General features: G+C 39.6%; 1 protein-coding gene across 9 annotated transcripts; it reads right to left on the bottom strand.

The window, feature by feature from the left end:
* Positions 1–11,568: 11,568 nt before the first annotated feature.
* On the bottom strand, positions 11,569–112,341 carry atp2b2 (ATPase plasma membrane Ca2+ transporting 2). 9 transcript variants are annotated; one of them, XM_069535225.1, is made up of 25 exons: positions 90,159–90,409; positions 71,494–72,199; positions 50,704–50,904; positions 47,590–47,847; positions 46,962–47,087; positions 45,660–45,785; positions 45,273–45,305; positions 42,515–42,607; positions 40,147–40,188; positions 37,774–37,938; positions 36,349–36,563; positions 35,646–35,888; positions 27,226–27,467; positions 26,232–26,466; positions 22,306–22,485; positions 22,068–22,155; positions 21,778–21,884; positions 20,904–21,095; positions 20,391–20,604; positions 20,091–20,302; positions 19,883–19,990; positions 19,597–19,779; positions 18,334–18,426; positions 17,862–17,914; positions 15,264–15,403 (listed from the first exon to the last, which is right to left on the bottom strand). In XM_069535225.1, exons 2-24 carry the CDS (start codon positions 71,690–71,692, stop codon positions 17,873–17,875), a joined length of 3,597 nt encoding a protein of 1,198 aa, XP_069391326.1. In that variant the 5' UTR covers positions 71,693–72,199; positions 90,159–90,409; the 3' UTR covers positions 15,264–15,403; positions 17,862–17,872. The 9 variants fall into 9 exon arrangements, with proteins under 9 accessions (XP_069391331.1, XP_069391287.1, XP_069391268.1 ...); XM_069535221.1 differs by having other exon boundaries at positions 15,266–15,403; positions 17,865–17,914; XM_069535203.1 differs by having other exon boundaries at positions 15,305–15,403; positions 17,865–17,914; positions 18,237–18,426.
* Positions 112,342–121,433: the final 9,092 nt, after the last annotated feature.

The following is a 121,433-nucleotide window of genomic DNA, read 5'->3' as shown; positions in this document are numbered from 1 at the left end:
GCTGACTGAATTGAAGAAGTTAGTACCTGTCTGGATGCATTTTAAACCGTATCTCAACAGGTTTTAGTCTTTTTTCTCAGTCTGCATATACATAATAACTCCGTCAATGTAAAGTCATAGCATGCATTCAGCATGCAACCAGTCTGACTAAAAAACAATGTAAACATGTTGTAGGTGTCAAAGCTAACCATTAGCCTATAACTTTAAATGAATAGGTAAATGTATGAATTCATTTACATTTGATTTTACTTTTAAAGCCTGGTTCATAGTTCTGTCACCGGTCAACTTACACTCAATGCTGTGTGCCTGTGTCACTCTGCAATCACACAGCCAAACACTAGTTGGCGGTGGAGTTTCTGTGCCAACGGGTATGCACTTCAAATGTTGAGTGTTGATGATTGAGCTAATAAATGACTGTAATGCAGAGAAAGATGTTTGAGATGATGTGTACGATCATTGAAGTGATTCAGGCTGGAGGAGGATGAGTTCTGTGTTCTTGTCCATTCACTGAGAGACATGGACACGAGATGCAACCATGTGGGTCAGTCAAAGTTACCAACCTGTAGTTACATTTCTAGGAAGTGCACATCAGGCTACATTGCAGGCCACACCTATGCTGTTTATTCAATGTAAGAGTTGACACTGAGGATTTACCTTGATAATGATGATGTTGATGTAAACCTGATGATAATATGAAATTATAAAACCAATATCAAGCCAAACTAATCGATAAACATGGTTGGCATATTACTCTATATTATCTTATCACAGATTATATTTGTGTCTGTATACTTGTGAGAAAATGCAGTAGAATAATTATAACATTGTTTGTCCACCAGTGGGCACTGACAAGATTATAACTGTAAATGTCTCAATTACAAAATATCTAAACCAAATTATAATCCAACATCCAATCCTTAAAATACTTATTATTGTGATTTGGTGCGCAACAAGTTACATCAAAAAAGATATTGAATATATAGATCAGATAACATCAACATGTCTGAGAGATTTTGTGAAATATACTCAACTATATACTCAAACTTTCACTTAGTCATCACCATCAAAAACGTGTTGTACATTACATTCAGGTAATGTGTGTATACAACAGCAGGCTAAACTCTTTCTTTCACCTCAGGTGTTTGTTGGTTCAAGACTTGTGGGAAGTCAAGTCCTGATCCCCAGAGTGGGAGTGACCCTGTCTGATGCATCAATTGATGTCAACAGTTCCCCCAGTAGCTCCTGAGCTTTGCTCCCAGCATAACAACTCCCAGCTCTTTGTCCCGTCCAGAAGTCACTCTGCACCTGAGCATTCGATATCAATGGATTTCCTCATTTATAATCACTGGATTGTTGTCGTCAGCACCTAATGATGAATGATCTACCGTCATAAAGTCTCAATAACACATGCTGTTTTAAAAACAACTGTTTCCTTATGGGCTTCAAACAGGGGAGTTTGTAGGATTTGTAAGGTTTTTTCATACACTGGTTGATTGCTGGTCTCCAGGCGTGATAGTGTTGGTGCACTAGGAACTCCCCTGACTCTAAAAGCCTGACCTAGTCTCTAAACATCCCTTCACGCTAGGGTCACCCGTCATTAGAAGCTTAAAGGAAGTGCCCTGCATAAAAACTATGGCCACCCAAAGCGGCTGGCAAACACTCCCTGAGCTTTTCAGGCAAAGTCAAGTCCTTTATTTATGTCGTCCTGTACAACATCATAAGAGCAGAAACGCTTGATGAGAATTAAACTCTGATCATCTCATCTGGCTCAGTTAGGAGCTCCAGAGGATCAGGTTCCTCATGTCACTTTGGATACTTGATGGTTGAGGTTTCTATTCCTGCTGAATATGTTGCTTGCAGCTGCAGTGAGTGTGAGTCAAGCAACACAAAAAATTAACTTCTGACTTTTTCTCGTGTAGTTTGAGCACCTTTGTGTCAATGCACATGTTAGAAACCCTTTCACTGCAGCACTGGATGGTGTGTTGACAAAATGGCAACAGGTCATTCTCCTCAACCATTGTCCCTCCGTCCTACTGACTCCAGAACAAGCAAGATGCTTCATAGTGATTGGCCACCTCCTTCTTACGGGAACACAAAGTCGTTGTGTCATTGGTGGTTGGAAGTCAGGAGGGACAAAGTCACTTTGCCGTCCAGTTAGGACACTGGAAAAAAACTGTTGCTAAGAAACCTGTCGTAAGTTTTTCTTACAGGACGCTGTGAGTGTGAGAGAGAGAGAGAGAGAGAGAGAGCGAGAGAGAGAGAAGGGGCAAAGAGATTGGAAAGGTTGAATGAAGGAACTATAGTACGTTAGAGGCAGAGCTGGAGGGAATGCAGTAAATAAGAGAAGGAAGATGGAGAGAGAGGAGACTACCAGAATAAAAAATGAAGGACAGTGAGAGGACCAGAGTGGATGAATCTGTCCATCTGCTTCTCGCTCGCCCTCTTCACACATGATGTTATGTAACTGTGTTTTTTATCATAGTTTAGTGAACACTGCTCAATTTGTCTCAGAATATCACTGCAGCAAATATCTTTTCACTCTGGACTGAAAAGTGATCAGTTCAAGCATTTGTTCTTTTCACAGAAACATTCTGCTCGTCACTGATTTCACTGCAAAGAGAAACAGCAACATTTACTGTTCCTGATAATCTGAGCAGAGTTTCAGAGCCCATCAACACCTCTTCTTCTAACATTAGACAAATCTGACTGTTCATTCCATTTGTTGCAAAGTTCTTTAGTTTATTAAGATGTTCCAATGTCAGCTCAACATATAATGAGATATCATCAGCATTCAATGTTAGTCTGTTGTTGTTATTAAATGTAACATGTATGTGATGCTGATGTCCTAAGTAATATTAAATTAGCATTTACATGCTAGATTTTGCCTTAGACCCCCCAAAACATATCTTAACTTTTCTAAGACCTAATAAAATTACACCAAATTGCTTGAACATTGAAGAATGTGAAAGACGTGGTGTTGACCCACGGGTTGGTCGTCCATCTCTGTCACGCTAACAGCTGCTCTGCTTTTTGGTAGAAAGGAGTCCCTTGTTTCGGCTTCTCGTCCCACATTATAATTTAATGGTGAGAATGCAGGAGGAGAGGGAGCTTCTCTGCGTGTCCTTAATCTGAACTCTTTAAAAGCTTTTGACTGATGTCAGGCGCAGAACATCGGCTGTAAAAAACAGATTTAATCTTTATACTTGTTAGGATTTCTGGTTGGAGAAATGTTTGTTCTGTGTATTTGGGATGATGAAATGGATCATTAATTGGTGCTTGTTGAAATACTTGGAAATACTTAGGGTTTGAACAACTTACAAGAAAACAATAAACTGTTCTTAGGAGTTGTGTTTTATCAGTAAATGTTGTGTAGTAAAACGAAGCCGTTAGTAGAAAAACAGGAGTTCAACTACAAATACTGCAAAACTGCAAAGAAAAGGCGATAAGCTGGTAGTGCATGTTTTTATGCACTGTCGTTAGAACTGGATATTATGGTTCGTGGTGGTTTTAGAGAGGCTCCGCTGGGCAAACAATATACGATCCTAATCAAGGATTTTGCTAGATGACTGATTCGAATTCAAAGTTGGCAGAGACACAGTGGATTGACAGGAGCTTGACGTGTTGAGGTGTTCTGATACAATCTGTGCTGAAACTAGATTTTATCATTTCAGCTATTAAAATATCACAGACCACCAAGGATTGCACTCACAGATTACAGATCGGGGCTGTTGCACTCACTGGATAAACCCAGAGACAGTAAGTTATGTTGAAAACTAAAGATGGAGGTGAAGAACATAATTGGTCCCAGACATGGTTGACTTATGGATGTTATGAACTCTGATAGACTGGAAACTGATCAGGGAGGAGTCAGCTGAGTGAGATGGAACTGAGACAGGAACACTTTAAAGAAATAATAAAATCGTTTTCATGAAGGGTTGTTTCTTGACTGAACCTTCGCTCAGCTTCATCCTAAAGAGGAATTTGGAATGAAAGGTATCTCTTTGAAAATCAGATATGTTTAACATGTCTGGCACGAAGCCCACTCTAGACAAGAAGCCAAATTGACAGACAAAAGACTAAGTCATAACTTTAGCCACATCAACCGTTCAGTGCCCTGCAATAGTCATGCTTTGCCAAGTGTATAAACCCCCAGCTCAATAGAGACACCATCCCACATCTTCATATCAACAGCAATTTGTTTGAGCAATTCAACCAGACGCCCCTAGAACATTTCAACACGGGTCACTTCACTGAGAAAGCTTAAGACCGCATTGATGCACAATTTTCACCAACCACAAAAAGAAACTGCGAGGGAAAGTGAAGAGAAAGGAAGCCGGGGGAAATGAGAGACAAAGAGCTGAGCGCAACAGATCCCAAACTCAGGTTCAACAAACTGGCTGCGGCCAATCGGCTTCGTCTATTCACTGCACTTGAATGCAGGGTTTCTTTTATCCCTGTGCAACAATTAGTCTGGTGTCCGACAAAAGGTAATATTTACATTCACAACGGCACCACGACAGTATCTGATAACAGCATGACACAATCAGCGCGACAATTTAGCTGGAGTCACCCTCACAGACATGCATAGACACAGACATACCAGCACACACACACACATCTAACCCCACCTTCCTGCTCTCCCCAACCAGTCCAATAGAATTCTCTGCTTGGCAATGGACGAGCATTGAGTAGCTACAGACCAGGCCACCCAGTAGTGAGTGAGACCTGCCAACAGCCGACCAGCACACATGCCAACAGAGCTGAGAGGGTTGATATTGGTTTGCTGAATATTAATACTATAACAGACTAATGCTTGTGTAAGAGCACACACTGAAAAACACATGCAACATTAAAAACCATGATGTCACAGTCAACTTCACCAGTTTGTTCTGTTGATGAAATAGCATCTGACTCTAACGACTCAACAAGACCTTCCTTTTAGATGTGGCAGATGGTTTGAACAAGAAAAACAAAGGGCTGGTCCTGATATTGTATGTTACATAATGTTCATGTACTGTGTAGAAGCTGCACATTAACAGTTTGAATCCAGGTGTTGTCACATCTGGCTGTTAGCACATCTACTCAGGTTGAAGTTGGTGGAGCTATGATGAGAACTACGTGAGGTCACCCAAACGTAAGTAAGTAACGACATGATAGTTCCCTAATAAATGAAGCCAAACCATCTGGATTGTCCCCTGGTGTCTGGCTGCATTATCAGCCATGAACCTCTACCTCCTCCATGTCCATTAAAGTGCAGGACAAATCATTTTTTCTCCAAAGATGGTTTCTGGGGGTTCTGCATGTTTTCCCCCCGCTTCAGTCATTATGTTTTTAGTTTATGCTACAAAACCAGGGATAACGTGATGATTGACTCTATGGGTCAATGGGACCTCGATACCACGACTCTACTCCACCAACATTACTGCGCCAGGAGCCAGGCTCCAAGTGACATCACTAATGCAAGATGGTGCAAGTTGTACCGTTGGAAGAAGTGGAGACGTGTCATCAATCTTTATTGTCCTGGAATGTGCAGTAAAAGAGGTTAACAAGAGCGTGAGGAGAAAGAATTATCATCTGTACATTAACACGTGAGAAATGAATGAAGTACATATCACCTATGTGGGTGTGCAGGGCCTGAGGCAGATTCAAGGGTTGGGGTCATGTTTGGTCACGTTGGCTGGGCTATCTGATTTGCTATACTGCACAGGCCTGTAATCAGTGAAACACATCAGGTAACGAAAAGTTAATCATTCACTGCTTTTCTCAGAGGATTGTCTGAGTCCAGTTCTATCACAGAAATGCCAAATGTAGACTCAAGAGTCAGAATTGATAACTTTCTTCTTCACTCACACATTTGCTGACTTGATGGTAATTTTATTCAAGCCCTCCACCTCGCAGAGTCCTCTTGGGGGACAGATGATATTAGACCTGATATTAGTTATCATTTAGCCGTCCTCTGTCCCCACTAACCAGAAAACCTTTTGATGCATGAGCTCTTTCTACATCCTGGAGAGCAATGGACATTGAGTGACGAAGACAAACTGTACACGTCATACAAATAATGACTAATGGTCTCTCTCCCTTTCTCTCTTTTTTCCATCATCCATCCTCCTCCCCCTCTCCAGCTCATCCTTACCTCAAGATGAAATGTTGATTGCTCTGGGAAACATGACAACGCCACGTCTTCCTCAGAATTTGTCATTTCACTTATCGCCCGCTGACAACCCAGTATCGACACAATGAGCGGGGGAATGAGGCTATTATACCTGTGAGGTTTGGAGGTGGGACGGTAATCACAGACCTGTCCATCCGCTGTCAAAAGTGAATTCAGTGTGTGTGTGTGTGTGTGTGAGCCAGAAAGAGAGCAAGCGAGTGTGTGAGATGTTGTAGCCGATATACAGTATATCTTTGTGTATTATTCTTGTTTCACATATTCCAGGACAGACTAAACTCTTAGAGCTTTATCACCTAGAGTTTAGACTTCTGTTTAAATCACACCCCCCTTTAAGATTAGTCGTCACATAACGATAACCCCAACCCAACCTTAACCATAAACATAACACATAACACATAACCATAACCATAACCATAACCATAACCATAACCATAACCATAACCACAACCCAACCTTAAAAAATAACCATAATCCTAAACCCCTAACCCCTAACCCAAGACTAAACATAACCATAACCACAAACTCAATGTGTGCAAGTAGATATTTATTCGTTTTGAGGGTCACAAGCTAAAAAGGTTTGGAACAATTAAAATATAAGGTTTCTTAGCGTGAAGGTCACAGATGACCCCTACTGGTGAGAATTCTGCATTGCAACACAACCACCATCTTCCACTCTTTCACTGATCTATAGTGTCACTTCTTTCATTCTCCTCAAATGACCCTGACTTATACTCTTCAGCACTGAGTGAATGAGTCATGAGGACTTTTTTAATTGCTGTATTTTGTTTCTTAAAAAAAGGGTTAGGAAATCACTGCAGCCAGAACGTACATCAAATATATTTTAAGTCAAGTGTGTATTTATAACCATGAGATGCAGCTTTTGTAAACTACAGAAAAAAAGTACAGAGTGTAGAATTTAGAACCGGTGGAAACCGTCAGTTGTCATAAAAATTCAAAAGGTTTTAGTTTGTCCAGTTTGGGATACTGTAAAAAACATGGCGGCCTCCGTAGAGAGGGTCCCCTCGATGTAAATATAAAGTATTTCAATATAAAGGACTTTTTCTGAGATAAATAAAACTACAATTTGAACAATTTTCATTAAACGAACTAGTGGATTATTCTACATTAAATTTCGGCCAAAAAAATTCCTTTCACCTAAATCTTACACACTGGACCTTTAATTGAATTGATCTTACACTCTTGCACTTTTAAAATGTTTACAATTTAACATGCTTTTATTTTTATCAACATGTTTTCATTTATATCTTTATATTATTATTTTATTATTACTTTATATATTTATTTTATTTTGCATTTATATGAATACATGTGATTATTATTATGAATATTATTATTATTATTATTTGGGAAATAACAAGTAAACCACACATCACCTTTGCTTTGAATCAACTGACATGTGGCTGTTAGTGCCATGAAAGCGACGTGCGTGTGTTTTCCCATGTCATTCCCACAGTCCCATCCCCCCCCAACAGGAACCATAGTCTCCCCTTATCCCATTAAGACAATCGCAGAACCTGGCATTCAAACATGTGCATGTGTGTGTGTGTCTTTGGACGTGTGCGTATGTGCACACAAACACACACACCTTTTCGGACAAATGCACACAAATATACCAACCGATCTACACACTGGGCAGAGAAAGAGTAATTTCAAAATCAACCCTTTTAGAGAAAAAGAGGGGAAAAAAGAAGAGACCCCCGAAACCTCCACCAGTGTTGGCTGATTGTAAAGGACTGTCAGTTACTGCAGCCTTCTATTGGGCCAAAGGGAAGCAGCAGGATTCAACTTGGGGCCCAATAAAGGGCCATTCTTCCTGGAAATCGGCCCTCGCACATGGACTTGAATGCTCTCGGGTACTAATCTTCCGAGCTGTGGGAGCCCACTCTATATTCACAGGCTGTGTCGGCCCAGCAGGCACAGCCGCGCATGCTGATGCTATCACACTCACCGCTGAGGCCAGCACAGGGTTAATGCTAAAGAGGTGACATGTGTGATGGTGGGTTCCCTGTGTTCTGGTGATCACACTGGATGTTGGAGACAGTGTTCGTGGTCCATGTCCTCACCTGCAGCAGGCACATGGGAACTCATAATGATTTACACTGTAAGTAACTGTCCACACATCTTACATGTACACGAATACTTTCTAAGTTCAACTGTTGCCATAATGACAGTTATCTCATTCTAATCAAATGCAGCAATGTTTCTGTCTGTGTGATGATGATGATGATGATGATGATGATGATGAAGATGATGAGCCCATGAAATGTGAAATATTTTACCAACTTCATTAGTTTTTCTCAAACAAGGGAATTCTGGTTAGTTTCATGTTGTTCTCAAGTTACGATGGTCGCCAGACATTTTGGTTTGTTTTTTATAATTTGTCCATTTTCTATACTGCCTATCCTTCAAGGGTTGCAGGGAAGCTGGAGCCAATCCCTGCTGACGTTGGAGTCAATTCAAAGTCTTCAATTACCCACAAACCACCACAGACACAAGGAAAACGCAGAAACTGTGCTGATCACAATGTAACATTATACTATTTGTATACATATATATGTACATATACACACAGTATACACAGGTCCAGTTCATATATGGATGGTGAGGGTCCTCCCCTCTGTTAAGTGAGAGTCATGGTCCTTCATCGACCTGCAGACAAAGACAATTCATTATCACGACACCTTGTTGTTCTTGCCTCATTAACGTTGGTCTGAGCCAGAATCTGTTTCTGCTCAGTGTGCGTTTAACAGCATCTTACTTTATACTGACGACACTGCAGATGCACCTGTTTATCTATCACAGCTCCTTTTATTTGAAAACGAATGTTTCAGTGGAGTTTTTTATTTCATCTTTTCATTAATGTGTCTTTAATTCCTCAAAGATTCTTAATGCACAAAAAGTAAATACTTAACAAATATGATTCAACAAACCGACACACTTGAAAAAAATATTTATGCTCTTATCATGATATACCATTAACTGTAATGAAGATCCATGTCCACATTTAAAGGCTTTTCTTCTTCTAGCAATACTGTTATTATGTTTCATTCAGAGACATCAGGAACTGAATCTGAATTTCATGTGTAAACACAGAGACACCAGGAACTCTACATTTCCCATCGGCTGCATTGTAGCACCTTTCAGCTCCATGTTTTGATTTTCGTTATTCAGGCTGTAAAACTCCACTGTTCACAAAACACCCAGCATGTTAAACTCTGACAGAAAGCCAGTGACTGGCTGGTGAACATGTGCAGCTTTAAGCAGCTGTAGATCGAGATGTTCCTCAGGAGCTTCATTTATCAGGTGCACAAACAGCCTCCAGATAACTGCAGGTCTTATTCTGTGTGAATAAGTAAACGCTTGTTGGACAGAAAATGAATGATTTAGTTGTTTGAAATCATGTGTTACTAGTCAGATAAACATTGAGGTTTAATTTAAGACAGTTTTACCAGATTCATTTTAAACTGAATTATAACATTTCACGTGGAAACCTCTCGTCCTGACCATCGCTAATCAAGCTCTGGACTCTGAGACAATAAAACCTTAATAAAGAGAAATGAGATGATGGATTGTCTTATTCCAATGTCTCCTCTGTTCTTTTGCACCACTCATAAGAATCTTGAGGCGTCTGAGTGCCTGAAAATGACGAGAGAGAATCATAATGACCTTTGTCGTTTTCTAAAAAAGATCAGCGACGATGAGGAGACACTTTCCAGGGATCTGAACTCGGTCACAGTGGTGTTAGCTTTGTCTGGTGAAATACTGCCCTCCAGTGGACTCACACACTAAGATAAAACCTCTCCTATGACCTTTGTTATATAACCAGCTCAGTCATCACCCACAACATGCAGTAATTATGTCTGACTGATTAAACTAGTCACTGCTGCAGGAGGAGAGATCGATTAGCTACAAAACTAAAACACGCATTTATATTTTGCACCAGTTTTCATCCATCCACTCTGTGTTCGACAGGCTCTGCAGATTTGTGCTTCTCCTGTTAAACGTTGCTCTAAATCGTACCAGTGTCACACTCACCCTGACACGCACACTCACACTTTACATTAAATGAGGAAAGATTAAGCCGCAGCTACTCTGTGATGTTCTTCACACGCCATCCACCCCCCTTTCCCATCTTAACTGGGTGAGATCACTTCTGTACAAAGCTACTTTAGCGCGCTGCAGGCATCAAGTCAAGGAAATATATTTAGCACGTTGATGTGTTTTTACCAAACTACAGCTCATAAGAATCCTAAAGCAGCTTTTAGACGCAGTGTATGATAAATGTAGTGCTGCAGCACGGTGATGGTCTGTGGCCCTCAGTGTAATGTATGAGAGCACGATGATGGCAACATGAGAAAAAAACGGTCAAATTGGTTGGAGGAATGTTTGCCCGGCCCTCATTACCACTGCCGAGATGCCCTTGAGCAAAGGACTTAATCCTCTGCTGCTGCCCTGCGGCCACAGATCACACTGGTGTTGAACCAGACAGCTTCTCAGTGTGAGTTTGAGCAAACTGAGCAAATGTGAGGTTTCTCAAAACGAAGCGCTGCCACCAGAAAAAAAAGAAAGGAAGGATGAGTCGTTATTTTTTCTTTTCTTAAGCTGTGTGATTCCGCTGATGTTTCCCAATAACTACTTTTTTACAGACATAATTGCTCCCTTGAAGGTGAATCTGATGACTTTGTTGAACGTCTGATATTTTGTTGAGCACCGATTCGAGGTCCACATTTGGGTTACAGAACTAAAAGTGTCAGAAAATGTTTTTACGTCGCCCTCTAGAACAATTGTTGATCCCTTCCCTTTTTATCTGGTGCCATTATCGGCCCATGCAAAAATGATACTCCCATCAGCCAATTGCTGTACTTTACATTACATCGAACATGCCAGTTGTTACAGTCACACACAGTTGATCAGTGTTGGTCGGACACATGCAAAATATTAACACAATAATTCATTGCGTGTTGAACATGTTTCATTAGATAGTGTTCAACTTGTGCAGAATTATAATTCTGAGCTAAATGTTGATTCAGTTTATAGCAGATCTGTTTGGTTTCTAAGGTGGAAATGAACCTCGAACATGCAGTGGTCCTTATTCATTTCAAATTACTGCAGATTTGTCTTTGGTCGTTGTGTGTTTGTCCTGTCACAGGTTCAACTACAAGTATATCGGAGTAAATGTTACTGACCCTTGGGTTTCAGGTGTATTACATCAAGAGCTTCTTTGTCTAGTTAAAGTGAAACCTAAATTCATTAGCCTCAATCAGAACCCTTGAAAACAAGTGAGTGAAAGTGGAGGAAGAACCCGAGTCAGAGCGTCTGATGAAGAACAATGAATGAGAACAGGACATGTGACACGCGGCAGGGACACATCATACTGGGTCATGCTGCTCTGGGAGATTTATTAAGTGATTTTTCTTTTTTTTTGGTTTTTATTATGTTTTTCACTTGCGCTCCTGTCAGGAGTGGAGTAAATGGGACAGTCAAGCAGCAAGAGTCACAGTTCATCATGATCATCATCATCAGCATCATCACCGTCACCACCATTAAATATCATCATCATCATCATCATCATCCTCATGATACCATTATAATAATCATTGAATGTTTTTCCTCGAGCTAGAAAATAATTTACATCACATTGTTTTTACTGACTTTTGAGACCATAAACATTCCAGCAACACGCTCAGGGTTAAGGGTGGGTAACAATCAGAAAAGCATGACTTTTTGCATAGTATTAAATGAACAAAGACATTGAGTTCTTTATTTACAATTATTGTATAGATAAAAAAAATATCATAAAAACAAGATGAACACTTAAATCACTTACCCATAAATGGTATGCCAAAGTGTTATCTGTTGGCATTTCTCTTTTTCTTTGTTCCACAAACTGCATGCTGCTAAATACAGTACATCGAGGCAGGTGAGAGTATATTGCAAAAAGTATCATTGATATCATCATTATCATCATCAGCATCATCATGGTCATCATCATCATCATCATCATCAGCGACAGAGTCATCGTCAACATAATCACGGGTTGTTACAGATCGTGTTATCATTCGAACGTAATCACGAGCGCTTTGAAGTGTTTCTGACAGGAGCAGTGATTGATCGCACACAGCCAATCAGCTGCGTCGGCAGTAAGACTCATGATGGTGCATGATGGGAGACAGAGTCAGGAAGAGTTCCTGTTTTCACACCAGTCCGCATAGAGTTTGTCATTGCTGCATATTTACAAAGATTATTTTCAAACTCTGCGTCTCAGCATCCTCTTAAAGCTGAATGTCCTCTCAGATGTAAAAGTGGTTTTGAGAATGTTGGCTTCGGTCTCTCTTTTCTATTTAAATTGAAAATGCTGCTGTCGCACTTGTAATGTGTTTTTTTTGTTGTTTTGTTTATTGTTTTTCTTGTTTTTTACAGACAAATAAACAAATAAATTGTCAAGTTAAAACATTGGAAAAAGAACAGAAATAATCAGCTTCTAAGCAGAATATCAGAATCCAGACTGGTGTTTTTCCAACTTAAATAAGACAGAGTTTTATTCAAATGGTCCATGTCAAGGTTTTCAACACGCCTGAGCTGACTGGTAAAGCTTGTGCACCCTCTCCAGATGAACTGATCCAATGGGAAATGACAGAGGAGGAGGATATAAAAAAAAGAAAAAGAAAAGATAGATTTTCTCAGATAAATGATTGTACATACTGTAGTAGTATATAGGATTTTTTAAGTAGAAAAATTGTAATTTTTTTTCAAGTTGCATAATGAGCCTATCACGTCATGCTTGCCAATGACTTGGGTTAGTACTAGAAATAACAATAGTACAGACTAGTTAAGTGGCCTTTTCCTTCTGAGTGCAATAAGTCTGGGTAAATGTGCCCTCTGTAGGTAACCTCTCTCTGGTAATGTCTGATTGGTCAAAGCACGATAAATAGTTCACAACTACTGAGTACAGTCGAGATGCTAGAGTACTGTAATATTCTGTGACGGCAGGAAGACAAGCTTGGATAAAACACATAAAAGCACATCTAGAATTACACCACAGAAGTTTTCATTCATAACCAGATAGTGCAGAAAAGGAACGTCTTTTTTTATATATAGAAAAAAAGAGTCAAAGCAACATTCCATTTTTGTTGTAATTTTTTTTCAGTTTTTCCTTCTTTTTTTTTTTTGAGATGTTAAAAATGCCAAGAGCTGCACGTGTCCGTCTGCTAGAGGAAAACAATTTACGAATAAATCAAAATTAAATAAAAAGATAAGATAAACAGCACAATATTTTCAAATTTAAAAAACAAAAAAAATCTGATTTCCGTGCGATGCAGAGAATCCAAATGTAAATTTCTAATATGACTCAACTGCAGCCTTGTGATGATCACACAGAATTGTAAAACATCAAGTCCTTCAAACAAACAGAGACAGTTCACTGTAAGGGTCCTGATATCAGCTTTTGACTCGAGCCCTGAGCCAGGCCAGCGCTGAAGCACAGAAAAAAAACACAATTAAAAAAAAAAGTAGAAGTAGTGGAAAAAAAGAACGAAATATTTCCCCCTCTGTCACAAAAAGGAGGCCTCCGTTTAGAAAAACCAAAGGCAAGCCACTCCAACTTGATCTCAACAATCATATAGTTATACTAAGATTCCACATTTACTACGTATCCCATTATATTTTGGTTTCTTTTCGTTTGTTAATCCTCTAAAATATCTACATTATTGACAGGATAGCAGGCAAATTCCAGCACATGGTTTTTCAGTAATAACACACCAACACAGCTCTGGTCCTTCTGAGCGTCAACTTCGCCTCCCTCCGTCTAGAAACCAGGAAGTTTATCTCTACGAGGTTGTAAACAAATTACATTCTCTTTAAGACATAAATAAGTCAAAGTATTTCGAGCCATTGAAGCAGGAACAAGGCAACATGCCGACAAACAAAGATAAACTCTCTCTAAATATATTTATATGTATTTGTATTTATAGAATATATCCCATAAATGCTATCTTCATCATTATTTTGTGTTCCTCTTTTTCCGACAGGTGCAAAACTAAACTGTGCAAGTTGAGCCCTACCACCTCGTTACACATTTCCGTGTATGGATGAAAGAAATTTTTACAGGCGGGTACATGTTCATGCCACACAGACGAGAGAACTTCGCAGGCCGGGAGCTCAGAGAAGCCGTCTTTAAAGTAGTAGTTCGCTGCGAGGCCCGAAGCCCATCAGAACTAAAGAACCCCAATAAAATTAAAACCCCTTTTAAATAAAACTTGGGTAATGTACATTCATGCAGGAGCAACAATAATAATAACAATAATAATCAGAATCAGAATAATAACAATGCTCTTCAATTTAATTTAAACTATAATCAGTATTGACAATGTTAGTGTTGAAGAGAGGGAGTGTGAGCGGAGTTTTAAAGTCTGTCCTGTTTTGTGATTTTCACTCCTCAGCAGTGTGTCCCTCTGTATCGTCTCCTCCCGGTGCCACGAAGGACACAGTTCATACATATGTGCAGTCCGCGGCACGCTTATACAGTACATGCTAACACGCATATAGTCATACAAACCACAACTGCCGCCACTGTACACATACAACCATTAAAGCAGGATGGCTGTGTAGGTTTTGTGGCTTTACTGCGCTTTTTTGATTGTATGCTAGTTAGTTTTTTTTTCACCTTGCTGTATTACTTTAGATTTTCTCCATTTCGAGAGGAACAGAGAGCTTTAAGAGCTCAAGCTTAAGGGGTCTGAGGGGGCTGGAGGAGAACAATTCAGCCGGAACTGGGTGAAATTTGGGGGTTGACAAGGTGTGAGGTTGCATTAAAGGTCTGGAGGGAACTAGGAAGAAGCACACCCAGACTTCAAGGAGAGGCGATCGAGAGGTTAGAGCTGAGGTTTTGGATCAGGGTTAGAGGCTGGTCTCCAGGCTGTGCAGAGGGCTGGCGGGGCTGGAGGAAGCAGCCGATTTACTGGTGTCGATGGTGAGGTTGATGCCACTGTCGATGGCATTGTTATTCTTGTTGGGGGACGAGGGCTGGCTGGAGTACATCTTCCTCCTCCGAGCGGGGTCATCGTCCATGTCGTCGATGAGGGGAATGTTGGGCGTGGAGTCTTCTATCCTAAATTCGGGGTGTGTCATGAAGTTGTGGATGGATGTTCTGGAATCGGGTTTTTCCAGGCCTTCATAGAGGGAGCTACGGAATGCATTCACAACGCGGATCTATCGTAACAAAGGGAAGAAAGAGAAGGAAAAACGATGAGTGTTGCAGATGGAGATTAAATGGAAGGGTTGGAGGGACCCTCGGGATGAAAGAGAAGAGGGGGAATGGAAGAGAAAGGAGGGAAGGGGGGGCCCTCTTATTTGAGGTCAAAGAGGTGGAGAGGGAGGAGAAGGGGAAGGAACAGGAAGAGAGAAGGCAACTGCAGTCTGTGTTCAGCTTTCACAAGATTACTACAGTTCACAAGTCACTCAACTGTAGCGTGCACTAAGGTAAACCGCAAGGAAAACAATCATAAAAAACACGACAAAATCATACATTTCAAGGAAAAAACAAATTACGAAGCAACACAAACGCTCGTTGTAAGTATACGCTTTTGTCCAATGTGCTGTATACCTAGAAACAAGCCACGTTAATAAATGGAATGCTCACAGAAAAAATTAAAAGGAGAATATCACATGCAAGTTTGAAGAAATCTGGTGGACGAGGTAAGTAAGAAGGAAGGAGGTTAGATCTGAGCGATCCAATCGGGTGGTTTAAAAACCTCTGGAGGCACCAGAGCACCGTCTGGGACAATATCCACACAGACTCTGGATGAGACACACAAACACACACACACACACACAGCACAGGGTGGTTAAAGCATGGTTGCCACACAGGGCGATGGAGAGAGTCAAGTCTGCACCAGGAGGTTGGATCAACACAAGCAGTGTAACAACACATCCAAATAAAAACAGTGGCATTAAGACACAGGCGAATGCAGCAGGTTCATATTTCATGAACACAGGAGGTAAACACGAAACACAAGTAACATGCAACAAGACAACAGGATGGTGAGGAAGTGGACACCAGCACACAGACTGCTGACACAAAACACACAACAGTGAAATCTATGAATATAATAGATTTAGTATCAGTGGTCTGACGGTCAAAGCACGTTCTCAACTCCATGCACAAGTAAACAATCAAGTATAGGCCCCAAAAAACTAGAATAATTATTCAATAATTATTTATCAACATGTATCTGTTGGTTTCTTCAGGTAGGTGACTATGGGAGGGTTGTTTGTAATAAATCCTGACTGCCTGTGCCATATCGTCCATATGCTGAAGTTATATAGGAATCATTTGGTTGTTAATAATAAATATTTGATGTTATAACATTAAATTGAATCAATAGCACTCTGGGTTATATAGATAGGTTGATATTGTACTATTATTTCTGCAGGTAAAAAACTAACTGTAAAGGATTTTTGTGAACTGAATCTATACAAAAAATGATGGAACTTATTTTAGCAAAATTTTATTCCACTGAAATACCTGCTCTAACAAATACTGACATGCTCATTGTCAATGAAGCAATAGTAAAGTTATGAGAGACTACCAATGAAAATAGTGGCAACAATGACATATTTCCGGGATTGAAGCTAATGATTATTGTTTAATTATTTAAATTTTTGTAAAAATGTGCATTATAATTCTGAAGATGATGTTATTTTGCACAACCAAATTCAAAATCTCAAATCCCAAAATGAATCAATTTCTATTGACATGAACAGGGAAAATTTTATGCTTTTTGTTAATTGATCATCAAAGATATTTTCTCATCAATCAATCATTGTGCCACTGTATGCTGTGATGGTAAGTTCAACCCAAAACACTTTAAATTCTAAACTCCAGTTAACACTGTGTGAATTCATTATAGTTTTTCCCATTTTCATGGAAGGTTGTGATCGGTAAATAATATTACACTAACCACCGCAGTGTACTGTTACGATATAATATAACAGTACAGAAATGAAATAGAATTTTACAATGTCTGGGAATACTTTATATTTTCTATTAACTGCAGCACAGTAGGTTATATGGAGACAAAACAGAAGAAAATAATAAGAGGAGCCTGTCTGGATGAGTTCATGTGACAAGATGTCTGACAAGTAACACTGATGGGGTGTCAGAAAGGGGTGGGAGGGGGTGGAAAGTACACTGCTGCTGCTGTAAAGGATCTATGGCCGTAACTATGGCAACATGACAGTGAGCTACACTGACAGTATGAAGCGACGAGACAGGATGAATTATTGGTACAGTACAGAACTGCTTTACAGTGTTTCCCCTCCATTCCTGTTCAACACACCCTGAGCACAATAGTTGGGATCTTTATTTCTGTTCAAACAGACAGTTCCTCATCAAATACTGTAGCTTCTTTATGTTTTCTAGTCACTGCAGATCACGGCTGCAGGATACAGTAAATAAATTGAAGGTCAATCCAGTGTGATTTGCCTCATCAGTAGTGAACTCACACATGGAGTAAGACAACAGTGCAACTTATACTTGAATGTTTACCCACTCCCTTGGTGAGTTGATTGTCATTAGTTCACGTTAACGTCTGTCAAGACATATAAAATGGGAGGATTGGAGAATGGGATGATGGATGGAGGGATGAGCAGAGGGAGACAAACTCACAACCTGAAATGTCACGCCGTGGGTATCACCCTTAGTCCTGCGCTCCTAGCACTCTGGGGAAACAAACACACATCCACCAATGAGAGGACAGTACACCCAAGCATGGCAGGAGATATCAAGATGAATTTGAAATCCAGTATGAACAGCAAAAAGACAGAAGAAAGAGAGGAAATGAAAAAAGCAGATAGCAAGAAACAAAAAAACAGAAAGACGAATCTTCAGAGGTGCCAACCTCAAACAGAGACCATCACAGTCATTTGTTTGGAGAATAAAAAATCTGACAATGTTTAGAGATGAGTAACTTTGTGTTGAGAACAGGATGACACCTCTGAAGCAGAGAGAGCAGAGAAGCAGACTGACAGAGTTCGGACTCACGACCAGTAGTGGGAGGAGCAGTAGCAGCAGTAGTGCTTGTAGGAGAGGAAAGGGCATTGGACAAGGACACGTGACTAGGACTAGAAACATTGGTTACATCCTGGGTCTGGCTGGTGGTGGAGGATTGGCGTCTCAGAGCCCCCGCCCCCTGAAAGGAGGTGCCACTCTTGAAGGTGTTGACTACTTCAATCTGTGGGAGGAGACCAGGGACAGGAGAGGACAAATGGCTGCTCAGAGTGACACAGACCAAATGGTAACACAGGTCGACAGACTGGGTGATTCAGGTGGTTAAAGGGATTGTCTCAGTCATGACATGATGTATGTATCCCCTTAAAGAAATTGTTCAACTTAAATGGTCAATTCACTCACTTTACAAACAGCAATAAAAAGAAACATGTTCTCTATCATCTGTGGTGTCAAGTTTTGGATTTACTTGTCCAGTCCTTCAGATTTCTGCCTCAACCCTCATATGAATATAATGCATGAAAGTTAAAAGTTTTAAAACAGCAGAATTATCTCTTGAAACAGTGCCCCCCCCCCTTACTCTGCATAATCAAAGGACATAACTCATGGGAATTCTTTCAACAAAGGAAATAGTCCAGAAGAAAACAGAGAATTACAGTATCAGTGACACTGTTTGTAGAAAGAGGTGTTAACTTTGTCTGCTGAAGGAAAAAACTAAATTCCATTCACCTCAGTTAAATAAGTGACCTAGATTTTTAGAAATCCCAGACAGAAATACCTCAAAACTTAAACAGATAAAACCAAAACTATCAGAAACCACTCGAGGTGGGTAAGATTCTTTTTTTTGGCAATTGGGATGATTTGACTGATTCAAGGACAAGCTACTTGCAGTATGATTGGGTTAGCTTCATCCTGGACCGTCAGGAAATAATTTAACCAAAATCCAACACAGATTCAAACTGTCCTGAATATCACAGTGATGATGGTCTGCAGAGTTGATAACAGTGAGAACATATATGTATATTCATATTTCCAGTTGCCTTTCACCCAGAGGTTCAACCATCCATCTTCCACAGATCCGCGCTGACAGTCACATCAAGACAGAATGAGAGGACGCTGCATCTTCATGAACCTAGATAAGTCATCTTCAAATAAAATAACGTAACATAACATAGGACTTCTTCTTGGGGGTAAGGTTGCAAGGTATTGGCTAATGGAAACTGATTATAAGACAGTAAAACATATAGGCATGCCAATAAGACAACTACATTTGGTGTATATTGTACCTTTAAAGGATATACAAAATCATACATTTTACCAAACCAGCCAAATCTTTCTGGGGAGTGAAACAGCAACTTGTAACATAGGAAGTGAACGTATGCCCTTGTGTTCTCACCTGAGTCTGAATACGATTGAGTCCTCTGAACCAGAGTATCTGTCCCCTCCTCAGCTCCCTCTCTGCGTGGTCAATCTCCTCATTATCTTCATTTAAGTCCTCGTCTGGTAACTCATCTTTCTTGGTCAACTGGCCGGCCCTCCGCAGGAAACGCAACCTGTTATTGGGTATGGTGGATATGACCTAACCCAAAGAGAAGACAGGACATTGGGTGAATAAGGAAAGGCGACATGCTCACTGTAGAGATGCACAGAGAGAGAACAGATCAGCTGTATTTGCATGTTACCTGGCCCCAGAGAAGCTCTCCCAGTCCGAGGAAAACACACCACATCCACTTTTCCACGTTCAGAGGTTTACAGCTGAATGGCTTCCCCCCAAACTGCACAATTACAATCTGCACAATGCAAAGCACATGTCAGACTCCAAAAACATGAAAATAAAAAGTAGACTTTCAGTAGTTTCCATTTAAAATCAAATAATTTGCGTCAGCTAACCTGCACAGCGAAGGTGCCAAGAACAATCGTGCAGAAGATGGGGTTCTTGAAGATACCCTCAAACACGTTTCTCTCTCCATGGATTTTTCGAGCGTTTATCTCATTAAACAGTTGCATCATAACAAAGGCGTTGAAGATAATGGTGTAGTGTTCAGATGGAGGAGAGTGGAGAGGTGCGTTACGGCCGCTGTCGATGTCGAAGATTTTTTCGCCTGCAAGGACAATAAAAAAAGACAAGTAGTTGGTTGTCCTTAAACATAGACGAGGTGCAGAACTGCTGAGCAAAATTACATCGCGTACCAACAAAGAGAAGAGTGAAGATGATGATGAGCTGATAGACCGCGTGTCCTAGGATGTTCTTCGTCATGGTGCTGGAGATGAGGGGTTTGTTGCGACCGTATGGCTTCCTCTTCAGCAGAGACTCTGTGGGAGGCTCAGTTGCCAGAGCCAGGGATGCAAAAGTGTCCATGATCAGGTTCACCCACAACATCTGCACCGCCTTCAGAGGAGAGTCCTGCAGACATGTGAGGAAAATTGTAAAAAGTCTCAATAACTCTTAATTCTGAATCACAGACTAGGTTGCAAAAATGTTGATATAATCCAATCAGGCTGTTCCATTTTGATATTTTAGAGGCAAAGGGTTAATCATCTTCATTATTTGTTAAATATGATAGACGGAAAAGTATCTACTTATATTAAATGCAATGTTTGCTTTCTTGTGATGATATGTGTTTCCATGTAATGTTGCATATAACTTTGTATCTACTTATGTACATTAGATATAGTCACATGCCCACACACAAACAATCTGACCTGTGTGATGCAAGCGCCGGTGAAAGCGACTATGACGGCCACAACGTTGACAGTAAGCTGGAACTGAAGAAACTTGGAGATACTGTCGTAGACGTTTCGGCCCCACATCACCGCCTTGACGATGCTGCTGAAGTTGTCGTCGGTCAGGATGATATCTGACGCTTCCTTGGCCACATCTGTACCAGCAATACCCTGGAAAAGAGCAGAGACAGAGCAGTCAGAAATAAAAACAGGCTCCTATTACACTTTACAGTGGTTCATGCAGAATAATTACTGTGTGTGTTGGTGGTTTGATGATAGGACTCTCATATTGATGGGAGGAGCAGGACACACTTCCTGAGTGGGAATAACATCCAGTGTGAAATAATGTCATAATAGAGTAAATAGGAATTGATGGGTGGCGTTAATGAAAGGTTACTTTAGCTTAAAGAATTTGGAAACCACAGAGTTGTGCAATTGGCAGTGAGGAGGAAATAGTGTAGTGCATGATCTATAATAATTCATTGTTGAGGGGAGAAATCTACAGCCAAAGAACAAATACATATTAAATTGGGATTTGCAGAAAGAACAGAATCTGTATTTGGTTTATTTTTTATTTTCTAGCAATTGTCTGATAAATCTGAGTAATGCGCTGCAGGGAAACCCAGAGCCCAGAAATCCACTAGGGGGAGCTGGTAATCCACACAGCCTGAGGCATGAGTTCCTGAGAAGGAACCCCTAAATGCTGCAGAGGTGAGGAAGACGTCTGCGGGTGTTGACTGAGATCAGTCTCACAAGAAGGCAAACAAGAAAAGACACACGCACACACACACGCGCACACGCACACACACACACACACACACAGGAAAAAAAACTGAAAAGAGGGGCTGCTTACCATGGCGAAGCCAACGTCAGCTTTCTTTAGAGCAGGTCCGTCATTGGTCCCATCTCCTGTCACAGCCACCACCTGCCTCTGCACTGCCATCGTGCTGTCAATGATTCCTGTCAAACACACACACAGTGGTGCATAAACTTTGAATGCAGCATTTGGAAATGAGGAAAGGCAACACAGTTCAACGTGATCTTTGTTTGTATGTATGTACGACAGCACTGATCATATTGATATCACATATTTGCTGCTTTGGCAAAAGTTAATCAGAATATGAAACAGTGCAACCAGTTTACCTTTGACCAGTGTGTGTTTGTCGGTTGGGGAGGATCTGGCCAGAACTCGGAGTTTAGGCCAAACCTTGTCAATACGTTCCTGCTCCACCTGGACACACACACACACAAACACGTTCGTCCAAACACACACACACAAATGGAAATAGGACAAGTGATTGCAGTTTTTTTCTTTCTCTTATCAAGTCTCTCTTCTTCCGGCCTCTCTCGCTCTCTGGCTCACAGACAGAAATTACAATACCTCTCCTTTCTCGTTGCGGATCCTCCTGTTGAACTCTTTGCCGTCGATACAGAGGAAGTCTTCTCCTGGGTGAATGATGCCGCACTTGATAGCTATGGCCCTGGCTGTGTTAATGTTGTCTCCCGTCACCATGCGCACGGTGATGCCGGCACGCTGGCACTTCTGGATGGCATCAGGCACCTGAAGTGTGAAACAGGAACACATGTTGGGCAGTGGAAATAGGCTGTGAATTCAACATAGACATACTATCATGTTTTAAGTTAATATGACAAACTTGTTTTTAAAGAGTCGCACATTTACACACAAAGCAGATACAGAGGAGCATGGATGTAGACGTGGTTCAGTTCAGTCATGAATTCAGTAACTGTTGAGGTTCGTATCCACTTTGGTGGTGAGACTCAACCCCAAACAGGCCCAACACTGACCTGAACGAAATACATTGTAAATATGAAGGTATTTATTGTAGCCACCTTAAGATAATACCACTAGTATTAATACTGTAAACCATCTGGTGCACATGAAGAAAACTAACCTCTTACACTTTCTCCTATCAGAACCACATCCTCCTGTCTTTAACCCCTTTTTTACCAGTAGAATATATAATGGTATAATGGTATAGTGGTTCTTTGGCCGCCTCACATTCATGTAGTAAATTAACAGAGCGATATCACAGTATGGAGATTGATCTGAGGTAGAACAAGTGAGAAAAGGCATGGATTCAAAAACATGTCTTCTTTCCTGACACAGGTCAATGTGGGCGAGCACTGCTCTCCAAACCCACACATAAACAAATGTGTGCACATACAACAACGGCAGCTCACGTCCATTTGCAGATACTTACAAGTCTGCTCTCGCTCTCGCTCTGACACAAACACACACACATTCGAAGGCAGGAAAATGCATATTTTCCACTTCCTTTCACTGACGCTGGGGCATATTGCATATACACGCGGGAGCATGCGTGTACCCATAAACACACACAAACACGCAGTTTACATACAGTAGACTGAAAGGCTTGATGAATCCACCGACACAATGTGCACACATACTCAACTGTACATTAAAGTGCCAAATTAAGCTGCTAATGCATGTAAACATGGGGGGTTTGACTGTTAGTGGATTACGAAGTAAATCAACAAGATGCATGAGTGTGGTTTTCTAATGAGCTAGATGTTACAAAAACAAAACGTGATGTCATTCTACTTGATATTTTATATTATATTATTCTTTTGTATGATTAATCATCACGACTATTGACTTTTTAAACAGCAGACAAGGTAATTAAGTTCTTTCAGTAAATTTTATAGAAAGAGAAGAGTGTTATTACTTTCAGCTTTCACAGACATTTCTTTCTATCAAGATACCAGCTTCCTGTCTGCCTATCCATCATCCCTGCTTTCTGTTTGACTGCATTCTTCTTTTTGGATTATCAGTGCTTCAGGTGACTGATTATCCAAAAGAAGAAGATGAGGAGGAAAGAAAAGGGAAGAAAGAGAAGAGGCTCACTAAAAATATAATGTGGTCGGACAGAGGAAGAGGTTAAGAGGCTTGTAGGTGAGAGTGGAAAACAAGCCTCTCTAGCATGGATCTGGTTACACTCTCATTTTCCCCCTGTTTCTCTCCTTACCCCTCTCTCTGCGCTCTTGTCTTCCCTTTGACATGAACCTGATTTTAAATCTGTTTATCTTTCTCTGTATAGCTATCCCTTTTCCTTTTCCTGCTCTATCCTTACCACTTCTCTTCTCTCGTGTGTCTCTGGAGGCAGACGTACACAGCAGCCAGTTATTAAAAGAACATTGCATTCTGGAGGAAGAAATTAGAGACTAATAAACAAACCAAAAACACGTTTACCACTGTGCGTGACCTTTTTAGCAGAGGGAAGACTCATTGCATTTCCAGTATTAGCCTGGGTTGCAAAGAGGCTTGGAAAGATGTTTGGTGCTCTGCTTTTCTACATCGCTGACTGAAAATGTCAGATGTTAAATGACTCATTTGGTGGAAGAAATTCCGCAATGGGGAATAAGCAATAGTTCGCCTTTTTCCTGCATGCTTCTTGCCATTTGGAAGTTTGATTTTCATGATAACTGCAGAGTTGGCCTTAAATAACACAGTGATACTCTGTTTTACTCAGGTTGTTTATAAGATTGTTTGCTTTAAATTTTCGAGGACAATGGTTTCTGTGTTTTGCCTCTTCTCTCTGTATTCATTGTTTTTTTTTCTACCTCTGTTCAGATGCTTACATAACTCTCCTTCAGATGCAAAAAAAGAGAGAGCAATGCGCAGTGAGATGGTGCAGAGACAAGTCAAATGAAAAAGAGCAACCAGAAAAATGTGAAAGGTAAACCCTTCACGTCGGGGAGAGGTGGAACAGGGGGAAGATGATGTGGAGAGTTTGAATGAGGAGCCTTGTTAGAGAATGACGAGAGGGGGATGGAAAAAAAAAGATGAAAGGAGGAAGTTGAATAATGCAGGAGTCGGATTCCCTGTGGCAGCAACAGAGCTGTCAAGTGAGGTCCGATACTGTACGTAGACTCTTCTTTCAAACCACAAGTGTTTTCGCAATTACAGTCCACTCTTCTTTGAAGTGAAATTGATCCGAAAAAAAATTTGCAACTCTGAAAAAGAGCTGCTGATGGTAACTTATTCATTTGATTGTTTTTACCTTCAACTGGGTTAACGAATTACTTAAATTAAAGATAAGCAGTAAAAGAAAGGAAAATATGCAAATTAGCAGCTAATCTTGATTAAATAAAACTTAAATTCATAACAAATGTTGTTTTCCACCACCATGGACAGTCAGATTTCACTATTCAAAGCAAGCAAGTTAATCTCCACCACAGCATAAATACATTTAAAGGTTCGGTTAAAGCTGATTGGCCCAGTCTGAAGAATGTGTTGGATGGATCAATAATCATTTAGTGGGGCACTCATGAGTGAAGCCATTGATCATGCAAATACCAGAATGACACACAATCCCTTTCTGTCAGCTTATTGTTCTACAGACTGCTACAGTCGCCAGCTGCCTCGTTCACTCTCAGCCTCCACATTTTGATCTGATATCGTCACTGAAATTGTTTTTGTAAATACCCAACTGTAAATGGGTGAGCTTCCTTTACTGAAACTACATTCTGATGTAAATAATGGGGAGGGGTAATTAAAGAGTGTAATTAGTGCTAAGGAGCTGGTCTGCTGTTCCTAACATCCATGGGAATATTGATGTGTCTGAATCTGATTTCTGTCCACAGAAATTGATCAACTCAAGTTGATTAACTGAATAGAAGCTTTTTAACAATCTCAGCCTTTCAAATCCAAGAACATTCCAACAAAGCTACAGCAGAGCGGTAAACGAAGGTCGGTCCAGGTTAACATGTTTAAACTTTATCCAACAGTTTAGTGGCTTAATTGCAGAACGTATGAAATATTCAGTTCCTACTTTTAAACAAAAACACATTCCTCAAATGTGTATTTAATTCGCATCTTTTATGCAACTCACATGATCAGGGGTCTGTGTTGCTTTATTTGTTTAAATGTGTGTGTACTTACCTGCATAAACCTTTCACATAATCGTTTTAAGACTGTGCACATACACTCTCTCACATACTGCAGTGGCTTCCACCGTCATTTAATAACATCCCTGTCACTTTGATAAGGTATACACATACTGCAGACACTATATATGCACATGGTACAACCTCACTGTGTTTGAACCACTCCAGCACAGCACTGACATACCGGATTTAATTGACATTACTGTCTATCACTGTCTCCCGGTAAATGTTTTAAGAACTGTATGGACGGGCGAGCTCATAAATACCTTACATTTTTATGTTAAGTGACACCGATTCACAAGTTAGGAAAAAACACAAACTGCAGGACTTCAGCAGAACAACTACACTTCTCAGTGTTCCACCAAAATATGCTCCTACCTCTGGCCTGACGGGATCCTCTATCCCTACGACACAGATGGCTGTGAGGTCAGTTAGAATGTTGTTCTCATCCTCCCAGTTTGGCTCAGGATTGCAGGAGAAGTCGCGGTACCCCACACAGATGGTCCTCAGGCCCTCACACGCCATGGGCTCAATCACTTTCTTCACCATCTCGTCCTTGTCCCGAGGACGGAAAACCCTCGACTCCCCCACCTCGTTCAGAATATGGCTGCATCTGGAGTTCAGGATGAGTTGAAGGTTGGCGGGAAAGGAAGTATTTGAAATGATGCATTTGTACTGTTGATTACTGAGCTAATGCAATGTGAGTCAAACCTTCTTGCTTTGAGGTGCCACCCCATGATCAAACATGGACAATAATATGTAGGCGAGTGATATGAATCATCAATCACATAGAAGATACCACTCAATCTACAAATATGCATATTTCTGAAAGTAATCACTAGAATTTGAATTACAATATGAGAAAATGATGATCATTTTATATGATCAAAAGCTCCAGAACACTGACAAAATTGACCTTTTAGTATTGTCAGGTATTTGTGACAGATTTCCATCTGGATTTAATCCAGAGAGAAATATAGTGACAGTTAAACTGTGATTTTCCAGGTCGATGAATATGATTGAAAATAAATGAACTGATTACCTGTAAATTTAAGATAAATGTTGATTATAATGTTTTTTACTTCCTTCAGCGTGTGAAGCTTCATATCTGCCTCTCACATGTTTCTATGAGCTACTCATTTGTTACTGCAGAGTTGCTGTTATAAACTGTAAAATGTCCCAATTGTGTGACCTTCTAGTGGAAACTCAATCCACTCTCTCTGCCTGGAGAGAGTGCTCTCAAATACATTGAGCTCTTCAAAATGGATTTTCTATATGTGCCATAGAAAAAAACAGAGCGGTACTTTATACTAATACACATGCTGCTATTATCATCAGAATCCTCTCATAATAAATCAAGAAGCAGACTCACTTTTTGAGGACAATCTCAGAGGCTCCTTTGCTGTACATGCGGAAGCTCCCATCAGGCAGTTTGATGACGGTGCTCATGGACTTCCTGACAGAGTTGAAGGTGTAGACTTTGTAAAGCTTTTCCTCTGGCATCTGGTTTCTTACTGTCTGGTAATCCCGCTTCAGGCTCAGAACCAATCCCAGCAGGCTGCACTCTGTCTTGTTGCCCACCTGCTTCGGCAGTCCGCCTTCCTTATCTGGGGGCTGGACGGAGGCAGAGGAGGTTTTTAGTCCTATTTTCAGACAAATATTCTTGCAATACAGAATCATTTCTGCTTCTAATTGGTCTGTGGTTGTTTTTCACTCAAGTGTGTCTTTAAAATCTTTTTAACCTTCACCTACATTATTTCAACCTATGCCATCCCTTTCCTCTAAATCTTAAATTTTTTATTGCATCTACAGCTGCGTTTCATTTCTCTGTAGTTTAGTAAACTCTAGGTACAAACATCCCTGTTTGTTCTGTGATCGACTCTGTGCTGATATTCTTCTTTTCTTCAGTGCCGTGCCAGCAGTGTAATAGCTGCTAGTGATAATTAAGCAGCTAGCAGGTGAAGGGGTTGCTGTGTGTGGGAGGGTTTGGAGATGAGATGGATGGAATCACATTTGGATGTTCTTATTTCAGGCATGCAGCTCAACCCCCTTTGCAATCTGTAATTGTACATTTAGAACTATGTGTTTTTCCACGGTTCAGCTAACACCTCACTATCAACATGTCGACGAGGACGTGAATCGTGAGCATCAAACGCGATATGAGATGAGATATTTATGGAGACTTTCTGCCTTTATGGAGAGGACAGTCCACGCATTAAATGGTGACAGAGAGTGGGGGGAAGACAAAAAGCAGAGGGACGGGTTGGAATCGAACCTGCGACTGCTGCAGGAGGACTCAAGCCTCCTTATGTGGGGCCTCAGCTAGCTCACCTGTTCAGGTTATGTTGTTCTGAAATGATCATTAATAGTTTAGTTTTTGTTTTAGAACAGCAACTAATGCTATCAATTAATCAGCAGAATATAATCTCCATTGAGTGAATATTTATTATTATTTTGTCCTTAAATTAAAGCTTAGAGAAAACAAAGACTGGCAGCAAATATTTTCCTTTGAAAAGGAGAAACCACAGAATATTTGTCTTTTTTTTCTTGAAAAAAATATTAATTGAATATCAAATTCTGCTCATGAATGATTAATGTGTTTACCTCAGAGTAGCAATTAAGTATTTTACAGTGTCTGATGTCAGAGGAGCGTTTTCTCGGCCTCTTAGAGTTGGAATGTTTTTATTATCAGCCGACAGTACAGCCTTTTATGGTTAGTTGTGTGTGTGTGTGTGTGTTTGTTGAAATCTGAGCAGTGTGTTCAGGTGCACATTTACAGTATGTGCAAGTGTGTGAGTGTGCACATGTGGTCAGCCTGTGGAAGATTCAGTGTTGCCATCGTAACACTGGGTGAAGCACACTTGGAAGGAGATACTTGGAAGGAGATACTTGGGAAAGGAGAGGGTGCTCTCGCTCTCTCTCTCGCTCTCTCTCTCTCTCTCTCTCTCTCTGTGTCTCTCGGGGATTCTGAATCTCTGGCTCTGATTCTCTCACAGGATTCTCACTCATCTCACTCCACTCACACAAGTCCTTGAATTCTGTTTCTCATTTCATCTTGTCCAGTCCATATTTATTAATATTTTCCCCAAGCTGCTCTCCATTTACTCACTATTTCTTCCCCTGATATCACACAGAAATACAAGCAATACAGCTTTTTCTTCTTTGAAAACACACTGTTTTCTATTTCATCAGTGTGATGATACCCCCCCCACCACACACACACACTGAATGTAATACTTCTAACTTGCTACTAAACAGACGCCTTCAGTCTGTGCTATTTGCCTCCAAAATAGGTCGACTGCAGGCTTGTTCTTCTAAACAAACCTCCAACCAAGTTTAGATTTAAAACGACAGCTTGACATTTTGACATTTTGAATTTTACTTTTTGCCGTTGTTTTCCTCACTCTGCACTTGCCACAGTGTTTTGAGTAAGACTATATCTACAGAATAGTTAATCACATTAATGGCTTACAGGAATTGTCATGCTCACATTTTCCACCAAATGACTCTTCTCTTCCAACGGCTAACAAGGTTTTCATAGTGGGCACTAATGAACTGTGTTTATGTGTATTTTAAAGATACTGACAATGGCTAAGATGAATTTCCATGTGGTCAACATAGTGAAATTTTACTACATTTATTTTCCATTCTTCTCTGTGCAACTGACATTAAAGAGATCCTCCTCTGTTCCAGTCTATTTAAGTTTTTTAGAAGTGTATCAGAACCATAAACTGTTCATAAAGATGGACAAAGCTTCTCCACTTCCTTCAGATACTGAGAAATGATGCCAAAATATCCCAGATACAAATGCTGTCATCTTGCGCTTTTGAAGCCAGAGACTGTGCAGCAGTGATGCAGAGATGAAGCCATTGCATCAAGTCCTGCTGATACACGTGCTCCACCAATCACGAGTCAGTCTCAGCAGTCAATCATTTCACCCCATATTTATACCACAAATAACTTATTAAAACCAAAATGAACAAACATCAGTGTGATACAAACTAACTAAAATGACAAAAAAACACATTTGAGAAAAATCAATTTATTGCGTATTCTGACTTCTTACTTCGGTTGGGATTATGATCTGTAATGAAGCCAGGCACTGGGTGGTGAGCCAGGTGATCTGGCTTCATTTTCAGGGAGTCATGACCATTTTTATATACACTCTATGAGCCAATGGACGAAGGACTGAGGGTGTTACACTGTATATTGGCCTTTTGAGGGAATTTGGTGGAACATAACTTAAAATTGATAAAGTGGGTTGGTTGACCAATGGTGTCAAAGCTTGACTTTTCTGTTTGGTAGTTTTGGCTTCAATCCAACACCAAGTGAAGCACAATATCTTGGAAGGATTCTGAGTCATTTGAGAAAATTGTCTGGTGGGCGATACATTTGTCGCATGTCTGGTTTGTGCAGTTCAATATCTTGAAACCACATTTTGTAAAGAAACAATGAATATTGATTCCTTCAGGCGCAGACGTATTGTACATGTCCCTGTAATTGCAGCTGCTATGATCCAGGAGCTCAAGTCAAGAGGGTAAGAAAGAAAGTCATCTATAATCGCATTTAAAAAAAAACAATCAGAGCGCTTGCCCATGTTCACCTAGTAATTGGACATATCTGGTTAATGTTCAGCTGTGTCTCACAGACACAGAGAGGAGTATAAATACTTTATGGAGAGTTTGTGGTAAATAACAGAATTAATGCCTTTTCCTAATGACCAGTGATTACATCAGGAAGACACTGCCTGTCATTAGCTAATGAGGGGATGGAACAAATGACCTCATCTGTATTGTCTGCTAAGTGTTTGAGTGAATAGGCTCCTAGCAACAGAACAACAAGCTAAACCACTAAATGTAAATGACCACCTTAATCATTACAGCACCAGAATACTCATTTATATAAGAACCAACGCAGGTGTCATTTCCTGTCCAGTGCCCACACTGCAGCCATCTGAGCAGCATGTTTATTGAATGTTATGTTCGAAACACACCCATGATTACTTAAGAGACGACCCTTTTGAACCTTGTGCCTGTCGCGTTGCCGACAGCAGCACCACTGCCTTTTATTGTACGATATTCCGCAGAGGTTCTGCTTGACGTGGGTTTCTACTTACAAGGACAGTTGCTGGCATAAGATGTGCAGCGTTGGCATGACTCCCCACTGTTGGCGCGTCCTTGCCTGGACGTGGCGAAGGACCAGATGCCCTCTCACTGGTCCTTTGGTTCTCCCGCAGGCAAGGACATATGCCAGAGGGAGAGCTGGCAACTTTACTTCCTATTCTGCCCAGGGCTCTCCTTAATCCATCCCTCCTGTTCCTTCCCGTTCTCTTCTCCATCTTTCCATTTTCTTCCCGGTTCTATTCACACTCCATCATCATCTTTTCACTGCACTATTAACTGTCCCTCATTTTCCATTTTTTTCCATATTCCCTACTGTCTCTCTTTCCTATCTTTGCTTGCTTTGCGCCTATCCCACTCCAGATATCTCTCTTCTTCTTCCTCACTATCGGGTTCCCCAGTCTCTAACAAGTCACTTCACCCCCGCTGCCTTCGCCTTCCCTCCTGTTCCCTCTTTGCATGTAGGAGTGGATGGTATTCGAGCTCTCCACATGACTGTACCAGCCAACTGGGCTAAGAACTGGAGGCGTGCTGGAGGGCAGTAATACAGTCGTACAGTCCATGATGAAGACACTTGTCACGTGAGTGTGCTTTCTAGCTCCTCTTCTTGAATAATTTTCTTATCTTCCTTCATCCCTTTTTGCATTAATCCTCTCTTTGCTCCCTTTTCCATTTGCTTTCAGCTTTTAACTCTGACCGTTTATTTCCTTCAGACTCATTATGTCCTTATTTGCCTGACTGCTACAGATATTTGATTTCTAAAACAATAAGACATCACACAAAGTAATGTGACGTATCAAATCTTTGTGTGTGTGTGAAGGTTGTAAACGCAAAACTGGTAACACAAAAAGAATATATTGTGAAGCCTTGTTTTTCACATATATATTTCAACAAATACATTTCAGTTTTATTTTACAGTCTACACTTAGTTTCCTTTCAGTACAATGAAAATAAACTAACATTACCTGCCTCCCTGTTACTTCTTAATTCAGTTTAATTATCCTTATATCTTGCATTTGGTTAATTTTTGGCCACAAATGGGTAAAACTCTACATATAGAATATTACTTCACATTAGCTGATAAGCACTAAGAGAACAACTTTATTTGATGCTTGTGACTCGATCTCATATTATATATTTGACTAAGTGTAACTTATATGATAGCAAGTTGGTGCTGTGGAATTTTCATATACAACTAGTAGTATATAATATTAATACCTGACTTCTGGACCACCTTCAGTTTACATTTCATTTAGGTTTAATTCCTCCTCGGGAAAAACATGTCTCTTTTTTTTTCTTTTTAAGTCAAAACTTATTATGACATATGTCAAAATCAGGGCTGAAAAAAACCCATGGTGATCGCTAAACATTATAAAAAATTAGGATACAATCACTATAAAATGTCAGTCGCACATGAGTCACTGGCCTATTTGTTCACTGTATTGTTTGATAAAATAATCTTAAATCTGATCAGCAGCATTATCACTAACCTCACGCTCCATATAAATCTTTGATGTGCAACATAACAACAATGAAAGCATAAAATCTACCATGTCATGTGTGAGGGAAATGCAGGGAGCCCATTAAGCTTGGTGCCGTTTAAACATCAAAGCATTGTCATTCTGATGTGATGAGGAGAGGAGAGGAGAAGAGAAGAGAAGAGAAGAGAAGAGAAGAGAAGAGAAGAGAAGAGAAGAGAAGAGAGGAGAAGAGAAGAGAAGAGAAGAGAAGAGAAGAGAAGAGAAGAGAAGAGAAGAGAAGAGGACACATTTGGACATCAGTTTGTTGTGGACGTCAGTGTCCAAGAATTTTCCAAACATGGGGACACTCGGAGCATTGAGCTAAAGTCATCGAAGACACTCATCTCTCCTCCATGTGCAAACAAGTACACTATGTCCAGATGACAAAAACACTGAGCCAAAGCCAATTACACCACAAGCTCAGTGCACACTCATGAAGCCGTTTATTTTAATTAAAAACTACAAATGCTCATTGTAGATCAACACATGGGATTTTTCAGATTTAACAGATTTATGTTTTTCTATTATCTATATTTCAACATCTGAAACACCCTGTTGATACTTTTCATTTTTATTAAAATGGTCTACTCATTTCTCAAAAGCATGTACACTACACAACTGATGCCATCAATGTGTGTGTGTGTGTGTGTGCTTTTGTGTTTGTGCCTCTCTAACCGGAATAATGACCTGGGCAGGTGGTTGAAACAACACGAGACTGAGCTCTCAGGACACTCACACAGTCATGCTAAACACACACCACTGTGCTGTGAGAACATGCACCTGTGATCTGAAAACCTCCTACAGTGTCAGTATGCCAGATATGACAGATGTGTGTGCGCAATGGACATTTCTGTGAGGGGCATCTGCACTTTACACAGTGCGCACACACACACCGTTCTAATGGACAACGTCAACATGAAAATAACTAAGGATGTGAAGTGAAGGTTGAAAGAAAAAGAAAAGAATGAAAGCACAGCTGTATCATTTTCATACTATATATATGTTTACCAGTTCACAGCAATACAGTCAAAGAACATTTAAACCACCTGTTCCATTATAAATACTCGAACTTGAAAAAATATCTGAAGCCTGACTAAAGAATACTTGCATACACTCATGTTTCAAACAGTATTTGTGAATCAAGTATGTATGAGAATGTGCATGTTTATGATGTGCATGAGTGTGCACATACTGTATGTGTGCCGGGTTCAGTAAATGTGTGTATATGTGTGTGAATTCCTCCCTGGAGCAGGAGCTTTCTCCACTTTAGAGTCTGTATGTGCTGACAGAAGAGGCAGAGCTACACCCATGGCTGTATTATGAAGCCAGAGAGGCAGTGGGCGACTGATACAGGTATCAAAGCCTGCCTCTTTGCCTTTGTGCCTTTGTGTGGTGGCCATCAAAGAATCCCATAGCCATCCGGGCATCCCACAGGATTGGCCTCTTATATAAGAACACACCAGCCAGCATACTGCAGGAGTGGCGCTGAGGGAGTGGGGGTGGTCGGAGGAGGGAAGGAGGAAGAGATGCTCTGAATATTCTTCAGAATTTTCCCTTTTGCATCCTGCTTTGAGTTCATCTCATTCTCTAATTACTGTATATCTGCCCTTAATCATCTCGCTTTCACTGCAGCTTTTCTACATAAGAACTCTCAGTAAATAAACACATTCATGCCAACACTACTACGCACTATTTATGCACTAAATTTGATGTTTCATATTATATTTATGGAAGAAATCTCTGTGTATTTACAGTATATAACAGTGATGAAGTCAGGTAGTGAAGTGGTTAGCACAGTACTGTATGTAATATCATTTGAAGTTTGCCCTGAGTTTAACTTCCACCTTCGTGGAATGAGGTAACTTCTTTTATGAATGAAGAGATTAAAACAGACTAAAGGTGCTATTTAATCCACCAAGTCTAAGCTTCACTCTGCAGGTCCTTAATTCCGTTGAGCTCAGCAGCTACAGAGGTACAATAGTCTGATGTAATGCTGCGAAGCATTCCTCCAGGTTTCTCAAACGGGATAACATCTTGTTAATGTAGCACGCCTGGGTAGAGAAATACTCAAAGCAACTGCACTGCCTGAGTGTATCGACTGTATGTTCAAGTTAAAACTAGAATCTGTAGCCCACTCTGTCTTCACCAATACTCTAACACTGCGATTCTGCCTTGAGGGGTAGGAAGGGAAATCTGGGGGATCCTTCAAACGCAGATGTCCCACCTGCTCGGCTATATTATGCAAGTAAAGGCATTTGTCAGTTTGTCAGCCTTCAATGAACAGACACCAGAGGGGTTTCCAAGGGTACACACAGAAAAGTGTGTCTGTGTGCAGGTGAGTGCACATGGTCATGCCAGGAAAAGATTACTCAAGCATGTAGCTTCAACAGTTTGAAGACTTCTTTATCTTAGTGATCTTTGCTTTCCAGGATACGTTTGTAAAAACACTTGGTTATGATAATACTACTTTAGATCTGTAGCCTAAAGAGATATCCACGCAAACATATTTCAGATTCCCTGATAACAACAGTCTGTGTCCATCTGTCTGTCTACGTGCATAATATCTATCTATCGATCTATCTATCTATTTATCTATCCTTTACTAAATGCAGGTCTAATTGGCTCGGGGAAACTTATCTTTGATGAATTCACTGTAAACAAGAGACCATCTTAGACAGATTGGATTCAATTACAGTCGGCTACGCTCTGAATATGAGATAAGACAAAATTGCACAATCGTCCTCAAGGTGACAAGTTGAGTGAATGCTTAATGAATCTAAAGCAGCAGCCAAGGACACCGACTGCCTGCTCAGCCAAGAAGAAAGCACTGCTGCACTGTCTCACTGTATCTAGGCTGATCTCATCATATGGTGTCACCCACACACACACAGCTGAGATCTAAGTCTCGGCTATTAAAGATTTACTATAATGGAAAATCTAGAATATATAGACATGGCTTCATAGAAGGTGCCACATGTGATTTTAATAGAATGGTTTCCCTGTGGTGTTTTAACTTACATAAAAAAGACCCATTTGCATTTTGTTTGTGATAAATAAGTGAACATATTTCCTGCTATAATATTTTGTCAGTTTATTTGCAAAGCTTCAAATAGAGGCTTGTTCAAAAGTGGCTTCAATAACAGATGGCTTACCAGTATCTTGGTGGTATAGGCGCTGTTGATGGCGATGGAATTGACCATTAAGTCAAGTGTTTTGGGTGGCAGAACTCCAGGGTCTGGGATTAATTTGTAGTGCACATCTCCAACGTAACACTGCACGGCCGTCATGCGGTTGGTGGTCAGCGTGCCTGTCTTGTCAGAGCAGATGGCGGTGGCGTTGCCCATCGTTTCGCACGCATCCAGGTGACGCACCAAGTTGTTGTCTTTCATCATTTTCTGTTGGTAGGAAGCGACATGATGATTGTGACATATTTGCACTTATATGCATTTAAATATTTGAAATGGATGTGTTAAGAAGAGGGATGTTTGTGCTTATATAATATATAATATATAAGTCACAGCTTTTAGCATTCGGCCTTCAACAAAATTTTCTTTTTGTGTTTGTGAATCGAATGTGTTAACATAATGCAGGAATTAACAAAACTGAATCCTCATGTATTCAAGCAAATCAAAATTTTCATAAAAAAAGTTATAGCATTAAAAAAACACCATTAAATATATGGGATATACCCCCCCCCCCCCCTTTTTTTTAAAGAGCAGCTTTTTAGCAGCAGCTACTGCTAAAGTTTTGTTGAAAATATATTGAACTAAAGCCCAGAGAACTATTAAAAATTCACACATGCCCTTGCTGGGGTACAACGGCACCACAGTATAAGTAGTGTCTGACATTGCTCACCTTGACAGAATACGCTAGGGAAATGGTGACGGCCAGCGGCAGCCCCTCTGGCACAGCCACCACCAACACAGTGACACCGATGATGAAGAACTTGACAAAATACTGGATGTAAATGGGAGTGCACTCTGTCATCCACGGGAGCTTCTGCAATACAAAGTTGTCGATGGCAAAGTACAGGACCAGGATGATGACTGTGATGGCCGACATGAGCAAACCTGGGAAAGATACAACAGGTATCAGCCAAGGAAAATATATGACATAAGATGAAAGTGAAACATGCAAAAAACAATATGTTCTTATTGGAAACGGCCAATCGTTAACATAGAATTTATTACAGGGCTGTTCTATTAGACTGCATTAATCTTTAATAAGGTCAAACTTACAATCATCTTGGAGTGTGATTGCTTGTGGGTGACCATAACCACATATACACTTTCTATCCTTCTATTGTCAAAGGTCTAAAACGAATAGTTGTGGACTTGACTACATGCCAGTGTGTGTGAAAAATCATTATGTGCAAATGATAATTTTTTGCAGATAAAGATTTCCTATAGACGCTGCAGACAATTAGCTGCACCAGGTGTCGGGTAGATTCAGATCAGTAGAGCCACAGTAAAATATAGCAAATAAAACCTGACATATGTGCCAGAAGGTCAGGGCCCTGTAAGTGTATCAAGTCCAAATATTTTCTACCACTTGCACTGGAACAACATATGATCTTACAGTGCTGCTCGTATACTAATCCAGCCATGGTATATCATTGTTCTGACACCACGTCCTCATTCCGTCACTCAGACCAGCAGCCGGATATAACAGCTCACTGTTACAATGATGACTTCTTTAAGGAATTCAGTGAAAATGTTTGACAGAGTGAAAAAGAAAATAGCTGCTTTATTCCAGGTTCTTTTAACTCCCTTGACAGCTATCAAGTAAGATTTTAGAGATTCTACTTTAAAGAATGCTGAATTCTCCAGACTGGTCAGGAAACCTTTGCATTGCCGAGCTAACATTTGTTCAACAATAACGCCACTATGTTGCTGCTGGGAGGACACCCACAATGTGAGAACATTTGCATCTGTTACCTAAACTACTTACTGGTACAGATCTATCTCTAGTGCAAGTGTGTTAGAAACCCTCTTACCATGAATAACTTTAAATGAAATGAAAAGCAATTGATGGTAAAAAGTTATGATGACCGTTGAAAGCTGCAGTTGTTCCCATGACAATGATTCAGCAATTTCCTTGAAGGCGAGTCATTTAGAAAAATAAAGTGCACGGGTTCATTCTGGCACTTATTTCCTAACTGCTCTACCTGCCACAAGTGACCTCAGAAGGGAATCTTGCCTTTGTGCAATATCTTGCTGTGATGGACCTGATTTAAATGCCTGACTGAGTGATGGACTTGTCCAGAGGAATTTGTTGTACCTGCTTTGCCAATCTGGACGGCCAGTTTGGTCAACTTCCCCTGCAGCACAGATTTCTCCTTCTTTGAGACGGACACCTTCTTCTTCTCTTTTTCATCGGTCTCTCCGCCTTCAGCACTCTTAAGAGGCTGCATCTCCATGGCAGCTGCTCCATCCTGCTTCTTTACTGTAAACACCACAGAAATAATACAGAAAGCAGCGTTGTTAGAAATGAAGATTTAACTGAAGAGATGAGGGGGACAAGGGAGCCAGGCTGTTACACCAAGGTGATACAAATAAATCTTATGATTGCCTAATTGGTAAAATCCAATGAAAGTTTAGAACTGTAAAGAAAGTATAGTAATGTAGGTCTTATATGCTGTAGTAAAGTGAAGAACTATGATTCTTAACAGTGCTATCATATCATCACAAACACATATTTACAGTAAGTGATGAATAATTCAGTAGTCCTCCATCCGGAGGACATGCAATGTTCACAGATTGCATAAGTTTGTAAAAAGCCTGCTTTGTAGAAAGTAATAAAAACCTCCTTTGAAATCAAAATTATTTAAGTAAAAGTAAAAAAAGTAAAAATACACAATATATCAGTTTTTAGTATAAAAAACACAGAACCTAAGACTTATAGAGTTATGTTGTAATATGTACCAAAATATGTAAACCTCGATCTGTGTGCGTTTTCACTTTTTCCCAGATCAAAACGGCTCTTATAGATAATTTTCTAAAGCACGTGATTTATATTGTGTTTGCTTTATGCTGTAGAAACAACACACACACACACACACACACACACACACACACACACACACACACACACACACACACACACACACACACACACACACACACACACAGCCACAGCCAACACTGCGCAGTGCTTCTTTGTTAATGTAACCCATTACCAGGAATCATTCCAGGCCAGTTTCCCAATCACAATAATGCACGTGTTTGATGCTTGTGAAAAACCTTTAATGTAGAACATTTATCAAACTCTCTCTGGCTGTGCCTTTTGTTTTTCCTCCTCCGTAACACCAAACACACAGATCTCTCTCTGCATCCAGCTGTATGCAGCAGAAGAGCAAAACTGCTCCAAGTAAAAGACACTCAGGACAAAGGCTCATCTCCTGAAAGCTGCATTTTGTTCATTTACCCCATTCACTGCTTTGCTTTGGGGAAACCTTACATTTTTCATCTTGTGTCTTTTATTCCACCTCACTATGCTTTTGTTTTAACAGAGGAAAGATTCACCAATGAGCCAGAACATGACCAATCACATATCAACGTTTATTATCTTGTAATGGTGGCTGTGAGACTAGTATAATATATAAATCACAGGGCACATTCAGAGGTCGAGTCTGTGCCTTGGCAGGTTGTCACTGTTTTGAACCAACACCATATTAGCCAGGGGTGGTTGTAAAGTTTCAGCTCATCAGTGTATTTTGATATAACATGAATTCTTAGACTTAAATACACTTTCAGATACTCATACACCTGTTGCAGTAGTAAGAATGACAACGATACACAAATACAAATTTTCACATAAATAACTCTGATAGTAAAGAATATATTAATAATAATTTTAATTAAAAACACCTATAATAAAAAACTGTACCAAAACATTTCTGATAACATATTCTGAAAATCAAAAACATTGCTGTTTATAACATTGAAAATTTAATTGTCTTTGGGATTTGGGTTTGTTTGATGCCATATGATATTTTTAAGCATCACTTGGAAACCTCGAAAGAGCATTTTCCCTTTTTTTCTTTAACTTTAGATTGTTTAAACTTAAGTTACGCCCCTAAAGGACACCATCAGAAATGACACACCATCCATTTAATCCCAGTCCAATTATGTCATAAAGTTTCATGAACAGTGTACGGGGGAAACCAGGGAATGTGGTATATAACTATAGGGAGAGAACTAAAAGGACAGTAAAAAAAACAGTAAAAGTTACTTTGGTGGAAAATGGAAGTCTGAGTTGAAACACTAGTTGAGAACAAGTTGTAGTTCTCTTCTAAAGAACAAGACAAGTCAACAACACGACAAGAACAACAACAGAACAGACCAGGGACAACACATCGCTGACACACACAGTGAAGAGGAGGGAGTTTCTAACCTAATATGACTGCAAGTAAAACCTGGGTCAAATAAAAGGTCTAAGTCCTTCCAACACTAGAATTAGCACAACACATCCTTTGTTTAGAGCAATGTAGGCTGACATAAATAAAGTACCAGAGGATTTTCCACCTGCATTTGACCCAGAACTTACATCACATACCATAGAAGGGAAAAGATGAGAAGAAGAGGGAGGAAGAAGAGGAGGAGGAGGTGGAGGAGGCAGGAGAGGAGAGAGTGAACGATATGGTTTGATTACCTTTTATCTGGTTGCTCTCCATATTGCCATCTTGCATTTTACCTATGATGGAGACATACAAGACAGTAACGACAAAAATAACGGCAGACAAGTCAACAAATCATCAGCACAGAGACAACACAACAACAGACAGTGAGAGCCAAAAAATCACAGACAAGAGACAGGAGAATGACTTTTAATACAACGTCACCGCGACAGTCACATAGAAAGGCTCATGATATGTAAGTGATGTAATGTAACTAGCAGCTACACCTAGCGACAAGGGGTTCATAAAATAAACTGCAGTGTGCAAATTTAAATTAGGACTCAATGGATTTTATTTCATTGCATAATAATCAGTTAATCAAAATGTTTAATGGGTCTTTCTGAAATATAAATATTTTTAAATCAAATTATAGAGTGACATAAGAATACGCAGAAGACTAATAGAGAAAACTGCACACTTTCTGCTGATAATCTGTTTCAAAAGACGTACAGTACATTGTGAGCACAGGTAATTCCACACAAATCGTCAGGGTATAGAATGAAATTTCAAGATGCAGCATTTGCACAGAAAACTGACAGTGAGGGAGAGTAAACCACGAACCTACGCACACACACACACACACACACACACACACACACACACACACACACACACACACACACACACACACACACACACGGCATGCATTAGAGGAGAATTCAGACGGCACATGCAAGATCACACACTCAGAGAAAATCAGACTGGAGAGGTTAACGATATAGTGACCAATGAGAGAGAGAAAGACACAGAAAGAGAGAGAGAGAGAGAGAGACAGAGATGCCCACGTGGTGAAATTACATAAGAACAACTGGAGGAAAATCTAAATCTAACTTTGGGGACAGTATTTTTTGTTATGCTCCTGGATTCTGCTTATACAAGACGTAAACTTAAATCAAATTTGTATTTTCAATCAACAGTACTGTTCATCTTTTTTGTAGTCGAATACAGTAGTTTACAGTCTTCTTAGATGTTTGCGCTTTCAAAATGTACACACAGTGTTTACAAAATAAGACATTACAATTAATTGAGCATTTATTATACGCTGCAGTGCTGATCCCATTATCTTCCCAGGCTATAATTATTGAGATATGCACTTTTTGTCTCAGTGGTAAGCAGGCTATGAATTGCACAAATCCACATTTCAGTGCTTTATACTCAAAATGCCAAACGATAATTATTCAAGTGGAGCCAGAAGACCACAGAATCTCCTGCATGTATATTGTGGAGAACAGAAATGCCTTGTTTCACCTCCACATCCACATCAGCCAATTCCCCTGAGTCACAATAAAGCTGAAGATGACAAAATGTTCCATTCCAGCCCAGGACAGCACAAGGTCACCATTACAATGCAAAGCAGGCCCTTCCTGCCTTGAGTACAAACACTTTGGAGCTGCTCTCCAAGGAGACGAGGATAAGAGAGAGCCAAGGGCAACAATGACTGAAGTTAATCTTTTTGCATCCCGTCCAGCTATAACAGAAATGAAGGATTTGCACTTAGTGATCTCAGAGGACACCAAACTGAGGGAGATGGCCTTATAGTAGGATTTTACCACTATTCAAGTAGCAGCTTGTTTACGGTCAGAATTCTGAAACTACTTAACACTTATTTTGTTTTTACTTATCAAAGATCATTCTTTATTGTGTCGAAACTTTCTTTTCTAGACTTAGATAGGACGATTAGTACCATTCTCAGTATGAAGCTACGGCCAGCAGTCAGTTAGCTTAGCTTAGCAAAAAGCATGGAGACAGGGGAAAACAGCATACTGGATGAAATGATAACAACAGCTGCCTAACAGCACATCCAAAGCTCAGTAATTAACATGTTATATCTTGCTTGTTTCTCTAATCTGTGCATTATCCAAGTGTAAAACCGAGATGTGGAGGTTATGTGCTGGCCTTTTCCTTAGCCAGGAGACGGGGGATGATTGGTTAATCTAATGTATTGTCAAACAACTTCTTTAAAGACTCCAAATTCTTCACAAACTCTTTTTTTTCTTGGAATATATCAAGATTTATAAGGCTTCCACCACTTTTATTACTTTCACCTAATAAAAGGCTTTTATTTGGAGCAAAAGTCTAAGGCATTACAGATTTTTCCAACTTGACTGAAGGAATTAAAATATCAATGATAGCATAGAGAGAGGGAAAAAAACGAGGACTAATCTCTCCTAATAAAGAGTACGTGCATTGGCAGCATGGATAAAAAGGAGTCCAACACATGACAGAGAAGGTAGAGCAGAGGGTGAGCGACCATGGTAGGAGGCAGTGGGAGAAAGGTGAAGGTAGAAGGAGTCAGAGGTCACGACAGAGAGACATCAAAGATCAGATGGTTGGTCAACCTACCATTAATTAGGCTGGCACTGCCAGGGGCATTAATGCCTGCAGCCCCATCCGTGGCTATAGTTGCGATAGGGTGGATAGGGGGATGGGAGCAGTCTAGCCATGAGGGTCGAACATGAATGAACAAAACAAACACACACGCGCCCACACACACACACACGCACGCATATGCACACACAGGACAATGAACAGAAATAACATGGTTATAGCACATTTAATAGATTCAGCATGTGTAGACTGTGTGTGAAGGCTAAAATGTGTGCATCTATTTGTGTATGTAATTATTATTATATGTACCTAACTAACAAGCTTCAGGAAAATGTTAATAAACAAACACTGGACAAACATGAAACACGAAATCTGAACATAACATGGAAAACAATACAACAGAAGCCAGAGCTTCAAATAAAAAAAAAAAAAACTACTGTAAATTGGTTAAACAAGACACAAATCTGTTTAGATGTACTGTATAAAAGTCTGTATCAGTGGTGCTAATATTGTAGTTGACCTCTGTCATAATGTGCATTGATTTCATTTATTGTCATTTTTACCACTAATATTTTACAATGAGAAGTTAACTTCAACCATGTCATTTGTGTTGTAGCTTTTAGCATCACAAAATCATAAATTCAGCAAAAAATCTGAAACTAAGTAGCTAAAACAGTTGTTACATCACAATTTTTAAAATTAGTATCTAATGTAACAACAACAAATAATGTAAAAGAGCCCACAAGTAAGCTAGGGGTATGAGGATTCTCAGAAATCCAGGTCATGGCATTTTCAAGAGTGATACACAGGAAACTGGATGTGCTTGAGGTTCTTTAAGACATTTCAATCCTCATCTGAAAATATTCTAACTGGGGAGTCGCAGGTATTTCATTGTTTGGAAAGTTATTAACACCTAAGAACCTCAAGCAAGTACATTTACCTCCGTATCACACTTGGAAATTACTTCAAGAAATAGACATGTGCCGACCAGTGTATAACAAGTGTGGGCGTAATACATTTTTTTGAGAAGTTGTCCAAATATTTGTCAGTTTTGTCTCCGCCACTTTGTGGTTAAAATTCTTTATTTTTATTTTTCAAAACCTGTAATGGATCTTGATAGATTGTGTTTGTTCTTTTTAACTGTAATTAATAAAAAAAAAAATTCTGTTTTGTTTGGATTCTTCTTGGTCTCTTTGTTTTTTTTGGTTCATTGTTTCAGAGGTTTTATCACAATTCTATGATTCATTTATTTTCTCTAGCTATTGATTTCTTTGATAAAACGACCCAGCAGCAAGTTTTGTGCTATTTCTTATGTAAGCATTGTTGCATCAACAAATTTATCAGAATAATGCATTTATAAATAAGTTATATAATAAGAATAAATAGATTATATTGATATAGTCTGAATGTAAGTTTAAATCAGCTTTATGTAAAGTATTAAAGCAAATTTTATGGTACATTTTCTTGTTAGATATTACTGAAATGTGAAAATACATTGGTGAATGACATTTTAAGATACATTTATATAATGACAGTTTCCCTGGACCCAAGTTATGTATTACATCAATCTAATCAGACTGATTAAACCTGATACATTACCAACCTTACCACTGTGCTAGAGCCATAAATGTAATACCTGTGATTATGAAATCTTACAAAGTAACCATGAAATTCTTTTTATTTATTCTGATCCAGTATCAAATTAAAATGTTGCGTGAGGAAAATCGCTATTCAAAGCATCAAAACAAGCATGTAAACAGTCTGAGGGAGAGTAACAAGTTATGTTCGTTACTCCTGTGTCCCATATATGAAGTTTGAAAAATTGTCAAGCCGCATATTTTGCAAACTTCCCTGCTCATGTTATCACGTTTTCAGTGTGAGGCAGGAGTTTCTATGGACAGTACTAACGTTACATTATATCTCTGTAGACGTGCTGACTTAATGCGTATTGATCAATAGTTGTCCTGCAGTTGTCAGATGTGTCACTATTATAATGTTTGTCACTGTAATAATGTTGGTTGTCTGCTAATGACGAAGCGAGTGGTGTCCGAGCTCCTAGGGAAAGTGCTTCAATAAGGACAGGGCCTTATTGAAGCATTGCAATTACAGTAGAAATCATGACATGAGGAGACTCAGTGCAGTTTTTGTTTCTGTGAAGATTGGAGGAAGAAAGTTTTTTTCACATGTTTACTGTTACTTTGTGTAGTGACACAGTTCTGAAACACAACATACAGTATGATATCCATGCAAGCTATACAGCTGTCCAAAGAGGAACAGGTAACAGGGGCATCAAATCCCTACAGAAGTAAATGTACCTACTGTAAGATGCGTCTTAATGAAGCTTATACTTTCTACTTCACTCTGTACTGCTGGTACATGTGCTGTGCACCTGCAAGGCTGTCACTCTCATGTCGTTGTTCTGTTGTGCAGCAATAAAATGAGTCTGACAGCCTTTCTCTATTCATGGCATTCAACACGCCTATGAAACAGTTGAATGCTATACCTAGTTAGTTTGATGAAAGCAGAGCGTGTTGTAGCAGGAGAGGATTATGCATTGTGAAATGTGTCATCTGTCAGCACTTAAAAAGATGCAGTGTTGTGGTTATGATAAGGCTTCTCTTTTTAAGTGAGGAATTGAAAGTGAGGGAAAAGTTGCTTGGCTACAGGAACAGGAGTGAAGCCTCAAAGTGTTTTATTGGGGGGAAACAGCAGGGGGGTGAGATCTAAAGGATCAAGTATCTCTCACAGAGGTCAGAGCAAGGTGATACTCTACCTGTATTCCGGTGTCCGTCTTCCACTGCCCGATCTTCAAGGGGGAATTTGGAATGATAAAGAGAGGAAGGACAATGATGCACCTGATGCTGGACACTGTGGCTCACAACTTTACACTCATTTCATACAGTATTTACACATGCAGCAAAGACTAGTGTGCACAGAGGCTCGTTATCAAGTACTGTACAATAAACTTCATAGAGTTGAAATGTGAGTTTAAGCAGGTGGAAATTGATTCATTGTTGTTCAGAACCTTAATGAAGCCTTAAAAATACTAACATGCATTGAGTGTACAAAGTTAGATTTTCTGCACATAAGATATTGTGTGACTGAAAAACTGTAACTGCAAATATTATAAGATGATAAATTAATGATATGATCATCTTACCTTTCTTTTCTTTCTTCTCTTCTTCTTCTGTGCTGGCCCCCAGCAGCGTGAAGATGATGCCAGTCTGAGAGTTGACACCGACGGCAGTCACCACCATGCGCCCTGACCCCTCCATCACATGAGTCCCTGGGAACAGGCGAGAGAATATTTAATAATCATACTAATAATATATTATATATAATATATAGAAATAACCTCTGTCTGCTTAAAAATAACATTCTCTGCACCTCCATCATGATTGTGAACTTTCTGTTAGTGAAAGCTGACCTCAGCAGTGAAGTCCATCCTGCTCTTACACTTGCATCTCCATTAAGAGACTAAAGAACAGCGCCATATTGAGAATGGAATAATTAAAATATTCATAGGTGTGTTTCTTGGGTCAGCGTGTTCCGGTTTAATCGTACATACATATTTGATTTAAAACTGAAGAACAGTGAAAAAGAACAAACATTATTAAACCCCAAAGTTGACGTCTTCATTTACTGTTTTATTCTAAATTTAACGTGTTGAGCGAGTTGAGCGCCGCAATCAGTTCAAAAAATTGTGTCAGTGTGGAAACACTTGCAGGCTACACAACATTGTGTATGTGAATATGTATAGTTCACACATAGAAAATGATTAACCTTTGCCAGAGTGAGTCGATGAGCGTGAATAAGAGACTAATTAAAAGAAGGCAGCAAAAACGCACACAGCTAATTATCCACAGGAAAAAACAAAGATGTGAGAAAAGATTAACCCACGTTTCTGTTACCAGTGATATCCTTTACTTCTAAGAATCATACAGCTGCAAATCTGGTGTCTCTGCTGCAGCAAATACTGAACCAATAAAAAGAGGAAAACTGGATTAAAAAACAGTGATCTCCATGCAGGCGGACTTTTCGTCTGAATTGATATTCAGATTATAATTAAAGACGTTTTGTCTTCTGTCTGAGGTACTGTCTGTTATTTGATTTGATTTATTTACAATAGTTCTTTAAAAGAAGGTACAAAAAACAAAATTCAATATTATAACTACTTTTCTGAGGCTGTCTGAAATGATTATAAACAACTTATTCTGAATCCTCTTACATTGTATCAGCAATGAATGGAAATAAATAACTTGTTATAAACTCAGAAAAGGGCGACTTTCACAAAGGAGATGACAATTTCATAGAGGAGGAAAAGTGAAGACAGTCAAAGTTGAGTCACCACCTCTGCCTTTTGTCCCTTTCTCCTAAACACAACGATATATTTTGTATGAGAACATGACAGTGACAGTGTACACTCATCTACATCAAGAGAGAGCATCTCCTGGCACCCTACCAGACAACAGCATGGGGTCCTTGTTCACAGTCTTCTTGACGTGGTCTGACTCTCCGGTCAGTGATGACTCATCAATCTTCAGGTCATTGCCCTGGATCAACACACCATCAGCTGGAAGCAGATCACCTGCAGCCACAGACACAGCAGAGTCACTATCTGCAGTGGATTTATTACATTTCTGGATTTAATAGAAGTTTTGAAAATGTTTTGAGAAAAAACAGCTATTCAGAATAAGAGACTGAACATGGGTTTGAGTCTGTCAGTACATAGACAAGCACATAGCTTGAACACACAAAACAAACCAGTGTAATAGTTTTGGTGTGGTGTTACAGTGTTCAAGTGATGTTACCTCAATGAATACACCTTTTTAATGCTAAAATGTAGCTTTAATATTTTATTTATTCGGTGAACATAACATAAATCCCCTCAGCTGGAACCATGAAAATAAGTCAGTCAAAGTCAGAGGGCATGTCCAACCATCTATTTAAAGTTTTCTGTTTCAAATCTCTCTGAACAATTAATCTACAACAAGAAAACATTTGCTATTCGAGTTTACCTCCCTTACAGTATGAATGAAGTGAGTAAACTCTAACACATAAAACTTATTTGACAATCCCCTCATACCTACCGTATTTGATCTGTGCAATATCCCCCACCACTATGTCAGCCACGGGCAGCTGTATAACCTGGCTACCACGGACCACCTGGAACTTCTGCTCTTGCTCAATGCGGCTCTGCAGCCCACGGAACTGCTTCTCCTTCGACCAGTCATTGAAGGCGGTAACCAGCACCACACACACCACAGACAACAGGATGGCCGCACCCTCGATCCAGCCAGCTTCCGCCTCGCCTTCGTCCTCTGCCCCCCCTGCCGCTGCTCCACAGTCTGCAGTTTGGCAACAGGGACAGCAAGTAGAGAGGAAAAATATATATATATGTCATACATTTGCAAGAACAATGTGTTTTCATATATGCTCATAGACTGAGGTTTTTCAGTGCTTGCAAATGTCATACAGAAATATTTGTAAAGAACTACAATTAATAACAAAAGATACACAGAGATGTTATCAAAACTCCCACTTTGAGCTCCCACAAAGACTGTGACAAGTGTGTAGATGGGAGAAAAAAAAACATGTTTAATTTCTCAGAAAATATGCGAGTGGCGGAATATTAAAGGCAGGTCTGGAAATTGGGAAAAAATGGAATGAGCCTTTTTTGATGAACTTTTGAGGATGAAACAAGGCTTGTTCACAGTCCACTTCTTACTCCTTCTTGTCCTGGGAGCAATTGTGCTTTGCTCTGCTTTGGACAACGACAACAACAAATTTGCAGCTCATAAGTGAACTAGTGCAGATCCCCATATTATAAACATTACATTTGCAGGGAGTAATGTCACCAACAATAGACTGTGGACGCAATTTGGACTCTACAGAGAGGCTCCAATCAATATGATACACAGCATGCAGTAACAAAAAGATGCTCCTCCTGTTAGACTACCAGTGCCATTGTATACACACTGTATGTACTAACGTATTCTAATACATTGGGGGTTTTAGCACTAAGAGAGTAATACACAAAGTAAATTATTTGATTTATCTAATTAAATATATTGAATATTGTTTTTATGATATGTGTTTCTTTGTTTGTTCTTATTATTATTCCAAAGTTCATTGTCTACAGTTGATCTTTGTCAGTGACAATGGTTAATGTTGACACGTGTCAGGTTAGTTGTTAAAAATTCACAAAGTTGTCTACCTCCTTAAAGATTGTGCAACATTAATGACATGGCCGTGTTACGTAATATGGTATAATCTGTGCTATTTCAACATATCTAATATAAACGTAAAATATTTCCAGTTTTCATTTAGTATTTTTTTGTTGAATATAATGAATATTGTGTTTCTAGTTCAGTTATTGTTACAAAAACATGTTTTCATCATAGATTTGTAGAAATTTGATTTAGATTTCCAGAAATCACAAATTAAGTATTTTTAATCTTAACAGACAATTTCATAAGGAAATAAAGCTCTTGGCATGTAGTCAAATTATAATAAAATGGAATATTTAAGTCTGTATATAAGTATAGTTATTAAAAAGGTTTGAGGTTCAGCAAGTCCTGTTTGGCTACTGCAGCACAATAACATTAATAATATTATAGCATTATAAAATAACAGTATCATAGCAGTCTGTGGTTCTGATTGTCAGTGGTTTAATATTACAGACATGTAAATACAAGCATGTGCAAAAAACACAGAAGGACACTAAATCATGCAGCGAATGTGTAGCTGTCCATGGTGCTGAAGTGCCAACAAGACACAAAAGTCATGAGCTGGTTGCAGGTAAATCAATAAATAAACTTCCATAAACTGGGAATCAGGTGGGTCCAAGTTGTCATGTTCAACTGGTACAGCTGGAATCAGACATCAGACAGTGATATTATTGGCCAATATCAGTATAGAGTCAATATCTTAAAAAATATAACACATAAAAGTTTTTATGCTCTAATCTTTGGTGGTTTTTAATCAGTTCATTTATGATTATTCTTATTTTTAATGATTTTCTGTCAAATTCGGTTATGGCTCGAATAAAAATAAACATTAGAGTAATAACATAACAATTCATAATTAAAAAAATTATATTACAAATTACTTGGGATATTGTTTCTAAGTTCTTCACTGTATGTGAAAACATCCTCTAACCCTTATGGCCTCATGTCCTTCTCTCCTCTGAAACACATACATCCATTTCGGTGCATATGCTGATGGTAATCGTTCATATCTTTCTGAATCGCTCTGTTGTTCACATCTATTCATATCCGCAGGAGTTTATGTGCTGATTTAGATTCATATGTATTCATGTATTTCAAATATAAGAGGAGATATTGCATATTAGCACCTTTTTTTGCCGGCAGTTAAATGGGGGCTTGATTATGGGTCTGTTGACGGACGCAGTTATTAGCATAATGATTCCTTTGGTACCGCTCTGCTTTTTTTGGATTTGTTGATGCAAAGAGCTCGATCGTAACTCAACCTGGCTCAGGAGACGCACAGGAAAATGGCAAAGTCCGGTGAAAACTACAAAATTAACTAATATAGAAACAATTTGATTGACTAACCTGGTCCTTCCGCCACCAGTGTTTAAACCTCTTAAAAATGATGACTGGCCTCTTTGTCAGTGAACTGAATTCCATTACTGTGATAATGTTGGGAGCAATGACTGATGTTGCTGACTCAGCACCTCATTATAGTCTCTGTCTTCATTTCCTGTTTCACAGCTCACAGGGCTGATGTATGGGCTCTGGGAGCTCAAGGTTATTTTTCTACTCAACACTTCATTAACCTTACCGGTGCTTTTCATACGCACATTTAACACATTCATAATATGCACACACATGTGCACAGACACACGTGTGCGCGCACACACACACACACACACACACACACAAATTAGCCCTATGCTTGATGAGTCACTTGACCTCTTGAGGCAGGTCACAAACAACGTGTGACCTGCCTCACCAATTAAAAAGTGTGTGTGCATACATAAAGGTGTAAGTGTGTCAGCAAGGGCCAGTAATGTCAGAGGAAGTGATGTCAGTGAGCCAATGCAATTATAGTCCTCTGCTGTTCTGTGCAATAGTGGCGATAGCAGAGATAACTGTGTGTGTGTGTGTCTCAAGACTTCTGAACAAGTGACAGAGAGAAAATGTTACTAGAAGTGATGTTAGAGGAGCTGCGTCACTCACACTCTCCGGAGCTGTCTCCGGGAGGGTGGTAGAAGGAAAGGCCCAGGGAGATCAGTGCAGCAACCTCCAGGATGATGAGGGTGACGTCCTGCAGGGCCTCCCATACCAGTTGCAGGAAGGTTTTTGGCTTCTTTGGAGGTATCAGGTTTTTCCCAAATATTTCTTTTCTCTTGTCCAGGTCGGGTTGGGAGCCTGTGAGGCCTGAGAGACGAAGATGCAGACAGAGGAAGAGGCGAGGTAAACATTATTAGATTGATATTGATAGTACAGTACACAACTGTATAATGAAGTATTGCAGTTGTTTTATATTGTGTATATTTATGGTTAACATTACAATAACAAACAGCTATCTGCTTTGTACATTTACTTGCACACACAAATAAAACGGCAGTAATTATTTTAATGTGAAAAGATCTTAGTACTCTCAAGCCATATATTTCTAGTTTTTTCTTCTCTCTGCATTTCCCGTTCACTCTTTCTCAATCTTGCAGCATACACACACAAACCATCTCTAATTACCAGTTTGAGTCATGGTGGGCCACACCACATTCCTTATATAATTCTGCTCAAGAGATGAAGGCCTTCTGCTTCGACCTCCTCCACCTCCTCATACACCATGAACTGCTGCACATAAATATCTTTTGCTCTTTTATATGAAAAAAACGTCTCTATGGCTTGAGGCACAATTTACTTTTAGACTACTGTTCAGAAAATTATTCTTCTACTGTGGCTCAGATAATCTGACAAAAGCTCACGCAGTGCTCTCTGGGTAGAGATCGTCTGAACTTTGTAATATTTTTACCCAAAATGCCAATGAGGTCATGTTTTCACCTCCTTCTTTTTGATGGTTTACTTCTACTTCTGTCTTATCATGAAACCAGTTGGAAGGATGCAGTGAGTCAGGAAAGAACCAGTTAAATTTTGGTGTAGATCTGAATCAGGCGCAGATCCAGGAATGTTTTATCCCTTTCTTTGTGAAAACATTTCAGATTTCCAAGGGACTAATTTATGCATCTTGATGACAAAAACAGGCATAACCTATTGTATGTAAGTGTGAGCAATTTGGTGCAGCTTTATTGAATTTAAGGGGACTATTGGGGCCTTGGTGGCTGTATACAATGCTATATGTTAAAATTGGTGTGTAATCTTATATAACCAACCTTAACATGAAGAAAATCTTGCCTTAACTATTGAAATCTTTATTAAAGAGTAAAACAATCATAAATGTTTATACATGAAATCACAATATGAATTTGCCTCAGTGTCGTATTACAAACGGCTGTGAACTGTAACTGATATTTACATCAAACCTTCACAAAACCACGGAGGTAGTAATTAGTGCGCTACCCACAATGCAAATTTCTGCTCTGTACCTTCAGTTGAAATTATTCCTAAAAGATTTCCACTCAGCTACATTACTGGTTTGTCTCTGACTGCTTTTCAGTGCAGATCTATTATCTGTTTGCCGTGAGCAGACACAAGAGCAGTGTGCATTCACCGTCTGACTCTGTGTCTCGCTCGCTCTCCTCACAACCACAGACATTACCACAGCATTATGTCATGCACAGTACGTCACTGGGTCTCCCAAGAGTGGCCCTGGATTGCACCTGATAACATCACGGCTGCGTGACACCGTTTCACACGTGAACACATACGACTGCGAGATGAACATTTGCAAAACATGAGCGATGATCCATTAGCATCTGACTCAGAAGAAAGATGAACAGACAAAGACGATGACAGAGCTGTTGTGGCACAATCAAATTTTAAATACTGCACAAAGAGAGAGCGATAAAAGAGGACACTGATTTGTTTGACTGAAGGAGGGAGACGGAGAGGACAGAAGGAGGGCAGGCTTGAAAAGAGAACAATTCTCAACTCCTACGTTGGAGAATGCCCTGGTTACAAATAGATCAGTCTATAAATAGCCTCATTATCTATTCTCTTTTAAATGTCTCTGTGAGAGGACCTAGCATGTTTCTCCACTGATCTCCACAGCACCCTGCCTTACATCACACACAAACATGTCTGTGTGTGTGTTAGTGCATGGGTCTGTGAGTCGTGACTGCCTGCACGTGCTGCTTGTGTATGTGTGTTTGCGATAAGGCTGGGCAAGCATGTCTGTGCCGGTTGCTTGCACTATCACACTGTAAAACTAGAGCTCATATCACCCGGCTTGGGCCAGTTCCATGTGGTTTAACACACACACACACACACAAACACACATACACACCACACACAACACACACACACACACACTCACTCCAGAGACAGGTACTTATAGCATACAAATTCTGCACAAACAATCCTTCCACATTACAATACAGCTGCATAATGTGCTGCATAATAGGTACTTCTGTATAAGAGGGTGCATCATTTCAGGATGACATTTAACCTTGTTAAATGTTTGGAGTGTGTTCCCTTTAGATGGGCTGCTATGCTGTAATCAATCTCCCTGATCATTAAATACATATTGCTTCCTGAAAAATCCTTTACTACATTTACATTCCTTCCTGGGTAGCTGATTGCATTGTTGCTACAGTAAAAATTAATTTGGCAGATTTTTTAAATATTCCAGGCTAAACACTGTCAGCCCACCTAACAGCTCTGACAGTGGGTTTTGAGCAGGAGGAAAAACTCTGGCGATACACAGATGAGTCACAACATTACATTCTCAGCTGATTGCAAATGAATCTCTTTGTGCAGTTTATATCCAGGTGCTGAAGCCTGAATGGATAATAACATACTGACACATACCAACTACCGTATACTAAATGTATATGATCAATCGATGGACATAGATATGAAACTTCTGGTACAATTAGTAATTTATGTTCGTAAATAACATTTATATCTCTTGTGGAGGATATATCTCCAACTTCAGTATAACTATCAGAAATGAGAGAGGAAATGATGAGATGATTAATAGAATTAAATTGTGATTCCTCTTTAGAATGTTGACCAGCTGATAGACTCAAAAGTTTAGATTCTATGAGCTGGTCAACAGAAGTTTAGAGTCTAAACAAACAGTCAGCATCGAGGTGACTGAGCAGATTCAGATTTAGTTTCAGAGTTTTGATCAAACTAACATGTCATCACTTAATTCCTCTGTATTTTCAGTTACTTTCCAGTGAGTTGCTGATTAGACATTATCTATTCTGAACCAATTTTTTCCATAACTTATTGTGCAATATCTAATTCCCATGAGAAAAATGCATGATTATGATTTGATATTATTAAAATTACTACACAATGAATGATCAGAATGGGGTTCTTTGGTTGTCTGGGCTCAGGGCAGTGAGGAGCTGCTTCTGTAATTAAAAGACAAAGCTCTGAAAGGGGCTTCTCAACATCATCTAAAAAACCCTACCAGTTAGTTTGGCACTGAGACAAAATTTATGTGATTTTAATAACATACTACACCATTAAAATTACAATGATGAGACTTACAATGATGATATAAAACAACAAAAGCCAGCAAATCCTTACACTGAGAAACTTTTCTTTAAAATTCAATCAAGTTTTGCGCTGATCTGTCAAATGCAGCAGGATCTGTGTGTCAAATCCACTTCCACAAACGGTACCTGCTTATCGTGCTGTTTACAACCGAAAAGAAGGAGAAAGAAAACTTAATGCCAATCAATTCTTCATGAGAGGAAGTGGGAATTTTTTTTCAGTCAGAGGGAACATGATGGCATATTTTAACAGTTGGCCTTTTTTTGTCAGTGGCTAAAAATAGATCTCCATGGAAACACTATGCATCCCACTCATTCATTGGAAATACCCGCGACTCTGAACCATGGAGAATGTATGAATAAGTAAGTGCTCCTGAGTGTGTGTATGTGTGTACGTGTTCTGCGTTCAGGTGCATGCATGTATGTGTGCGCACAAGTATGTTGCAACAAAGAAAAGGTGTGTAAAGGACAGGAAGGTGTAATGACCTCCAAATGTCCTTGTGGAATAGACACATCATAGCAGACATACAAACAACTAACACTTTTTTTTTTTTAAGTCCCTGCATGATGTGTTAAAGTCGTTATGTCCAACGCGCCTTGTCGAGTCTTAGCAGTGCATATTTTTTTCCCTGCGTTGCCTCCTGTTTTACGTTTTCCTGTCTGCCTCTATCAACTTTTCTCCCCCCACCCCTTCACAACACTGTGAGCCACATTGTCCAATACAAGTCACCATGGCAACAGGGTTGTATGATGATGATCATCATCATCATCATAACGACGCAAAAATATTGATGCTTTTTTTTTTTTCCTGCAGCGAATCAATAGCTTCAACATGTGTTCTCAGCTTTCACCATTTTAAAAAGAGACGGGGTGGATGGGGGTGGGGGGTGAGGAGAGAAGACAGAGAGGGTTGAAGTGTGACTCATGCAGCACAAGAGGGTGAGAAAAAGAGGGAGATAGGGACCGAAACATACAGCGAGAGCAAGCTGGATGTAGAGTAACAGCATGAATAATAACCCTTCAGCGGCTAAAAGGTGGATAATTATCATGCTCTTATTAGAAAATGGAGTGATGGAGAAATGTGTCATAGTGTCCTTGAGAATGACCTCTACAATAATGACACAATTTTATGCCACTGAGGAGGAGCGGTTTGTTACTGTGCGTGCAGAGGCTGAATATAGTAGAAATAACGGCAAAGGATGGCGATTAAAAGGATCAGTAAATGACATAGATGGGAGAAGGAAGCAGGGTGGAAAGGAAGATGGAAAGAGCGTTGAAAGGTGCACGAAAGACAAGAGACGGAAAGAAAATGCAAAAACAACCTCCATCGTGCTCTTATGTGGGAGAAGGTTGAAGATATTACAGACATTATTATTGTGGTGGGAGCTCAGGTGATGATAGATGCTTTTACATGAGACTTATACTTGATTTCCTTATTTCAACTGCCTGTTCTTCCTTTACCTTTGTTCTTAGCTCTATATGTTAATACACTGATAGCTTCTGAGAAATCAGAGCCGAATTCCCTGTGTCCTTTACAATACTTGGAGTATCAATAGTTTTTAATACATTTTATATTTAATAACTTCACAAATCTCTTTCTTGAGAACCATCTGCTTCACACTTGGCATTTTTTTTCGTTCAGGGCTTAAGAAAGTGTAGTGTCGAAATTATTTGCAATTTTGGACAGAAAAATACATTCAATATCAATAAACTTTGAATTAACCAGCATTCTGTTGCAGCAGCCATTGAAATTCACTGATGTAATTTTCTATCACGACAACAACATCAAGGGTCACAAAACCTAAACCAAATAAAGGAGAAGTCCCACTTGTGAGTCTGTGCATGTTTATGACATTTTCAGTCAAATCGCTGGATCAGCATTAAGGTTACAATTTATCATATACAGTGTCTTAAGTTTAAGACTGAGGAGGGGGTTATAACTGAATTTAACTAATTGTTCATGTGAGGGGAGGTCACACCCAGCAGCACAGCAGGTCCACCCACTGTTAAACGAAGATCCAATTAAAGAACGGAAGCCTTTTCTCCTCGTTTAAAGAGAGTAGGGCTGGGTGTTTTGGGGGAAACATCAGGAGACTGATGTTAGTGAGGCTTTTAAAACAGCAGGAAGGTTTTGTCTTTTCCCACTTTGTGGAGGATTTCTCCCGTTTAACAAACTGCTCAGTCTCAGTTTTGCCTTGTGTTGGGGCCTCATTGCTCAGATTACAATCTGGGGTTTTAGATACGTCTGTGAGCTCCACACCCTGTTGGGATTGAGAGCACAGGAGGGCACGGCAGGAGGCAAGCTCTCTCTTTCTTTGCGAGGACGAGATGATGTGACATGTCAGTGTAGCAACACACATGCAATCTTGCCCTTTTATGTACAGACCATTGAGCAGTCACATTCTCGCAGGCCAAACATGCGAGCGGACACAATGTAGTGTATGCAAACAAACAACTGATAAAATACATTCTCTCATTTAATGTGGAGTCACGGGGTCACATGACACAAATACATGATCGCGTGCACACACACACACACAAAGTCTATCATTCTTTCCCCTATGGACAACTAGGAGCTAATGGACTGGAAAGGGACACTGAGCAATTTATGACACACTTTCTTTCCCATCATGAGTGTACTCCATGTATGTGTTGGCCTGTTTCTTATGAGTTATCTTGTGACATCATAGTACAACCTATTACGTTGTCTGCATGTGTTGACAAAATGATGTTTGTCAGGCAGTTGAGAGCTCAGAGGAACTGTTGTAACAATCTTTAAAGACTGTGTAAACTAAAGTAATTTGCCTCTTAGCATGCTATACATGTCAGTAAGCGATGATTGAAAACGTGTTAAAAGAATGGGAACCATGTAGTACTGAACTGTTTGGGTGTTTTTACAGCATTCCTTGGTTCCTGATTGTTAGGAGAGTCTGAGAAGTGGACTGCAGATTGTCATAATTACACTATATTCTTCGACATGCATGACGATGTGCTGCCCTCATTAGCATAGCTCGCCCATACTTTGTTCCCCTTTGCATTAAAGGAGACCCAAAATGACAGAAAGCAGCGTTTGCAAACAGCATTTACCTCATAAGTTTAGTGGTGTGACAAACTCAAAAATATATTCTTAATTGCTTTACAGTCTTTAAAGGAATAATTTGACATTTTAGGGGAACGCACTTTCAGATGAGAAGATCGTTACCATTCTCACAGCTGCACGTTAAATACATAGCTGGAGCCAGCAGCTGTTTAGCTTAGCTTTGCATGAAGACACTGATTCAACACTAATTAACATGTTATATCTCATTTGTTTAATCCGTACAAAAACCACAGAGGGGGGATGGGGCAGCCAAGAAATTATCCAGCACATAATCCCCAGCAAATTGTTTTCACTATTTGAGATATAGTGTGTAATTAGTGAGGTTTAGAGGCTCTTGCGGGTGATTTTTGGTCTTTGGACAGAGCCAGGCTATTGGTGACTACCTTTTCATAAAAGGCTGCAGTTACAAATATCAACAAGAACGGTTTGGCTAGGAGCTTTTTGTGTAGAGTTTGCATGTTCTTCCAGTGTTTGCATGTTTTTTTTTTCGGGTTCTCCACCTCCCTCTCACAGTATAAAGACAGAATGGTCGTTTGTCCTTGTATGTTCGACGTGCGATAATCTGGCAACCTTTTCAGGGTGTAATCCATCTCTCGGCCAATGTCAGCTTTGATTGGATGGATGGATGGATGGTTTAACAAGCATATTTTCTTAAATCTGCAACTGCTCCTCTAAGACTTGGTCAAACTGCACAACACATTTCCCGGAGCTGTTTGATTTTAACAATAGTACAAACTGATCAAGCTAAAAAGGCTTTTTACTCTCGGCCATCTTTAACTATTAAGACAGAGAAGCCACTGAGTCTGAATGTGAGTGACACTATTTGTGTTTAGTTAAAAAAAACAAATGGCAGAGCAGTTTTTAACAGTTACCCAACAACCAAATAGAATGTTTGTTGAAATGCAGAAAAATAAATATGCAAAATTGTGTGTGTGTGTGTGAGAGAGAGAGTCTGTGGGGGCAGCTGTACAAGTGGGTGAGTTTTGCTGTCAGGCACTGTGCTCTATGAGTCTGACTCATGTGGGAGATGCTAAAGTGGAGTGAGAGAACACAGCTCACAGATTTCTCTCTCTCTTACACACACACACACACACACACCACTCACTCTGCAAGAATTACTTAGCAATCCTATTCTGCTGAAAATATCGATATAAGTGTGTAGAGTGAAACTTGTACTGTGACAAATGAATAAAGACAGCCCAACACTTCCGGGAGGTTCAATCGGAAAGATTGAATAATGCATCTTATATTCATTTTAATACTTTGACCCAAAGTACACAGGCTTTTTTGTTTCTATGACGATACCTCTAGCACTTTTTTTGATACATTTAAAATGCGAAGAAAAGGCAGATTATGTAATGTTATGCAAGGAAAGAAAAATGGCCTGTGTGATTACAAAACAACATCCACAAAAAACATGATAGCTGCTCATATCACATAATTTGAAATCCCATAGGTTTAATTTACACCTCTTAGAAAGTCTTCTTTGGAGGACTGGCAAGTAGCACATCGAGAGCAGCACAGAGGGAGAAAAACAGAACGAGCTGATAGTGACTCATGTGGGATGAAGGCCTCAGTGCATATGGTGCTTTTCAATTCATGACACAGTTATGTTGTGCCTTGGTAAGGTCCAGTTTATACCATAGATCTGTGGGTGTGCATTTGAACGGGAGGAAAAACTATCGTAATCGTATAATGATTACGCCTCTTTGCAATCTCATTCTCATGTGGTGACGTTTCTGCCACGCTCATATTGGTGGGAAGATCCACAACATCAAGCCAAGTGACCCCAATTTCATTTTAGGCTGTATTAACAAATGACAAGGCAGTGGGAAGCAGGACATCAGTGTAAACTAGAATTACCGCCTCGCAGTTGTGTGCCTCCGCCAACTAGATCAGATAAAACATCTACCAGGTTTCCTCCATTCTGCTCATTAATTGTTCTTCCTCTGAGTCAAGGGTCTGAGAATAGAGGATGTCGTGTGCTGCACAGATTACGAAGCCCCTTGAGGCAAAAGTTTGATTTGACATGTAGAGATATATCAAATACAATTTATTTGCCTTAACTTGGTTAAGCTTTGTGTTCTTCTGCTCTATATCTGCTGTATTAGTGTGGCCATTTTCAGACATGAACTCCGGGTAAAATACGGACAATTGGCTACAGAATTTACCTAGAGCTTTTTACCGGGAGATATTTGTTTTGTTTTTTTCTTTTTTGCATCTGTAGCAGGTCAGAAACTTCATCATCCCCCCACTCACTTGTAGGGGATCCCCTGCTGTGTACACACATCCACTTCTCCTGGATTTTTAAGGAGAAACTAGAAACTACGGCACGTCTCACTCGGACATTTGCATCTCCTCCTGAGAAAATAGAGGAACTGTGGAGACAAGCGCATGTCTGAAAGCAGCTTGTCATTGACCATTGTCCAAAGAATTACCACATAGTCACTTATCACAAATATTATCACATAATAATTCTATCTTAAAAGACTTTTGTGCATATGAATTCTTGAGTTATGGGCAAAAAGATGATTTGTGAGGTCACAGTCGCCTTGACCTTTCCCCACCAAAATCCAATCAGTTCATCCTTGAGTCAAAGTTTTTAAGAAATAAATTCCCTCATGGCATTCCTGAGATATAAGAATAGGATCGACAACTCAAAAGACATAACTCTATGGCTTCTGGTAGAAGCATTAAAATGGTGTCAAATGTGGTGTCAAAAAATGTTAAATTACAATTGTGTACCTGTGTGTGTGTGTGTGTGTGTGTGTGTGTGTGTGTGTGTGAACAAATGTGTTCATTCAAGGGCTCAAAAGTGAAACAACAATGGAATACATCTGCATCTCTAGGTGAATTTATTAATCACTTAGTGTATCTGCTCCATCATCTGAGCCTCAGACACTGAAATGTTAGCTGGACCAAGTGCCCTAGATGTTGACACAACTTTAATGAGACATCTGTTTACAGCCCCTCATGTGTGAGAGGAGGTGTGTGTCTGTGTGTGTCTGTGTGTGTGTGTGTGTGTGTGTGTGTGTGTGAGGGAGAGAAAGAGACAGCGAGTGTGTGAGCGTGTTGAGACACAACTGCTTAGTGATAAGAGCAAAGTGTAATGGGGTCAGTAACTTCAGCCTGTAATTCCAGACTGTTCAACCATTCAATCGATCTACCACTGCATCCCTCCGTTCTTCCATCCATACAAATATTTATCCATCTACTGATAAACATGAAACTTTGGGGGGGCAGATGTCGATTCCAATATCAGGAAAAAAAAAATTCTCTACCAATGTTTTGTCCGATGTATATATTATCAGACATGTAACTGAAGCTTGATATTTTACAGTCTAACCATCAACTTTATTTTAAATAACTAACAATAGTGTAGTTATATAGAGCAGTTGTATGAATGGCTGCAGAAAAGGAAGGAATGTTAACCTGACTAATTTGGTGTCTGCTGTTTTAGCTGACCATGCCAATTAATAGCTGTAAGCTGTTTTATTTTCCCTAATGTCCCCCACAAAGGAACACACACAAACACACACACACACACATTTCCATCCCACCCCCGCCTGGAAGTGAAAAGGGAGAATCAGAGGCTGAAAGGGAGAGTGACAGTCATCTATCTGTGTCTCCCATCTGGGTGTAAGTCTCTGGTTTCACCCTGGGGCTCAGATAAGCTCCGGACACAATAGGGACAGCTATTAAAATTCAAACTACCAGAGTCATGAAATAGTCATGACAAGTGAGGGAAATCTACACACTACACACTAATGTGCCTCTCATTGTCAGTTTACTAGCAGCTGCAATACAAATAGATATGTGAATTAAATATATACAAATTATCGTTGTAATTATTTGGCATTATCCAGTATAATAAAATGTATAATTAACTGCATTTTTATATTATATTATGTATTAGGCATGTAATCATATTTTTTATCATTCATCACTTGCAATAAGGGTTTGGAGAGTTTAAAGAATTGATCTCTTCCCTTGTTATTCAATGTTTACTTACATCCAGAAGGTTCCATGGTTGCAAAGATATATGAAAGCATCTTTAACATTACTGATGTGAAAGCACATGTGTTTACACTGGATTCAACACAACTCTTGAGTCTAATGTTGTTGTCATGGTTATATCTAATGTGCTTTAAAGAAACACTACAATAGTACTAACTGCAGTAGTAGATTATTTTTATTTTTCTATTTTAACTCCAAGAACGACTGTATTACTATAGAAAATGGCTACAACTACTGTTGACACTTACAGGTTCAGTATGAATAATTTAGATGAAAAGACCAATTGGATTGGATTTAATATACAATAGATTCCTTTCACATAAATCTTACACCCTGAATCTGAATACCATTTCCAGAGGTTAAAAATCTATTGGTAAAATCCTCCAAAATAGATTTCTTTAAATCTACTAAATTGTAAATTACAGATATATTGCAATAGTACTGTGAATCACGGTCACAAGAGAGTGAGAGAGAGAGGGGCAGATAAGGACACGCTGAAGTCCAAGCTGTCCAAGCTGAAGTCATGTGTTTGCATATTTGGCAGTGTTGGATTTTGTGGCATTGATCTGTGCCCTTGGGTTAGGATGACTATCCCTATATCCATATTACTCTGGATACAACTAAACAGGCTTAGTTTCTGCTTCCTTTTTGCTAGTGGGTGAGGCAAAAACTTATAGGTTCAGAGAAGGTAAAAGTCTAAGTTAGCCCAAGACAGCATCCATGTTTCAGTTCATCATTTCTGCTGCTGATATGGATTAGTCTCCACTGCAATATGTGTAAAATCAAAGTTGAGCAATAGTCGCTCTGTGCCTTTTAGCAATGCAGAGTTGGTGCTGGACCAAGACTGTATCTGTTTGCCCTTGAGTTGGCAGCAGTGGTATCACTCTTGTTCTGGCGCACAGCAGGAGAAGAGGGAGGAGTGAGGTCGACTCAGGAAAAGAGCTGACATGGAGAGAAACAAGCCGTTTATAGCTCTGCACATCCAGCTAAAAGCAATGCCATGCCTGTCAGCTCACTATCCATACTCCTGGCCTCCAGCAGCCATTCAGATTCAGGAAAGTTGAGAGGACAAGAACTTGAATCACATACTTTGTATGACAGCAACGTGGGACAGAGACAGAGAATTTGGAGATGTCAATTTCTCTGTTAAACTTAAAGTGCTATTGAACTACTCCCCCCTCTCTCCTGTCATACACCCCAAGACTGTCAACGTGTTTTTCATGTTTGAGAGTTTTACATTTAAAACAAGTTTGATGAAATGTGAAAGATTTCAGACCTTGATAAGTGTGCTTCCGCATTACACCATGATTTTTTGATTGCAAAAAATTATAATAAAATAATGATATACATAATATATGTGATAAAAAGACCTTGGATAATGATACAATTATATTAGACTTAAATACCTAGATTGTTGTTGACAACAGGTGATGTGAGATGTATAAGCTAGTATTGGTAATCGTTGATATATATAGATATATATGCGCGTCACATCCACAACTTTTCAGTGGCTGGCTCTGACTAACTTTTATCTCTGCTTTAGTGGTGTACGTCTCTCCAGCTGATGAAGACTGCTCATTCACAATGAGAGCCCAAGCAGGGTGCACGCAGGCAGGCAGGTCGGTAAGTGACTGACAGGTACGCCACCAAATAATTGTATTCTGACAGAATGAAACAACTTACCAAACCTACCTTTAACCGAATTATCTTGTATAGAATAACTGCATAAAGGTTTTGTACAATTCACATTTTGAACCTTTAAGTATGTATTTGGTTAGAGTATGCTTCTTCTTTTTTTTTTTTTTTTTAAACTAGTTTCTCCAGGAAATGTCTTTTTTTAAAGTCAGTTTCACATCAGTAGACTACCCTATCAACCATAAAGCCAAATGTAAACCAATCTGTACACTATGGTTTACACTCACACCGACAGTTACACTGCTGTGAGTCATCACCGGGCTCCATGGGAACAGGCCAGTAGTGTCTGGTTTTTGGCATCTGTCCTCTTAATTCAGTCAGGCATCTCTTGGGACAGCTGACTACACTGCCAGTCATGTCCTGCATCTGTGTGTGTGTGTATGTGTGACAAGATAGGATTTAAAAGGAGAATGTTTTCACTGCCTCAATAAAACATACAGTATATAAAAACCATATAGAGCAATGTTTAGACAATGCACCTTCTTCTGACCTTATTGATTTACACAGATCAATCTCAACAAAAACAATATATCAGCAATTGTATTTAAAACTCAGAGGCACAATTTCCTGATCCTTCGCTTTCTCAACTCCCGTTTCTTGAATATGGCAAAACTAAGACTGGATTTATTTGTACATCTAATTATTTAATTTTTGTTTTAGTTCCTGTTTAATCTTAGTCTGGGAGACCAGCCCACAGTGTTCTTCTCCACAGACAGTAATAGACCCTGATATGAAAGCCTAAGCATTTGAGAAGTGATAGCACTTCCATTCCAGCAGAGTGGTTGACAAGCTGATCTTTTTGCATTATGCTGCATTAAGAAAATTGGCATCACTTAGCAGTCTTGGCTATAATACTTGTTTTATTAATGCTAAATAGGTGAAGAGGTGCTTTAATTGCTTCTATATGTCAAGGTGGCTGCAGTTATGACAAAACAATATTAGCAAGTCATTACTGATGGGTGGCGGGCTCCTCAGCAGTATGCTATCAAGCTTCACAATAAAGTAATTACAGTAAAAGTAGGTTTTTTATTACCAATATTTTTGCAACATGCAGCTTTAAGATGGGGAGTGATGATTTCACAGCATACAGTAGATCGGAAATTAATTCTAAACTTTTATTTCCTTCTTTCTACTGTAAGTAAATTCCTTTCCCCAGTCAAACTTATTATTATTGCACATAGAGAGCTAATGTAGGGTGGCTGATCACAGTGCCACAATACTGCTTCAGCCTACCTCAAGGTCACAGCTACTCCACATAGGGAAGAACACCTGTGTAAGTAGTATTGTGTGTGTATGTGTGTGTGTGTGTGTGTGTGTGTGTGTGTGTGTGTGTGTGTGTGTGTGTATGTGTGTGTGTGTCTACCCACGATGTGGTTTTGCTCCCTCACAGAGCAAAATGGCTGTGAATCATTTATAATCTGTCCTCTGAGAGCCGTCTCCCTCTCCCTTCTTCACTGCCTCCTATTTCATTCTCTCTCTTTTTCAACCTTTTCCATCTCTTTTTACAGAGCCGCCAGGGGAGCGGAGGAAATGGGAGGGAAGAGAGGAGAAGAACAGAGAAGGACTACGACGACGACAAGAAGGAGGAGAGGAGGAGCAGGAGAAATTGTCCTTATTAAAGAGACGGTGGCTCCATGTGAGAGATCCCTTGTGGGACAGAGATTAAATAGACTGCGTCAGAGGGGAACGTGCTTGCGGTGCTGCGACTGGAGGACGCGATTAGTACGATCATCAGGGAGGGATGGAGGAGATATGGAAAAGTAAGACGGCGAGGAGAGGTGGGATGTGGGTGAAGAAATGAGGAGAAGGGTTAAGAATAGACGAGGAAAATGTGAGATGTAGAATCACAAAAACTGAACGGTGGGCTTCATTTCAAGGGAAGGATCAAAATAAAGGAGGAAAATGAGGAAGGACGCGAAATTGGAGAACAGAGGGAGTGTTGCAACCAAAACCAGCCACAGAGAGGAGAGAGGGAAAAGCAGATGATGGACAGAAGTAGAGAAGAGGTGGATGACAGATGAGTGGGGAAAACAGTTTCCTGAGTTATATATAGAAGTCATAACGGCCCCGTCATGGGAACAGAGTATCGCAAGAGTGATATGTAGGAGGAATAAAATTAATATTAGTAGCATGGCGCACAGTAAATTACAATACTGATGCTACAATGACAACTTTACCTGTAGGAGGAGATGGTGTCAGTTAAGAGCAAAATAAGAAAAGGGAAAACAGTAAATAAAACATGGTCTAATTCTATAGATTTTTTCATAAATCCGATTAATGGCTTTGTTGAATGGACACAGAGAAATAACCTAATAGAAAACAAAAAATATTTCTCTACTATCCTCCCTATCGCTCATCTTTCATTCTTTTAATACACATCCAATTTTTGATTGTATTTTCCTCTCTGTCTTCATTTTCTGATAACCGCACACATCATTACATCTGTGTCCGTGACCCACAGGCAATGTCACTGGAGAAAAATGGATGCTGACGTTCAAATCCCTGATTACAGATCAGTATGTGTTATGGTTTTGAATAACAAATTAAGTGTTTGCTTCAGTAAATGGTCTTTTTACGCACAAGACCCAGTACCAACCTCCCTCCATGAGAAACACATCAACACCATGCATGATGTATCAGCTGGCCACCTTCCACTATCGTCATTACTATCACTTTACGAGCAATGCAGGGAAATTCCCATTTGGGACCTGCTGTAAAAACAACTGTCCTCAATCAACTGATGGAAACCTGCATTTCTGCAGTTAACCTGCAGTGCTTGCTTTTACTCAAGGTTTCCCACTAATATTGGTGCAAACGCAGTTTGAATACACAATGCTTTAGAAATGACGGACTACTTTTTCCACCACTATGACGCTGTTTCTAACTTAGTTAAAGAGGTGAGAGCAGGAAAGAGAGATGATGAAGGTTATAAATGTAGAGCAGGTCTATTTAGGCTACGCTGTACACTGGCCTACTGGGATATGAGCGACCGACCAGCACACCAAAATAGAAATGGGAGCAGCGAGGAGAGAGAGAAAGGAGGATTGGTGAGATATGGTGAGACAGAAAAATGGGAGAGAGAGAGAAAAAGTGATTAGAAGGCTTGATGAGGAGGAAGAGGAGATCTGAAGGGGACAGGTGGGTGAGGCAGGGAGGGTTAGGGCACCTCCCTCACTCACTGATTAAGAGTGAGATATACATCGCATTTGGTTAATCCCTACAAATAACAAACCTCAAAAAAAAAGCAATAATTCTGTGCTGGTTTATGTGCCGGACTATTTCTTGGGCAGGGGCAGTTGCCAGGCAACCAGTAAAGACTCCAGAAAGTCACTGATCCCGGCCAAGAAACAGAGTGAGAGTGGTTTGAAGCTTCTCATCTGACTCCCAGCAAGGACCTGCAACACATGTATTATCACGTTTGATTCAGCGTTGCATGTCCATCCATGCTCCACCAGCCAGTCACCTGCCAACGTCTGAAAACAAATGGGAATTTTATCTCAAAAATCCCAGATACCTGATATAATCATCAAGTTTCATCTTTACAATTCTATAATGTGAAGGGGATGTGGACAAGAAATAAATATGACCATTTTACCAGGGATTTGTAGATGTGTAAGTTGTTCATTTTGTGTTGGGTAAGAGATCATTATATTATAGATGTGGTTTACGTGTGGTTAGGATATTGATATGGTCTTAATCATTAACTGCTGGTGTCTCTGGAGGATGGGGGAAGGTGACGTTCAGGAAGATTTATAGATGGTGGAGGAAGTGGGAGTTAAATCAGGGAACCAAAGGCCAATGAGAGACAGAGAGGGGAGAGTGGTAGTGAGGAGACTGAAATGAGGTTTAATGATTGAGGGCAAAGTAAAACAATGGGATCACACAAACCATGACAACATCAATACGTCAACATTGCAACTAATAAGTACTCAGTACTCATTATATTAATATAATATTACATGAGTACTTTATTACACACCAGTGAATGAGATAAAGATCAAACACACAGACTCGTAAGATCAAAACAATACCAGATGAACTGTCATGGCTGGAAACTGTTAGTAGGATGAGAGGTGAATTTGAAGGATCTTGCTCGGTAGGAAATAAAGCGGCTTATTTCCCAGCTTGGTGTAATAAGTTATTAAAAAGAAAAACTGTTGAATTTTACTGGTTGTAAATTGAATCCCTGCCAGCTTTGTTAATTAGTATTAAGCACTATCTCACTTCGCTGTGTGAAGTCATGTGATGTACAGCTCTGCAGACCATGAACCACAAGTTTTGAAAAAGGCAACTATGGTAGTTATAAGCTATATTAACTTTAGATATGAATCAAAAACTGTGTATTTAAATCTAAACTGTACTAATGCACTTTTTAACATCACTCAATGCCTCATTTGCATTTTGATCACAATATGTAACTTCGGCTGTGAGGGGTCTCTCAATCAAAACAATACCAAAAGACCTAGTTTGATGACATCATGGGAGTTGTTGTCTACACTACTATTGGCGATGAAATCGACCAGACGTGACTCCTGTGCAAAACTAGTCACAGTTCACATTAAAGTTTCATGTTACGCAGCAAATGGCAACGAATACTTGTGACCAATAAAAATATAGGAAAGAAAAAACTGTCAACTGTGTGTTTTTCATTTGCTATACAACATTTGCCCTGGAAGTTATCACAGAGATTTGCCACGAGTAAAGCGGATATGGCGTAGTTAAACGGTGTCCCATTACCTTGAACAAACTTGGGTATTTCTCTGGGTTTGATAATTCTGACATTTTAATGAAGAGTTGTTACATCTAAGTATCCTGAAATGGTTACCACTGTACGTTTGTGACTCCTTGTATTTAATGTGGTTCCCACACATCGCTATATTTATTTCTCTTCTGCTGCAAGGTCTGACCAAGTACCATCCTCTCCTCCCTTTCTCCCAACATCAAAGACTATCAGTGCCCTGAGCACCTCTTCATCCTCCAGACCCTCGAAGAATGGCTGTGCCCTGAGCACCCTCACAGTTCCCTGCTCCCTGTGCAGGAGGACCTACCAATGTGCTGCATCTCTCTGCAGGTCTCTTGACAAAATGGTAGTAACTGTGTGAACACTCACCAACTGTCTTTTCTTCTATCTTACAAGAAACAGGTCATATCCTGGGTGCTTTCCTACCACCCCTCCTCAAAAAACTGAGCTGTAGTCTGACATCCCATCTGGCCCCTGAATGAATCTTGCCCTTCACCCATTGCCTGCCTCAGGGAAATGCTAGCTTCTTCACCCCATAGTCACCTACAAGGTAACAAATACCTGAATCCTTGGTGCAGGTATTAAGTACAAGAAGGCAAAAAAAGGGGAAAATCGAAGAGTAAAAACTGAAGAATCAGGGCATGTTACAGAATTAGATCTGCTTCTTTCAGCATTCATTTAATCATTATCCTAATAATGTATCAAGATATGTAATTCTGGTTTATTTTTTGAACTCGTACATCCTTTCGAGTCATTTCACATCAGGGTCGGGAGATTGGACGGATATATATATGATTGGCTGATTCCAATGTCAGTGTTTTTTTCACACAGCGGTGGCCACAGCTCTTCCATAATGGCATTTATGAATACTGGTGTGCAACCCTGCAAATGCGTGTGCAGATAAATCGTTGATTGACGGTTGTTGGGCTGACGGTGGCCGACTGGAAAAGGTTTGTATATTGCCCAATCTTATCTCACCTTTTTAAAAATAATTCCAAAGAAAGAAAGATTTTTATTTCTTTTTAGGTTTAGTGTTAACAACAGATGTATGTGTATCATGTGTGAGAGAATTATAACAGCCCCTAGTCTTTCATATATTCAGCTATTCTTGGAAATGCAGAAATCAACAGGCTCTCAATTGTCTGACTGTTGGATCAGTATTTTTCTACATTTTATAGTTTTTTATACTGATGTAACACTGCGTCAGTATCTTAGAGCCAAGTGCATCAAAAAGCATGCGGTCAAGTGCACAACCACTTCACCGGTTGCATTTTTACACACACAGCCATTATGCATTCATGCCGTGTAATGGAGAATAGCCATTCATGAATGGTTAGTATCATGTGAAAGAGCTGGTATAGGCTACAGTGTGCAGGGTGAATAGGTCAACCGTGTTAAGGCCTCTAACCATCAAACGCAGGCCCCTGGGGACACATACACATTACACGCACCACACATGATGACAGCGAGCAATACAGAATACTTTCAAAGATAATTATCACGATCATATTTCGGAGGTAACATATGTTGTGTGGAGCAACTGCACAACACACAGGGGGACCCACACTGCATAAACATGGAAACACCTGGGATCACTAATGCAAATAGATGCATTGGATACCATCACTCAGTTTCCATTTAGTGACTGTTCCAGCGAGAGAGGAAATTATTCATTACAACAATTAATAATTAGAAGCAGGGATGAGAGAGGAGGGGCGTCCTGCTTGTTGGCACTATAGCGCAAGATTTTAACCAAAACGCAGGGACTTGATGAATGGATTTAATTAGTGACAATGCTGAACAAAAATATATAAGGAAGCACCTTAATTATCCATACGACACAAGCTACACAATATATGATATATTAAATACTACAATTTTGAAAATAATTAATAGAACATGCACACTTGTAATTGTGGTAATAGTCCTGTGGGTATGGCATTTAGAACTGCTCCTTTTTGACTGGACAACAATGATCGAAAACTATGATTTTACACCATCACTGAGAATAATCTGAGTGTGTAAAACTAAAGTAAAATGGCACTCAATAGAGGGCACACCTCTAAGCTCTATCTCACAAGGTTAAAGAAAGTGATAAAAAAAAAAAATTCTGGAAAAAATTCTTTCTCCTTAACGATTTCACTCAAAATTGAATAGGTACTTTCTTGGCCCATCCGACTAAGTTTCATGGAAATTCATAAAAGTTTGGTAGTTTTTGTGTAATCCTGCTGTCAAACAACCAACCTATAAACAAACCAATGGACAGGTGGAGACATAAACTTCTTGGTGGTGTAAATATGCAAATATTCAACATTTCAAATAAGGTGTATTATTATTTATCAGCCATTGACAAACCTGGGGCAAAAACCTTGGTGTATTATTTATTGCTTTTCTTTTTTTTTTGTTTTAAGATAATGAAGTGTAAAATGTACTTTCCCACAATGTCAGTCACACTGTTGGAGACAAAAGAAAGAAATCGAAATGAAATGCAAGGTTGAACAAATGAGATTACCAGTGATAGAAAGTGTTTCAATAATAAGACTTTTCCTATTTGTATTTGAGAATTGTAATTACTTTAATTTTGGCTTTATTGCAAGTCTGCAGGCTGTGATTCTGGGTTAGTGTTTAGTGCATGGGGAATATGTAATAGTCAGAATGCTCACGAGAAAGGGAATTATAATTTTTCCTCTTATGATGATTTTATTGCTAATTTAAATTCAGTTTAATTTCAGTATTTCTTAAATACTATAGGCATTGTTTCACTCAGATGCTGTGAATATGGTGATCATCAACAGACACTGCATCTGTATGTGATTCAGTGTTAATAAGAGCTTTTATTTCACAGTACAACTCTGAACTGATCTCATTTACTCTGCTGTTGTCTAGCTGCAGGAACTATCACCAGCTGACCTGGAAGTGGAGCTATTGGATGAGAAGACCAGGAAACACAATCTTCTATGAGTCTCAGCCTATAAGGTTACAGGTGACTTCTGATATCATGATTATATATATATATACACCGATGGAGTCATGAGATTGGGTCACTTGTCTATGCTCACTGTTCTGCTGCTTCACTTTACACAGTTTCACTGAGAGAATAAATAAAGACATTTAAATAATTAGTGCATAAGTAAATATAGCAATGTGATTAGGATTCTGAGACAGATATGCATTTTTTCTTTTTAATGAAAAAATACTACATTTAAATGTGACTACAGTAAATGAACCTGCTGTTTTTTTAGGATAAAAACATGAAAATGTGGTATTTGTGCTGAAGGAAGGGAATAGTTACTACGTTTTCCAATTACTAAAAGAGGATACAAACACATATGAAACAGGCATACAATTGTTGTTTAAGGTTTATTTTTTCGTTCTCACACCCAGTCCATATTCACCCAAAGTGGCCGAAAGCTCTCCTGTGTTGCATGGATAGGAGAGGCTAAACTGTCCAGAGAGATTTCTATGCATACTAAAGAGATCTAACACATGCAGGCTGAGGAGGATTTTCATTAGTCCCCTCAAACGGGACTCCCTCCCTCCCCTGCCTGCTGTTGTGTGATGCTGTGCTTACGCATTTCTCCAGGTGCTTTACAGGGTTTCTGAGTGTCTGTGCTCTTACCAGTGGTTTTTAAATCAAATAAAACCAGTCTGACAAGTAAATATTGATTCATTTCCAAACCAACACAAATTCTTTCACCAGGTTCTTCATACAATACACAACAGTATGCATATTCACATACACACCAATGCACATGCACACTGAGACAAGAACGGGGACTCACCTTCTGTGGGTGAGGTTTGCAGTCGTGTGCACATTCCCTCCACATCCCCGTAGTCCTCCTGGAGCTTGACCACCGCCTCCGTGCCACGCAGCTCCATCAACGAGCGCAGCTCCATGAGCGAGCAGCCGAAGCCAGCCACCCGGTTGCTGTCATTTCTTTGGTTCTTGGCGTAAAAATCGCTGTTCGACATGTCTCCCATGATGTCGGTTAGTCAAGTCAGTTAGATTAGTGTTTGTTATTGCTTATAGATCAATCAAAAAGCTTGCACAACAGAGAGATGAAAAAAAAAAAATCCAAAATAGGTATCAAGCAGGTGACAACAACCAAAAAGGGAACACAGGTTAAAATGGGGAAAAAATCCAAGTGGATCAAGTGATGAGCAGCTTCTCTGTTTCAGGAGAGGCTGTCAGATATCAGCAGACCAAAAACCATCAAAGAGAAGAAACAAGAAGAGGAGAAAGAGCAGCAGAGAACGAGGAGAGAGGAGGGGGCGATGAAACACAAGTGGGGAGCATCCAGGTGAGCGTTGGACAGCCCCAGTGGTCAGGTCCTGAGTAGGGCAATGATGGTGGTTGCAAGTCCTGTAGGTCTCAGGCTCACCACGGCTGCAGTCCAGACCCGCTCCATGTGTGGCTTCCCATTGCTGCTATTCTGTTGTTGCCTCCGCTGCCTCTCCGTCTCTACATGGTGGTCTTCCCCATCACTGCTACAGAGAGTGAAAGAGAGAGAGAGTGAGAGAGAGAGAAAGCGAGAGGGAGAGAGAGTCGAATCAAAAGAGGACAGAAGGTGAGGGAGGAGAAGGAGGAGAAGGAGGAGGAGGGAGAGACACAGAGGGAGAGAGAGAGAGCACAAGGATGAGCGTTGCGTTCTCAGGGCAGTGGTGAATGCAGCGGTGGGTGGTGCACAGCTGAAGAACAGTCTCTCCTGGCTGCTGCAGTGACTGTGTCTCTACTGTCTCTATCTACTGCTGCTGCTGCTGCTGTTACTGCTGCTTCTAACCTCATTCTGAGGACAGTGACGGAGAGAGAGGGAGAGAAAGAGGATATGAAAGAGAGGGAGGGCAGAGAGAAGAGGATGCTCCTTTCTGGTGCAGAGCAGAGAGGAGTTGTGCGCCGGTGGGTGGCTGGGGCTGCTCTGACGACAGAGCAGGGAGGCAGCACGTAATGATGAACTGTCACAGGGAGGCTGGGCTGAGCCGTGGAGCTGCTACCTCACCACTAGTTCACTCTCAATCTACATCAAGCGACCTCCACCATGCTAAACATCCATGAAGATACCTTCCTGTCTATACATCCTTTTATCTTAGAACTACACTCTGCTTATAAAGGAGGCTTGTTTGGTGTCTAAGTGGTTAAGTGCAATTTACTCATCTATGGTGATTCACAGTTTGTACCTGGTTTATACTGTTGTGTTTTTAATAGTTCTTCGACATCAGTAAAGGTCAATGGCACAGAAGAAAATGCAACACAAGAAATAATCGTTAATCATAGTCTTTCTATATTTGTTGACAGGGAAAACACAATATTGTATCGTTAACTTAAAAGTACTCTACTCTCCTCCACACAAATAAAGAATCAGAACACACTGCACAAAACTCTATGGATCTGTCACCAGATTATTATTTTAATCAATGACATTATTCATCATTTCATTATTAATATCATTATCACCATCCAAAGCACCACCCACCCACACAGGGGGAGACCTGTAGTCACTGATGCTACGGTAAATCAACATTACAGCATTAAAACTCTTTGGCTGTTCTCCATCATCTGTAATGTATTCTATTAAAACCGCAAGTAATTTAGCGATGAGGTCCACAAGAGGTCAATAATGCAACAATGAAATAGAAAAAATTTGATCAAATGTTGAACAGAGTACAGCTCAACTGAAGAATTTGACGAAGAATCTTTGGCAACAAATAAATTAAGTGTCAAGTTGTATTAACACAACTGATGAGTTGAATGTAAAATCACCAATTGAAGTTGAAATTTAGAGTTGGTCCAACAACTTTATTTTTTCATTGAATATAGTCAGTTGAAATCAGACAAGGAGCAAAGTTAGCCAGAATGACTTCACTGATTTCATGGCTGGTCAGTAAATAAACAAACTTTGAATCATACAATGAGTAATTTGGTCATTTTCTTTTGCAGGTCAGTAGGATTTTAGTGCACCATCTGCGTCTTTGCTTTACATGCACACATTATCTATCAAGGATAATCAAATCTTATCAATATATAATCTTGATATGTTAAGTATATGATCGTAGAGCAGTTAGCAAACGGAAAGATGAGTTAACAACTCTGCTAAATTGTCCATGCAACAGCAGATAAAACTCGGCAACCCAGAGGTACAGGGCACATTCAAAATCTCTGTACTGCGACATGCACTGCTGAAGCTGGCCAGGCTGAGAAAATCAGCAAGGCATCCAGTCACAAATACCATGCCCGATGATACAGATGGGAATAGTAGACACAATTGTGTGATCAGGAATAGTAGGGCAGCGACCTTGTCTCATCAGGGTGGCAAGAGACCCTGCCAACAATTCACATCTGTAACCCCACAGGAAGCAGTCCTGTGTGTTAATGAGCGCCAGCCCTTACAGAAGTGACAAAGTAAGACAGCATTGGCAATGTCGGCAACGACAGGTGTAAGCCACTAAACATGTAAGACATTTCTGTCGATTAAAGAGAGAATTTCTTTCCTTTATATCAATATAGCAATAAAACAATACTTATATTCCCATATTGTATGATTTTTGATAGTTTCCATTTCTTAAAGAAAACAATAACAGCATGAGGCAGGACTACATCTTCCTCTGTATTTTCTCCAACCTTTTATGCTGCCCCCCTGGCCTGCCAATCAGGTCCAATCAATGTTGGCGGTACTCTCTGCACGCCAAGGCAGACATCTGTGCCGGCCAGATCTTCCAAAACCCGTCAAATGAAAGCAAACAAACGCTCTCCCAGGAAATGTGTGTTTGTGTGTTTATCTGTGTGCCTGAATGGTTAATGAAGTGGCTGGCTGAGGAGAGAAGCTACATCACACAGGTAATTCTCTTTCGCACCAGATGGACCATCTGCAAGAGAGTGAGAGACCACTCATCCCTGTGTACCTGCACTGGGCTTCCACACCAAGAGCAAGGCTGGTTTTCTGTCCTACTAACTTGTGTTTTGCTGGTTATCAGTCACATAAGAGGAACAAATGAAACCAATGGGAATCGTGTCTTCTACCCTCCAGGAAAAAAACACTTCATACTCAACCTTAATTTAAGCTGAACCTATTCTTCCTTGATTTGCAAAACGGTTCTTGTTTGAAATCAAGAACTGTTACATGACTAATGTAACACACAAAGCCAGTATAGCGCTTCATCACCAACCATGTAAGGTTGAGTATTTCCAGCTACATCATCATGTTGGTGATGTAAGTGACTGGTGGTGGTGGTAGATTCTGCTGGCATGCATTTGCCTGACTTTAAATTACGATAGCATGCACACACAAGAAGGGGAGCGTTGTATAAGTGGGAGGGAGATAAATGAAGGGAAAAGACAGATGAAGAAAATGAGGGAGATTGTGGAGAGCAAAATATAGATTAGATTAGATAGAACTTTATTGATCCCTTTGGGAAGACTCCCTCAGGGAAATTATAAGTAAGTACAGTGAAAAAAGAGGGGAAGATAAAAGTGAGGTGCAGTGCTGATACCAGAATAACTTCAGAGCAGGTGATGACAGTTAAACTACCATGCATGTGCTTTATGTGTGCACAATCGATTTCTCCTTTCCTGGCAAAAGGAGGGCAGCTGTATGTGAGCAGAGCTGTTGTTGATGTGTATGCATTCACAGATGACACCTTAATGAAGGTAGTGTGTAAAAGTGGTTTCTCTTCACTGTAAAATATTTTCAACATCAAAGAGGCAAATTTCACATTAAATGTTGGGGGTATGGAGCTTTTGCTAATTTTGTCAGCCCTTGCAAAAACTCTCTGCCTCCAATATTTCCACCAACACTCCTGGTCCGTTCCACCTACCTGTCTGTGCCCTAAATCTCTACATTGTCCTACCGGTCTACCTGTACCTGAATGAACACTTCCCTGCTGTGTTATTCTTCTGTCTTCCTTCCTGCCTACTCACCAGTCTTTCAGCTTAATTGCTGGTGAGCTCTCGAAGGCTTGACAGTGAATAATGAGTAATATTTGATCAAGCACTCAAAGAGAAAGAGCTGCTTTTGAAATAATCAACAGCTTTTTCTTCATAATTTAAGTGCAAGAACACTTAATTTCACTCTATGAACTTCAACACCATATGGGATTCATATTAAGACACAGAACTAAAACACCATTGAAACAGTTAATGTCTTCTCTGTCAATAATTTGGGGATATGTCATGAAGTAGTCGTCAGTTTTTGGACCTTATTGTTTTCATTTAAACATACTATGTATGCCATGTAACTTTGGCAACCACGTGGGATCATGAGAGTCGTTGTCTTCACCACCACAGCTGATAAAAATTGACCAAACTCGACTCAGACGCAAGACATGTTCATGAATGAGATAAGGTACTTAAATTGTATTCATGTAATTTTAGTGAACAATTGTTATGTATTGTATGCCTGAGTCAATAATTCAATAATATTTAAAGTTTATACACTCAGATATTTTAAGAAAAGATGCCTCCCTATCTTATCAATATTTTCTATTCATATGTGAGGCATAAGGCTTGAAGATTTAATATCTCTTCAAACGCTGTAGGTTATAGAGCTCTTCCATTTGATGATATCATGATCTAAGTCTCATTTTTATTCATCCTTAGACAGACTTGTTCAAATTCACACATTAAAACTATCATGTGCAATAAAATATCATTAAATATATTAAAATTTAGTGCCAGTTTTAGCTTTAATAATGCATGTCTCTCTGTATGGTGCCCAGTGTTTTCTCTGCTCACTCTGTGATTATACAAAAAAAAAAAGTGTCAACGATCAAACAATACTTGTGCTTTGATGAGAAGTTCCTGGTCTGACGAGCGGTAGGCAGTTTTTTGTCCTCCACAGTGAAGCCATTGGCATTCCCTGCGTGTCTGTCTCAAAATGTCCTTGAGCACAGTGAGGCAGAGCTGAGGTATAAGCTGTGCCCACTGCACCATCAGCAACAGCACACAAGCTGGCATACAACCCCCCCTGCCTGTGACAAAAAGTAATGCAGGAGATTTCAATGACAAGGGATGCTGTGCTGCACACCTGCATGTTCAAAAATATCACATCATAATTTCAGATGTCAGGTTTAGAAATGCTCATGGGCCATTGGGTCATGACATGAGGAGTTTTAGTAAAACATGTTTAAAAGTAATGATCAGATTACACTTTACAATGTGACAATTGTGATTCAACACCTCGAAAAACATCAGCCTCAGAAACAATGACTGTGTAAAGTCGATGCTAAGATAAGAACACATCATCACCTCACTGCCAGTTTCAAAAAAATTGTGTCCACTTCCTGTAACGTACAACAAAGTCAGGAAAGTGAGTTAGCTGATTGGTTGTAGCTTTATCTCTTTCAAAAGGATTTGTGCATGATTTTGTGACAGCATGAAAAAGCAAGTACTTCAAATAAAAAACCCAATGAACTTTTAAAGATCTAGTTTTATTGTGTAAGTTTAGGCTGTGTATGACACTGTCTGCAGTGTCATATTTGTGGAATTGTCCTAAATGGTGCACAAGGATCAGGGAATCCCCTAACATACGTACATGCACTGCATCATCCAAGTGCACACACACGTGCATGCACACACACAACTTACCAGAGAGAGCAAAAGACATGTTAACTGACATTGTCTCAGAAGTGAATTGTTATATAACAACCAAACGGAGAGTTGTTCTGGCACCATCAGTGCTATCTAATTGGATTGAAAGCAGCTGCCATGCTAACTAAGCGCAGCAGACAGAGTCTGAAGAAGAAAAGGGAAATTTGGAAACCAGTGCAGGAGCTCGCAAAGGACTGCAGCTCCAACTCATATCAGGCTAAAAAGAAGATAAGGCCCCCCCCCTTATCTTCTCTTTGGCCTCTTTAGCATGCAAAAGAGAGAGGAGGACAGAGACACACAAATTCTGCATGTGTGCTACGTCCAGTCATAAATAGTGAGGGGCTGTCGAAGAGAAGCAGTTGGCCAGGCAACCCTGATAGCTGCAGGGGTTGCTGCGTGTCACCTTAGAGTGAGACTGAGAAGCGAGAAAGTGAGAAGTGGTGATGATATGCTGTAGCTGTGAGATGACTGGGTTAGAGGACATAGGGTGGCACACTGAGTGATATAAGCCTTTGGTCCAAACAAGAAGCCCCAGCAGATCGCATCATTCACATCTATTAAAACAACCTCCTCCTCAATAATAGGGTTGTGCCACTCTCGGTTCCTCCATCACCGCCGCTCTCTTCCTGACTTCACCTGCCTCTTTTTCATTTCCTGGCTCTGCAGCACTCACACCATTTGTGGCTGATGTAAAGCTGTCAACTTTCCTCTTGCGTTGGTCGGTGTTTCATATTCAACTGCCTGCTCGCTGTCATTCCTTCTTTTTTTTTTCATCAGCATTAACATTGATGTACATGAGTAAATATTGAATATTTTGTACTGGTTGTACAGTGTTTGACTTACATTACACAATGTGAGCAGCATTGTCAGGCTCTGAAGGGAGATGTAAAGTGCAATCCTGCCTGGAGTGGTAGTGTGGATGCCCATTAACAACCGTAACCAAACCGTGCAAAATCACTTATGGTTATAATTACTGAAAAACAAGCTAAACAAAATGTTGTCTGCACATAATGATCTAATGCTAAATATCAGTATGGTAGTGGAGATTACACTTGTGCATTAACAGGCTGCATATTTGCCTCTGCAGGAGATCATCCTGTAAAATAGGAGCATGTCTGCTCTCTTCTGATGAATTATCCAATTAGACCTGACTCCCGGCCCGATTCCTCCAGAGCATAGCACCTTGCTGTCAATCACCTGGACAGAAACTTGGAGTGAATCCCTGGTATATTATAAGGTAGAGGGAGTGAAGTGAAACGTATCTTACTTTATTTAATCTTTTCTTTTCATCTAAAGCTTTGCTATCCTGTAGTTAGCTTTGATATTTTATAACTAGGAAACAGTGGTGCAGAAGGGGTTGACATAAAGAATTAGGAGCAATGAGATGATTTGCATATTATATGAAAAAGAAGCTATGTTTTCCCTTCAGAAACACTCATTAACAATGACTTCATGTGATTTTCTATAGTTCTGAGTAATCAGTATCACCCTGCCAAGTTAAGTCTTTCCTGTAACCCCTTCAACTAGGGGCAAGGTAACAAACAACACAATCATCCACCAAATGGCTCAGATGAGGATTCATGAATCTGAGCCGTACACGTGACATCCACAGGCAAATAAGCAACATATTTAAGTTGTGTTCAAGAAGCCTAACAGATTGGAATCTGTGCTCCTTACTCTAACTGAATGCAAAGTGATAAAATATACATAAAGATGTATTATTCAATGTGGACAAGTCACAATACTGTGTTTTTATAGCCACACTAGCGGCATGGCTTTAGGGATAGCAATGACAACTGGTTGGTCCACTGTTGATGTCAAGACTATTTGATGGTTTGCCATTAATTCTACAGGCGTTCATGGTCCCCAGTAGATATTTCGCTTTTTCAGTGAAATAAGTATCTCAAACCTTACTCGTGAGGGCTATTTAATTACCTCTTCCAAAGAGGATATGTTTTTGTCTCTATCCACTGATATGGCTGTTTGTTATTCAGAAGGATTACTCAAAAACTACTGTACAGATTTCCAAGACACTTGATGGAAAGATGGGACATGGGCCGAGAAAGTACCCATTCAATTTTGTAATTCAACATTTCCAGGAAAAGGGGCTGATCTGAGATTTTTTCCCCCACTTTCTTTTCACTTATATCCTTGGGAATAATTAATGGATCTTGATTTTAAAAACTCAGGCATATTTAGGGGACTGATCTGCTTGTGCATGTGTGCAATTTAGGATGGCTTGATTGAAATTAATTAGGCTTTGTATGCACTCTACTGAGTTTAGGTTGCCAGACAGTGTTTTCAGTGATTCCCTCATTTTTCCCTGAGTTAAAAACTATAATTTGCTGAGTATATTTTTTGCTGCAAATCACACTTAAAAACTAATGATATGCCACTAACCACATAGGTGCATATACAATTAATGGTGTATAGCAAAGGTTTGCATGCTAACAAGCTAACTTAACATGTTGAACATGGTACATACAGTATTACCTGCTAAGCAAAACGGCATATTGACATTGATGTTTAGCTCAAAGCACTACTTGTCTCTGTGTGACAGGATAAACTGTCTCACCCAGGCTTGCAGTTTGCATTATAATATTCAACATCCTTTTAAGAAAAATGTTATCAGCCCAGTGCTTAGCAATCTCACTTACGATACTGTACATGCAACATAGGAATTACCATTGTAGGATCAACCTTTTCACATGCGTCGACTGGCACGACAAGGCTGACAAGGCTTGAGGTTATTTTACTAATCCTCACACAGTATGACACATCGTGCAGGTCCACATGTTATACAAATAGTAATGGTACTGAGTCTGACACTTGCTCAAGAGGGTTTCTAACCAAGAAAGATCATGCATCATCATTTCCAAAGGTTAGCTTAAAGGTTGTGTGTAATGAGACTGAGGCTGTGAATTTAAAGTTAAGGTTCTGGGTTAAGTTTCTAACATGCTGGTATTATCCATGCCTTTATTATTCATAAGGGTGTGTGCTTAAACAGACAGACTTTGACATTTTGTAGTTTTGAATCACTTATTATAAGGCTTGGACTAATCCTTTTATATACATGTGTTTTGAAAAAGGTTTTTTGTCAGAGGTTACATTTATCTTGGTCTTGTTATTTCTGCCACATATGGTTTGTTGCACAGTTACACAACGGTGAAAGAAGAGGGAAGAACTTCAAAATGCCCTCTTCTCTTTACATGTCACAGAAAAAGAAATATCATAGTCATATGAGAGCACTTAACATAGATGCATGTTTATTTTCACTCCAATTTCAGAAATTATCCTGATGTGAAGAGCCTGAGATTCAATTATCATCATTATGATATTTGTTGTGTTGTGAGCATTTATACACGAACAAATAGTTATAACAGGATTGCTCATGCTGGTTCGACCTGATATTAATTAGGAAGAGCAATTATCTGTAAACAAAACCCAGTTGTTAAAAACTAAGAAGTCCATTTGTTGCATGTGCTGAGATACTGACCTCAGAACCCTCATCTGTTACTAGATTTGAGTCTAGTCGCTTAAAGGTTGCTTTTCAACACAACGGGCTGCTTAATCTGTGCCCACAAAACATCCGGGAATCAAAAAGCATGATACAGCTGCTTGCAGGAGAACTTCCTGTGCAGCTGCTGGGCATGCACAGTGAGACAGCATCTGAGTTGAACAGCATGGCACCAGACTGCTTTGTAATTTCAAGGGATATAAAATCATGGAATAGAATAGTGCGTCTGTGTTTGACAAAAAAGAGCACTGAGCGACAGACCACCCAAATAAAATTGACTGAAAAGACTAGATGACACACACAGTCGCACAAAATGTCTGACTAATCCGTTCAGGTTTCACACATTTTGTAAGACCTGAAGAATATATAGGATCACAAGGGGATCATTCATCATCTCCAAAATCTCACAAAAATAAGCTCTTGACTATTATCGGCTTTTGGATTTTACGTCTGTTAAAAAATTCAGATGTTTGATATAATTTTGATAGTCAGAGATTAATTAGAAAGTAAGTTAATTAAACTGTCTGGCCCTATTGTGATCTGATTGAGGCAAGGCCAGACTAAATCACTGGGAATTATTATTTTTTTATCATAAAGTATGTTTTTGTTTTGGTTACTGTTCCCAGTTGCATTTATATTGCCCACTTTTTTGTAGGGAACATGTGAACACACTGTAACGTAAAAAAAAATTAGGCCTTCCTCAAATTTCTGCTTCCAAACAGCCTGTGGACTGATTTCAATGGAATCTATCTATCCATTTCACAGAAACAACATTTTTCCAGGAAACTGGGACGTTTCAGCTCACTCCCGGGGGCCTCGTCTCAAGACCTCTCTTCCACTCACCTGCAGCATCAGCAGTGTTAATGTTGCTTAAAATGTAGTCTCAAAATGTTCTGTCATCTATTTACAATTGACATTAGTTTACGATTATTGTTGTCTCAACCCACTGCCAGACCCATTCAGCACATTAATGTTATCCAATGACTTAAAGGTACAGTGTAAAAGCTTTTGTGACATCTAGTGGTGAAATTGCATGTTGCAGCTGAATACCCCTTACCTCACCCTCTCCTTCCAAATATGAAAGAGAACCTATGGTAGCCTTCAGTTGTCATAAACACTCAAAATGTGTTTAGTTTGAGTAGTTTGGGCTACAGTAAAAAACATGGCAGCCCCCGCAGAGAGACCTGCCAATTGATCCCTTTCACCCAAATCTTAATCACTGGACCTTTAAAAGGTCTGATGCAATATTAGCACAGTTTTTCAGCAAATTGAGAGTTGTGATGAAAACTATCACATCAATAATTTAATCCAGCAATACATTTTGTTTAAAATATTCTAGCTCTGTCTGATGGTGCCACCGAGCAAGTTGGACTACAATCTACAACAATAGCTGGCAAAAATCTGGCCCTGGCGATGTGCTTGTTTCTGGAGAACGAGCGTTGGTTTAGCCACAGGAAGAAAAGGACTGATAATGGTGTTCCAGGTTTCACTGAAAAATAGGACAACAGGCATAAGGCCTAGAAAGATAGACTAGAAATAGAAAGATACGCAGGGATGTTATTCTGGCTTTGAATTCAGCTCTCTACAGGGAGATAAGGAGGAATTGAAATGCATGCAGTAGAGCATGTCTATCTAACTGTTAATAGAACAAAAGAGAGGGCTTACAATAGATTCACCAGCAGCCATTTTAGTGTAACAAAACATTTAGCAATTTTTTCTTCTTCTGGATGATTAGCTGCACGTAAACCAGAACATACTTATAGTGCAACACATAGTCTGTAAATATTGACTGAGAATCAGCGGGATCACGTCTTAGGTATTCTGAAGATTTAAAGGTCCAGTGTGTAAAATTTAGGTGAAAGGGACTTTTGGCAGAAATTGAATATAAAATAATTTTTTTCACTGGTGTGTTTCATCTGCATTGTATGAATTGTTGTTTTCTTTACCATAGAATGGGCCCTTTATATTTAAAACCTTTAAATATAAAAGGGGGGGGTCCTCTCTGTGGAGGCCACCATGTTTTTACCGTCATCTAATCTGGACAAACTAAAACCTTTTGAGTTTTCATATCTGGAGTTCTTCACAGGTTCTCTTTCATGTTGGGAAGGTGGGGGGGGGGATATGAGGGATATCCAGCTGCAGCATGTAATTTCACCTCTAGATATCACTAAATTCTACACACTGAACCTTTAAGAACAGACTGGGGCGAATGAGGTATATAGTGTAAGAATATGAAAAATTCTAAACATTTCAACTATAGATATAATGATGCATATATATTCATGTATTCACTAAGTAAGATCAGACACGTTTTTCAGGACCGCATGCTGTGTGCATATTCTTATGCATGAGCAAATACACATATTGAAGTTCCTGCTGTAATGGCCCTCTCGTTGCTCTAGATGAGCCTGCGGAAATCATGAGGGAGATATTGGTCTAATTAAATTCAACACATGCAGGTTAGGTGTGCTGGAAGGTGACTAAAAACAGAAGGTGAGGAGAGGGATGGAGAAGAAAAGAAATAAAAAATTTTAAAAGGTGAGGAGTGACAGAAGTCCAGTAACTGAATCAGGTTTAGCTTCATAAAATTTTAACACGCAATGTCAGACTAAGATCATGATAATATTTATCTGTAATTTAAAAAAAATTTGGCAACATCTATTGCATCCGAATTTCAAACATTTCAACCATTTACCAGGATATAATTCAAAGTTCTATGAAATACCCTTTAATACCAAACAGTGTGTTTTTCTAGACTGTAGCTTAATAACTTGACATTGTAAGTGCTGAGAGGGGCAGAGTGTACTCTGTATATCATTATGACAATACAGAGAACTGGAGCTGGTGATGACATGAGACAAGCTCTTTTAGCCATTTAGTAGCAAAGCTTATTACAACCCACAACATTGCAACATTAGCACTGATTCCAAACACCCCCTTAATCTGATTAAAATGTATTTTGATCTGAATTTAAATGTTTAAAATATGAACAATACAAAGGTGAACAGGTGGTCTAAGACCTTAAATGGAAATTAATGATAAAAAGGGAGCCTTTGCCATTTGATATGCATAAACATGACCTCAGCTGCTTTGCTACAGAGAAATTATATTAAACATGTATATTTGAGGAAAAACAACACCCGACCAGAATCCTATTTTGTCCCCAAAAGCTTTGTCTCAGCTTAATAAAGTGTTCAATAAGGTTAATCACCCATGATTGTCCATCAGAATGATGTGAATATGAAAAAAGCAAAGCTTCTAAGTTAACTTATGTGAATGCAATACACACTAAACAGACCACACAGTGTGAAACAAGTCTTCAATGACCAAGACACTGAAAAAAAAGATTCCTCATCTAAGCAAAAAACAAAATATCTACTAACAATTGACAGGTCAGGTATCAGATAATAGCTATTGATTACTATTTCTCAGTGCAGCAGAAACATATGTATGAAGACAAACACGTTGCACTGTCAATTCTCACAATGAGAGGCTTGAAATCTTCACTTGGATTAGATCAATTGAAAAAACAGACACACTGAATATGAAATTACACTGAACACCAGTGGGTGTCAGTGTCAAGTGGCTGCGTGCAGGTGCTTACATCCTGCTTCTTCTTATGCATGTTCTTATTTTCATCCTACAGTATGGTCACTGTTTTTTTGGGGTAAAAATTAAAGTAACATCCTGTTTCCCCCCAAGAGATCTGTAGAAGTCAATCAAACTTTTAGCACTTTGTCTCTTCAGATACATCAGAGGGTTCCTCTTTAAAATTTCTGGGGTTTTTTGTGTTCCAAATGCCTTTTAGAAATAATTGATAAATTTGATAGTTTAATCTTTTATACAAGCTAGTGTTTGTAAACTATACTTATAGTACAGTAAATCCAACATTGGTCTAGCGGATTCTGGCGTAAGCATGTCAATCCACTTGGTTATTCTCCTGGATGAGAATGATTGACCAATGAGATAATAATGTAAAACAATTAAGATAATGATGGGAAGCTATGAATGCAGAAATAAAATACCACCGGGAAGAAATAAAATGACTTGTTATAAGTCCTGTCTATTGTATTTTGCTTCTACAGTCGAAAGTCCAAAACTTTCCCCGAGGAGCTTCTAAGGATGATCTATATCATCAAGTTCAACCCTTTGTCTTTAGTCCCCTTAGAATTCTTTGATTGAATTATGAGTACAAATTAAAATAAAACTGTCCTCAAACTGCATGACAGCCCTCTCTCCTCTCTCCACTCACTCCTCTTGCATCTCCTATTCTGGCAGAAAGGCTCACAAACACAAAACAAACTATTTATAAAAATGGCCAAACTTCATCTTCTTTCATTTGTTATTACAGACGAGTCAAGAATAAATAAATAAATGAACACTTAACAGCACGAGTCCTTTTCTTGCTGAAAAATGACAGTTCTCTTCAGTACTGTATTTGTCACTGTGCAACACACAGGTGATGATGACACAGCAAACTTGAATGCACTGCGACGCTAACAGATTGAGATATGACAGAGCAGCGCGGGGCAGGAATTTTCTCTAAAGGCTGTTTGTCTTTCAAGCACCAGCTGTTGTTCCTCTTATGTATATATCATGACACAATATCAAAAACAGGCATATTTTTGTACGTAGGTATGCAAGAACCTTCTCGTGTTACCATACTACTAAAGGTAATACTTGGGGAAGTTAATTATACAGAACTATTTGAATTTACTCCTGAACAGATGTGGAAATGGAATTTTTCTATTTAGGTCTGAAGTTTAAGAGAGAGGTGGAATATATCACTGCATATTTGCTAAGGAGAAATCTGTCGCTACATGTCTACTATGACACTTCTCTCCTATGACACCATTAAATGTATGGTCTTTTTGAAAATTAATATGACCATATTTTTGCTCCAATTATAGCTTCTTTCCTCCACTTCCAGTCGTATGTATCTTTTCTCACGACAGCCCCATTACATGTGAGTTATATATGCTTTACAAAGGGATTGAATAGAGAGAAAGAGTGTGGGGGGGGGGGGGGGGGGGGGGGGGGGGACTGACACTGATTCTGAGCTGTCTGGTCGTCTTGGTACAGTGGAGCTGATGTTTGAGGTCACACAGTCATCCCAAGTGAGGCACAATCAATTTCCTATGACAGCCTGTGTAACAGAGTGGTTGACTGACTGAATGAATGACTGAACAACTAACTTTCTGACTGACTGAATGAATAAGAGACTGAAAGACTCGCTGGTTTGACTTACTCTGTGGCAAGACTGGTTGAGTGACTGATGAAATTTTCTGGAATGGATTTTCTTTAGTGCACACACTGACTAACTGGCTGATGACTGAACTAACCGGTTAAGAACCAGCAGCGACAGTGTGAGTTAGTCAGAGCAATGATCAGTCAGTTTGATAAGACAAGCAAGAAAACAACTAACCAGCTAGTGGCATTACTAAATCATCAACCTGTGACCGCAGTCAGCCACAGAGCCAGCCAGTCAGAGAAAGCAGAGAGCCAACAGGTCATGGAGGAGAGGTGATAATGTGCCCTATTAATATTGTCACCACGCCAATCCAGTCAGTTAGCTAATGCAGTGAAGACAGCTAGCCTGCAGACACACATGATCAGTTACAGCAGCGAACCTGCTGCTGTGTCAGCACCAGTCAGTAAGTGTGACAGAGAGGAGGGACTCCTTTCTGCCAACAGATGAACAGGTGAGAATTTTTTACATTTTCATCTAGAGAAATGACAAGTCAAGAAGATTTAATATATACATATATAAAATACATGTGAAGATTGACTACATCGATAAAGCATTACTCCATTCTGCAATATTGCTACCGTGTACTATCCATCTTCATCTGTCCCTCTCTCCCTCTATTACAGATCATCCTCTTAAAATCCCTCGCCTGCAGATAAGGGGCTACAATATACTTGACATTCTGCGTACCCACAAACCTCACATGGAACAACATGTACAGATTCATATTCACACACTGCAGCCTCCTCACATGCGGATGATTTACACCAACAGAATAAAAAGCCATTAATGAAACCAGCAAACACATATAAATTGTTCCTCCATTTACATTTTAGAAAAGGATAATGTATACTTACATGGTAACAAGGTTATCACAACCATCATCATTACGTAAAAATCCTCCCACCTAAAAATGATATTGCAACACACATGCAGCAGCGGACGAACCACCACAGTGGCTTTCAGTATGTGTGTGTGTGAATGTGTGTGGATGTGTATGTGAGTGAGTGTAGGTGTGCGTGTGTGTGTGTGTGTGTGGAGACTCGCTAAGCTGCACTCTCACTGCTCCTGCCTCAGCTGGGGCTGTCTCAATGCACAGCCTGTACCATGTCAGCAGGCAGCAGGGGTGGGCGTGTGTGTGTGCAAAAGTGTGTGTGTGTAGTGCTGCATAGCAGAGAGGCTGTTCCTCACTTGACAAGACTTTTCCCTGACTGATTTGAGGATCAAGACAGATAACTGAAAAGACAAATTGATGAGGATAGAGAAGAAAGAAGGTTGGAAGAAGAAGGAAACAGATGTGACAGTCAATCCTTCACTACGTTTTCTTTCTCCCTGGCTCCCTCGTCTCGCTGTCTTTGACATTTTGCTCCCAGAGCACAGCAGAGGGTACACTGTGGACACAATCACAACCTTATTCCAGAAATGACAGGAGAGGGAAGATAGATAGGGAAAAAATGGGGGGCAGAGGTAGACAGAGGAAACAGAAAGATTATAGAAATAAAAGTGATTGGCAAAAACTGGACTGAAGGATGCAGAGGTAAGGAAGGAGGTAGTGCATGAGTGGGAGGAGATGGAAGGGGAAGTGGAAAAGAAGGGGAGGGGAACTTTCAAGGGCATGCGTCGTTGTCAGGCTCATTCCTGTCTTCTGCAGATCGGGATTCTCGCACAACACGCACAAACTTGCATGCAGCCCACCCCCGTGGACATAGTGGCTGCAGGACATGATGCTTTCTTGTGCCTGCCTACGTGTGGGAGTGTGTGTATGTCTGGCTCATTCACAACTATCACACACCTACACACACCGACACACCTGTTCTGCCCCAGACAGTCATCGGCTATCCAGCAAGCCAGCCACGACAGGAAAGGATAACGGCTTTGTGTCATGTTGCCGTCAAGTCACTATCCCAGGTCTCATCTTGTCATAGCTTACAAGGAGATGGACAGGGAAAAGAAGGAGAGCGAGAACCTCACTGTGTCTAACTGTTACCTCTCTCACTTTCCTTCTTTTTTATTTGTATATTTCTGTTTTTTCTTCTCTTGTTTTGTCATTGTCTACTCTTCCTGTGTTCTACTCAAACTGTGCAACACAGACTGCACCAGCATCAGTAGCAGCATTATCACACTTTAGGGTTATTCCCACTTGGACGCTTAAGTGTTAAACAGAGCTGAGCTCGGCACATACCGGCTGATACAATACACAGCATGTACTGACATATCTGCAGTACAGGACTTGGATTTTTGCTGTATGCTCTACTATGAGGGTCTTCAGTTATCTGACAACTTTTGAGCCTGAAAATGTGTGGCAGTTTGAAGAACCAGGATTCTTTCATGGTTCCTTTCAGAAAAAAACAGTACAGGGCTAAGCAGTCTCATCTACAGCTCACATTGATCTGAGACACCATGGACTTTGACTGGAGATGACCACTTTGAAGAAACTTGCAATTCAGCAGTCTGCCGAGAGATGTCAGTTGAGCTTACAACTGATGTTGATGTTGCTTTTTGGATGTTTGAAGAAAGAAAACTTCCAGTAACACTTCAGTTAACAATTGGTAGTGAAAAGAACAACTTTACAACCCTGATGAAGACCACAAATCCAAATACATTGGTCTGACAATAAAGGCGTTTGTCCATCTCCTTGGAGGTATACTTTTAAGGAGATCAGATTAAGCCATAATCCTTACACTCGCAAGCAGATACATACTGTATACTTGTTGTATTATGGACAGTATATGGTGCTCAGTTGAATTGATCCCATACATCCCTGAAATAATCTGATTCTAATTGTAATCCAAATAAATTCATGGAGGCAAAAAAAAAGCTGATTATTTTCATCAAATGCACACTTGACCAGAGACCAGCAGCCAGAGCAGCTTCAGCAGTGCAGGTGACGGCAGATACAACAGAAAAGAGTAGAAAGAGTAGAAAGATGTCTGAAATAGACTTAATTTCAGACCTGTGTTGACTGTATAACTCTCTATAAAGTTTGAGTACATTAGTTTAGTTTTCTGAAGGAGAGAGAGGTAGATAGAGTGAGAGGGAGCGGTGATGGGGATCAGAAACAGGCCCTGAATATCAATGCAGCACGTTTGAGAGAATTCAGGGCTGCAGTGCACCAAAACCTGGGAGAAAGAGCATGAGAGGACAATAGCATCTCAGGCAGCCACAGATGGGAACACAGATCCTCGCTGTCAAGACCACCTATACAAACTCCTGCTGTCTTGCTCCATGTATCTGAATCATCAACACATCATGAGATACCACTCGTCTTTTGGATTTCCTCCTTGACTTCACCACTTAAACTGTCTGATAAAAAAGTCTAAATAAGAGGTACACTGCCTTGCAGTATTCCTACTGACATATAGCCACAGCTATGTTTTATTATAGTACACTACATGTAGCACTTATCTCATTAATCTGCTTCATTCAAATCCTGCAAGATGAACCAGTTTTAAATAAATGCTGCAAGTTTACCTTCGCACTTAAGTTGGCACACACACACTTAAGAGAAATTCATGCTGTTCATCTTAATTAAATGACAGTCACTGAAGAAGCCTATTAGACACATTAGTATAATGCTCCCCATTCTCATTGTCCCTCTCTCTATAAATTGCCACATTCCCTCCCGCCCATAAAAGCTCCAATTTCCATCCAGAAGGGATCTGTTAACCCATAAAGTGCCATGTTTACCTCAGGTCAATCAGACATCTCATATACTTGTTACCAGCCACCAGCCAATAACCATTAGCCTTATTAATAGCGGAAGCCTTAGACGATCTCCTGAGTGCCATAGTAAAATAAGACCATGTGCCGTCTCTGTTTGTGCATGCACACCAGCATGTAGTTAATGAAATGACTCCCAAAGGTCTCTAACCTTTCTCTATGAGAGGTCACCATCACAAACACACTCCCTGTAATCTAATATATTACTCTCACACTGCATGTCTGCACTTCCTCGTTGCAATAGTCTCAGACAGTTATGAAGACAGAAAGCCTAGTTCCAACATAATTAAAATATTCAAAAATTAACAACAGAATTCTGTTGTCCTTTCCTGGGCAATACCACAGTTTAATGGCTACACTTAACGCATATGACCACACAAACCTCTCTAATGTGATGTCGGGAACTGCTTCTCTTCGCTGAGGTGTTTGATGTCAGAAGGTAGAGATGATAATGCCACTCACAGCTGCTTCTCCAGGTTTCGGTCAGTCAGTCTGGAGAAGAATCAAGTCTTTGCAAGAGCCCGTTTTGGAAAGAAGTGCTCCAAGTTGTACGTTGTCCAAACAGAAATCTAAGATTCAGTGTCTACTTAAGCAAAACAAGTCTTCTGTACCAACCTTTAAGTTTGTCACTGTTTTTCCATTTAACAACTTTGTGTTGTTTGCTGTCAGGCAAGTCAACTAGTTCCTCCTTTAACCACTTAACAAGTTTGTTCTTTTTGTTTACATTTCACATCCTGAATCCTTCAACAATGCCTAAAGGAGTTTGGAAACCTCACCTGCATGATCACATGTCATGTCACTGTCCTTTCCAGTGGCACATACCATATGATGCATGATGTAAATGCTGAAGTTAGTATGCTAACCAGCCAGCCCTAGCCTGGCCCATCTTGGAATACCACTTGGCAGTAGTGAGTCACTATACAACATGACGATAAAGAAGAAGTAGCTCCACTCTTTTCTTAACCTCACCTATTTATGCTTCTGCTCTAGATGCTCTCTATCTCCCTTGCGTTCATCTACCTCTTTTTCTTTCGTCTTCCACCCCTGCCACCACTAGATCTTCTATAGATGGATGACTTCTCCAATCCATGCAAGTTTGGCTCACACAACATCTGCTTTACAGTATGCTGAGTTAAGATTTATTCAAGCCAATGTTAGTTCAGTGTGAGCGAGGTTGAATTTTAGCTGTAAATGAACAGTGAGCCCATACCTAGAGCATGCAAGTACACAGTTTCAAATAGGTGCAAAGTGACATTAAACTTTATAGATTTTCTGATGGGCAACCCAATGGGGTTTGTCCCAAGTACCCGATGGCCGGTCCAACTATACAGGGAGGAAAGGGGGTACCAAAGACTGGATTTCCTTGTTTGTTACAATAGGGACGGACACCTCCAACGTTCTCACCAAATGATTCCCCTTATTTGTTTGTAGAAAACAGTTGGCCAATTCTTATAAATTCCCAATTTAAACACTGATGATTCATATGAATGATAGTATAACAATACAAACAAATAATATGTACAGAATAACATAATAGAAAATCTGGTTATCATTCAGCATGGTCCCTTATAACATAAAGCTTCTCCTTATTATTTTCCTCAACTAGAACCCCCACAACCTTAGAACAGAATGCCATTCATGCACACAGTATGTGATTTATTGCATCTCCACTATGTAAATCACTAATCCAACAAATGATTTAACTGCCATTGTTAAATCTGCATGATGACTGCAGAGTCTGATTTGTGCTCCAACATTATTTGTGCTCTCAACTGTGCCTTTTGTTGAGCTTTATCCTGCATTAGAAAAGATTAATTATTAAAATAAATGAACACATAAAGAGCCTATGCATATTTATTGCTCACCAAAGCCATAATTAAAGTATAATACACAGCTTTTCCTATGGGGCTGCACCATCATATGCTCGTGAAGAACCAACAATCCATTTGCTGCAACTTTGTGATTATTTCATTACAAATTCCAGCAGTTGTTTTCTTTAATCAATTTTTTTTTCAATTCAGCAATAAAATTAGAGAAATATTGAAAACTGTCACAATAATCATGTAATCGCAGACAATATGCTGAACGAATACTGATTGATTTATCCCATCCAGAGATTCAGACTTGTGTCTTCACATTGTTTTAAAAACAAAGAAAACAAGCAACAAAATCTGGATATTCAATATGTGGGCAGTCATACTGTGGATCATTAAATCACAAGCAGCACAGCAGGCAGTGCACTACAAGAGCCTCATCATCCATTCCTATTTTCCACACTTATACCTCTCTCTCTCGCTCTCTACACTGCTGTGCCCCTTTTCTCTCCCCTCAGTCCTTGTTCTGAGAGTGATGGAGAGCGTCATCTATTTCCCCAAGGGCAGTCATAAGCTATAAGAATAATGGAAACACATACACACACACAGAGGGATTCATAGAAAACTAAGACACCAACATCCACGTAGACAAACCAGCAAACACAGCAAGCAGACAGGGAGACATTGTCCTACAGTGAGGGTGAACTCAAAATGCTCTTCAGTGAAGCTTCCTGCATACCAAACCTGGAGTGAAGGGTAGGGAGAGGAGAGCGGGGCATTACACAATGACAGATTGTGTGGGCAGTACATAAAGCCTGTATCCTTGGTGTCAAACACAGGAGTTTTGTCAGAATGATAAAGTTAGAAATTGTCAGTTCCTGGGGGCAGTCTGCAAATTGTAGTGTAAGCACAAAATCCCTGGTTTGAGTCCTATGGGACTTTTGTCACATTGTCCCTTTTTCCTGCGATGCTCTGAAAATGCCCAACATAAACATTGGTTTCCTAAAATCTTATTTAACCGGAGCATAATTGCTACTATAATGATATATATACTGATAATCTAGTTGAGCACCCTAATTTATTAGTCAATACAAATTTCGATGTCAATAAATACATGGTTTTAAAGTGACTTAATATTCTAAAAGATACATTAATTTACATTAATATATCAAATCATGCAAACATGTGCTCCAGTATCTACACAAACTTTGTATTCAATACAATTGAAAAATTACATGTAATTAATTAAGGATACTTTATTATACTAAAAATAGAACAAGCCATTAAGATAATTCAATGAACTGAAGGTCTACCCGGAAAATCTGATGTTTTAATTGGTATCTACAATGTAATAATCAATAATCAAAATAATTAATTATTTACATCAATTTTGAATACATATACATTTAATTAGGTACAAATACAGCATTTTGCAGCAACAATGAGAAAATGTTAATTAAATTTAAATAACATTTGTCTTTTCGCTTCATGTTTTTTCACTATTTAGCAGACAAAATAAGCCAACCAGGATTCAGTTATGAGTATTACAAGAGTGTGATTCGAAAAATTCTGGAAGATGCCTTTCACATGAACGTTTGAAAGCTTTGGACTAGACTCTGCTATTGAAACACCCCGTGGAGGGCTGGGGCGACCTGACAGCCCAACAGTTATGGTGCATACCATACTTCACTGGGCAGCAGTTTCACGGGTTGTCTACCAGCCTACATTTACTGCATGCTAGTGTCCTTCCCTGAATTTCTTGTCTGTTCACTGTATAATAAAGGCACCACTGCTAAAAAATAAGCTTCAAAAACAACTGGGGGAGGACATGGGTTTCACAATGAGGGACAGACATGAACTAACACAGACGTGAACCACTTATCAGTGAAAAAGAAGTGAAAAATTCAGATTACAACACACACAAATAGAGTGCAACTTCATTCTCTCCTCAGGACACATCTAAGGGACAATATATTTACCAAGACAATAATTATTAAGCTATATTTATGTTCAAAATCTTGTATAGTTGACCACACAGTTCACTCTTAACACCTTCCAACAAGTGCAAACATAGAGGTTGTAAAAGGTTTTAAACGGGCTGGTGAAGAGTAATTGTGTGGGTGGATGTGTCCCAGTGTTGGGAATTGACTTTCTATAAAGAGACTGATGCATATAGAAGCAGTAATGGATTAGCCAGCACTCTACTTACACAATTTCAGAAAGTGTGAATAAAGATATACAAAGAAACTATATGAAACAAGTATTTTCCTAGTTTTTGATTGGTCACTTGTCATTAAAAGTAAATTGACTGGGCCCCTGGGAGCAGAACTGCACATTGTTGTAATGATAATCAAACAAAACCGTCAGGCAATGAAGTGTAGATGAGAAAGGTTGGGTGTCCAACGCCATTAATCTCCAATCTCTCTCTCTCTCTTACAGGATGTCAGACGAAGACATCAAGACTATTTACAAATGAAATGATTAAATAAAAACATCCTTGTGCTGCTATCTGCAAATTAAACAGCAAACCCATTGCTTAAAGTTATGCAAAACAACTCCGTTTGTTGAGTTCATTGGTGACTGCAGGAGAAAAAGTGGACTCCAAACACATTTTGACAAACAGTCAATATTGTTTTAGCTGGATGTCAGTTTAGCTGGAGGCAAGGAAAATTCAATAAGCAAATATGGCAGAGTAAATCCTAAAACGTCGTCATAGGAAAGATAAACCCTGTGCTAGGACAATAAGTAAACACTTGTTGTTTAGAAAGTTTCAAGAATCTATAGAGAGCTACAGCATCCTTTAACAGTCAGAGTTTAATTCCCATATCTACAGTAAATGGGTTCCCATTCAAATGCAGTGAAATTATTTTACAAAATTCAGACAAAAGTAACCAACAAGTAAAAATGCAAAGATCATGTGAATACTTACAAGTTTGTTTGAAAGAAGAGCAACCATTGTTTTGGTTTCCTGTCCAAAATGGAGGTTTTTTGGGTTAGAGATTGGGTAGTGGTTGCATGCCAGGAATATCCACTAAACTCTGAGTTTTCCATAAAACCACAAGATTCCCATATGTAGTCTGAATTACCACTGTACAACTTTCTGGAGGCCATTATATTCTTTCTGAATGTTAGAGAAGCATTTAAGTAACTTGTTTATAATACCATTACTCCATTTTAATGCATTTAGTTATAGAATAGTTCACAAAGCTAGGGACTGTTACTGCCATTTTAAAAACTCTAGCAGTGTGGCCTCACAAAGTAAATCACTTTCTCTTGAACCTTTAACAATAAGCTTCGACCATTTAATAATGAAAAACATACGAGCAACACGTTGGTCTCCATTGATAGTCTCAACTACTAAGATACACTTTAGCCTAACTTTGTAATTTGTGAAACAACCATCTTATCTCCCCTGTATTGGTAACAAGGCGGATAGCAAACACCTGTATAAATACTTTATTTTTTCGTGATGCATCTTGAATATGATACTGAATGTATTTGAGCTAGAAGAAGCATTTTTTTGACACCATAATTTTTGAAAAAAAATATTATAGATTTTTCTAAATCAACTGAGGAGTGCTAATGGTGCACACACATGACAGTGAGGAGGTTTGAAAGATTGCGTTTACTGCAGACAGAGTGCAACCCTCAACCTCGCTGTTCAGTACATGGAGAACTCACTGTTCTCACTTTCCATTACTAAAATGCACTTTCATACTTAAAACTACATCTAAAATTAGTTGCTTTAGAGTGAGGGGAACTTTTCAAGGACCATGTTTTTTTTTAAGCAGCCAATTAATCAGAGCCAAGTAGTTATACAGAAGGATTGCCAACAGAGAGAAGGGTACAGGGAAGCAAAAACAGAAAGGAAGAGGGAAAGAAGATAAGAGAAATGATGAGTGCTGACAGAGAGACAACATTGTCCTCTACATATCGTCTTTGACCTTGAATGAGAAAGAAGCTGGACTGCGTTAACAAGTCTAACAAGCCCAATGCCTTCGATGCCTTCAGTACTGTTATTATACGATTGGTTGCAGTCCATCGATGTGCCTGACCCAAAATAACCTCACTCTCAGTGGCCATCAAATCTGTCTTCCATCAGCCTTGAAAATTATTGATGCTGCCTTAGATTGCAGAATAAATTTAAAAAAAAAAAAAAAAGTTGAGACTTGAGACAAATTAGATAATAATGGCCTAGGTTGAAATAACAGATTTATACGCCAGCTCTCATGTAGTAAATGGTGAACATTTTTCCCACAAATTATGCAGATGTTTAGTGGCACACAGAAAGTACAAAAGATGCAATCTGATGTTTCTCACGTCTGAGCATGATCTGGAAAGGGAATGACATCACAAATTGCAGTGCCCCCTTAGAGCAATGTGTAATTCAAAGAAAGTCAAAATGCCATTATTCTCTATAGGTATCTTAAACTTTAATTACTGGCATGTCAGCAATATTTGTTTTATAACAGGATCAACTAGGTTCAACGGCTGTATCAGTCATGTGATGGGACTGGTTACAATACTTCACAGTTGAAAAAAGGTTAAAACCCAACAGTAGAATTGTAAACATTACATCAAGAGAGTTTAAAACATGTGAGCGTTGTTGAAATAAACAGAACACTGTACACATCAATATAGTTCTGCAAATACTGTTAACAATATCAGGATGAGAGTGACTCATGGAATTTCACTGAAGTAACACTTTGAACAAACATATTGCTTTTGAAATCCAGGCGGCCTGAATTGCATCTGCCAAGCTCAAAACCAATTTTATTACAATATGTTCATTTCTCATCATATATTTATAAAGTTTGCTATCTATGACATCAAAATGTACGACTCTGGGTTTTAAACAACAACTCTGGTACAGAAGTAGCATAATAAAGACAAGACGGCTCCATTTCGGTTGCTGTGCCACATCCGGCAGCTGTCAAGAGACATTGCTGACAGCGAGGGAACATCCTCTACCCCAGCACTCTGCATTGTTCAGGATGGCTGAATTCAAATTAATCATATCAGTAAAGTAGATGTACATTACAAAGTCAACATAAACTCATGGTGCAAGGGACAACCACAGTTTTAGAGTCTAGTGCTAGATCTGTCAAATGATTAATCTTAATGTGACAGAGGGAGGATACTGTTACGAAAGAGAGATGATATATGGAAATTATCTGAAACAGAAAGTAGAATTACCATCCTGCGGTTTTAACTAGCCAGAATTTGAAGAGATTACCAAAAGTAAGACTTGTGATATCTTGTTTAAGTGAACATTTGTGGCAAATTTAAAAGGATTATTTCAAAGTGGTCTTTAACATATTCACAAGCATAAAAGGGTTTTCTGAGGTCAAAGTAAGCTTGAACATATATGATGTATTTGTTTTTACAAATACATTTTAAGGCATTTAAGAATCCCCCCTCTGGCAGGGATCAGTGAATGGAAATTGTCCTCCAGGCATGTTTTTGTATAATGACGTCTTTTGTTTTTTTTTTTACATTGCACTAAAGGCACAGAGCACTAACTGTGCTAATGAAAGATAGGAATGTGTGAGAAGCTCTCAAGTGTCATTAGTATTGCATCACTATAGTTACAGCTGGTCAATCCCAATAATGAACAGTAAAGAAGTGAGAATGAGAGGAGAATAAACCATAAGGAAGAAGGAGGAAGGTCTTCTCCAGGAAAAAGCAAGCTTGTTTAACTAGATTCTGCTTTGACCCCTGACAACATTCAATACAAACACACGCGTGCGCGTACGCACTATTCACACACACACACACGAGTCCTGCTGCTAATTACTTGATAGCCTTTAATACTACTTGTGGTTGCAGTCACTTCTGCAGCCATGTAGTATAGAACATCACAAGCCTTGTTCATACCTGGCATTAACATGCCATCTGGGTAATCTGATCACAAGTGGACAGCTCCAAGAACATCGCTTCACACCTTACATTAGAACGTGTCTCACTTGTGAAGGAATCTGAAGCTTATGTGTGCCAACAGTGTTTACTCACATCATGTCTACAAAACATGAATGTGGTTATTTGGGGGTATGCAAAGTGCATGTCTTTCTCTTTCCATTTTTACTGATCTTGTGCTTTACACATTCCACTTGTGAAAGATTTCCTGACCTCAAAAAGTTCTTGTTGCTATGCAACAAATCTGCCTGGCACTGAGAATAATGCTAGCTTACATGGGTTACAGAGCACACACACACACACACACACACACACACACACACACACACACACACACACACACACACACACACACACACACACACCTACCTCTTAGACTACATCCTGTACTTGTTAGAAAAGATTGGGCTATTAAACCAGCACGAACAAAACATCTTTAATCTCTGTTGATTTTGACTAAGTAAGCTTTTTCTCTCGTGCCCTAACATCTACACAGGCCAGAGGAAAGTTTAAATGTAACCTAAGTAAAACCCTGGTTATCACTCAGTTATGTCACAGTCATGGACAGACACAACACAGACACATTCATACACAGGGGGAGTGAGGAGAGAGGGACTAATCTTGAAAGACACCTTCAAGGAAGTAATCAGACGAAAGCCCCAATCCTTTTAAGTAATAAAATGTATCACTCTGTCATTAGCCATTTCTATTTTAATTGAAGTCCTCAGGATGAGAGACTGCACCTGGAGAGGACTGTCCTTGATAAAGCACCTCAATATATATGTGCTTTTCAGTGACAGTTAAAATAGTCCTTACATTCTGCAATTGTAAGAAAATGAGTGAATAATGGTGTTTAATATTTGTCAGTGTATATTGAATGAATGAGGTAATGCTGTTGACAATGCACAAGAAAGTGTCAGTAATGGTTAAATAAAAGTGGCAGATGAATCAAGATTTGCTTCAAACTACCTTCAAGGGCGGAGAAGAGAGTCAGATTAGACAACCCGGAAGTGTGTCATGATGTGGGGAAGAGAAGAGATGAAGCTGGTTTAGGAATGGTGAGCTTCTGAGCACACACAGCCCGGGTTGTGTGTTAACCAGAGCTGGTTGGTTGAGTGGCATTATGCAAATAACACACACTGGTGCTACCACTTGCACATGCCGACAAATACTTGCTCACTCTGACTGGCTTGCTACTGCAGCTTTAGCCTGTCCCTCTCATGGTCACACCAAGGGCATCCCTTACATTCTCTTGGAAGAGAGGAGAAGAGAGGCAATGAAAACTGGACATGCTATGAAAATCAAAAGAAGGTGGGACAGGTGCAGATAGAGGAGGAGGGAGGGAGGGAGGAGAGAAAAAAGGAAGGTGGTAAAAAGCAGAGAGTCTCTTTCAGGATGTTGCAGGGTAATGGAGATGAGATGTTAATGTGCCTGCTAGTGATGCACTGCAGCAAAATGAAGGAAGAATGAGAAAGAAAAAACAAGGAGGAGGAGGTGGTTGAGGACTTGAGAAGACATGGGGAGACTACGGGAGGTGAGAAAAACAGGATGAGGAGGAGGAGAAAAAGAAAGAGTTCGGCAGGAGAAAAGAGGGCGAGAGGATGTGAGATGTGAACTTGGAATAGGCTGATGATGCAGCATGATGTTTGCATAAACAAATACTGATGTCGCTGATGAATCTATAATGATGATATCAGCACTGAAGTTCAAGAACAGCACTCTATTTCAAACCAAAGCAACTTTGATTTTCACACAATGCTGAATTGTAGACTCATGCATTTATCTTGTGGACATACTTAAAATGTTTGAAAAGGCTTCTGACACATTCTCATATTCGTGTACTATATAATTTCCATCATTTATTTTAACCTCAAACACACACGTTGGAACTCCTGGAACTCTATAATGAATGTATGACTTACGACTCTAATGGCATGCTTCCAAGCCCCATACCATGTACTTGCAGCATTGTCAGCATGATTCCAGCAAATAAGCTGTTCGTTCTCCCATCACTACATCACTACAAACATTCAAGGCACATCTTTGATGTTACAGCTTAACTACTGCTGAACCTGCAAAGCAGCAAATCATCCTACATGTGGTTGTTCTCTAAAGACTGATAAAAGTGAAAGAAAAAGCAATTTCATTAGAAGATGTAGCTAAGAAAGAAGCACATCAGTGTGAAAATGAAAAACAACAATTACCATGGGGAAAAACACAGCAAAAGAAACTGCCATGTGCTAAACTTGCACACAGGGACAAAAACTTAAACAATGACAACCCCTGTCTTTCAATAATCCCAAGAAAGGGGTGTGTGTGGGGGGGGGGTTAGTACATTATATGTGCAGCCTCTGCTGTTTTCTTACAGTCATTGAGCTATACCTGAAATCTCATCATTATTAAACATGCCAGTGTTCTGTTTTATAATGTTAATAGTGTTGAAGTAAATGGGATTTATTGTTTTTTGGGGGTGGGTTTTTGCCGTGGTATCGATAAGGGTATCGAGAATCGTGAAAATGTAATGGTATCTGTATTGACCACTAAATTTTGGGTATTGTGACATCCCTAATTAAAAGTATTATGAAGTACCTGACTAAGCACTGCAACTGGAATAAAGTGAAGGCAAACATCAGAGGTAACCGTCTACTTTGTTAGGGCAAGAAAGATCTGATCAATACTTCTGTAAAGATTACGTTTTAAAGGTTGTCAAATGCAGCCCCCTTCTGATCCCTCTCTGCCAACTTTCTGGAAGTCCAATGCCACCAGCCCTGAGCCTTTCACTGGGGAATTGAGCAAATGTCAAGTTACATTTCTGCAGTGTAACATGTGTTGTTTTTTCAGTAACATCTACTGGCATTTCCTTCAAACCAATCAAAGAATACATCACATTGTGGCTTTCTAAAGGGAGAGGGCCTAGGCGGAAGTAGAGTCTGCACCTCAGTCCATAGCTACAGTCTCTAGTACGGAATCAGTTTTTGATCATCCATATTACCATGGCTTTTAAACATTTGTTGAGTCTGAAGTGTGGCAGATTATAGTGTGAGGTTGGAATAGATGAACTAGCCTCTTGAGAACCAGTTAATCTAAATTCTCATGTGTTGAGCTGTCAGAATAGACAACTGCCCACATAAACAACTCTTGGATAGATCTGCACATTCTCAACATGAAGCCGATTTGAGCTCCCAAACAACTCTCGCAAACAATTTCTGTCTAACCTATCTCTAATTCCTTCCCCAAGGCCTGGTCTAGGCCTTCAGAGGATGAGCTCTTCTTACTCGGCTCAAACATGTCTGCAGGATACAGCCTACTGAATGCCATCAATGTGGTCATGATGGTCACTTTGTTGCTCCCTGCATACTACAGCCAAAAAATAGACGCATCAGTATGTGAATATTGTTGCGACAACCAAATCTTCCCACTGCATCAAAACCCTGATTACAATTCTAAGTCACAATATGCTGTGATCATTTTCCTTTGCTCTAAATGAATTAGGTGCTAAAGATCATTTTATTTATTTATTTAGTCATTTAGCAGACGCTTTTATCCAAAGCGACTTACAACGGAGACATAACATTCAAGCTACACAGCAACAAAGATCTTAGTGTTACAATAAATACTACCCTACGTTTAAGGGCAGAGGTTAAGTAATAATTTGTGGAGATGGACGGTAGGGGAAAGGAAAGAAGAGACCAGTAGTGCTAGACAGCAGAGGATTGGTAGAGAGAGGAAGAGTGGTGCTAGGTAAGTGCTAGCTAGGGGAGAATGTGTTCTCTTAAGTGTTCAGTCTTCAATAGCTTCTTGAAGACAGAGAGGGATGCCCCTGCTCTGGTGGTGTTAGGCAGCTCGTTCCACCAACGTGGAACTACAAAGGAGAATAGTCTGGATTGCCGTGGCTGTACAGACGGAAGAGCCAGACGACGCTCATTTGACGAACGCAACGTACGGGGGATAACATATGCTCTTATAATGGCAGTTAGGTATGTGGGAGCAGTCCCAGCAATCGTTCTGTAGGCAAGCATAAGTGACTTGAACTTGATGCGAGCAGGTACAGGCAGCCAGTGAAGCTCAATAAGCAGTGGGGTAACATGTGCCCTCTTTGGTTGGTTGAACACCAGACGCGCCGCTGCATTTTCAAGATTACAAAGTGGCCATTCAATCTAACAACACCTTGGAATCTTGACTCCTAACACACTGGTTAACATTACAAATCACTCCAGTTTGATCTAAGGCTGCATCTAACAATAATACTTTCATTGACAGAGGTAAACATTCTTTTTCGTTTAATCAATTATCTTTTGATTTGCCTTTTCCTGGCATTTGCCTCTCATGGATGCAGACACCCAAGAATTTGACCCCGTTCCGCCCTCACTTTAACATCCCTCTCAGGTGATCCGCTTACGGGTGGACAACTCTTAGTACAGGAGTGAATGGACCCAAAACACAATGAGGATACATTTGAGATCTGATCACACCATAATCATAGGTGGTCTGGAATACACATTCTGTGGAGCTGAGCACACAGCATTGATTTGCTCACCCCCTCTTTGCTTGGTCTCACACAGAAACACATTGATAGCAGACCTGTCTATCATAGTCAGAATGGATAAAAACAACATTGATTGGTCTGTAACTAAAGTGTGTTTGCATTTAGACCGGGTAAGCAAGACAAGTCATCAATGGTAAAAAATTTGGAATCCATTCTAATGCCAGGTATAAACTAATAGTGATCAGTGACCAGAACATTCATGATGGATATGATTACCAGGTTTACATGCATTATATGCACCAAGGGTAAAGCCTCTCAAGTCATCCCTCTTTTAGGAATCCCCTGTTTATCTCTCAAATGTGGAGTTCTTTGTCCAGGCAATGGTTTCCATCCACCAACCAGTGGACAAATGGAAAGAGCAAGCTGTAGTTGTTTTTTCTCAGTTTTTCTCTTGTTATTTAAAGTTTGCCGGATGCAGCTGTCTGTCTAACTTTTATAGTTAGTGAAATAAAGTTTTTATCTTCTTACGGCCCATTTTATTGTAACTGGAAATGGAATGCATTTATTAAGCATTTATTTATTCACACAGTCAATCATACAGCCTTTCTATAAGCAGCGCTTATTCAATCTCACATCATTCACACCTTACCAGTGCAGCTGTCAGGAGAAATTTAGGGTTCAGTGTCTTGCCCAATACGTTTTGGCAAGCAGACAATAGGAGCTGGGGAATTGAACCACCAATCTTCTTGTTAGTGGATGACCCACTCTATCTTCTGAGCCATACATATCCATTATGATAATGAATAATGGTGCATATTTAGTTTTGTATTTTACTTAGTTTTAAGTCCAAATTTTATCAAGCTCAGAAAGTGTTTAACAAATGCATAGTGGAGACAACATCAAACATATAATTAATCTAAATATATATTATATTATAATTTAAAAGAATGCACACCAGGATCAAGGCTATATTTATCTTTAACACAGCAAGTACACTGCAAAAGATAAAGGGCACTTTTAGCATATTGGAAGGTGGATTCAAGTCTGGCCCAAATCAAACCACGCTCTTCATTCACAGCTTTTTGTGTGAGTATGGCATAAGAAGTAAGGTCTCCGTAGTATGGACATTTCCCACAAAACATAAATGACTACCATAACGTTCTCTTTTTATGTGAAATGTTCCTCTTATAGGTGATTTAATGTAAAAAAGAAAGATGGCTGGTATCTCACTGTAGAGGGAACTCTTTAATTCCATTTTTTGTGAAAGACACATGAACTAATTGGCTAATGGTTAACCAAGATCCAACTAGGAATGGCCCAGTTTCCTAGGACTAAAGAGGAGCATGTCACTTTCATTGAGCATCAAGTATGAGGGTTTCATACTGCTCGTAATGGATGATACTTGCAAAACATGAAATGATCTGTGGATGCCTAAAGAAAAGTAAGGTGATAAGATAAATGAACCATGTTGGAGCAGCAGATTCTGCTAATTACTATAGGAAATAACAGTGTTTGTTTAAAATGCTGCATGTTTCCCAAACTATGATATTTAACATCTTTGCTTTTCCTAGCTTCAACAGAACTTTAGGAATACTTTTTTGTGTTTACTCCCAAAAGAACAATGTCTCTCCGAGCTTATATAAGGATACCATGATAAAGGGAAGGTTATTAGTTATTACAGGAGGATACTGTATATGGATGGATTTTAGATTTGCTAGCTAGCTGATATTAGTAGCTTCAACCCAACACTCTCTCATAAGTCAACTGTTATTTTTCCCTATTGGCATTGTTTGCTTTGGAATTGTTTGCTTTGGCATCAGTTTACCTTTACTTAAATTCAGTCACCCTGGGTTTAGTATTTCCAGTCTTTAAGCAAAGCTAAGCTAAATACCTGCAGGCACCAATAAAATAATTAAAATTAATTTAATAATTTCCTTATTTGATAATGAGTACAGTGGAGGCTTGTACCAAATTTGGCAGCTGCAACTCAGACATCACTATGTGGAACTCCTACTCCTCACCTCTGACTGGCTGTCTTGCTCTGCCACGACTGTCATTCCCAGATTGCTTGTCCTGCTCCATCAAACCCATAATTCAACCTGCTGCTCAGCCGAGACATCTCAGCCCTTGCCCCTTCCATATCAAGGAAAAGTTTTACCTGCTTCTTCACTTTGTCTTGAGCATTTTGGGCCCACCACAGAGCCAGAGAACTCATTGCAACAATTCTTTGAGGGAAACGCTGAAGGGTTAGCTTCATTAGAGACATGGTTGTTTGTCTCAGTATAATATCACCTGTGATTTGCTCCAGCCTCCCAACGATCCTTTAAAGACTAGCAGTATAGATAATGGATGGATGTTTCATGGATTTACCTAAGTAGCTAACTAGATATGTTGGAAGAAGACCCTCATTTACAATACTGCGGACATAGCTCTGATTCAAAGACTTTACCTTTTAAGCATAACACCAGGCCTTTTTAAATCACTGCAATATTCATTATAGCGATATTCACAGGCGCTAATGTGATAGTGGATCATGTATGAAAAATAATTACTCTCAAATTTCTCATTACCAAACAAAGTGTTGGAAAGAAAAACTGCACTTTTAACTTCTTGGATTGTGAGTGAGTAGGTGTGTGGGGAAGTTATAGCTCCTGCACCACAGAGTTGCAACAATGGTGCATGAAGAAACTGGGCAGGGATCCAGTTCTACCTCTGCAGCAGAATCGGTGATACATAACTCTCTATCTCTCTCTGACTCCAAAACACACACACGTCAAGAAAAAGCTATTTCTCACTATTAATGGCCCGTGTTGCTAAGCTTAGCAACATCTGCATGATCCAAGTTCACAATGCATAGTCACTTTTGGTAATGTCAGGTGCACAGCACAGTTAAAAACAGATCAGGTTACCAGGATTACATTATCAGTGCATGAGATAGGTCTTTTTCTTATTTTTCTTTCCCTCAAAATGAGAGTGTACTTCACTGTGATACCCTGGTAATATGATACTAGAAAAGAGCAGTCTGCTAGAAAACCTCTCACAGTAAGAAACGTGTGTCCTTGTGTTGGACGTTGCTGAATCACAGAGTGCAGCACATCAAATGAAATGCTGAGGGCGACTGATAAACTTTCTTGGAAAGAAAAGGAACATTGAGTAAACGTGTGTTACTTTGCAGGATCAGGTTTGGTTTAGTACACATCACCAAACCTAATTATATTTGGCTATAACTTAATAAATTGGGTTAGCAAAGCTAGCAAATGTATACCATTGACAGTGACTTGTCACTTTTGAAGTAATTTTTGTTAATTTTTCTCAGGGCCATGATCCAATATTCAAATGGTTTTAAAGAAGCCAAGGGTGAATTTGGGAATATGGCCCTGCAGTTGCTCTGAAAGGCACTTTTCTGTGTCCGCACATAAGGATTTCAAAAACTGCTGCAAAAGACAGTGTATTAAGGAATGCCTTCTCTAGTTCCACTGAACTGTTAAGTGAAACTATATGTATGTTTTCCCATTCAAGTTAGCTATGGCATGAAAATATGGGATTGTATTGTTATTTGTAAGGCAGAATGAGACTTAAGGCTCATTTATGCTGGGTCTAGGTATGAAGAGAGTGCTATCTCAGTTTTAAATGACGTAAGCTTCACTGCCCACATACTTCAATGTGCCCTTTATGTTGTAATTTGTCTATATCCCTTAGCTTTCAGAAGATGTGCAAATAGAGCTGAAATGAATATGTAATGTTGCCCATAAATGAGCCAGGAAAACATGGAGCAGTGATTGCTCAAATAGAAGATTTTGCCAAATCTATAAATGTTATGACTGTAATTTATTGTTTAAACAAACTTTATTATGATTAGATTTAACTCTCTCCTGAAGTCAGCAGAAACAATGTTCTCTTGGTGTGTCATGTGTTTGAAAAGGAAAATTATTAATTATTTTACATTCTGCTCAATACTTGGTGACGTTACATCCTACCACCTATCCAAATGACAAATTTAACAACATTAAAAATGATTGTTTGGTCTTACTCTTCTGTTCCTATCACTGAATCAGATTGACACTATTGCTGCCTTAAAATTAGGAAATCATCCCCTTGAGATTGGATTTTAGGATTAAGTACATGTGATCTGCTGTCAACTAGATATGCTTTAAAAGCACAGCCCGGTGTTAACAGGAAAAAAAGATGCATGTTAGAGTAAATAACCTCATTTTTAAAAGGTTTGAGGCAATGGTGTTGGAATATAATGACATATGTTGTTTATTGTGAATACACCAAGTCAGTAAAGAACACACAGCCACAGGCTATTGTTAAAGAGATGAGCTTTTTTGCATCAAAATAAATAAAAATAAGCAAATGTACATTTGAATATTCGTGGATGTGGATGCAGTACAAACAACAAATATATACAAATATATATACAGTATATATACACAGTACATATGTACTGTACTATACTTTTCATTTCAGTTTAACTCAATTGAACAAATATTTAGGATGGGCAATATTAATGTATTCATTAAAAAATAAATAATTGCAAAGCAACGTGTACAATTCCATTAAAAGATACAACAGAAGCAATAATAATAATAATAACAACCCTAATTAGATGTATATGCAGGTGTGTGAATACTTGGTAATGTATGAAGCTTCTAGAGAGCCTGCAAGGAGACTCAGAGACCATGTATGAAACCTGTGAACTGTCTGGCCTTGTTTCATAAATACAGCCGTTGTAGATGACAAGACGGTTTCCCTGGCCTAAAGAGCCATGTCGCCAATAAATAAAATGCTGTTGTCATCCCAAAGCTCTCTAACAACGTAACATCCTCCCAGTAATGCTTGTGAATATGTAAAAAAACTTCCAGGCAGTACTGGGAGAATTGTGGTGGTAGACTCACACAGTTTCAGGATCCTGACAACAGCATTTCTTGTCTCACTCAGGAAGAAAGGAAGAAAGTAAAGAGCACTCAGATGCAATGGTACTGACTTCCCCTTTAAGCAGTGTTAGCCCTCAGTGAGTAACAGTTTGGGCCTCAGGCTGTTTTCTAACCTTCGAATACAAAAGTGAATTTGTCCCCTGTAAACACTTTATATGTAGCACTGACTTGGACTTCGTAGATACTGTTGCGGGGAAAATAAATAAAAAATAAAAAAGCACAAAAGAAAAAGAAAAAGAGCTGAAATTAGTTTGTTGACAGATAATTCATTCGTGTTTAAGATAAAAGATATTTGGCTTTTGGAAGCTATGACAAGCATTTTTTTACCCTCCAGAGACCAAATGGTTAATAGGGAAAATAATTTTGATAATGTCTGACAACTTAAATATAAATTTGGTGCAGCTCCAGTGGATCATGGATAATGACCAAATGTAATAAAACATTTATTAGAACTCTTTTAAAGCCTTTATGTTGAGCCTTTTAATTATGGTGATGGTATTATAAAAAATTCCATAGCCTACAATATCTGGTCTCATATGGTAAAACGATGTTGTAGGCTACTCACAGAAAATGGTACCAGTTCTGCGATATAACAGCTGGGCCGTAAACAATGATGGTGCAATTTAATTTAAATACCAGCTTAAAAAGTAAGGGTCTCTCTCTGTCCCACTCTCTCTCTCACAGAAAGATGAAATTCAATGTGAAGATAGATTTTAAAAGCTTTCCTTTTCTCCTCCCTCTTTCATATCATGCCTCTGTCTACACCGGGCCTTCATATCATTCTTTCTCCATTTATCCTCTTTGCTCTTCTAGCTGCAATCATTACAAGAAGCTAATTAAGAACATTGACTGAACTGAGTAACCTCGCGAATGGACTGGGGCAGCTGCTATTTTAGGAAAGGTTTGCTGTTTGGGCAGTGTAGAGATATTCTGCTTAGAAAGAGCTCAATCCCACAACCCCATCAGAAACACACAGAGAGGCAGAGAGGATTATCTGTGTCCTTGTATTTCTGTGGGGCAGCAACTCAGTGTGAGCACAGGCATGCAGGTAGCTCCTCACTGTGGTCTGTCCCGCGCTGTTCGTTGGTGCACTGAGTGCGTGGGTTCATTGATTGTATCTCTCTCCCGGCACTTTAATGGCCGTGGTACACTCGTCTCTGGACCAAGCATTAGCATGGTCAAGTTATTTCCTCTCAGGGGCTATTTCCACTGACCGAACAGGATTTTTCCGTTCACTCCTTCAAACTTGTGTAAGAAAGCAGCTATCTCTGTTTTTCCATTATTTCCAATACACAGCCCGGTGGTGCAGGGAGCAAGAGATGAGTGGATGATGATCGATTTATTGTAAACATCACAGACAGTTGTACTTGGATTCTGAATTTTTTTTTTTTTGCATTAAGGCAATAAACCCCCTGCTTAGTTCCAACTGACAGCCCTTATCCTAGGAAGGTTTTGTAACCCCCTCCCCCAAACCCACACACATGCAAGTGGACACACTCACACATTTGTGTTGTCGCTTAATGTTACAGTAAATGTTCCTGAGAGTGAAACTAGTAAAATACATTTAGATGCAATGTCTTAATGAGTATATAAATGCATGTTAAATACACCTTTGCCCGAAGCAGTGAGGGAAAAACAAATACAGATTAGTATCATTCTTATTAATTGTACTTGGCGTACTTTTTATACATTTTTCCTTAGCCGATTATCATTTCACAAAATGAAACAGTAATCAACATCCAGTTACTGTATGTTGTCTAGAACTCTAAGCCATTTCTCATAACAAAAAATAAGTAACGGTACAAGATGCTCTAAAACATTTCTATTTCCAAGGTTAATAAAAAACACCTTTGAGTTTTTATAACAACTGAAGCTACCACAGGTTCTTTTTCATGTTTGGAAGGAGAGGGGGAGGTGAGGGGTGTTCAGCTGCAACATGCAATTTCAACACTACATAACACAAAATTATACACACTGTACCTTTAATTGGACTCATTTGAGCTTAATATTAAAAGGATATGAATTCCTTACACTACAAGGAGCTTTTCTCCCCGCAGTAAAGGATGAGGATGAGTGAGGGTAATTCTACACATGCACACAAACTCACTCTCACTGGCCGGTAATCGGTGTCATGAAAACTAGCTTGTCAGTCCAGCAGAAGGTAGAAGCGCTCTATTACACTCTGACCCACCACCTTACCCCATCAACTTCCTGCCCTCCACCCCCATCCCTCAGGTGGATTAGGTGCTTTTGGAGCACTGGCTGTCTACTGCTAAAGAATAATAAGCATTTCAAATCTAATCCAAGAAACTAAAAGTTGATGCTTACTTGTTGCTGTTATTCAAAAATATATATCATACAAAGCCCATTTGCGAGCTATCAATTAATTACATTTTGATTCAAAGGTGTTGCCATTCAGGATTTCACTTGCAGTATACAACTGGATTACTGTATAAAACTGCAGTATTCCATTGGATCATACAGCCACATGATGTCTACTTTAAGTCCATAGAAGAGCACAGCAGGAAAGCTCTGAGAAAAATTGTACTGCACAGGCACCAGGCTGACGCACAAACTGTGTGTAACATGCAACATCTTAAATACTGACAAGGCACTTGAACACTTCGTATGTTAATTCAATGACATTAGCCAGTGTATTCAACCCGACTCCAGGATGCACTGAAGACATGTACATTTGTGATTCTGTGTGAGAGAGTGTGTTCATGGTCCTCTCAGGAGACTTTCGAGTCACTTTATGTTGACACAGGGTTTGGCACCGCTCTTGTTTCCACATGTGTTCCCACCATCCTGCCTCTCTCTCTCTCTCTCTCTCTCTCTCTCTCTCTCTTTTCTTTTACATTTCAGAGATGAGAAACTAATTTTTGTAATGTTCCATGTCTTGCTGTGTCTGCTTCCTCTGTCAACTCTATAACTGTCCCCTAAATCCCAATGCTCACTTCCCTCTGTAAAGCCTCAATTATATTCCCTTGCACACAGTTGCCGACAGCAGCGAACACCATGGACGTGTAGGTGTTCTTGTGTATTATGCTTCTTTCTAGTCCACTTGGGAGTCAGCTCATGCACACTTGGTGCCTTTGTAGCATAGCAGCCGTTTGGACACTACATTGGTGGGTAGACAGACGTCTGCACAGGGACTTGCATACATCCTTGCATGACGAAACCTATGCCACTTGGACCCTCATCCCACCCTCAGACATTTGCATATTCACAGAAAGTATAAGGCAAGCTTGTTTATTATCTAAGAAAATTTGTATCACTACAGAAAAACATCTATTTAAACATATGTCAAGAATAAGGATGAAATATTCAGAGGCAGTAAAATTTTAAATGCCAGTCTCAATGAGGCATTCTGGGAAATGTGTTCCTTAAACAAAGGCAGCTAAAGACAAACTTGATGTCTTTGCCGAGATTTAATCTTGATTTACAACACTGAGCATTATATACACAGAGGCATTAAAGAGTTCATAGTGGGAACATTTAATTTGTTTATGGACTGATTATCCTTCCCTCTTTCACTCAATTAAACCCTCCCATTGATATGGATGAGACAATAGCCTATCCACTCCAGGAAAATACTAGCTTTTGCATTTCAGACAAAATTAAGAATCAAGTTTAAAGCAAACAATCAAACTCTCCAAACAATGAAAATTCTGCTCTGCTCTGATGACAAACAAATACACACACGTACACAGGCTCCTAACAGGCCCGACCATAACTCCTACTGCATATCAACTGTGACTTGAAAACTCTATACTCTACTATAACCTCCCCTCAATTATGAGTAGCGTTTGAAATGAACCACTCTTTTTACTTTCCAAATCAATAGTTTGTATCATGGTGAATGTGTTGGAATGATGTACTGATGTGAATTACATATTTGTATTGTTCATATTTTTGTTTAAATAGCTTAAGGAGGTTCATATGTTTAATAATTAACAAGTCATGGTGGAAGTTTTTTTGTGCAAAGATTAAATAAAAGGTCAAATGTTTAGTACAGGTTTAAATAATGGGAGAGATTAGGATTGTCCCTCAGATGTGCACAACGTCTGTTGGGAATAAAAACAGATTTGCTGTTTTGGGGGATTTTACCAATTATATCACTTTTTGATCTGATCGTTCTGTTTACATCTCTTGATTTTTTTTTGGAACATGTTTTCCTAGTTTTGCTTTTGTTTGTAAATCTTCTAATTTACAGGCCACATCAACAAAAAGCTAAAATTTGCAGAGCAGGAATGCCTTGAAACCCCTTTTATAACATTTGAACCTTATCTTGTCTAGGATCCATAGAGTCCATCATAAAGGCTTGAAATACCACTGCAATACCATTTGCTTTGGTTCAGGCCAAAAGGGTCTTGCAAACATTGGAAAATCAAGTAGGCAAGGACATCCTTTAACCCTGCTCATGACTAATGACTAATGCTAAGAATGTTTAAATCTTTGTCTATTTTAGTGCTTTAGCCCTTCAATACAGAGCATATATTGTCTCTAGCCATTGCCCAATTTATTTGATTGCTAATTTCACCAGAAACCAGCTTTTTGGAATCTTGGTGATTATCAGTCACTTATTCTGTGATTGTAGTTAATAAATGTGTTTTATGTGGACCCAGTGTCTAGTGTTGTGTTTTTTTGGAGCAGAGGCCATAGATGAATTGAATCAGGGAGTCACAGCATCTGATATATTTACTGGATGCATTGGTCAAATATTTCCTAGACAGAGGTGGTGCTCCCACAATTAGTTGAGAAAAAATACAAAATATGCAACATTACTGCCACAAATGTACTTAAAACAGTCTTTCCACATGAACAACAAATGTAGAGCTTATACCTTGCTCAACAACCTCTTTCTTTCCACAGCATGGTCAAGACCAGTGCTGATTAGCCTCTTTCAAACACACATTGATACAGTCTGAGACCGACAGTGATGTTAACTGTTGGCTCCGCAAATACAGGAAATATCAAGTGGCACAACACTAAAGGATTATTAAAAGCTGAAGCAGTTCACCACATGTCAAGTACAGTTTAACTGCTCCCGACTAATCCATTTGTACTCTCCAAAGAGGCAAAAAATCAATCTCTCAAATTCAACAAAAATTGTCATTGTTTTAAAAGGATGTACTTACAGTGAAACTGCAGAGACACAAAAATGTGCTGATGGTGCAAGATATCGTTTCTCCAGTTATCCCTTTTGGTCCTGATGATAGTTGTAGCAGCAGAGTGTTCTATCCAACACTGAAACTATATATAACCTAGGGAGCTTGTAGCAGGAGCAGACAGCAAACCAAATCTGGCTTTTCCATGTCGCATTGACAGTTTTGCCATAAGTAAACTCATTCTGAACGGCTTGAAAGCAGCACAGCACAGGAAAGTACAAGAACCTTCACACTAGGGCTCTGTCCCTAGAATAAATGAAGGGAAGGAGGGGGACAGTGAGGGAGAGATGAAGGAAGCAAGAGAGGGAGGCAAGGAGGGAGAGAGTTGGTGTCCTGTATACACAAGACCTGCTGGCATGACCTCTTGTAATTAGCACACACAGTGTAAAATAAGATGCCCATGTAAATCCCCTTTAATGGCAATAATTTACCAAGCACACCTAAATTCCATTTCTGTCACTGTCTCTCCCTCTTGTCCCCCTTTTAGTTTGAATGGAACAGTAAGTTTCTAAATTACAATTAATCACATAAGATGAAGTTAATCATTTAAGGTAGTTGTCACAGCTAAAGCCAGGAACACAGGCTTTAGCTGTGATGTTTAACCAGTCTCAAAACCTATGTATATAAAATGTCCGAGCACTCTGAACATTATCCACAAGCAAATTAACCATGCACAAAAGGGAAGATTTCCCTACCATCAGACACCTTGCTGAAAAGAAGCAGTTTGCATTGCATTAGATTAATGTGATATACGTTTAGTAATTGAGTATGGCCAAAAAAGGATGTTATACAAATTGAGACACCTCTAAGATTCCTGCCAGACGAACAACCAAGACATTGGCAGGAACCCCTGACTTAAGAACAGACAAGACGTCGCCCAGAACTTCCATTGCAGGAACAAACAGGAGTTGCTGTGCAGCAGATGCTCAGGGCAGTGGCTGGAGGCTTATAGGCTGGAGGCTAGCAGGCTAAATGCTAGCCAACTGGGATGCTGGTTGGAAGCTTGCTGACTCATGAACAGGCTTCAGGCCAGCACATTGCTAGCATCTTATCAGTATTTTTATTGGTTACATATCCCCTGGCAGTTCATGGCTAAAAAATAAATTAATCCAACCAGTGAGTCATCTCATCTAACTAATCTGTGGTCAGTAATTTTGTTAGGTGAGGGGCAACGACACATCTCCCCCCTACCTTTGTTAATCCAAGCTGGGTAAGATCAGCTCTTTTCCCTGCTCGCTTCCCTTTAAGTAAAAGCCTGTCAGTAATTACTACACTGAAATCAAAGCTTATCTACACACTTAAAAACAACATTACTATTGATAATGGAACAATTTCCATTGAGAGTAAACATTTACATTTGCCAAAAATTGTTTTACTCAAGTCCCACTTTCTTAGTTTTACTAGGTTTTCCTTTATTTAATTACATCCTCTGATGAGGCAGTGGTTGTGGAAACAAAGATAACTGAACTTTAAGGGAGATTCAGATTTCGTTATTTGAAAATATCTGTATGCATTTATTTCCATGCAGTAAACTAGGTATTAAAACATTCTTCAATTTAAAGTAAAATAAAATCAAAGTTTGTTTCTCTGCTTCTGTAACTCTCTCCCAGAAAATAATGACTCACTATCAGTGGAAGAGACAGTTTTGGCGTTGTAAACAACCAGCTGTGGGGTGAGCCACAAGGAAAATCCTAATCTTGTTTGACAATTCCCCTGGAACGACTGTGTGTGTGTGTATGGGCATGCAGGAGTGTCATATTCTTTTACTTAGGCACTGGATACTATTTTCAGTAACCTTGACATCAACACACTGTGCGCACCCATGAACACACAACTACCCACACACATGCACGCACACACACACACACAACTACGCACAGTGCTGTAAGTACTAACAAAAAAAGGATGACACATGGAAGAGTGGAGGTCTTCCCATGCCCCCCCTGCCCTTTCTGCTGGACTTGGACATCTCCCACAGGCTGAGCTGTAAATAGAAAGTACCCCCCAAACCTTCACACACACACACACAAACTTGGGTTTCCATGACTTCACAGGACAGACATTGACTTATATGAATTTTCTGGAGACTTCACCAAAACTACTACTGGATTAAGACGAACCCTTTAACTTTTACCTAAACTTAATCTTAACCTTAACCCAGCCATACCAATAACTTAAAACATGTCTGGGTTTTTCTCCCCATTAGGAGCACAGTAAAAGTCCCCATAACTAGATGGTGACATTTAAGTTCCCACAACATGAGTAATACTTGGTCCACACAAACACACGAGTACAGAATTATACTTAGATGCCACCATGTACTCAAACTGCCAACCCACAGTAAGACCACCGCATATCAGCTTGACTCTTTAAACAGAGACTATTCTTGGGAAATGTCTTTAGTGAAACCATTTTTTCTCAAAATGGTTTGAGTCATTTTAGTTCTTATCGCACTGCTGTATGTACAAGTGGTGTTTTTTTCTGGTAGGTCTGATATAATTAGTTATTTGATGCTATAATAATGGGGCAATACGTGATGATTGACAGCTGAGAGTGACCCCGAGCCCATCTATTAATAGGACCCTGCTACGGTGGCCCCATCCCCAATCACTACTGTGCAGACTCTGGCTCCAAATGCATGTAGTGAAAGAAAGTAGAGTCACGTTCATCTGTATCTGTAAGCTGCAGTCTTGAAGATATTGCTCTACAGGAGGGCTTAAAGGACAATATATTGTTTTTTGCTACTGCTACATAGACAACATTAGTAGTAAAAGCTCATTACTTACCAATCTGGCTAAAACAATGTAGGCTTCAAACTTAAATTGATGTTGATGTGATTTATGGTTGGAAATGACAGTGCATAAATTCTGCTATAACGTACTGCTATGGCTGTGTCGTGTATAATGGAGAACAGCCTGCTAGGGATAAGAGGGTCAAAGAAGACAACACAAGGACGACTTCAATGCCACAACTTTTTCATTAATTGACAAATTACTGTGACTACCTGAATGATCTCGGTGTTGTATATTACTGTGAACATGAATGCAGACCCACAGAGTACAGTGTTGTTTCAATCTGGACTACAACGGCTGATAACTTTGCAAGAGATCAAGGTTCCTTACACCTCTAGCTTTAATAAACAAGCTTTATGTGGTAACCCCTATGACCTGCAGCGTCACACTGACCCAGAGCCATTTCATATATGTCTTTATTACCAACATGTATCAGTCAATGCCACATGAAATCCCATATCCCCATCCCAGTTCATATTGCAGATATAAATGACCTTAGTGTGTGGCTACCAATAACAGCGTGACTAGCAGGTGATAACATGAACCCAGGGTGACGACAAATTACTTCTATCTATTACACACTGCACAAAAAACACTAAATCCTCCAGCCTTCACATACATCTTTGACATTAAAAATACCATATGTAGCCACTTCACCACTGTTGCTATTTCAACACATCCCATTCTGTCCAGATGTTTAATCTAATGTTGACCCTGCTAAACTGACAGGAAGAGACAGCGTCTCTCTACTTCTCATGTTAATGTCTTCACCCATTAACACAATATTTAGACTTTTTCTCACTGTCTTTATGTCCCATGTTGAAGGCCTTGTTTTGCAATGTATTGTACTTCCTTGGATTTCTTCTATTTGTAAATATTTTCATTTCATATTTCTAGTAGACATATGCTTCCTGCTACACGTTGACCTCTGTGGTTTTCTGTCTTAAGTACCATAACAAGAAAAATGCCATCGAAAAAGATCTGGGGCCGATTTAAAAACACAAATAAAGATATATTTTTTCCCCCAACTTTCCAAAATATATTCAGTAGCAAATAGAACATGCATCTTCCAGCAAGAACTCACAAGAACTATGTCATTCTTTGGTTCTGAAAATAAACTTTTTGTTTGTTGATTCTCTATATTGAGCAAATCAATTACCTTTCAGAAACATGACGTTCACTCCCACCATGCAACTTTAAAAAAAAAAACTCCCACTCTTTTCTAATGCCGCACTACCACACAGAGTGAATTCTGTTTCGGGGGAGTGTAACGTGAACAGCAAGTCAGCAGGAAAATACTTCGGTGATCACTGAGGAGGTACCTGCTGTGCCTCATATTTTGCAGGAATTTTAAGCCTTGGAGGAGTATTGAAGAAAGAAATCCTAAAAACAATGCATATATAAGACGTATACAAAAAAACAACAACATTTAGAGTACAGAAGAAAACATTTGAAGTTAGTTATCCAAAAGTTTGTCACTTACAGTCTCGTAATGCATAATTCCTCAAAAGCAATATACTGCAAGTTCCTTTAGTCACACTGGAGTCTTTGTTGAGCAAAAGGTTTGACCTGAATGCTCCCAACACAAACAGCCCACTGAAAGCTCCTAATGTGCGGTTTACCCTGCAGTCTAGATTATTTCACTGCAAGTGATGAAAGTCCACTTTTGCCAAGACTCAGGTGAAATGAGGCAAGTTGACAAAGCATGGCGTGTAGCAGCATAATATAACATGCCTTACATAATAGGAAAAACAGTAGCACAAATCTGAATTGAGCAATATAAAGTATTACAAAATGTGGCTGCTTATTTAAGGGTATAGCACAATCTGGGAACTACAATTGGCGACAATTAAACACACTGCACCCAAGTATTTAAAGGGCACTTCTGGCAAACTAAGGCTACCACTGTTTCTAGATAGCTGTTGCATAACAGCAGGAGGACATCCAACTGTTTCAGCAGCACTGCAAAAATCAAAATGGTGAAACAAACAACTAACAGTTGTTTACTTTAGGTGTATTGTGAATTTCACAGTATTCCTCACGAACGAAGAGTGTGCGGTGAAACACCTCAGTTAAGTCCATTTATTAAAGTAATTTTGCTTTTTGCACAGCAGTGTGCCTTGGTGCCTTTGGCTATGATTTATTGATCACAGAGAAAAGAACAAGTCCAACATTGTCACTTTTTAGTTTCCTTGTGCCTCATTCTAGATCAGACAACTCCAGCCACTATTCCTACAAAAGAGGTTAATGTCAAATTTAATGAAACAAGGGAACGATAAGAGACAGACACTCCCTCAGTGTAAACAACTTAAAGCTCATTAATGCTCAACAGACTTCTGTCGATTGTCTGTGTTCATTTCAGTCCTATGTGTGCACATCTTATGAGAGCCTACGGATATGGATGAAACAGACAAAACAAAACAGTACCACTGGAAATCATGGGGGGCAGCGTAAACAATAATGCAATTAAGTTGACCACAAGAACAGAATTTCATGCATGGCAGAACTTTTCGCGTCGGAAAGAAACGAAAGGCATCTATATGGTATTAATTTGCACAGGGACAAACAGATGCTTGCCTCCTTCTTAAGATGAACATTATCACAACCTCCTCCACCTTCGACGTGTTAATTGTTGTCAGAAACTCTTTACTCTGAGCTGCCCTCTCTTGGAGGAATTGCTTGACAACTGTGCCAATGTAAAGGAGGATTTGAAACGGATATATCGCTTTTCTTTCGTGAAGGCAGCATAAATGAGCTTTTAGACAGTGAAGTGCAATAAAGATTATTTCTTTGAAGAGGAAATTTGAAATGACATGCACCACACAACTACAGAATCAAACACTAGGCTTGAAAACAAACATTAAATAAGTGAGCTCAAGCTTAGACTGGTACATTTGGACAGCTGAAACAACCCTTCACATTTGTCACTGTGAGATTTCACCATGGACAACATGTATTCCATCAAGCTACCGAGCTAGATGGGGAGAGGGGAGGTGACGGATGAACAAGAGAGAAACACAAGAAACATAATCAGAGGAGGATTTTTCATCCATCTCTCCAGAGATACTGTGAAGACCATAATGCCCACAACAGTGATTCTGATTGTTGCAGTGAGACTTGGTCAAGGTTAAATTAACTCTAATTCTGTGCCATGCTATGCAATGACAGAGGGAGACTGAATTTGCAGCAGTAATTAACAGTCCTAAGGCTCATTAGAATTCATTTCAGTAGCTGATCTAGTATTTTCGTGTGGCTGCTTGTGTAAACATAATGACATTGGTTTTTGTTAGATTTGCCTAAATGCTGAATTGATTGTTGTTTCAGTTAAAATTGTTTAGGCCAAATATCTACAGCTAGGTTGATCACTTAACCATCATTTTTTTAACTAAACAACCTCTAATATCAGAGCTGTTGTCAGTGCGTTTGCTCCTTCACTGTTGTCCAGAGCTGCAGAGATTTCACACACAGACAACAAATCACCTTTTACTACAATGCAAACACAAGCAATGTAATTATGTATGCATTATTCATTGACAGTGTCGGAGGAGCAGTACTACAAGAGCTACTGTTTGTGAGGATGATTAATGTTAATGGCAGGATGCCTTTCAAAGTCCGAGTTTGATGAATATCCCCTTTTATTAAGGGAGAAATGTAACTTTAAAAACTGGGCCTTGTTTAAATACTTTTGGCAATCACTCCAGTTGGCTCTTATACGATAAATCTATAGTGTAATCCCAGCAGAGACCTTACTGTAACAAGCAGCGTGAAGCATGAAGCTTACAACAATAAACACGTATCAACAGACACAATTCATACGGCTTATTAGGATTTGAAGTAAATGTCAACCAAAAGGAGGTAAGACTCCTCCTAATATCCTGATTAAATATTCAGGCTACTTGTATGTTCAGCTTCAGTTTGTGCCTCGTGTTTTATTATCTCAGTTCAAGCAACTCTGCATCCAATTTTCTTAAGAAAATAGAAATCTTTGAATAGAGAAATAACTAACTGCTGTTCTGAAGGTTTTTACAACTTTTTTTTTAAATTTCTGAATGAAAAATATTCCTATTAGACTAAAGGGAACTTTTAACCAGTTTCTTTCATTTTGAATGCATATCCTAATAGATGTAGACAGAAATGATGCTGGTCCCTGCTTACGAGCACAATATTAACACAGTTAATATACAAATAAATGTGTGATGATACAATTTTTAAATTTGGGTCACAATGTACAAAACGAGCAAGGACATCTGTGATATCCAGCTGCCATGTCTGTTTGACCTTTAAAAAAAAAGAGGTGCAATAATTACAAAAAAGATGGGGGTTTTTTTGGGGGGGGGGGTTCTGTAAATACCTTCAAACAGCAAAGTGTTGTTAAACAATCTCTGCTCTGTGGTTAAACATGACAGACACAGAATTTCTACTTTACTGCTCTCAGTGTAAAGTACAGACGCATGTAGGTCAAACCAGCATCAACTGAAGGAATGTGAAGGAATATGCAACATACAGCCTGACAAAAAAAATGAAGGAATATAAGAAACTAATTGGTTGCATCCTTCATCTCCTCTCTGCATGTCTGTGTGGCAACGACAGCAGAGTGACTGGGTAGCAACAGTGTGTCATTCCTGCCGACGCATCTCACTATAGGGATGCCATGCAGGGCATCACCGACTCCCCATCTGACAGCGCTCCCCTAACAACCACGACATGGACAAACTAAAGAAGGGAGAGCCTTGTGTCTTTCCTCGCCATCTGCAAACGTGAGTGATGTTTTGTTTCCTTTCAGATCGGATGCTTCTTGTCTTACCTGTTTCTGCTGATCCAGGAGGGAGACGAGGAGGAGGTGAAGGAGGAGGAGGCAGGCGCATCAGGATGGAGATACACAGAAGAAGAGCAGAGAGCGGGGATCTCGCTGGATCCGCTGCTGCCTCGTTCAGTCACGACTCAGTCCCACGTGCGTTCATCCACTTTGCGCCGCGCACTCGCTACGGTTGTGCGCGCAGCCACTAGAACACACAGTGAATGAACGAGCGGCTCCGGTGTTGCGTAACACTACCTGAATCTAATTTGATGCTTTACTGGAGCATTATTGTGTTTCATCATTTCTCAGAGAAGCTCATTAAAGAATGGAGGTCGGTTGTCATGGAGGCAATCAAATGAATCCTCATGTACGTCCCGATAACGTGACTTTCATTTAGTTTCCTTGCCACGGAGCTCGAGTCAGCTTTGACACAAATGACTTCATGACTGCAACCATTGATTGATTTATTTTGTGATTTAGCTCATTTTTTCTATAAAATGACAGGTAAATAGTGAAAATCGTCTGCTTGAACTTGAAGTTGCATGTCCTCTTATTTCTAACAAATAGCTATTTGGAACCCCCCACATATATTCAGATTACTTTAAAATCTGGATAATAAAAACATCAGACATGTTATTTAAGTAGCAGGTGTTATTACTCATAGGTAGAAGTTGCTCTCCTATTCTCTGCATCTTCTTCCGTCAATTTCAAAACAAGACGTCAAAAATAGCCAGTTAGCATAGAAGCTAACCTGCGTCACCGGCTGTGGAGAACAGGTGAACGGTCCCACGTTAGTTTGGACAGAACGTTCAGTCACGTGACATCACTTCACATGTTTTCTAATGAAAGACAAACTTATCCCGTTCTTCTGATTTCCCTCTGTGGCCTAACTCGACCCAGGTTAATCCTCAAAATCAAATTCATCGTGTCACCTCTTCGCTTGTTGGCTAGCTACATAACATGACGCGTTCAGGGCACGTCGTCAAATAATGACCTGCGTTTTAAACTCAACAATGACCGTAGTTTCTGTGGCCAAACACAGCTTCCACTAACAACTGCACACGTGTCAGAAGACTAGTTACAGCTTACAACCAAAGCGAATCACTTTCGAAATGACTGAACATCCCCAAATCGAAATACTTGCCTTGGTTCCCATTCTGCCGAAGTTACATGAATGGGGCGTGGATGCTAACGCTAGCCACCTAGCGTTGTCTGAATTTAAAGGTTTAAGCCAAACTTTAAAGACGTTTCCAGTTTCTCGGAGAGGATTCTGTCAAGAGAGGGGAAAACATCCAGTGTTGAGAATGTCGGTTGAGGTGTTTTCTGGTCGCACCGGAGCTAATGAGAAGCTAATGAGAAGCTAATAAGAAGCTAATGAGAAGCTAATAAGAAGCTAATGAGAAGCTAATGTTGCGGGTCAAAGTTCACCAAAGTTCAACTCGATGTAAAGCCACGCGGTGGTTTGCCTCTGTACAAGAAGTTTTATTTTTTATTGATTTATTGAAAAAAAATGGTTAGAAATACACTGAAGACAAATATCAAAACTTACACTGGTGTTGATCCAGTATTAGGGAAAAAAAAAAAAAAAGAAAGAAAGAAACGAAGTCTAGTAAAGAAAAAGTTTCTGGACACTTTTATCCATCATGCATGAAGGATATTTCGTCTTTAATTCATCCTTCCATTCATTGATACGGGGCTTGACTTTTAAATATACACATCTGGTTTATTTCTTTATTTTGATTT

The sequence above is a fragment of the Paralichthys olivaceus genome, chromosome 2 (genome assembly GCF_024713975.1).
Source record: "Paralichthys olivaceus isolate ysfri-2021 chromosome 2, ASM2471397v2, whole genome shotgun sequence".
Lineage (NCBI taxonomy): Eukaryota > Metazoa > Chordata > Actinopteri > Pleuronectiformes > Paralichthyidae > Paralichthys > Paralichthys olivaceus.
This window is presented reverse-complemented; position numbering and strand designations above follow the sequence as displayed.

Bases quoted from the DNA above. Each gene is read 5' to 3' on its own strand.
- atp2b2 (XM_069535230.1), bottom strand. From the start codon at position 71,692: ATGGGAGACATGTCGAACAGCGATTTTTACGCCAAGAACCAAAGAAAT. The intron at 45,306-45,659 runs GTAAGATGATCA...TCCCCCTTGAAG, and splicing joins AGAGAAGAAAGAAAAGAAAG to ATCGGGCAGTGGAAGACGGA. The intron at 19,780-19,882 runs GTAACATGCAAA...TCTTTGGGTTAG, and splicing joins GAGAGCTTCTCTGGGGCCAG to GTCATATCCACCATACCCAA.